Source organism: Phocoena sinus, chromosome 2, assembly GCF_008692025.1.
Source record: "Phocoena sinus isolate mPhoSin1 chromosome 2, mPhoSin1.pri, whole genome shotgun sequence".
Taxonomy (NCBI): domain Eukaryota; kingdom Metazoa; phylum Chordata; class Mammalia; order Artiodactyla; family Phocoenidae; genus Phocoena; species Phocoena sinus.
The window spans coordinates 129,108,819-129,252,997 of NC_045764.1; the positions used below are offsets into that span (position 1 = coordinate 129,108,819).

Sequence of the window (144,179 nt, forward strand, 5' to 3'; positions counted from 1 at the left end):
TGAGGACACAGGGAGGGGGAAGGGTAAGCTGGGGCAAAGTGAGATAGTAGCAATAACATATATACACTACCACATGCAAAATCAATAGCTAGTGGGAAGCAGCCACATAGCACAGGGAGATCAGCTCAGTGCTTTGTGACCACCTAGAGGGGTGGGATAGGGAGGGTGGGAGGGAGACACAAGAGGGAGGGGATATGGGGATATATGTATACATATAGCTGATTCACTTTGTTATACAGCAGATGCTAGCACAACATTGTAAAGCAATTGTACTCCAATAAAGATGTTGAAAACAAAAGAAAAGAAAAGAAATCATGCTACCTGCAGTATTCCTCACTAATGAGAACCCTGACTGAGTAGAGCTCAATGTCAGTGAGATAACCAACATGAATACGTATGTAAAAAACATTTAACATGATGAACATATATATATGTTTAAGACCCTGAGCAAGTTACCTAACCTCCATTTTCTCAAATAAAAGAGATATTACCTACCTCACAGGGTTGTTAGAGGGATTAAATGAGTTAATATTATTGGAGCACTCCTGGAACATCATAAGACAACAATAAATGGTAATCACTGCTATTGTTAATATGTTTTTTCTATGTATTAGGCAGCTCTGAACTTGAGGACGTTAAGTCGCCTTTCCTAACTTATTTTTCCTTTTGAAACCTGTTTTTTACTATCTGTAAAAGGGGGATAAAATCATCTAGTCAATAGGTACATAAACGTAAGGGAATTAGAATACTCATGCACCTTAAAGTAGAATAAAACATGCAGTGTACAAATGCATTATAATGACGATCTGTTTATTCACAGATAGTTATTGAACATTTATTATATGCCTGCACTGAGCCAGGACATGCATGGTGTCTGCCCACATAGGACTTAAAGTCTGCAGGAGAAGCTAGACATTGTATATGATAGAATAATATAATATAGTACATGTTATATTATAATATGTATTATATTATAAAAATTTACAATCGTGGTGAGGGTTCTGAAAGAGAAGAACCAGTTGTTATGTTTGAGCATTACAATGGGAACTGTGTTGGTCTGGGTACAAACCTTTGCTGAGGATTGATGTTGAGTTAAGACCTGCCTGATTAAGAAAGTAGAGATGGGGGTGGCGGTGGAGGGGAGGAGGAGGAAATGTTCCAGATCAGTTTACACACCAAAAGAAGAGTAAAGGCAGTTAGGGTTTAGGGAGCCAAGGGAAAAGTGGCAAGAGATCTAGACCTGCATTAAGGAATCTGGAACAAAAGCACAACTTGCTCCTGTTTACTTCTCTAAAAGGTCACCCTGGTTGTTGTGAGCAGAACAGATTGGAGAGAGGCAAGGGTGGAAGAGAGAGACCAGGGGGAAGGCAAAGAAATGATGGTGGCCTGGGAAGACTGGAGTAGAGGGAGATGAGAAGCAAATTAGGCAGAGTTGAAATATATTGTGAAGTGAAATTGGCAGGACTTGGTGATGGATTGAATGTGAAGGGTGAGGTCTGAGAGGTGCCGAGAATGGCTCCCAGGTTTCTAGCCTGAGATGTTGGGTAGGTGGTGCAGCCACCCATGGAAATGAGGAAGTCTGTTGGAGGAACAGATTTGGTGGGGAAGATGATTAGTACTTGTGATTTGTTTTCAAAATCATTTCATTGAAATGCAAATTATTGTAATCCATTGCAATCAGTAAAGAATTATAATACAATTATGATGTACATTTTATGAAAAACTGACAAAGTTTCATCTGATATATATATATATATATAGTTATAATAGTAAGGAAATCTGGATGATTCTTGGACTCCCTATGTTTAAAGAACCTCAAGTAATTGGTTGTGAGGCAAAAAATATGATCAGTCATCTGGTGGTTTAGTACCCCCTTGACCATTATTCTGGCATCATTTAAACTTAAAGATTACAGCTCTGTGCACAAAACAGAAATTTCTCATGACAAGGAGCTCTGTACTAAAACTTCCTGGTCTTGATTATCTATACAATGAAGAGTCTTCTCGTATTTATATTAGAGGATGAATATTCATAGTATCTATACGAAAGCTGGGCAACATAAAGGAGCCCTTATCTTTCATATGTGCACAGGAGGCCAGGGCTCAACAAGTGACCGACTGATACAGTATCCCTTCCACAAGCTGTGACTGTGAGTGACTGTTTATTAAATCACACAGTTGAGCTTTGAGGTACAAGGAGGAAAAGGAGGAGAAAGAAGAGAAAAGAAAAAGAAGAATAAGGAGGACAAGCAGGGAAGGGGGAGGGAGAGAAAGGAGAAAGAAAAAATAAGAGAAAATCTTGACTTTCACTTGAATCTGTTGCCAATACATAAAGAAAAAATACCATTTGGAAGAGTTATCATAAACATAACAAGAAAGATTTCTTTCCAAGTACTCCATAAAACAAACCTCCCTACCATCACTACCTTCCCTAACTACTCTTAAAGCACCAGAGACAGATGGGGAGTCAGAGAATATTCCAGACTCAGAGCATAAAGGTTTATAGCTAATGCACAGTTTATGACTGGAGCCTAGGACACAGATCAGTCCAGATGTTTGGAGAGTTCATACTTTCCAACAGCTGGTCCCCGTACCTACCAAAATTACATCAGCAACTTGGTATACTTTTCAGAAAGTCTGAAATATCTCATCAGCTGGATTCCACATGCTTTCTTTAGGGATATAACATTACTCCATGAAAACAAGTGAAAAGAAAGACGAACCTGAGAAAAATAGTCAAGGCCTTTGCTTGTGACAGCTGTATTTAATTTGCCCCAGAAGACAAACAGATATTTCCCCTGTAGTCAATAGTGTCACCCATGCCCTTTGCACTTTCAGTGGTGACTGGTAAATAGCGACGTGATTGGGCAGGTTAATTCACCTTTATGAGCCCCAAGTCGCTCATTGTAAAGCAAAGTGCCTGAACTAAATGGTCTCCATGAGGTTTCTTCCAGGTCTTCCTTCGACTTTGAGTTGCCTCCCTGGGAACACTGTGTTTAAACCCCATGGGAATTGGCTTAACTTGCTCTGTGGAGGTCATCCAAACCTGATTTCCACTCAGCTTGTCCTGTGACTTCTACTTTTAAGTTGGCCTGGGAACTTCTCCTCTAAAATTTACAACTGGATGAAATAAATCCATCAAGGGCGGCTAATTAGCATGAATATAGGTGCCAGCACTAACTTATGAAGGAAGTTCTGTGAGGATAAAGGGAAATGATTCACCCCAGACACAAGAAAAGTTCCACTGATTTGGCACGCGGTTGGGGATTGGGTGCCAGGACATAGGGTAGGGGGGTAATTACTAGGTCTTTTTCCCTGAGAAAGGCAGGATTCCAAAGTGGAAAGGGATAAAAGAGGCCCTGTGTCCCTGTATTTAGGATGAAGTTAGACTTCACCAGTCAGACATTGGCCTGTGCCCATGAAGGCAGGGCTTCTGCAGCCAGCAGCTGAGAGACATCATCTTCGCTTCTAGGGAAATCACCTTCCCAGGAAGCCTTGCCCACACCACCAGCCTTTCTCTAGCTGGCTTTCTCCAGCTTGCTGAGCAGTAACTGTCCAGCCCCAGCAAGATCTGGCAAGACAGGGTGAGACCCAGACCCAGGCCACGGCCACTGTCACTCCCATCGGCCTCAGCAATTTTCCAAGGGCTCCCACTGAACATGAGTGACCACAGCTGCTATGGGCCAACGTCTGCAAGCCGTGCCCCAGACATATTGTTGGTTGCAAGCTGGCACCAGCCTTAGAGAGCTGGGCCGTGCACCCACACTTGTCCTCAAGTTCTGACTTTCCCAGAGAGAGTTCCCAAGCAGGAAGTAGTAAATTCAGGGAGAAGCAGGATCCGGGCCAGCTGACTTGCCAGTTTGCTGAATAGAATCAACTTTGCTGCAATGGGGCTTTCACATCGCCACATTCCAGCACTGTAGTATAATTACTTTAAACACAAAGTGGCATCTAACCATGCCACTGTTTATGTGTCCAAATCATCACTCAGAGGAAACTTTTTGATGTTACCTCGACATTGCATGTGACTTTGGCAGGGAAAATAAGCCTGGTTATTTGCGCTTGACGTCTGACTCCAAGGCTCTGAAGTGGTGTGTTGGATCTGGTAGCCTGCCCACAACGGAGCTGTGTTGTCGTTCTCACTGGTCCAGCCTGCAAACCAGCTTCACACGGGGGCAGAGATTTCCTGCCTTGCTTGTCTTTCTCTAATAGTGATGAACTGACACAGCGTGACCCACCAAGGCCAAGCTATTGCCGGGATAATGCTTCCTTAACTCCACCAGCACATTCAGATGCAGTGTTTCACCCAAAGGATAGGCACCGACCTATCTTTTTAACTAGGCCTGAATGTCCTGCTGCTCCACCCTGTAGGCTGTTCAAGAAGGTGGGTGGATCTTCATGAAAGCATAACAGAGAGAACTAAAGCTACTGGATTAGTTGGTGTTACTTACAGATTCTTGGATGTCTAAAATGAAAGAGGCCTTACACACCTCTGACAAATTTTTTAAAGTGTGAATTTATATAATATCAAAACGATGACTCTTAAGAAGATAGAAAAACACAAAATAGGAACCTTCCTTGCAACGCACAATAAGCAGGTCCATGTGATTAAGACTGGGAAACTGGGATTCTACCAGACCTACTTGGGGCAGAAAGGCAATGAAGATGCTAAAGTCAGAACTGAAAGCTCCTACCTGGGACCAGCTTGTGTGGTCACAGAGGTGCCCAACATAAATAGGGTGACCATACACTTTACAAGGCAAACCACGACTGTTTTTTCAGAATGAAAAGGAAATTATTAAAATTTAAACCTGGACCCATATCTTACGTCACTCACAAAAATTAACTTGAAATGGATTAAAGACTTGAATGTAAGATCTGAAACCATGGAACTCCTGGAAGAAAACACTGGAACGAAGCCCTTTGACATGGGTCTTGGTAAGGATTTTTTGGATTTGACACCTAAAGCACAAGCAACAAAATAAAAAATAAACAAGGGGGCTACACCAAACTAAACAGCTTCCGCACAGCCATCAACAAAATGAAAAGGCAACCTAAAAATGCAAAACAATATTTGCAAACCATATATCCGATAAGGGGTTAATATCCAAAGCATACAAAGAACTCAAAACCCCAAATAACCCAATTTAAAAATAGGGAAAGGACCTGAATAAACATTTCTCCAAAGAAGATCTATGAAAAGTCAACAGGTGCATGAAAAGGTGCTCAACACCACTAGTCATCAGGGAGATGCAAATTAAAGCCACAATGAGCTATTACCTCACATCTGTTAGAATGGCCATCATCAAAAAGACAAGATATACAAGTGCTGGTGTGGATGTGGGGAAAAGGGAACCCTTGTGCACTGTTGTAAATTGTGCACAATTTACATTGTATAAGGTGCACAATGTAAATTGGTGTAGCCACTATGGAAGACAGCATGGAGGATCCTCAAAAAATTAAAAACAGAACTACCATATATGATTCAGTAATTCTCCTTCTGGGAATATATCTAAAGGTAACAAAAACACTAATTCAAAAAGATATCTGCACCCCTATGTTCATAGTAGCATTATTTACAATAGCCAAGACATAGAAACAACCTAGGTGTCCATCGATGTATGAATGGATAAAGAAGTTGTGGTATATATATACACAATGGAATGTTATTCGGCTACAAAAATTGAAGAAATCCTGACATTTGCGACACCGTGGAAGGACCTCGAAGGCATTATGTTAAGTGAAATAAGTTAGAGAAAGACAAATACTGTATGATCTCACTTATATGTGGAACCTGAAAACAGCAACAAGTCAAACTCAGAGAAAAAGAGATCAGGCTTGTGGTCACGGGGAGGGGAAATTGGAGGAAGGTGGTCAAAAGATACAAAGTTCCAGTTATAAGATGAACAACTTCTAAGAACCGTAATGTGCAACGTGATGACTGCAGCTAACACTGCTACCTGTTATACAGAAAAGTCGTTACAAGAAGATCCTAAGAGTTCTCATCACAAGGAGAAGTATTTTTTTTCCTTTATGGTTTTCTTCCTCCTTTTCTCTTTATTGTAGCTAGAAGAGAAGATGGATGTTAGCTGAACCTATTGTGGTAATTATTTCACAATTTATGTAAATCAAACCATCATGCTGTAAACCTTAAACTTATACAGCCACGTATGCCAATTATTTCTCAATAAAACTGGAAAAAAACGTAAACAAGAATAACAGGCATAACCTGGGACTTTCTGGCAAACCAGGACGTACATCCAAGTCATTCTCCAGCAGCCTTTTTCAGTGGTACTGCATCTGGGTGAACCATGAGAGCAATGAAGCATAAGCTTCGAGTCCCTCACTTGCATTGGTCCCTGTGAGTGCTGGGAGTGGACCGAGCCTGTAGTGTTGCAGGTGTGAAGGGAAAGCCAGACGCAATCTGGAAGCATCTCTATGGAAGCAATGCTGGTAACTCCCCTAAAGATATTTTAGGAAACGTCCCAGATCTCCAAGGCTTCGGTTACCTGTTATGATTTCTTTCCTAAATCATTATTCATTTCTGTACTTAATTTTGCATAATACGTAATTTTTTTTATTCAAGAGTATCCCCCTTTCCACCCCTTCATCTCCACCCAAGTTATTTAAGCCTCAGGTTTCATACCTTGTGCTAAGGCCACCTGCTTAGGTGGGGCAGTCTGGGGAGAGAAGTAGGGATCAACATCATCCCACAGGGTGCAAATAGGCTATTTCTTACCCTCACCATGTTTATACTAATGAAATTAGGATAAAATGATCATTAAGGGCAGCTCAAGAGAAGAAAATCAATCTCCCAGCTGGAGCTGAGGGCCATAGCTGATAGAAAAGGGGTAGCAGTAGTCTTGACTCCTAATCCTTAGTTATAGGAAGAAATACAGAAGAAAATGATTTATCGTATGTTTGTGAGCTTCAAGTCTTTTTTATAGTCCCCATTAGTAGAGTTATTTCCCGCCCTAGAGCTTCACTCAGAGTCAGTCCCTGACCCAGCTTCTGCTGCTGCCCAACCCCCAGCTCACATAAGCTCTGTTCCTGTTCCAGGGTATTTGCTCCTATTCACAGTACCCTAAAGATTCATCCCAAACCGAGCTTTGGGAGTCCTTCAATCTAATTCTTTCTCTGCACTGACTTATTTTGTGGCTCTGCCATTTTTCATAAGATCCTCAGTTTTCTTGGATGTGCAATGAAAGTAAATAATGCCAGTATCTCCTTGAAAAAAATAGATCAAAATTTAAAATCAGCTGACCTCTATGTGTTAAAGCAACATCTTAGGTGCATGGAGTATGAGAAAAGAATAGGTGATTGTTAAAACAACACAAAAATGATCTTGATGGACTTCCTGATCATACTTCAAGAAATGAAGTGAGATACTCTTGTTTTATCACCAACTGGATACATTGCAGAATCTTTGCCCCAAGGAGTTAAGCATTTTGAACCAGTCTGCCCTCATGTTTCCTGACTGCCAATCAAGGAAACGTCCTTTTGGGCTCCTGAATTCCACAGATCCAAACACTCAAATTGATTAGATTGTGAAAACTAGAGGCTGGCTGGTGACTCTGAAAGCTATAATTCTGCAAACCTCTCAGCCCTCTTCCAGCTCTGTCATCGTTCATATTTTTGCAAAGGTCATGCACATTTTCTCATGCCTCTGGACATGCTGTTTTTCCAGTTAGAATGCCTCTTTACAACTTCTCCATCTGGGCCACTCCTCCTTCCTTCACAAGTTCCCTAGCTATCACAGTTTCCAGGAAGATTTCCTGAGCACTGCTGCCCTCCACCCATCACCATTAGCACCTAGCTTCTGATCACATCATAGGGCTCTACACTGCATTTATTATCTGTCTACTCCACTGCACTAGGAGCAATCTGGGTGTAAGGACTGTGTTTACTATAGTTGTAGTAGACAGTCAATAAATGTTGAATAAATGAGCAAATGAATGAAAGCAAGAAGGTATTGTAGATCATTAATAAGGCATGAGCTGTGACTTAGTGGCTCTGGAAATAGATTCAAAGAATTCCCTATGAACCTTATTTTGATGTTTCCCAACTTAAGAGACTGTAGCCCTTTTTGGGAACACTGTATGGGCAAAATATTCACAGATTTGGATAAAAGAAAATTTCAACAGTCTGGGAGACTTTGAGTGATATATAAAAGGGTAAATTGGACTCTCTTTCCTGGTGTTTAATATTGTTGGCCTCCTAAAAGCAAGATGGATTTGTAGGGTGAGTGCGTATGGTGTATTATCCCACGATGGAATATATGTCTCTCCCATTGCTCTGTATTTTAAAAACAGCCTCTGCTAGGCACAGCTTAGCCAGTGAATGCGAGCAGAGTCCGAAGCTGCTTCTGTCCAGCCTCAAGAGCCCCGAGGGATGTTTTTCACTTGCCCTTCTAAACTGCAGCACTGAGATAGCTAAACATCAGCACCAAATATTTTATGCTCAGCAAGTTAGTAAAATGAATTTTTAAGGTCCAGATTAGAGCCAAGGGAGCTTGGGAAAATTTGTCTGGAAGCCTAACTTGCTTTGTTAAAACTCACTAACAGAATTGCTCACCCCAATCTTGCACAAATTAAAAACTGTGTAATTATACACATTGGAAAGTTTTCAAGTTGTCCAGGTAGTAGGAAAATCGTAATGACAATAATTACATTGTATCTAGAAACTATGCTTGAAGACTATAAAGACAGTTAAAGCTGTTTCTCCTGTTTCACTAAAAGATGCCAACATTGTTTGTAATTTTAAAACCACGTCATTTACTGCCCGTGTCTCCAGCATAGTATGAGCTGTGAAATAGGTATAGGGATACAGAATTGAAGCAGGGCAGTTTGGGGGCACTTGCATTACCAAAATCAGTACTTGAAACACTTGGTATCATACCTCCAACAGTCTGCATATTTAGAATGGGATGAATTTGTCCGTGTTGGGAGAGGTGGTGATATATTTTTTCCCATTTAGCAGAAACTAATTCAGAAGAAGTTCAGTAATTTCTACTGTTGCATTTTCAGAGAAGAAATGACTGAAACTGAAAACGGAACCCAGAAATTCTGATTTCTAAACCCATATTTGTCCCATGACCTTTCTGGGATTCCCCATACTTTTTTTTTTTTTTCCCCCCTGAATGATGGCAAAAAATAGACAAAGCTCTACCCATGACAGGAAGCAGTACCTGGATAACTATTCCGTGGACCTGGACTGGAACGTAACTTCTTTAGTGTCATAATGAACTGCCGTAGGATAAATCACTATAGCGTTGGAGTCTTTTTGCTCCCTAGCACAAGCCCCATCACACCAACCAGGTAGGTGTCCTCACTGTTCTGGGATTCAGCATATGCTCATTCCTAGTTCCAAGGATGCTCTTCCCTCTCTTCTCTGCTCATCCAAACTGTGTCTTCTATCAGGTTCAGCGAGGCCTCACGTCATTTGAGGAGGCTCCCCGCTATTCTCATCAGCTCATAACCGGGCCCCTGTCTAAACTCCGCTAGCATGTACTGTCTGAATCATTCTTCATAGAACTTCTTTCTCTTCTCCTCTCTTTACTGAATTGTGAGCTTCTGGAGAACAAAGTCCATGTCTTACTTTGGAGGATTCTCATTTCCTACACTTGTTAGGCATTAAATAGGCAACTTATAAATGGTTGTTCAAGCAGCCCCCAAAATCATCTAATCCTTAGTGGTACTCCAAGGCTTGACGAAGAATGAGAAAGCATGATGGAAAGCACATGGATTTCGAGTCAGACAGAATTTTTTAATCTCCCTCAGTTCTGTTTTTTTTCTTTTTTTCCCCTGTAAACAGGAATGAGAAGACCTAACTTGCCAAGTTGTCAGGATTAGAAATACTGTGAAACGCCAAGTACAGTGCCTTCTATATAGTAGGCTGTCAATAAATGGAAGCTGTTATTGGTTATATACCAAGACCTGGAAAATAATGATTCTATTTTGTATTCGTTTGCCAAACAGATGGAAGAGTTTTGAGATTTCTCTTATAGAGGGAAAATAAAAATTATTGAGTAATATTGTTTGAACTCATGATCAGAGAAATCTGTAGGGAAAATGGAAAAGGTTGCAGCATGTTAAAGGCTGTGTGAATATTTTTTTTACTTATCAGCATCAGGTTCAGAACTGGGGTTTTCTGCAGTGAATATAGCAGGAGTCACAGCTTCACAATGAAAGGTTTTAAAGCATATTCCTCTGCAAATCATTCACTCTGTTCTCAGGATTTGTCAGTCTTCTCTGCTACTCTTGCCTGATGTCAGATTAAGAAGATAAACAATTCTGAAACACACCAAAGGGAGATTTTAAAGGAATTTGAGACACAATGATTTACCTTTAGTCAAGTGACTAGTTTTAATTACTTAAAATATGTGCATATATCCACCGTGTGATAACGTTCTTGACCCATAATCTCCTGTCTTCTCCTCAGTGGAACGGATGCCAAAATGTTTGCATTGAATGTAAACCAAAGTTGCTACTTAATTAGTCCTAATGACCTGGTAACCTGAACACAAATGGTCCTTTTTAGGTGAGTACCCGAAAAGAAGAGAGTCCTGTTCAGGAGAGTCTTACAACCTGGTGAACAATTTATAAAACACTGAAGAGGAGGCCCGCACGGCTCAAGGACAGAAATCTATAGAAACCGACTTGATGCCTATTCTTGAGGGAGTCATATGTCCTTGGCCCCTTGTGGCATCTCCATTTGTAAAAATGAGGGTGACAATTTTTACAAGATATTATCATGAGGTCTACTTAGATGTATATGTAGTGACTGAGGACTCTGGCTTTGGGGTCGGAAAGACCTGGACTTGAATCCTGGTTGTACTACCTCTCAACGGCCACTTAGAGCAGAGAACCTCTTTATGTCTTACTTTCCTCATTTGTAAACTTGGGGTAATTATTGTTCCTATCTCATAGGGTCATTATGAAGATTAAATAAGGTGCGTAGAACATCACAATAACTCAATAATTATTAGCTGTTATTTGCAGAGTACTCTAAGCTTCTTATGGAAAAAAAAAGCCATATAATTCAAAATCCAAACTCTTAATTGGCAGATAGGTTTGGGAGGGCATTTTTAATTTTAAGTAGGTTTAAATAGGCTTCCACTTTAAATAAGTACTGTATGCCAAATTATCTCATATTTTCTGTGTGAAATTCACACAATTTCTGATTTCTTTTATATACCTGTAGAGATTTTTTTATATGCCTGATTATTTTTCTTAGGCCTGTAGAATTACAAACATCAAGATTAGGAGTGCATCACTTTCATCTGTGTAACACTGCTCCCTCGTGATTATGTTCCTGTGAAATACTGGAACTGGATGAAGTAAAAGGGAGAATTATTAAATTATCAAGTCCTGAACTAGTCAAACTTCACTATTTTTTGAGATTCTCACCCACATTCACTTCTTCAATAATGTAAATTGCAAATTAATAATCTTAGCTTCTTAGGTATATGTTTGTGGATGAGACCTAGAAAGAAGTTTGATAAGTAACTGAAAAATAATAATTGGAAGATAGGGTTTTCCTTGGTTTGGACTGTTACATACAGGGGTTAAGACGGTTCAGAGGATCTAGCCAGATAGGACACCCTGGTGCACAGGTGACTGAGGGACTAATAGATGAAGAAGCACAGCTCAGAGGAAGTTGGAAATCGAAAAGCAGGAGTGGGATAGGGTGGGGCAAAGAGAGACTGCTGGCCAAGATAGGAAGTGGCAGGATGCGCATATTGGGTGCTGGTTTGCAAAAGGTCAGGCCATGCAGGTGTGTGCTGCCACCTCCATTCCTGACATCAATGTACAGAAGTAATTCCGGTCTGCTTATCTGCCCTCTGCACCTTCTCTTCTGTGGCTGACATCACCCAGTCCTGCTTCCCTCCTCTGCTCACAGCTTACCCAGTTGGGAAGTTGGAGCATTGGGGTTGTTTACTGTTAGAATCAGAGAATAATGAATATGTGAGCTGAAAGACAGATGTGTCCCTATTTCTAAGAATACACCCTGATTATCATATTCTCCCCAACCTCTGAATGTTACTTTTGATAAGGAGATCATTTCATGAATTGTATAACAATAAGCATTCTTTTTAAACAGCTTTATTTAAGTATAATTGATATATCATCTATTTTAAATGTACAGTGTAATGACTTTTTAATAAATTCAGAGAGTTGTGTAATCATCCCCACAATCCAGTTTGAGAACATTTCCAACATCCCCAAAAGATCTCTTATGCTTGTTTTCAGTTAATCCTTATTTCCACCCCTAACACTAGGTGACCACCAAATATGTCCCTATATATTTCCCTTTTCTAGACATGTGCACGAAAGCATCCAGTATGTCCTTTGCACCTGGTTTCTTTCACTTAGTGTAATGTTTTTGAGTGTTATCCTTGTTTGTAGCAAGCTTCAGTAGTTTGTTTCTTTTTAGTGCTGAATAGTATTCCATTGTCCATGCACAATTGATAGACATTTGAATTGTTTCCAATCTTTTGCTATTATAAATAATGCTGCTATGAACATTCATGTATATGTCTTCGTGTAAATATATGTTGTCATTTCTCTTGGGTTAATTCCTAAGAGCAAAATTACTGGTGAGGTTTAACTTCTTAAGAAACTGCCAAATGATTTTTCAAAGTGAAAAATATATTTTACATTCCCACTAGCAACGTAAGAGGGTTCCAGTTTCTCCACATCCTTGTCAACACTTACTATTTTCTGTCTTTTTAATTATACCCATTCAATAGGATCATAAGCATCCTAAAATGACCAGAGGTCATTTACCGACTTGAAACAGGCCCTCTGATGTCTGTACAAACATAAAAGGAATGCTTTTTTGCTATTTCTTGTTTTGGCCAAACAAGTAGAATAAGTTCAGACGCATACACACACACCTAGCACTTTATGTGGGCAGGGGTGGAGGCTCAGCACTGACTATCTTCTCCCCCCGGGCCAGTGGGCCAGCTGCTGCTCCTATACAACTCCTCCTCTGCTCCAGCAAATTGAAGCAGGTCCCTTTAGGATAATCCTCTCATAGCCCATGGTGTTATTTCAAAGAAAACAAGCAAACAAACAAATTCAGGGAAGTAATTTATTCTTTATTTTCTTCCCCAAATGGTGAGATTGGGTGATAAATAATGCAAGCAGAGGAGAAGAAAAGAAAGCAGAGAACCCAACATTTGTCAACTGCCCCAACACTGGAAATGAGATAAGCATTTTCATATTCTTCACATCATGAAATTTTCATAATCTTTGATATAATTTTATGATCACTATTTCATGGGTGAAGAAGTGAAAGCTCAGAGAGGTTAGGTAGATTGTGTAAGGTCACACAGCGAGTAAAGCTGGGATTCAAGCCCAGGTCAAGTAGTTTCGAGCCAATTTTATTTCAGTATGCCAACTGAGAAGAAATAAATAAGGGAGGAAAATTCTCAGAAACAGGGAGAAAAAAGGTCATGTAAATGTTAACTCGTGAGGAAATATAACAGTGAGATTTACAACGGTCTAAATTATACAGCCAACAATTAGCTTGTGGTGCAGGGCTTCTATTATTTCCACACTTTGGTGCCTATGCATATACAAAGTTCAAACCCTGGGGACTAGGAATCAAACTCGAAGCTTCAGGGAGGAGTGGTATTCCTGCTTATTTGATTTTCTCCCAGCTGAAAAAGACTGTTCATTCTGAGCACTTGCCCAGATAGTGCAGAGAAAAACCACAGAGACATTTTTACCACCCAGGGTGAGAAACTGAGAAGTTCCAGAATTAACCTGGTACATTTTTTGACTAATAGTTCTGCTTCCCTCGGGTAAGCGGAACCTTTGCTGATGTCATCACCACCCACCATCACCTGGCATCCCTGAGAGGTGGCGGTCATAGCAGTAGAGAAATAGGGTGGAGCATTTAGAAGAGGTTACTTGGAGGAGCTGTCTCAAAGAAACACATTTACAGATTCCACAGTGGAGGCCTCCTTAATCTCTGTCTTTAGGAAGATTTGATTTACGTGTCTCTTACTCCATTTTTTCCCATAAATGTGTATATGGTCATCATGAAAGAAAAAGTGGTAACTCATCTTTAGGATGCCTAGTTTCAGGGGAAATAGCACTGCCTCCCTTTAGTTCTTCTAGTCCTTAGAGCATCAAGTTAGGGGTTGTTCATGCTTAGGTTGGGAATGTGGTAAGAGGGACAGGGGACGAGAGATGAGAATATGAGTAATATTCTGTGAAATTACGTTTGCTCTAACAACCAACACAAACTCTAGTATTTGGGGACAATTTGGATTTTTGCCAATTAAGTCTTCAAATTTTAGGGCTTTAAATTAAATCCTGGCTCTGGCAGCAAACTTGTTACCCAGCTCATATTACATACTTAATAGCTCTTATTTTTGAATGGGAATAAAAATACCAGTTTACACCACAGGATCTCAGAGTGAGGGGAAAAACTAGCAAAAGTGATTACAAGGTACTTTGCCAGAGCAAATGTTTATTGGTGTACCTAATAAAAGTGGTAATAATAGTACAATAGATCAATGCACTTTCCGAACTATGTTCTAAAACATGTTAACAGGTGATCTGTGGTGGGGGAAAAAAAAACCCAACTCCATAATCAAATACATTTGGGAAACACGGAGTGAAATTTGTGTAACACCAAAAAGACTTTAATATATTAAATGTGCATTATCAGCTTTCAAGAGGAGGATGCTATAGAGGGATTTTCTGAGCTGCTTGAAAAGAAAAACTTTTAATCACAGAAACATTTCGTGAAACATTTTGGGGAAAGATGACACAGAAAATTTGCAATTGATTTAGGAGTATATTTTCTTGTCCTACCCAAAGTTCACATGTCCAGGCAACTCTCCATTTCACCCATCTTCTGTCTAATATCTCCAACCAGGACCCAGATTGGTAAACCCATAGAGCATAGAAAGATGTTGAAAGAGGAATGATATCTATGACCCTTTCTAAATCTGAATTATCTTCTAAAAGCCTAGAGCCAGCCTGATTGAGACACTGATTAATGGTGGCTTCATGTGAAAGGGGAATTCTTCATTAAAAAACAAAAACTAACAAACAAACAACACTAACTTGTGTAATAACTACATGCAGTGCGTGGAACTTGTTTGGACCTGGATTCTAACAAACAAACTATAAGAAGATATTTTGGGGATAAGTGGAAAGTTTGGAGGCTAAGGAATTATTATTAGTAGCTGTGTAACCAGATAACTGTATCTGGTTTTCTAAGGACATACACTCAAGTGTTTAGTGTGAAATATCATGATGTTTAGGATTTGCTTTAAAATAATTCAGGGAATTCCCTGGCAGTCCAGTGGCTAGGACTCCGCGCGTTCACTGCTGAGGGGCTTGGTTTCAATCCCTGGTCAGGGAACAAAGATCCTGCAACCTATGTGGGGCAGCCAAAAAACAAACAAAATTTCAAAAAATAGAGGAAGCAAATAAGGCAAAATATTAATAACTGTTCAATCTAAATAATGGGATATATGGGGATATTTTTTACAATAGTTTTCTGTCAGTTTGAATTTTTTGATGACAGTGTTTTTTTAAATGAAGATTTATCAGTTCCAGATCTACTAAATCAAACTCTCTGAAGATTGGGCCTGAAAGTCTGCTGTTGTTTCCCTCCTCCTCTCTCTCACTCTCTTTTTTTTAAATCATATGTAGTATCAGGGTTTTTTAGGAAAGCTGAGTTGCTAGCTTCCTCCAGACTGTTATAGCCTTTGCACGTTGCCCCATCCTTCACAGCCCAGTACTTGGCAGTGATGTAGGTGTGTAAGGTAGTTTGAATATAGGAGAAAGCCTATCACCCAGATATATAGGGTGAGGCTACAGATGGTAACTGAAACCTCATCCATCTCATTAAACAAGTTTAACATGACTTGTTTTTACTGATTAGTTTTGGTGTTTACTGTTTGTAATATGAACACAGTGGCACATCTTTGAATTAAAAATAAAAAAGTGAATAATTATTTGCCGTAATTAGAAGGCAACCATAAAGTTATAATAAAAAAGTATTGTATTTTACAAATACAACATTTTAAAGCAAACAGTATAAATAATAACCCTAATCAATTTCTAACACATTTACCTAAAAATAATTTCCTTAGAGAGAACGGCCACTATGAGTGGTCAGCATAATAAAGTTATATATTATACTTCACGTGCTAAATGACTGTCAACCTTCAGAGGTGACATTTTGATGTATCTTTTAAAAGAACAGTGATGAACATAGAAATTCAGTACCTGCAGAATCCATGCTATTAAACCATATCAGCTGTACTTTCAAAAAGCCATATTGTCGTACTTTCTAAACGTTATAGTAGAAGGTTTACATAACGGGGCTGAGTGTCATGCTGTGGTGCATACGGTCTGCAGAAAGTAGTCACCAGCATAATTAGCCATGTTCTAAGCCATCACATCCATTGAATATGGGTTTGTGAGCTGTTTTCATTTTTCTAAAAGATTACATTGAAATGGACTCATGACTGTTCTTTTTAAATGCTTGTCTGTTACCATCTAAAACCATGTGGCATACCACAAGGAGTACCCTTAATACACCTTGGGAAACAGCAACCTAATTTAAGAGCAGCAAGATTATATCAGATCCTTTGCTAAGAGGAAAGAAAGGGGAAAATGATTCCTAAAGGGGAAGAAGTTACGTCGTAATTATATTTGTATGACCTGTAGCTAGCACAGTGCCTAAAACATAACAGGCATGCAATACATGTCTGAGTAAATTAATGAGTGCTCATCATGTCTCTGAATGATCTCTAGCCCCTACTCTCAAAACCAATTATTTGTCAAGGTAAAGGCTTTTAATCAGAGCTCTTAGCCCATGAAAATTAAATTGCTGAGCCTAGCCCCTTTGTAGGAAATGTAAAACTCATGAAATTCAAGTACTCTTGGGAAATTCAAACACATTTTCATTTACCAATGTATATAATCGAGGCAAAAATAAACTTAGATAAATTTATTTAAATAATGGATATTAGCTTTTGACATTTCCTAAAACACTGGAAAAGGAAATGGAAAATCCTATCTCACGGATTTGGAGGCAGCTTAATGTAACTGAAAGAATGCAGACAAAAAGCCCAGGCTCAAATCCTGGCTCTGCCGCTAGTTAGCAATGTATAACCTGGTAAAGTCACGTAATCCCTCTGAGCTTCAGTATTCTCATTTATAAAATGAAAAGGTGAGATTAAACTATCTGTAAGTTTCCTTCCAGCTCTAAAATTCTATTTTCTGATTCTTCTCCCAGAGACTCCTGAGCAGTGCTTGGTATGAAGCTTCAGGTCTTTTCCAGTACTAAGTAGGCAGAGTATGGCATGGTCCAGTGTATGGACCCAGAGCCATTCTGAATTACTTGAGCCCAGGTACTGGCAAACAAAATCATTGGCATATAAGTAAAGGCTCTCGGTTTTTCAACTTTCAAACAAATAAATTCGGAAAACAATTTTAAATGCTCTCATTTCCTTTGATATTTTAAATTTTATCGCAAGGCAGTACATTTAGCTGTTAAGGACGACTCTCGGCAATCAGATTGTTTAGGACTGAATCCTAACTTTAGAACTTAGACAAGGATAGATGTGCTACCTAACCTTATTTTGGTAGTCATTTCGCAATATATACGTGTATCAAATCATCACACTGTACACCTTAAACTTACACAATGTTATATGTCCATTATATCTCAAAGCTGGGGAGAAAAGATCTTAGGACAAGGGACTTCTCCATGACTTAATTACCTCATCTTTTTTAAGTGATTACAAAGAGAAAAAAAATGCTATCTACTTCACAGGTTTGTGGGAGGCATAAGAATTAAATGAAAAACAATACTTGCAAAGCACTTAGGAGAATGCCTGACATGTAGTAATCACTCAATAAAGCAGCTACCATTGGTCTTTCCCAAATAGCCTTTATCTAGGAAACAACTGTTTTTTCCTACTAAAGAACACAATAAAAGGGTTCATTTGGTGTGTACCTACCCCTTTGCTCTGAGCTACTTACATTTACATCTGCACAATAAGTGAGGAAGGCAGGCAGGGATCATAGCCTGTCTGCTCCTGGCCACTCCTACCCTAGAGTTCTGTTCCACTCTGCAACCAACTAAATCACTTTAGTCAAGTCATCAAATTTGCCTAAAGTTAACCATCTGTCTAGCTGTGTGCTATTGGCCCATTCTGGGCAGCTCTACAGAAGTTGCCATGTGAAATGCTGACACTTGCGTTGAAATTGATGGTTCAGGAAGTCCCTGTCCTGTTTTGCAAGGCCCATGAGATAATGCCTGTGGTTTAAATGCTGCAAAATGCTGTTCAAAATGCTGTCACTTATTATACGTAAGGTCCAATTTGAAGATAAAATCTAAAGGGAAAAGGCCAGAATGTGGGATGTGACCTCTGGAAGGTCTCTCATTATTACAGGGGACTGTGCTCATGTCCCATGGGTCCTGGAGTGGTTGTTTCTCTGTCCTGATTTGGCACAATGAGAAGGATGGCCTGAGGGGGAAGCGGAGAGACCCTGTTCCCCAAGAGGGCTGGGAATGAAAAGATGAAGGCACCATAGGGAAGAAAAGGCCGTATTCATTTTGAACTATTTCCTCACATTCATAAACATTTTAAGTAAACAGTAATTGTATTTTACACTTTAAAAAATAAATGTTTGTTTTTCTTTAAAATTACTGACAGGAAATTTATATGAATATGTCTCCTATTTAAGGGAAAGAATAAACATTTGAATTCACAACCATTAAACCAAAATCCTTTAAAATCTGGTTTTACTCTACAACTGATGTGCCCCCATTTCGTATGTTAATGAATGATGTTAAATGTATGTGTCATTCCTTTATTTTAGAAACATATTTTTGCAATTTTTTTTTGGAAGCATAATACATAAGAGTGATACCACTGGCTGGAAATAGTTACTGGGGGAAAAAACTGACATCAAGCAAATGGCATGTAATCAGCCAGAACAGTACAATTAGCAACAACATTTTGCCCAGCCGCACACACTTACAGTGCCCTGTATCTAAAAACAAGCTTCAAGGGAATGGAGAACAGGGAAAACATTTTTTCCTTGTTAATTAGCATAAGTCACAAAGCTAGAGGGATTTTAGTTTGAAGTAGGAATTACAAATAATGGGGGCAATATCAAAAACTGAGGCTAAAGATTAAATTCACAAGACAAGTTGATATCTTTCTATCTTTGGGAAGGTAATCCATAAATCCATCTAAAACCATTAAAAAAAATCATTCCAATTTAACTCATCTCTCCCCAAATCTCTCAAAAGGTTTTAATGCCTGGCTTTTCCTGAAACTCAAGGACTTTTAGTTCTCCAAGTTGGCGAAGAGTAATGGGGAAATCTCTGATTTAAGAAATGGAACATTTGCCAAATTCTTTCCGTGGGTTTGGAGTGAGATAGGATAGCATGGTGCCCGATCCTTATCCTCAACATCAGTGGGAACAGTAATTCGGTCCCTACCACCCCATTCAGACTGGGAGCCTCCAGCTGTGGGTGGTTCTGCATTGTTCGCATTCCTCCTAGAGACTGTTGGGGCAGGGCTGACGGTCACTCTGGGAGCCACAGCTGACAGAGGAGGCTCCTGTCGCGTGCTACATTTTACAGCTCGGCTCTAGCAATGATAAACAAAACCATAGGAACGAAAGGCAAAGGTGATTCCAGGGACTGCCATCAGTTCCCTACATGGACCCTGCACTGTCCAACTCTCTCCTTTATGTTGTGTGTGTGGCTCAGATGAAGTAACTGGAAACCCGAAGGGGAAAAGCTAGGCTGCAGATAGAATGCAGAGACAATGGCAACTTACCTGAGAGCTTTGTCATTTTTCCTTCAGCTTATCAGTTTAAAACCCAGGCAAACTTAAGCTGTTAGGGTGGAAAGGGTGCCATCAGGCACTGCCCTATTGACACCTTCTTGTCAAACGATATATAATTCTTTATAAATTCATTTAATTCTTTATAATTATTTAAAAATAGATCTGTCCACTGGCAACAGGGCTGAGAATTTTGTCCCCAGCCCTTCCTGTCTCAAATCTGGGTTTGCACACCTTTGAGTGGGCACAGATCTTGGGTATTTCTCAAAGTTTTCTGATACCATAGCTTGCTGTCTGAAAAATCAAACACTTTGCTAAAAAGTGGACACTCTAGTATCAGGTTTTAAAAATTGTATTGAATGCAGATGCAAAATGTGACTTTTCCATTTTGCTTTAAAAAAATTATTTACAAACTCTAATACTAAGGGGCATTTTGTATTTGGGTATGTTGTCTGTGCCCTGGTTTCCTTATTTGTGAAGTAGGAATTGTGATGGTACCTATCTCAGGGGGTGACTGCTATGATTAAATGAGATAATAAATTTAAAACCCTTGCCACAGTACCTGCAACACAGTAAATAATAAACCATCAACTGTCATTTTATTTTATTCCTGGAAACCACTCTTTTGAAGTCACTCGTCATTCATAGAACAAAACAGTATCTATCCATGCAGGCTTGCACTTATCCATGAGGTGTCGGTCACCTTCCAAAGCCCTGAGTGGGCCAGTGCAGTGGTCATGAAATATATAGATGTTTATCAGGCAGCATTAAAAGAGCAAAGCTATGAAATGGGAAGAAATAAAAACTGGGATGCTTATATATTCTGTTCAGTCTATATTCTCAGAGCCGCCCTGCAGCATATTTACAGAAATGTTAGTTAAGACTCTGATTCATTTACATGCTATTAGATTCATGTGGAAGTTTCTGGGGACTTAATGTTATTGTGATGTTTCCGGAGATGCGTTATTCATGTTATTCATATTATTCACTAAGACTGGTAGTCTCTATTGCTTTATCTTTAGTTGAATGACTTTGTAAAAATTAATAAACAGAAACCTCAGTTGAACTAGGGTTGGGTTAAAATGCCCTACAACGATAGCAGAGCCCAAAAGGAAGAAGAAAGACTTCCTCTTCTTGCCTGGCAAGAGCTCAGCCAATGAGAGACTCAGCCAATGAAACGCCACTATACTTTGAACTCTCAGTTGCTCCAATGGACTCTGTTTACTATAACCCTCCCAACTTCCTTTTCCCCTTTATGAAAGAGATCTCCTCTCCCTGTTGTGTGGGGCTTGCAAGTGACTCACCCTGGGTGCAGACCCCGAATGGCAATGCTTTGCTGGTCCTGAGTAAGCCCATTTTTGCTGGAGAAATAATTGGCAGTCTGTTTGTTTAAGGTCAGCAGCTTCCTATTGACCAAACTAATGATCACAGTTTTAGTTACTCCAGTCACATCACAGAAAATTAAAAATAGGCAACCCTTTGTGAATTTGAATTGGATGCACTGACATCAATGTCCTTATTGTGATAAAAAGATTACTAACACATCTTAACACATTACCTCCCCACCAACACACATTTTTATTCATTGGATAAAATGAATTGGTGGAGTAACAGTACCTAAAGTATTTTGGGGCTTTCAAATGAAACATTTCAAAAGTATCTTTAATCTGGCCTCTTCGTTTAAATCTTACTTTAGCACCGGTATTAACAGAGCAACTGGTCACAAATGAGTGTCAGAATCATCTGGAGAGTTTGTTACTTTTTTTGAGATTCCCAGCCCTGTCACTAGTTCTTAAATGGCTCTGATACACTTACGGGTTTGGAAACCACTATTTAAAATAAGTCAGCTAATAAGTCTAAGTGGAAATCGGGCAATATTTGTAAAAGGTACTTACTGATGTCTTTTTAAAGCTATTTTTCTTGGGTTTTGCTTTCATGAGAATTTGAATATATTTGAGTACATACATATATATTCTTTATTTTAAAATGCTAGTGATACGAAGAATAATGTAAGGAAATATAGAGATAAGGAAGTGGCTGTAGTCAATATGAATGTGATCAATATGATTTATGCAATTTTTTTTTTTTTTTGCGGTACGCGGGCCTCTCACTGCTGTGGCCTCTCCCGTTACGGAGCACAGGCTCCGGACGCGCAGGCTCAGCGGCCATGGCTCACGGGCCCAGCTGCTCCGCGGCATGTGGGATCTTCCCAGTCCGGGGCACGAACCCGTGTCCCTTGCATCGGTAGGCAGACTCTCAACCACTGCACCACCAGGGAAGCCCCTAGGCAAATAATTTTTGATAGCCCTAATAATCCTTTCAAAGTTCATTTCTATGTAGTATTTGTCAATAGCTATTTGTTCAAAACAATTTTTAATATTTAACCTATTAAGTGCATTTCTATCACACTATTTTAAAATAAAATTTAGCAAATTATTTAAGTAATCACAATTATTCATTGTGAGAACTAATAACTAGGCAGGTCTGGTTAAATTATAAAGTTTATACTTTATTAATATAACTTTTCCTTAAGACTAATTTTAGTTCAGTAAGTTGATTCTTCACTGAAGTGAAAAGCTTTAGTGTTTCCAACTTTTTTCTTCTCTGACATCACTGTCATTTAATATGAATTGAGATAAATCTTGCCATACCTCGGCTGACAAAGAGGATGTGTTCTACCACCTTAGAAATTTTATAGCCAGAGATAGAAATTATGCTAATGCAAATTTTGCTTTCGTCAGATAAAAAGATTATCCTATTTTCTTTCCCTCTCAAAAATCACTGTATACTTATAAAGGTGATACAGGAAGACATAAAATGTGTATCAAGTCTTGGGGCTGAGAAAGAGATCCAGGTAAAGTTAGAAGAGTAGATGGAGAAACCGAGCCTAAATACCTCACTCTGTTGGTCCCAAATGATCCCTCACCTCCACTCTTTTCAACAGACCTTCAGTAGGCTCAGCCAGCATCCCTAGATGGGAACCTCCCCTCATCCCAACTCACAGGGCACCTAAATGTTCTAGTCAAGTTCACCCTTTAGATCAGTGGTTCTCAACTAGGGGCAATAATTCTTTATCATGAGGTACCCTACACTGTAGGATGTTTAGCAGCATCCCTAGCCTCTACCCACTAAATACCAGTAGTATCACCCATCTCACCATGCATCCCCCACCGCACTGTGACAACTAAACATGTCTCCAGACGCTGCCAAATATTTCTGGAGGGGCAAAGGTCACATACTGATTGAGAACCACCAGATTAGAAGTGGCAAAATAGGGGGTTGAAAAGTGCCTTATCTCAAAAATATATATCTCCCCCCTTAAAAATGCTGAACTTCCTGTAATAAGACCTTGTATCTTTCTTCCCACAATCGCAGAATACAAGGCTTAAACTTGTACCTATTCTTGTATAGGTATCAGTCTGAGGTTAACTTTGTGGGAATACTTTCAGCTAAAATGCAACCAGTCAGTCAATAATGACAAAAGGTTGGACTTCCCTGGCAGTCCAGTAGTTAAGACTCTGCATTTTCCACCGCAGGGATCATAGGTTCCATCCCTGGTCAGGGAACTAAGATCCCACATGCCATGCGGTACAGCCACAGAAATACATACATACATACCTAACGTACATACATACATACAAAAGGTTGGTTTTCAGAACCTTCCCAGGTCTGCTCAGATCACCTCAAGTGGACCACTTTTCAGAAGGAGGACTAAGAACAAACTTCTAAACCTTGATGACTTTACCTGGAATTGTTCACCTACCTGTCTAACACATACGTGCTGCCCTGTCAGGATTGGTGCTAGATGTAGTGTGAAATATACAGTGACTTCAACATTCTGTAGGTGGAAAGAAGGGTCTAGGAGAGGGTCAGATATTGGATATTTAAGAGGGAGAGTGGATAATTGAAATTTAACTACAGGATGGGAGATTAGGTGTCGTTTACCTCTGTGTCCCCAACAGCTGGTACGCAATAGGTACTTAATAAGAATTTGCTAAGTGAATAAACGAATGATGGAGAAGGCCCTCGAGCAGCTGGGGGGACTTGAGATACAGAGCTTTGGTAGGAGGAAATTGACTGAGAAGAGTCAGGAGAGAATGGCCTAAGAGGAAGATAATGGAAGCTTGGAAGTGGAGAGGACTAAAGCCCAAGACAGAAGATGCCTCATCAACTCTGCACCAGAAGTAAGGCAATTTAGGGAGAAAGCATGAGCCTGGAGTCAGATTTCCTGAGTTCAGATCCTGGCACAACCGCTTGTTTTCTTGAAGATCTTGGGCATCTGTAAGCCAGGGATAATGACAGTTCCTCCGTCAAAATGCTGTCATGAGGATTCAATGAGGTAATACTTATAAACCTCTTAGACCAATGACCAGCCAAGGGTCAAGCTAGATCGACTCTTGACTGTGGCAGGGTTTCAGAGAAGGATGAGGGACTTAAGAGCCATAAAAATCTGAATGATCACCGTGGTGAAAGGAAAAGGAAGCCAACCAGGAATGAGTAAAAAGTTGACCAAACATCTGTGAGCACTCCACTGACGCAACTGTTGTCTTGGTGATGTGACTGACTCATTTATTTGATTTTCCTTAATCTTCCTCAGTGACTTTAAAGCAAAACGCAAGAACACTGATGATTGAGTTGACCTGAATTTGGGGATTGTTAAGAAAGCTGCATTAGAAGGTCAAAGAGATATGGGATGTTGAGACTAAGGGGAGGATATATTCAAAATGGTAAGCCCAGGCATTAAACTCAAAGGTTAAGAAGGGAAGCCCAAAACAGCTAATAAACTGAAGGAACTGGGAGGTGGGTGCGGGTCAGTGACTGAAAGTCTCAAGGTCAAACAACGGCTCTGGTGGGAGAGGTGGAAGGGCAGGATGTGGTGGACAAAGCAGTTTCCAGTGTTCAGAGATGGAGCAGCTCCAGATGACACAATGTCCAGTTAAACTTCACATGGAGGTGGGGGAATCCAGAAAGGAATGGAAGCAAGGCCACTTCGTTTCCTCTTGATCAATTCAAACCACTGTGTTCCCAAGGGTATCTCATCAAAATGTTTTGTTGGCAAGGAATTCAATAATTGATTAACTGCTCTAGTAAAATCCCTCTAATGTTCTTCTTGCTATCTCAAAAGGCTGTAGGTAAGTAGTTAAAGTCAGGGGGAAGGCTCACACAGAAATAAAGTACACATCCAGGAATATCAGTAGAGAAAGAACATTGATAATTATACCATATGTTTATACTTTAAATATAAACATTAGGTAAACTGGCTGATGTATGATGTCCCATTCAAATCAACCGAAAGTCTTCTTAAGGGATTGATTCTTTCTCATCATTACCTGGGATATCTGTCCAAGAACCATCTCAGCAAATGTTAATCCTCTCCCATTCTCATCTCAGGGGCTTCTCTCGTTTCTCCACCTCACTCTCAAAGCAGCCATGTGCGCTTGTGTGTGTGCACACGCACACACACACACACACACACACACACACATACATAAATACATACCCTCCCTACGCATAGTTGATGGGATTCAGTCATTTAACAAATATGTACCAGACACTGTTCTAGATGCTGGGGCCACAGCAGTCAGAGAGGTTAGATCTGTGCTTACATGAAGCTTATATTCTAAACGGAGAGATAATTGACAAACAAGTGAACATATTCATAAATAATTTCAGATTGTGAAAATGCTACCAAAAAAATAAGTGATGTGATAATAAAATATTTTATATTTATTTGTATATTAAGTCTGTACATATATAATTATCATGTAGTAGGTATATATCCCCATTATTTAAGAAATTGGGGTGAAAGTGACAAAAATTATGATCCAATATAGAACTATAGGCAGAAGAGAAAGTCATTAATTTGCTGGTTCTGTTTTTCTGCTCAAGAAATCACATAGAATATTTGGCTTAATGATATATGAATCACAAATACTTTATTAAAAGTTTTTAACAGAAAGTAAGTTTAAGAAAGCCTATTCCCCCCCCCAACCCCAAATGGTTTTACCTTCAAAGCAAGATCTAGTTAAGAGTGCTACCAACCAGCACTTTATTCTCCTGGCCTGTCAAAACTAAACTCCAGGGTCTGAGGTCCTTTGAGAACAATCTCAAATCTGTGATTCCTAATTCCAACTCCATAGTCTAATTACCAGTGTCCCTTCTTCAAAGAACTAGAGCATAAGAATTCTGTTTAGGCTAACAGAATGATATATTAGACTACCCTTGAAAAAGAAAAATGGAACCACTGCTTTGCCTTGCAGAAGAATTTCTTAAGATTTTTTTGGCATTAGATTCCACAGGCAAGCCAAAAAAGAGTGAATGTAGGTTTTGTTTCTAAACTAGGATCAGGTGAAAGGGAAACATCAATCTAATGTGCGTGTTCACAAATACTTTTTCCCTTTTATCCTACCAGTTAATAATAACCAGCACGCCAGGACCTTGTGTTATAACCAAAATCCCAACCACTGCAGATGGGTAGGGCTGTCTCTTGGAGGCCCCACCAACAGAGTCCTTTAGCCTCGGTGAATCTCCTGTGAAATTCCAGAGCAAGCACATCTTATTTGCACTTTTTTTTTTTTTTTTTTTTTTTTTTTTTGCGTACGCGGGCCTCTCACTGCTGTGGCCTCTCCCGTTGCGGAGCACAGGCTCTGGACGCGCAGGCTGAGCAGCCATGGCTCACGGGCCCAGCCGCTCCGCGGCATGTGGGATCTTCTCGGACCGGGGCACGAACCCGCGTCCCCTGCATCGGCAGGCGGACTCTCAACCACTGCGCCACCAGGGAAGCCCTATTTGCACTTTTATCCATCATTCTTTTTTAAGCAACTAAAATCAAGTTTAAGAGCATGTTTGTTATGCCTACAATCTACTCAAGGTAACCAAATTAAAACAGACTGAACAGATTTTAAACCTTCTTCATAAATGGACTTTCCCTCAAGAAAGCCAGAATCAGCCAGGCTGTAAGTCTGTATTCGTTTGGGAAGATGGACGTTCATACCTCCCCCGTTCTAGTTCAGTATGTTTCATGTGTCTCAGGCACAAATCGATAAAATGGCATTTAAATATGGAAGAGAATTTCAGTGACATCTGTACTGTTATCATTTGTGTTTCAAAGTGACACCACCTAGAATACTATCCCAGATAAAGATCATCAGAGTGTGCCCGAGGCATAACTCAAGAGTAACCAGTCTGTCACCAGAGTCCTACTTCTTATCCTTTCTCATCTGTCTCCCCCAATGGGGAGTGAAGGGCGTTGCCTTCCATCTCTGGGGGGTAGGAATGTTTTCTTTCAGCTTTTCGGAGAGTAAACAAGGAATCGGAACTGAAAAACTGCTCTGGGACCTTAAAGGCCCCTTATATAAACACACAGGCGGCATACATCAGCAGGTTTTATACTGTAGGCAGTCTACCCTTGTCTTGTCCCTTCTACTAGACAGTTTTTGGTATGAGGGCCCTTCTACCTGTCCTCAGTCTTCTCTAGAATGTGAAGCCCATGCATAAGGCAGCAGTGCTCTTTTCACACTTAATTCCAAGATCTCAGTGCAGTTCTCTGTGCTGGGCTCTCCTACCTTGTGTAGCTAATACCTCTGCTGTACCACTTAGACCGGCCTCTCCTCAGGAGTAAAGGGCCTGGCCTGCCCGTCTCCCCGGTCTTCTGGAAACTTTTGTCTGGAGTATTCAAGAATTCAAGCCCTCAAGGAATTGGAATGTGGTGTCTGTGGTGAAACTAAAACCATAACAGAATAGAAAGAAAGAAGTTCTTCAAATGTACCTCCTGTAAACTTGTATATACTGTATTAAAACCAGACTTTGTCCCAGGATAATCAAGTTAACCTATTTAAAAATAGTGTCTCAAAATTTGATGTCCAAGAGAACAGAATTTAATGAATGCAGATTTTTTTCAACTTTGTATCTCTAAATTGGGTAAAGGTAAATCTTCCTGAATTAGAGGTACATAATATTAATCCCAATGCTGTGCTGTCTCTGCAAGATACAATTGACCCTTGAACAACCGAGGGGTGTGGGGTGGGATTTAGGGGAACCAGCCCTCTGTGCAAAGATCCAAGTATATAGTTGGCCCTCCACGTATACACATATACCCTCAGTTCCTCCATGTGTGTGGTTTCTCTGTATCTGCAGTTCCATATCTGCAGATTCAACCAATAGCGGATCCTGTAGTACTGTAGTATTAACTACTGAAAAAAAATCCACATTTAAGTGGATCTGTGCAGTTTGAACTTGTGCTGTTCAGGGGTCAAATGTAATTTTTTCTAGTCCTGGTTAGGGATTCCTGGTACATAATAATGAGACAGCTGGATTAAATGACTGTTAATCAATTCTCCTGCCTTTCCTTGAGAATTAAAATATCTTTTGGTGTTTTTATTTTACAGAACACAATTTATATACTAGCTGAGAATAATAAAAAGGGCACTTTGAGTTTTAGTCAGTGAAAACCAGGACTACATCACTGCACTATTTGTTTCCACAAGTGATTCTTTTTTTCTTTCAAAGTGATATACATTAGCTAAAGGGACATTTAAGACCTTAGAGTAGGACTTACTTAAATTTATTTTGCTTTAAAATGCATTTTGTTTTGCTTTTTCAATGAACTTCAGTAATTACCAAAAAGAAAAAGGAACCTAATTTCTTTATTATGACCTTCAGCCAGAATGATGAACAGTATTTAATTTAGGGAAAGTATTCTTTAAAAGCTAATATGTCAAATTACTGGCTTCTCCCTTTGACTAGAATTTATATTTCAGCATTAAAACATACGGTAAGTCCCAAATTCCCTTGAATTATGTATAAAAGATGAAAAATAACTAAGCTTTTTTCTTCTAACATACTGAACTCATCTTAATTCTTAACGTACTATTCTGGTGTTTGGAAAATGTCAATACTTACAAAGGAATGTAAATTATAGCAGTTCACATCTCTTAGTTTTCTATATAACTGTGTCTCTTCCATAAAAGTGTGTAACTATCACCCACCAAAGCTTAAGCCTCTTCAATTCCAAAATGAGGCTATGGCCACTGTCCTTTAAAACCACGTCTCCGTGCACCTGCTCATTCTGTGCTCTCTTCCTAAGATACCCTGACCCATGGTTCCCACATGTGTCTCCACTTAGAATAATCTGGGAATTTTGAAAACACTCCCAAGCCCAGGTCACATCCCAGGCCAATTAAATCACATGCCTGGTACACAGGCATCAGGAGTTCTTTTTAAAGTCCCCAGGTGGTTGCAATATGCTGCCAAGTTTGAGAACCGCCGCCTCAGCCAACTTGTTCCCAAACTGTCCTTCATCCTTCCCATCTCAGTTGACAGGGTATGTCTGAAGCCCTCCCTGAAGGTTCTAGGCCTTCCCATTACACCTCCTGCATATCTCTACCATAGCAAGTAGTAAAAAGTATATTGTATCTGTTTACCTGCTCACCTGTTCCCTCAAACTACTCCAAGAGTCTATGTTTAGGTCTGAATCCCAGAGTCTCACCCTGTGCTTAGTGTAAGGGCGTACTCAATAAATAAATTCATGGAACGAATAACTTCTTCCTAATAAAAGTAAAGCAAAAACATACAGTTATGTTAATATTTATATGCTATGCAGAAAGTATTAGTTTAAGATGTGTTTTAGGATAATGTTTCACTTGATGGGCAATGTCTCATATTTAGGAAAACATCTCATCATACCAATGAAAATAAATCTATATCTCAACATCAAAAAGAATCATAAAATATAACTTTGATTACCTACAAAACTTCATTCTTTATTGTAATAAGCACAGAAAAATGTTTCCTGTGATAAGAAATATCTAAAACAACCCATCCTTTCTTAGTTCTATTTCCATCTTGAGTGGATTATGCGTTGTTTTCCAAAGCAATCCTTTCCGAATTTTATGATGTTTCAGGGGTTTCTAAAACTGATTTTTAAGAGTTTTAAAGTACTTAGTTGGGACTTCCCTGGAGGTCCAGTGGTTAAGACTCCGTGCTTCCAACGCAGCGGGCAGGGGTTCAATCCCTAGTCCAGGAACTAAGATCCCACATGCCACGTGGCGCGGTCAAAATAAATAAATAAAGTACTTAGTTTACAAAGTGTATCATGTTAAGAGTCTATGTTTATCATGGTATTCATGCTGTTAACATGATCATTATGATTAAAAAAATTCATACAGTAAGTTTTGCTATAATCAAATTCTAGACAATAAACCCAAGCTTAAACGCATGTTTTAAAAAAGGGGTTTATATTTTTTATTTTTTTGCCTTATATATCCTGAGAGGTTTATTGATTTCTTTCTGTTTTCAATGTAATTGTAGCTTCTTTTTATTAGTAGGAGTGATAATATGATTTTTTTATTGTGGTAAAAGATATATAACATAACATTTACCATTTTTCCAGGTTTGTTGAGATATAATTGACATATAACATTTTATTTGTTTCAGGTATACAGCATGAAGGTTTGATATACTTAGAGATGGTGAAATGATTACCACAATATAAGTTAACATCTATCACCTCATATAGTTACAAATTCTGTGTGTGCATGCGTGTTAACTTTCAAGATCTACCCTCTAAGCAACTTTCAAATATACAATACGTTGTTTTAAACTTTAGTCACCATGCTGTATTTTACATCCCCAGTACTTATTTACCTTATAGCTGAAAGTCTGTACCTTTTGAACACCTTCACCCATTTTGACCACTCCCACTTACCCCTTCCTCTGGCAACTGACCAATCTGTCCTCTATATCTATGAGTTTGGGATTTTTTTAGAGTCCACATATAAGTGATATCATATTTAAAATATTTTGCTCCTTGGGTTACCTATTCATTTCATATTGCAGCAATGTTTTACAATCTAACAATATGTTATTCTTTATCTGCTAGATTTTTATGCATGAAGCCTGAAAAAAAATCAGATTTAGGAACTGTTTTCCAAGACAGTATTAAATTCCTCACTTGTCTCACATCAAATTAATTTAAGACCTTAACAACTACTGTTCAATATGCACTTATTTTGAATGCATATTAAAGACAAAAATGAGAGAAAAAGTATAATCCTCCACTTTTTAAATGCCAACATTGTAATCAACTACTAAACAAAAATTTAAATTTAGTCTGTTAATTAAATACAGCTAATTTAAAAGGCAGTCATTGGAACATGGTTCTTGTCCTCCTTCCCGTAACGGGAGTCATGACTTTAAATCATGAGTGCCATAGGCTTAGAAACTGTTCTGCTCTATCTGAAATGAGCTCCGAATGTATTTTCAATTGTGGAAAGACAAAAAGATTACCATTCCTAATATTCAGTTCTAATGTCATGGTTCCCAAGATGTAAAAGCTGTGAATAAGACAACTATTCCAAGGAACCTTCAGCTGTGAACACAAAACGGAATTTCTTTTGCCATGCAAACAAGGCACACAGGCATACTTTCAACCAATAACAGCTAGCTTTATACATTTATGTTTGGATCAAAAGAGCAGGGCAGTTTTAAAGCGGGCTTCTGTTAGCATCAGTCTGATCTAGGGTGGTGTCCTTTCTTAGGTCCTCTGCTTCCTTGTCTCCTTGTCACATTCAGACCCACCCCATTGCTCCTTTAGTGAGGGGCCCTGTGGGGCGTTACTACCGCCCCTGGCCAGGGCTCACCGGATCAGCAGGCAACAGAACACCTAGGAGGGTATAAGCCCGGGGGGCTGGGGGTGGGAGGGTTGGAGCTCTGTGGGTCGCGGGCCTGGGGGCCAGGTGGAGGCTGGTTCTCTCTTCGTCTCCAGTCCCCAGAAGCTGGTCCAGTTGGCGCAGGCTGACTGGAGAAGCGTAACTCACCCTTCCCTAGAACCAACAACTAAAAGTGGCAAAGAAATCTCCATCTCCTGTCCTGAGTCTTAGTGCCATAAAAAATATCTTCCACTGGCCCTTCGCATCACGCGCTGACCCTCGGCTACCATCGAGAGCGGGCAAATATAATTTCTGAGAGGTCACTGGCACTAAAACCACAGCGGATAGAGAGGCCTTGTCTACCTGAAGACGTGGAGAGGCAGAGTTAGCGGGGGAGGCTTGGCTTCCTCGGCGGCGCCCCCTCCATCCAGCATAAAACCCGCGAAAGAGCGGCGTCCTGAGTAGTGGGTGGGCAGGTGGGTTCGAGACAGGAGGACGGGAGGGAGCAAGGAATCACAAAGCCTCCTCCGCTGGGACCGCCTCCTCTCTCAGTAGCCTCCCCACAGTAGCTCCGAATTAATAAGACGAAGATCAGGCCAAATTGCCGCCCCCAGCCAGCCCAACTGGGCTCCGGAGGGAGCGATCCCGGGAGCGGGGGTCCGCGCGTCAGAAGGGGCCATTAGGCCAGAAGGGGGGTAGCTGACAGTGTCCCCTCGCGCCTCCGTCTCCGTCACGCGGGGAAAGGCCTAGATCGCCGCGGTCCTAACACAGAATCCGTCTGCGGCTCGCCTCTCTCCCCAACCCCGGAGGCGTGGCGCCCTCGGCTTTCTCCCGCCCCTGACTCGCGGCACCCCTCCGCAGGACGCTTGGTTGGGCCCGGGGCGGGGCCTGCAGGCGCTCCACGTGCTGCTGCAAGCTCCGCTCCCGCGGCTCTGCCACCGCCCCCACCACCTCTGGGTCGACGGGGGTGGAGCCTCAGGGGGGCGGGGCGGGAGGCGTGGGCGAGGGGCGGGGCGGACGCGGAGCGCTCGTCCGGCTGCCCAGGCCAAGGGGCTGAGAGCAGTGGGGCAGGCGTGGCGGCGCAGGAAGGCACTGAGAGCTGACGGGAGTCCGACGCCTGGTGCTGCAAGCTTTCTCTGAGGTAAGACCAGGAACCCGGCTCCCCAGGACGCCCCCCAGCCCGGCCACCGCGCCCCGGCCGCTCACTGTGCCCCTTGCCGGCCGGGTGGCGGTGGCTGGACGGGACTTCAGGAGGGCTTCTGGAAGTCGCGAGCCCCAGCCCAGGCGGTGTCCCCTTCTCTGCGTCTTTCTTCGCCTTCTCGTCGCTGCCTCGGCTCTGGGCGTCGGGCACCGGGCTGGAAGGTCGCTTTTCCGCGAGTCGGAGCTCGCCCACGCCGGGAAGGGAGGACGGGGCCCCGGGGCAGCTGAGCCGGGCGGCGGGGGAGGAGCGGAGCTCCGGGGCCGCGTCTGCGGCGAGGGCGGGAGGCCGGCCGGGGCTGCGGGCTGCGCCCCCGGGCTCGGTGCGCGCGCTCGGCTTCCCGGTGGTCGCCGGCGCCCTGGGCTGGGGGCGCCTGCCCTTCGCGCCCTGTCTCTGTGACCCGGCGGCGGGGCCGGCCCCCGAGCCCCGAATTCCTGGGTGCTGCCTGTTGTGCGCGCGCCGGCCCGGGCAGCCCGACTGCGGGAGGGGACCTGAGGCGCGAGGTCTGCCTCATAGTCCCTTAGTCGGGGGAGCCGGAGACTGAGCTCGGGCTCGGCGACGCCGGAAGGGGGCCTTGGTGGGATGCGAGTGGGGGGCGCGGCCTGCAGAATTTGGGTTCCTGGAGGAGCTGTCGGAGCGCAGGCCCGGCCCGGGGCAGAGGAGACCCCCAGCTGCTGATCTGGGAGGGCCAGGACCTGTCAGGGATGGACAGCTGGGAGCCACCGGGTGAGATCTACAGGGATTATAGCAGCACCTCCAGTCCCGGGACAGCATAACCTAATGGTGAAGGCGTTTTCTTGAAGGCAGGAAAAAATGGAAAGCTGTCAAAATAAGCCCATTTTAAAGTTGAAATGAAAGTTGGAGGATTTTCAGGCCGTGCAGTTGTGTAGCTAGTGTCCAAAGAAATATTAGCTCCTTGACACCCTTTTCGTTTGGATTTCTTAGCAAAAATATGTTTTGCCAGTATTTCCCTCAGGAGTTGTGCATTGCCCGCAGTGGGGAAGGAAAACTTAAGCAAGCGTTCTCGGGTTGCTTTTAACTTGCCTGTGCTCTCCAGCCTTTTTGAGTGTGCAGAAAAAGTATCTCGCTGGATTTCTCATGTAGGATTCCGGCTCTTCTCCGGGGCCCGTCGATGTTTGTTTATTGGTTTTATAAGCATCTATTTAAATTTAGTCCTTGAACGAAATACTCCCCGTTGCCACAGGGTGTAGTTTAGGGATTAGAGAATACTGTTGGATAAAACTGCTAGTGGCTTCATTTTGCAGGAATGTAAGTCATTTCCTTTCTGTGATTTCAGGGAGTTGATATTTCACAGCATCACAACTTTGTGGGGAAAATTTTCCGTAATACATCTGTCATTAAAAAGGCTTTTGACTTTTGGATTTCTCTTCTTAGAGCAGAGCATAAATTTAGGCTCAGCAGTGTTAAAGTATCAGAAGTTTTTCAGAATCTACAGCATTCTGAAACTATTGTAGAAGGTAATTTTGACAAGCACCAAGACCTGCAAACTGCCTGCAGGATAGAGAGTGGGGGAGGGGAGAAGACCAGAAGAGAGGCAGGAAAACAGATGCCTGGGCTGTTGTCCTTTGTCGTATAAAACTTCTAGCACTTAATCATTTTTCCTTGGGTGTGGTTTTGAGAAATAAAAGAATTATGTTAAAAATGAAAATACTCCACAGTATGAGACAGCTGACATTTGAATGCTCTTTCAGTATGTTTGTAAACATATTGGATTTACATTTCATATTAAAATGGACTTCTGGGATTATTAGATGAGAAGGGTCCCCCAGGGGATATCTAGTATCAAGTTATCTGCAGGATATCTTTTCCAGAAAGCAGACTGCCTGTAATATGAACTAATTGCCCCCCCATCCCCCTTTGAATTGCTTGTAAGAGTGCCTGAGATCTGACACTGATGGACCACAGTAATCAGCAGTTCTTGCAGGGCCCCAAACATTTTAAGGGACAGGAAATCTTTCTCTGTTTCTACCCCCTCCTTTTTGGTGGGGCAACAGGGGTAAGCTACCAGCTTCAAACACATAATTTGAACTTGCAGATTTAAGATGCTCCTGGCTCTACAGGAAAACTGAATGGGCCAGGATGAAGACGGCTGCTTTTGAAAGGGAAAAGTCAATGTGCTAGGTAATAATTTTTAGCTACAAGTTCTTTAGAAACTCATTCAGCTGGTCTAGTTGAATTGAGCCGGTGGGGGGGGGGGGATGGGTTGTAGAGCTTTTCTGATTTCTGAACTTTGTTTCCACTTTTAACTACACTTACAAAGCTTTTGGCTTTCAGAACTTATGACATAATAGACCATGTAGCCTTTTGCTGCAGATGCTTGAAATGAAAGTTTCAAACAGAATTGTTTTTGACTGAGCTGTCAAGTTCAGAGTTTAGTGTAAATGAGTCCTGTCTCACAACTAACTTTTTTGATAAAGGAATTCTTTGTAGTTTTCAACTTGAATGTTGCAGATTTTGATTTCTGAGTCTGTGGGGTTTTTTTTAAAAAAAAACTAAAACCTGCAAACAATTATTTTAATACATGAAAGCTGGTACCAAGAAAAGATTAATTCAGTCCAGATGTAAAAATGTATGTGAATTTTAGATTTGGATGATCTCAACCAGTTTTCCCTTTTGTTGATGAGGCTGCCTGGATCCCAGATGGCATTCACAAATTATCCCTTAGGTGGTTTTCTGAGTTCAGAACTAAATTTCACCAGCCTTCTCTAAAGTCATTTTAACATTTTTTCAAGTTTTCTGAAGGATAGAAAGCTTTCTGCATTTATAGAGAGATGGATTTTTCATACTACTTATTAATACTAACCTTTTAAATGCCCTGGTTTGGTAGATGAAGCCTATGGGGAAACTGGAGGTATTCAGTATTGTGTATTATTATTATTCTTTTTTAATTAAGAGGTACAAAACTCCAGTTATAAGAATTGTGTATCCTTATGGGCAAAGCATAGAAGATATGGTTTTCGTTTATGCAATTCCAACTTTCTTCTTTTAAAGAAAAAAGTTTTAAATGTGTTTACAGTCTTCAGTAGAATCCTGTTGTAACAGTTTGTGGTCTCTGATATAGCAATTGTATGATGAGCCTCTACCATTCTTTCTCAACAAGAAACAGCAAACACAAGTAATAAGAAGACTCCAGCATTTTTTTAGCTTGTACTCCCAACACCAGAGTTATAAAGGATGTGTGTTATATATTTAAAATTATAATTTTTTAGGAAGTCTTTGTATGATTATCTAATTACACATTTTGGGTGTTTGAGTACATTGTGATTGTATATAAAACAATCCAGTGTAGGAGGTGGGGGAAAGGAAAGATTTAGTGAAGGAATTTATGAGTGGTGAAATTTTAGTTAAAATGTATCTTTCCTGAAACCCAAACAGGAAAAATGGTATTGTTGGTCTCTGTAGTTAAACTTTGATATAGGGAGTAGTTGCAAGGGCTTTTTGAATTGCACATTCTTCTGAGGAAGAGGCTTTGGGGGCCTATAAAAATAAGTAGAAACAAGTTAAAGGGATAATTTGAGAGGAAGGAAGAAGTAGAATACCGGGCATTGAACTGCAAGGAGAATCTAAACTTAGAAGGATGAGTATTGAGAACAAGGCTGAAGTAGGGAAAGCTTTCTATTTAAAAGTAAATTAAAGAAGAAGATCTTTTTAGCTGAGGAAAAAAAAAGGATTAGAATTAAGGTGCCCTATAAGGTCTGTATACAACATGAAATAGTGCTGCGGAGTGATATTTATGCTGGAAACGTTGCCTGCATTTGTGTTGAATCACTAGTTTGGTGTTAAATATTGCATTCAGAGACTGGATGCTTATTACCGTCCTCTGCTCCCCCTTGCCCCCTTATACCCCCACCCCACTTCCCATTTCATAGGCTGGAAACATTTTTTGTCTAAGTTCTAATGATACGAGAAATATTAAATTAGTCCTCCAGCATTTGGGAGAACTACTGATGCCCACCCGCCATGCTGTGGGACCAGAGGGACTCTACAGCAGTATTGGCTGAAGTTATCATAAAGTTTTGAGTGAAAATATGCAATCTGTGTTTCCAATTACCTTATATGATTTAGTGGTGTAATTACTTCTGATGCAACTTTGTGTATATCACTTTTCATATGTATCATATGGAGCAGTCATGCAGTATACCGTATTGATCAAAGAGGGATCCTAGAACATTGGGGAGGGGAAAGAAATCACTGATCTGACAGCTGGTATAACGTAAGGAGGAAAGTGTGGTGCCGAAACATTCACAGATGAACCAGACATAGAGCAAAGGAGAAGGCAGTGTTTTCTGGAGGTTCCTTGGAGTTGTCTGTCGCACAGCATTTTCTGGAATGCCTTTCCCCACCTATGTGGCCTTACCTAGCAGAGTTTAATCTATACAGCAAGAGTCTAGGTAGAGATTTGGTCATTAACCAAGTCATTTCATTAATGTGGTAATTGGGATAATTCTGATCAAAAGTATCTATTTTGAGCCTCCATATTCCAATTAGATTATCCTGGGATATTTTCAGATGTTTTCTAATAACTGCCTTTGTACATATATGTTATAGAACTTTGAGCAGAAATGTTTTACTGGTATATGAAGATAGAGGGAAAAGCAATATGTTATACTACCTTATAGCCACAGTTTCATGTGAGGGAGGAAATCATTATAAAAATCAAGGAGATTCTGGATGAAGATTTTAGGAAATTAATGTCATTTCTCACTTAGCTTCTCAGGTGGTTCTTTGTCTGATTCACATTAAACGAAATGTAATTAATTTTCTCCCTACAGGTAGCAGTACTTATGCTGTCCAGTTTTAGTAGATGGCTTTTGTTTGGAGGGAGTGGGTGTCCCTGTGGCTTTATTTCTTTGAACTTGTTCCTGAATAATTACATACAACCAGAAAAATGCAGAGATCAGAAGTATACAGCACAAAATGATCATATCTAGGCAATCAGCATCCAAATCAAGAAACAGAACCTTACCAGGCACACCCCCCTCCCCCCCATACCCCCCACCCCGCCCCAGCTCCAAGTTTCTTGCAGTCATAATCCCTGCCCCAAGGATGACCACTATAATGACTTTTATTGCCGTAGGATAGTTTTACCCTGTTTTGGGGTTGCATTTATTTATTTATTTTACTTATTTATTTTTGGCTGTGTTGGGTCTTAGTTACTGCACACGGGCTTTCTCTAGTTGCGGTGAGCGGGCTTCTCATTGCAGTGGCTTCTCTTGTTGCGGAGCACAGGCTCTAGGTGTGTGGGCTCAGTAGTTTGTGGCACGTGGGCTTCAGTAGTTTTGGCTCGCGGGCTCTAGAGCGCAGGGTCAGTAGTTGTGGCACACGGGCTTAGTTGCTCCGCGGCATGTGGGATTTTCCCGGACCAGGGCTCAAACTCGTGTCCCCTGAATTGGCAGGTGGATTCTTAACCACTGCACCACCAGGGAAGCCCCTCTTGGGCTGCATTTGAATGCAATCAAGTATAAGTTCTTTTTCGTGTCTTTTTTAACTCAACGTGGTGTCATGTCCAAATTGATTCAGGTAGCAGTACTTGTTTTTTCTTTTATTTCTTTGAATAAATATACCTAGTTTATTCATTCTGTTGATAGACATTTGAGTAGTTTGGGGCTGATGTGTGGGGCTTGACCTTTTGATGGCTCAAGAAAAATCAAGCAGTTTGGAATTGAAAGAAGAGTAATCTTCAGGTTAAAAGAAAAAAATACATCAGAAACGTGAGAGAAAAAAATACAATATCACACAAACAATAAAGGCTGAACTCAGTCCACAGAATCCGTGTTTCAGGGACACATTTAGGAATATACCAACTGGATATTGCCGGATTTCACTTGAGAATTGGGAAAAGGGAAAGGACCTTAGGTGACAGCTAGCCCCTTCATTTTTTTTTTTTTTTTTTTTTTTTGCGGTACGCGGACCTCTCACTGTTGTGGCCTCTCCCGTTGCGGAGCACAGGTTCCGGACACTCAGGCTCAGCGGCCATGGCTCACGGGCCCAGCCGCTCCACGGCACGTAGGATCCTCCCAGACTGGGGCACGAACCCGTGTCCCCTGCATCGGCAGGTGGACTCTCAACCACTGTGCCACCAGGGAAGCCCAGCCCCTTCATTTTTTAAAGGTGAGGGGACTAAAGATCCAAAAGACTGAGTGACTCAGAGTCTCACAGCTAATGACAGTGCCAAGAGTAGAAGCTGCTTCTGACTTCCAGTCTAGTCTAGACTAGTGCCATCTGAGGGCTGAAACCCAGCTCACTACTCTGTTGTCCAAGCAGTGAGTCCACTGGCCTGGAGCATGGGGTGCCCTTTCCTGATCCACACAAAGATATCCTATGGCTCGGTTCAGATAGAAGACCTGCCCAGAGAAAATGGAGTTGTGGCCCAGTGAGGCAGAATTATACTTCCTCAAGGCTGCTCTGCCTCTGCCCCCAGTACAGAGCCCTTGGAATTTCTGTTTAACCCCTTTCTCCTTCTCTCCTCTCTACTAGGGCTCTCCAGTGAGACTGGGTTATAAGCGCCAAGTAGGTGATATCTTGAGGTCCCTCCTGGCTCATTGTTTTATTCATCCATAAACAATCTAGGATTGACCCCAATTTCAAAGGACTGCTCTCTAAATATTTTCAGAATAGTTTATTCTTAAGAATAAGAATATATATATATTTTTTGCCTCTTCCTGACATTATGTCACCCCCTTTCTGTACACTTTTCTCCTCCATTCTGCCCCCCCCCACCCCCTTTAAGTTATCTTTTCTTAAATATCCCTGGAAACATCCAGTTTCTGGTCTCTGTCTACCAAAAACAACAGTGAAATTCTAAAGCTGAAATCTGTGGCACTTATTGTAATAAGTGCTCCGCTCCCAGGAAGCACTTATTGTAATAAAACATAGGATTATGAGAAATCTGATAGGTAAAACAAAGTGCTTGTGAAGGAAGACTGTTGGTATAGATATTTTCTTTCATGTTTCCCTAAAGAGAAAAAGGACATTTTCATGGTTTAAGAAAAGACTCAGAATTTCAACTTAGGCTCATCAGGAAGGTGAAAAAACGGTAAAACAAACAAATAAAAGAGAGCAAAACCTGAAGCTTCATAAATGGGTAGTAAATAACATATCCTGCTCAAATGAGATATAGCTTATAACAGCAAAAATTTAGCATGTATAATCTTAGCAAATAGATAAGTAAGAGATACCTGGGGGAAGAGTGCTCACCATAGGGTCTGACAAATTGCTCACTGAAATTACTACAGAAAAGAGTAATAAGTTTTGAAGACAAAATGGAAGAAAGGCAGTAAAATATAAACGTTAAGAACAAAATTTTTGAGATTAGTTCTCTGGGGTCCAAATCTAGGCTCCACTGTTTTCTAGTGTGTAACCTGGGGGAAGTTACTTAACTCTCTGAACCTCTTTTTCCTCATCTGTAAAATGAAGATAATAATAGCAACTATCTCATAGGGTTGTTTTGATTAAGTGAAGTAGCACATGTAAAGCAAGTGCCATGGTGTGACACATAGTAAACAGTCAAGAAAAGTTGGCTTTTATTACTTAAGACAAAAAGAAATGATGTATACGAAGATTTCTAGCCCTTGGAAATCCCTAAGCTTTTGTTTACAAGTAGTTGTTCACAAGATTTTATTTTGTGTTTTGATCGCATTAAGTAGGCAACAAATTATAGTATTTCTAAGTTACAGATATTGGGCAATCTATACTGCTGCACTAAGAATAGCTGGCATGTCCCGCTGATCACTAATTGAGTTATTTTTCCTAATTCTCCTATTTCCAGCAGTCTCATTCCCGCAGCTTCTGCCTGCTTGCTAATTATTTCTTTCCAGCTGCCAAAAAGTAAATTTACAGATTAAAAAAATTCTCTTTGTGATGAATAATGTTGTACAAAGTACTTTTAAAGTTAGAGTACCAGTGGCCCATGTCTTTTTATCTTGTACTCTGCAGATTTCATGTGAGTCCTTTTTAAGAAAGCCACTATTATTGGGATAAAGCAATTGTTTATTCCTCCCAACCCCACGCCCCACCATTGGCACAGTTTATAAAATGTGGGCCAGACCCCTTTACGATTTTCTGTTAGGCCCAAAACTTAAGATTTTTAAACCATTCATTCAAAGAAAATTAATAGTCTGAAAGTTTCAAAGGAGTTTTTAAGAAAAACAAACTTAAGCACATTAGAAAGACACATTTACATCTAAATAGCATAATTACAAATCCAGTCAAAATAGGCACAGGATGGTCCAGAATAATCATGGGTGTCATTCTGCTCTGTTCATTAAAAGGGGGGCCTACCCCAGATAACCCTATGGCCTGGTAGGTGTTGTATAATATCTTAAACTTAATAAACTTAATACTTTAAAAATGTTCACCAGGTCCCTCAGAAAACAGGTTTTGCTTCTGTATGAAGTATCCAGGACTGTGTTGAATACTTACTGCAAGTCCTGCCAAAGGGTTTCTTGTCTTGGTGGGGGAACAAAATATATGTGTTTGGAGAGGTATTAGATATTTCCCAGTAAGTGCTAAGTGGACTCCTGGAGCAGAACCAATGATGCCCAAAGGTAGGATGGCCCTAGCTTCCCTGGGGCTGCTGGATTTGGGTTGGGTCAGGAGGTCAGGCTGGGATCTTTGTATTCCTCAAGTACAAAGGACCTTTTCTAGGAGCAACAGACATGTTCAGGATTTGGTAAAAGTCTCAAATATTAAAAGAAAATTATGAAATTGAAACTATTAAATGTTTAATTAAATTCATTCATTCATTCAACATAATACATGCCTACTGTGTGCTAGACACTGTTCTAGGCCCCGTAGCTACGTCAGTGAACAAAATAAAGAAAATAATCCGGCCTTCATGGAGCTTATATCCTATTAGGAGACAAACACTAAACATAACAAAGCTTTAGTATTTTAGAAAGTAGTGTGTTTGGAAAAAGAAAAAGCAGAGCAAGGTAAGGGACATTAGGAGCGCTGGAGGAGGGAAGCAGGGCCTTTGGCAATTTCAAATAATATGGTCAAGGTAGGACTCATTGAGAAGATGACATGAGGGAAGAAGTTGGCCATACAGAGACACCTGGGGGAAGAGTGTTCCAGCAGAGGGACCAGTGAAGGCCTTGGGCAGAAGTGTGCCTGGTCTGTCACAGGACCAGTGAGAAGGCCACAAAGTAGCAGTAGATGAAGTTATAGAGGTTTGGGGAGCTTATCGCGTAGGGTCTGCCTGGTGGACCATTTTAAGAACTTTGGCTTTTACTCTGAGTGAAATGGGGAGTCACTGGAGAGTTTTGAGCCTAAGAGTAAGGTGATTTGACTTGCATTTTAATAGAATCACTGGCGGCTGTGTTGAGATTGAAAAATGGAGTAGGGCGGTCCCGGGAAGCAGGGATACAAGTTAGCCGCTGTTGGCAATAATCCAGTTGAGAGATGCCAGTAGCAGTGGAGGAGGTGGTGAGAAATGACCGAGATTTATTTTATAGGTCGAACCAATAAGATTTCCTGGTTTGAGGAGTATGAGAAATAGCGATCAGAGGAAGGATAACACCAAGGCTTTTTGCATAATTATGGAGTTGCCATGAACTGAGATGGGGATCTGATGGAGGAGCTGGTTTGGGAAAGATAACCAAGAGCCATTTTGGACATGTTATATTCGACTTCCAAGTGGAGAAGTTGAGCAGCTTGTTGGATTTAGGAATCTGGAGTTTAAGGAAGACGTCCAGGCTAGAGATAGAAATTTGGAAGTCGCCGGCAGGCTTTGGATGAAATCATATAGGGAATGTACGTAGACAGGGAAAGCAGTCCATGGACCAAGCCTTGGGTCATATCCATATTTATAGTTTGTGGAAAAGAGAAGTCTCATAAGAATGTATCTTAAGCCAAAGGAATTATGTACATATTTCTGACATAGTGGACCTAATTGTTTCCATTCTCTAAGTAACAGTGTTATTATTAGTAGATATTAATTCTACTGACCCACACCATGGGAAGAAGGAACTATGAGTTACTTTTTCTGTGATGAGGGGCTTGGGCTGAGCCTGAGGCACTTCAGGCTCTAGAGAGTGAGTTGATAAGGAGGAACCAGTAGAGAAGACTGAGGAGCGTCAGAGGACAGGAGGGAAATTAAAAGCATATACCTGAAATCCAGTAAGGAAAGCATCTCAGGGAGGAGAGAGTGATTCAGTGGTGTTGTGTCAAGTCAAGTAGCTTGAAGACTGAGAGTTGCTCATTAGATTTAACAACCTTGAGGTCACTGGTGACCTTGACAAGAGCTGTATTAGTGGCAAGGTGGGGACAAAAACCTGGCTGGAGTGGGCTCAAGAATGAAAAGCTTCTGAAAGATAATTCTTATTTTTAGTTCAGTTTCTTATACTATTCAATATTGTATGTGAGTACATTTTAATATGTCTGATAAAATGTGGGGTGGGACTTCAGAATGCTGGGGGCCATGAGGGTCTACAACAGGGATGGGGAGCCTTTGCGTTTCCCACTAGTAGAGTGTATGGTAGGATTGTTTTGTTTTGTTTCTAGTGACGACATGTTCTTTAATTCAACCCATTAATCATTTCATATGAAAAGGATAAAACAGAGCCCCAGTGAGACATGTGTTTTGAGTTGGCTTCTTTTTCAGCAACACTGATAGGTTTGAGCTGACCAGTCTATATACATCATGGTACTCCACCAGCCTGAAAACCTTCATTCATGGAGTGGATGGCTCAGGTTAGGGGTTCCCAGGGGCCAGAGCAAACTGAGTAATAGAAGCTTTGCTTGTTTAATATTTCTTTTATGCTTTGATGACTTTCATTGTGAATATTATTTCAAGGCATGTGATTAAGCAATTTTCATAGTTCTGTATTTTATATCATAATTATGCACTAAGAATTTTCTCGTCTGGGAATTACCTTTGAATTATAATTCTAACTTTCTGTAATACCATCATCAGAAAGAATCAACAAGACTCTGATACTAGTTATCTTTTCTTTCTCTAAGCTTATTAAAATGCTAAAACATAGGCCTTTAATGCTTAAATATTGCTTTTGGGTAGTTAAAAGCTTATAGTGATAGGTAGAATTAAAACATTGTTACATATATTTGAGTGCTGCTTGGTAATGAAAGTACTGTATAGTAATAGTCTTTAGAAAGTTGCTGATTATGGGAAAATGCTGGAAAGGGTAAGGACTTTTCATTTGTAGTGGATTATGGCACATGTTTTTTGAGAAGTGGAGATCCAGTGATTATATGTGTGTTTCTAGTGGGTTGTGGTATACACATATAATGTCAGCATTCTCTGAGGTACTGCTCTGTCAACACTGTTTTATTAGTATCAGTTTGAATGTTGTTCCAGCTGAAACTTATAAGTCACTCTACAGTTAATTAAATGAATGAAATTGGCCTGTAACAGTGAAATGCTTAACACAAGGCCAATGTGAAATAATTTGGCAGTGCTGAGTGTTTTACATGGTTAAATACTGGAGCGTGCAGAGGTATAAAACTAAGCAAATTATGAAATAAATGCTAAGTCTCTTAAGTCATTGACTACAGGATGAACTCCAGATCTCTTAGCGTGGAGTTCGACATGCCAAACCAGAGTTGCAAGCCTGTGGCGCACCAGCAAGATTGGCTACAGACATGTTTTGGTTTTAACACAGTGTTGAAAACATCTATTTTCCAGCATTTAAAAATTGAGAAACTTTAAATTAAAAAAAAATGAATTTTACACATTTTCTTAAAAAACTAGAAGGCATGGCAATGATCTGTTGGGGCAACATAGCAGCTTCCCTTTTTATACGGGTGTGTGCTCTGCAATTGTCCCCAACAGAGATCCTGTTGCTTCCAACATTGAGACCAAGTGTCTGTTGACATTTTTCATCCTGCAGGCTTCACTCCGATGTTAACTGTCCCTGTAGGCATGTGGGTTTGCTGTCCTCCTGTTGTAAATACTTATTTTCCAGTGTCATCTCGAAGCTCCTTAAGTCTAGCCAAATTGTTCTGCCCTTTGTCCCATCAAACACATACACAGTTAGTCTGGGTCATGCTTCCTCTACCCCTTCCACTGAACTGAGCTGTTTATTGCCTGTACCACTTGATGGAAACAGAGCACATGCTACATTGCATAAATCATCCTTTTATATATATTTTCTAGCTTCTCAACTGTATTAGAATTTTCTTGAGGGCAACAACTATATCTTAGAATTTACTAATGCCTATCAAATTTATTTTAGATTTAATAGATTAACTATTGTTTAGATTTAGCTTCCAATGTATGGTAATATATGATTATTATGATGCTGTAAAAAGATTAGAAAGTATCAAAATCTTGTATAAAGTCTGCTTCCTCAAATAGGACTTTAATTTACCATGTCCATTCCTTTGTAGCTTTGTAATCACATTTATGTAATCTAATTGAGTATTAATTCACTAAACACCTCATTTATTGCCAATTCTCTGATTCTGTTAGGTAGATGAATGAAGTTTCCAAATTTACATTACATTACAACATACCATTTTATTTATTTCAGATATGCTTCTTTCTAATGGCTATTATTGTTTTACATGGCTTATTTTCTCATTCATTTGACAAATAGTGTGTACACTATATGGAAGGCCCTGGAGAAGTGTGAACTTGACAAGCATGATGGTACCTGCTCTTCAGAAACTTTTAGCTGGAAAGGCAGATATTAAATAATTGAGTATATAATTGTTCAATTTTGATAAGTATTAAGAAGTAGGGCATGTTCTGAGACCTTATAACAGAGCACTCTGGTCTGGGGTCAGGGGCTGCAGTATGGCGTACAACACGACTGAATTCTAAACTCCTTGACTTTCTCATAATTCCATAGCAGTTTGTAAAATATTCTGAAGGTAAAAATTTAACCTTAGAAACAAATAAATTAAGGGGTAATTTATGTAACAAAATAAGAGCTTAAAAAAAAAAACTTTTCCAAAGAATTTACCATTGGCTGTAGACATTGCATTAATGATAAAAATTATAATTTATAGCCCTATAGTCTTTGTTTAATACTTGAGTTGAACTCTGTTTAAGTAAACAAAAGGAAAAAGGGAAATTGAGCTAGAAATTTCCGATCTGGCTAACTTGCAAAACAACTTTTGTTTTATGAAAGTAATTATTTCAAAGGCATTTGTAGTAAGAACTTTTCTTATGACTTTCAAAAATAGGATATAAAAAATAAACTGATTTATTCCTTCAAGAGTAACCAGTGTATAGTACCTTAATTTTATACTTCTAAGCCCATGACTGAGAAAAATTAATAGTTTATCAGTGTGATCTTGGAGTGAGGTAATGTGGTGTCTTGAAAAACCTCAGCAGTAAAGTTAGTGACAAGTGTGAGCCAAAAAATAGAGTGGAATTTTGTGTGGTTGCATATATTTTATCACAACAGTCAGACATGCTTTAAGTGTTTTTTCCTAAGGAAAATAGAATTTTATACTTAACCCATCTAAATATAGTGGTAAAGTTAATTTTTTGCATGGTTTATTGTCACACTGAAACAAAGGTCAGCCGCAGTGGTGCCACTTCTGAAATCTTTGTTAAGAAACTCATGTCACTTGCTAATTATAAAAGGAGATTCAGAAAAATCGCCATACTTAAGGAAGGTTTAGTTCAAATAAACCCAAGATTTTTAAATGTGATCTTAAGGAAATGCAAGGAAATCAGATCAGGGCATAGTTTTTTTAAGAAATGTCAAGTGTCATGTACAATTTAAAATAAATTCCAAATAAATCTGTTTAAAATCTTTTTAACTTCAAATATTCATTAATTGAGCCCACATTCATTTTAAATCTGTAGAAAGGATGTTGAACTGATAATTTGTCATTTACTAAATTATTTGCCGTTACTGGTGCCTGGAGAAATGTAAAGATAAATTTTTGTAAATGTCAGTTGTCGAATAAAACCTAGCAGGAAAAACTAATGGAAGTTATTTTATTCATAACATAGAACGAAACTTCCTTTATTTATTTTTTATTTTATTTATTTATTTTTGGTTGTGCTAGGTCTTAATTGCGGCTTGCGGGTTCCTTAGCTGTGGTATGCGAACTCTTAGTTGTGGCATGCATGTGGGATCGAGTTCCCTGATCAGGGATTGAACCTGCGTCCCTTGCATTGGAAGGCAGATTCTTAACCACTGTACCACCAGGGAAGTCCCAGAACAAAACTTCCTTTAATAATTGACTTATGGATTCTTGAACTAGACTCATGTTTCTGACCAATACGTTTTCAGGAAATTTGTAATCAGTATATTATAGATAGAGGAGTTAAATTAATGCATTTTAATGTATAATCTGTTTTCTACTGAGAAGACTTTGAAATATATGCTCGGTTGGCAAGGGGATGGGAAAGGATATAAAATTTTATTTGGGGGCTTGGGTAGGCTGGTTAGTGGTCATCTGAATTCCATTTTCTAGTGCTTTGAATCCTGACCAGACATGTTGTAGTGGGACTTCTGTTTGTGTATCTTTTTCTGGTATGATGTTATTTTCTGCATTACTAAGGTTAGTCACATCTTCCATGTAGGCAGTAAGCTGTTTGAGGACAGACAAGATGCTGCATTTCTCCCTCTCCTGAATTCTTCCATAGCTCCTAGAAAAGTCCTGGCTCTTGACATAAGCCCAACAGGATTACAGCTTTATTCTTTCTGATCTCTATAAGGTGAGAGAACCATCATGTAGATTTGAACCTTCAGCAAGTCAGGGCGGCATTTGACACATTAAAAAAAGTAACAGAGGGCTTCCCTGGTGGCGCAGTGGTTGAGAGTCCACCTGCCGATGCAGGGGACACGGGTTCGGGCCCCGGTCTGGGAGGATCCCACATGCCGCGGAGCGACTGGGCCCGTGAGCCATGGCTGCTGAGCCTGCACGTCCGGAGCCTGTGCTCCGCAACGGGAGAGGCCACAGCAGTGAGAGGCCCGCGTACCGCAAAAAAAAAAAAAAAAAAAAAAAGAAAAGTAACAGAAATGTGTTTATGAAAACCCGTATGCCTATTTCCCAAGTCTGACATATAAGTAAAATATAACTCTTCCCATAACAGTCATGTGTATTCAGATTTAGTGTTGGCATTCAAAAATATACATTGTGTTGCTTAAATTTTCAAAAGCCTGTGAAAATACAAATTTTGTTACTTAAACTTTCAAAAGAGCATAAGATTGGGTTTTTAACATTAACAATAGAGTGCAGTGATAGAAATTATCTGTGATTTCTCAATGCAGAAAAACAAGGTCTCTTTTGAAATGCCTTAATTTGGGGTTTCTTCCTGGCCCGTGAAAGAACAGGGATTCTTGTTTCCTCATGCCATCAGTTTTCTGTGAGCATACGGAAGGTAGAGTGTACACAGATTTCCTCTGCTTTTCTGGGGTTGGCCAAGGCATAAGCTTAATCCATTGAAAACGTCCGCTTGACCATTCCTGCAGTTTTTTCTCCTTGGCTTGACAGATGGTGGTGTCCACTCATGTTGTGGTGATCAAGTTGTCCATGAGGAGGTAATCTTAACTTGACATGGACCTCTGACCATTTGGGTTGATATGCTTGGCCCTGTGGCCTAGGAATGAGATGATAATGGATGTCATATTTTATTATTAGAGGGTTTATATTGGTCTTACCTTTCTTTCAGATTAGGGACAAAAAACACAAAATGTTGGGATTATTTAATATAAAACTTTTGTGTTGCTGGGCCACCCATCTTCTCTGCTGTTGCCTTGACTTCCTTGGAAATAGGAGTTTTAGCTTCCCCTGACCTCTAGTTCTTCATCCCTCTTCTATGTTCTGTTCCTGCTTCATCTGTCCACCTGTGTGTTCTCTATTCTTACAGAAAACAAAATCTCTGCATATGGTATGTTTTATATTGGGATAATAAGAAATTAACTAAAATCATGTATAGAGATTCCACCCCTTTCTAGTTTATTTTACTGTGTGTGTGTGTGTGTGTGTGTGTTTCCCCCTGAGTATATTAATAAAGTTACTTTGTGAGTACTTTTATGAATTTAAACCTTCCACAAGCCAGGGGGAACAGTTTGACCCATAAAGCAAACTTAAAAATGTATTTATGAAAGCCAAGTATGTACCTTCCAAGTCTGACATATGAGTAAAATATGAATAAAAGTAACATGTAGTTAAATTTAATGTAGAATTGAAAAATATTTTGTTTAAATTTTCAAAAACTATAAATAAAGATTGAATTTTGAAGATTACCAATAGATTGTAGCTATAAAATAGAACATTTTCCTCAAAGAAATTGAGATGTCATTGATGAGGTTCCTATGGTAATTAAAAAAATCATATTATATATTTTAAATGTTTGATTATGAGAATAATTATATATAATCATAATTACAAATGGTGGTTTTTCAATTCTCTGAGATGCTAAAATGTAAAATAAAATAGATTTTCATAAATGTTTATGCACCTTAATTAGTGAGATTTTTCTGCCTAAATGTAGATAGAAATAGAGCCATACAGTATGATTAAGAATTCTGACTACCATTATAGTTTGGTATTATAATAAATTACAGTTCAGAAGTTAAATTATATCTGATATTTGAGTGAGGCCATGGATCTTAAAGAATTATTAGCAACTGGAATATACTACTAAGATGAAATAATGTATTTGAAAGTGCTTTGTAAATGATATACTGTATAGACACACCTCGAAGTCTTAATCACAGTTATCTGGATAGTCATTTACTACTGATACTGTAGGAGAAAGAAGAGTGTAGAAATTATCATAGTGTACCTGGGCCAGCCTACAGCAGGGTGTTTAACCTAGACTGTAGGTCATGAGAGAGAGACTAATTCTAAAATCAAACACAAATGTCCTGTATGTGTGCATGGACACATCTGTAGGGCAAGGATGCATACTATTTATCAGATTATATAAGAACCATGATTCATATACTGTATGGTATTTTTTACTTAAACATTAAAGGAAAGTGGGAATTCCCTGGCGGTCCAGTGGTTAGGACTCAGCCCTTTCATTCCCAGGGTTCAATCCCTGGTCGGGGAACTGTGATCCCAGAAGCAGCGCAGCATGGCCAAAAAAAAAAAAATTAATGGAAGGTAAGCATTTATTTCCTTTAACCAGATTTTCTAGCATCATAATAATATATATCTGTAGGACATTTTTAATTTTACTAATAAATGGAACCTTTACTTGGTTACTTTATTTGGTCCTCAAAGTAATAGTCTCTCCATTTTACAGATAAGGAGGTTAAATGACTTGTATGATTTGACACCTTTACCTGATTCAATTTGGACAAAACCAGAACATGACACTCTTCTTCTAACTCTGGGACCTGTGCTTGTTTGTTGCCACCTCAGTCACAATTGCCCTGTTGATAAAACATTTCTAGAGTGTTTGTAAAATATGGTGCAACATTTTGATTTCTTTTTTTTAACTACCTATTTAAGTGAATTTAGTTTCTGCCAGATACTAAACGTGTGGCCCTTAATTAGCTTACATTGATTTTGCCATAGAGAATTTTTGTGTCATTCTGAACTAGATAGGATAATCTTTTCAAACATTCTACTTCCCATGATAATGCATTTAACTTGGCACAAAATTCCAGGTTATTGGATTTTGTCTGAAGAAAACAAGATATGCATAAAATTTCACACTATCAATCCTTTTGTTACCTTGAAAAAATCTCTATTAATTTGTAGGGTTGGTTAGTAAAGAGAAATTTTTTTTTTTTACTATTTTGTCCGATGGTTATTTGATGTGTTCACTCTTATTTTTAAAATTTAATTTTATTTTTTATACAGCAGGTTCTTATTAGTTATCCATTTTATACATATTAGTGTATACATGTCAATCCCAATCTCCCAAGTGATCCCACCACCACCACCACCCCGCCGCGCCCCCCTCGCCACTTTCCCCCCTTGGTGTCCATACATTTCTTCTCTACATCCGTGTCTCTGTTTCTGCTGTGCAAACTGGTTCATCTGTACCATTTTTCTAGGTTCCACATATATGCGTTAATATATGATATTTGTTTTTCTCTTTCTGACTTACTTCACTCTGTATGACAGTCTCTAGATCCATCCACATTTCTACAAATGACCCAATTTCGTTCCTTTTTATGGCTGAGTAATATTCCATTGTATATATGTACCACATCTTCTTTATCCATTCGTCTGTCGAGGGGGACTTAAGTTGCTTCCATGCCCTGGCTGTTGTAAATAGTGCTGCAGTGAACATTGGGGTGCATGTGTCTTTTTGAATTATGGTTTTCTCTGGGTTTAGGCCCAGTAGTGGGATTGCTGGGTCATATGGTAATTCTATTTTTACTTTTTTAAGGAACCTCCATACTGGCTGTATCAATTTAGATTCCCACCAACAGTGCAAGAGGGTTCCCTTTTCTCCACACCCTCTCCAGCATTTATTGTTTGTAGACTTTTTGAAGGATGGCCATTCTGACTGGTGTGATGTGATACCTCATTGTAGTTTTGATTTGCATTTCTCTAATAATTAGTGATTTTGAGCAGCTTTTCATGTGCTTCTTGGCCATCTGTATGTCTTCTTTGGAGAAATGTCTGTTTAAGTCTTCTGCCCATTTTTGGATTGAGTAGTTTGTTTTTTATATTTTGAGCTGTATGAACTGTTTATATATTTTGGAGATTCATCCTTTGTCCATTGATTCGTTTGCAAATATTTTCTCCCATTCTGAGGGTTGTCTTGTTTGTAGTTTCCTTTGCTTTGCAAAAGTTTTTAAGTTTCATTACGTCCCATTTGTTTATTTTTGTTTTTATTTCAATTACTCTAGGAGGTGGATCAAAAAAGATCTTGATTTATGTCGAGGAGTGTTCTTCCTATGTTTTCCTCTAAGAGTTTTATAGTGTCCAGTCTTACATTTAGGTCTGTAATTCATTTTGACTTTATTTTTGTGTATGGTGATAGGGAGTGTTCTAATTTCATTCTTTTACATATAGCTGTCCAGTTTTCCCAGCACTGCTTATTGAAGAGACTGTCTTTTCTCCATTGTATATCCTGCCTCCTTTGTCATAGATTAGTTGACCATGGGTGTGTGGGTTTATCTCTGGACTTTCTATTGTGTTGCATTGATCTGTATATCTGTTTGGGTGCCAGTACCATACTGTCTTGATTACTGTAGCTTTGTAGTATAGTCTGAAGTCAGGGAGTCTGATTCCTCCAGCTCCGTTTTTTTTCCCCCAAGACTGCTTTGGCTATTCGGGGTCTTTTGTGTCTCCATACAGATTTTAAGATTTTTTTTGTTCTAGTTCTGTAAAAAATGCCATTGGTAATTTGATAGGGATTGCATTGAATCGGTAGATTGCTTTGGGTAGTATAGTCATTTTCACAGTATTGATTCTTCTAATCCAAGAACATGGTATATCTCTCCAACTGTTCGTATCGTTTTTAATTACTTTCATCAGTGTCTTATAGTTTTCTGCATACAGGTCTTTTGTCTCCCTAGGTAGGTTTATTCCTAGGTATTTTATTCTTTTTGTTGCAATGGTAAATGGGAGTGTTTCCTTAATTTCTCTTTCACATTTTTCATCATTAGTGTATAGGAATGCGAGAGATTTCTGTGCATTAATTTTGTATCCTGCAGCTTTACCAGATTCATTGATTAGCTTTAGTAGTTTTCTGGTGGCATCTTTAGGATTCTCTATGTATAGTATTATGTCATCTGCAAGCAGTGACAGTTTTACTTCTTCTTTTCCAATTTGTGTTCCTTTTACTTCTCTTTCTTCTCTGATTGCCATGGCTAGGACTTCCAAAACTATGTTGAATAATAGTAGTGAGGGTGGACATCCTTGTTTTGTTCCTGATCTTAGAGGAAATGCTTTCAGTTTTTCACCACTGAGAATTATGTTTGCTGTAGGTTGGTCGTATATGGCCTTTATAATGTTGAGGTAGGTTCCCTCTATGCCCACTCTCTGGAGAGTTTTATCATAAATGTGTGTTGAATTTTGTCAAGAGCTTTTTCTGCATCTATTGAGATGATCATATGGTTTTTATATCTCAATTTGTTAATATGGTGTGTCACATTGATTGATTTGCATATATTGAAGAATCCTTGCATCCCTGGGATAAATCCCACTTGATCATGGTATATGATCCTTTTAATGTGTTGTTGGATTCTGTCTGCTAGTATTTTGTTGAAGATTTTTGCGTCTATATTCATCAGTGATATTGGTCTGTAATTTTCTTTTTTTGTAGTATCTTTGTCTGGTTTTGGTATCAGGGTGATGGTGACCTCATAGAATGAGCTTGGGAGTGTTCCTTCCTCTGCAATTTTTTGGAAGAGTTTGAGAAAGATGGGTGTTAGCTCTTTTCTAAATGTTTGATAGAATTCACCTGTGAAGCCATCTGGTCCTGGACTTTTGTTTGTTGGAAGATTTTTTTTTTTTTTTTTTTTTGCAGTACGCGGGCTCCTCACTGTTGTGGCCTCTTCCGTTGTGGAGCACAGGCTCCAGATGCGCAGGCTCAGTGGCCATGGCTCACAGGCCTAGCCGCTCTGCGGCATGTGGGATCTTCCCGGACCGGGGCATGAACCCGTGTCCCCTGCATCGGCAGGCAGACTGTCAACCACTGCGCCACGAGGGAAGCCCTGTTGGAAGATTTTTAATCACAGTTTCAATTTCATTACTTGTGATTGGTCTGTTCATATTTTCTATTTCTTCCTGGTTCAGCCTTGGAAGGTTATATACCTTTCTAAGAATGTGTCCATTTCTCCCAGGTTGTCCATTTTATTGGCATAGAGTTGCTTGTAGTAGTCTCTTAGGATGCTTTGTATTTCTGCGGTATCTGTTGTAACTTCTCCTCTTTCATCTCTAATTTTATTGATTTGAGTCCTCTCCCTCTTTTTTTGATGAGTCTGGCTAATGGTTTATCTGTTTTGTTTATCTTCTCAAAGAACCAGCTTTTAGTTTTATTGATCTTTGCTATTGTTTTCTTTGTTTCTATTTCATTTATTTCTGCTCTGATCTTTATGATTTCTTTCCTTCTGCTAACTTCGGGTTTTGTTTGTTCTTCTTTCTCTAGTTCCTTTAGGTGTAAGGTTAGATTGTTTATTTGAGATTTTTCTTGTTTCTTGAGGTAGGCTTGTATTGCTATAAACTTGTCTCTTAGAACTGCTTTTGCTGCATCCCATGGGTTTTGGATTGTCGTGTTTTCGTTGTCATTTGTCTCTAGGTACTTTTTGATTTCCTTTGTGATTTCTTCAGTGATCTCTTGGTTATTTAGTATCATATTGTTTAGCCTCCATATGTTTATGTTGTTTATGGTTTTATCCCTGTAATTCATTTCTAATCTCATAGCATTGTGGTCAGAAAAGATGCTTGATATGATTTCAGTTTTCTTAAATTTACTGAGGCTTGATTTGTGACCTGAAATGTGATCTATCCTGGAGAATGTTCTGTGCGCACTTGAGAAGAAAGTGTAATGTGCTGCTTTTGGATGGAATGTCCTGTAAATATCAATTAAATCTGTCTGGTCTATTGTGTTATTTAAAGCTTGTGTTTCCTTATTAATTTTCTGTTTGGATGATCTGTCCATTGGTGTAAGTGAGTTGTTACAGTCCCCCACTATTTTTGTGTTACTGTCAGTTTCCCCTTTTGTAGCTGTTAGCAGTTGCCTTATGTATTGAGGTGCTCCTATGTTGGGTGCATATATATTTATAATTTTTATATCTTCTTCTTGGATTGATCCCTTGGCCATTATGTCATGTTCTTCCTTGTCTCTTGTAACATTCTTTATTTTAAAGTCTATTTTATCTGATATGAGTATTGTTACTCCAGCTTTCTTCTGATTTCTATTTGCATGGAATATCTTTTTCTGTACCTTCACTTTCAGTCTGTGTATGTCCCTAGGTCTGAAGTGGGTCTCTTGTAGACAGCATCTATATGGGTCTTGTTTTTGTATCCATTCAGCAAGCATGTGTCTTTTGGTTGGAGCATTTAATCCATTCACGTTTAAGGTAATTATCAATATATATGTTCCTATTACCATTTTCTTAATTGTTTTGGGTTTGTTTTTGTAGGTCCCTTTCTTCTCTTGTGTTTCCCACTTAGAGAAGTTCCTTTAGCATTTGTTGTAGAGCTGGTTGGTGGTGCTGAATTCTCTTAGCTTTTGCTTGTCTGTAAAGCTTTTGATTTCTTCATCAAATCTGAATGAGATCCTTGCTGGGTAGAGTAATCTTGGTTGTAGCTTCTTCCCTTTCATTACTTTAAATATGTCATGCCACTCCCTTCTGGCTTGTAGAGTTTCTGCTGAGAAATCAGTTGTTAACCTTACGGGAGTTCCCTTGTATGTTATTTGTCGTTTTTCCCTGTTACTTTCAGTAATTTTTCTTTGTCTTTAATTTTTGACAGTTTGATTACTGTGTGTCTCAGCATGTTTCTCCTTGGGTTTATCCTGCCTGGGACTCTCTGTGCTTCCTGGACTTGGGTGGCTATTTCCTTTCCCATGTTAGGGAAGTTTTCGACTATAATCTCTTCAAATACTTTCTCAACTCCTTTCTCTCTCTCTTCTCCTTCTGGGACCCCTATAATGTGAATGTTGTTGCATTTAATGTTGTTCCATAGGTCTCTTAGGCTGTCTTCAGTTCTTTTCATTCTTTTTTCTTTATTCAGTTCCGCAACAGTGAATTCCACCATTCTGTCTTCCAGGTCACTTATCCATTCTTCTGCCTCAGTTATTCTGCTATTGATTCCTTCTAGTGTATTTTTCATTTCAGTTATTGTATTGTTCATCTCTGTTTGTTCTTTAATTCTTCAAGGTGTTTGTTCTTTAATTCTTCTAGGTCTTTGTTAAACATTTCTTGCATCTTCTCGATCTTTGCCTCCATTCTTTTTCCGAGGTCCTGGCTCATCTTCACTATCATTATTCTGAATTCTTTTTCTGGAAGGTTGCCTATGTCCACTTCATTTAGTTGTTTTTCTAGGGTTTTATCTTGTTCCTTCATCTGGTACATAACCCTCTGCCTTTTCATCTTGTCTTTCTGTGAATGTCGGTTTTTTTATTTTTTGCGGTACGCCGGCCTCTCACTGTTGTGGCCTCTCCTGTTGTGGAGCTCAGGCTCCGGAAGCACAGGCTTAGCGGCCGTGGCTCACGGGCCCAGCCGCTCTGCAGCATGTGGGATCTCCCCAGACCCGGGCACGAACCCGTGTCCCCTGCATCGGCAGGCGGACTCTCAACCACTGTGCCACCAGGGAAGCCCTGAACGTCATTTTTGATCCACAGGCTGTAGGATTCTAGTTCTTCTTGCTTCTGCTGTCTGCCCTGTGGTGGATGAGGCTATCTAAGAGGCTTGTTCAAGTTGCCTGATGGGAGGGACTGGTGGTGGGTAGAGCTGGCTGTTTGTTGCTCTGGTGGGCAGAGGTCAGTAAAACTTTAATCCCCTTGTCTGCTGATGGGTGGGGCTGGGTTCCCTCCCTGTTGGTTGTTTGGCCTGAGGCTACCCAACACTGGAGCCTACCGGAGCTCTTTGGTGGGACTAATGGCGGACTCTGGGAGGGCTGACGCCAAGGAGTACTTCCTAGAACTTCTGCTGCCAGTGTCCTTGTCCTCATGGTGAGACAGAGCCACCCCCAACCTGTGCAGGAGACCCTCCAACACTAGCAGGTAGGTCTGGTTCAGTCTCCTGTGGGGTCACTGCTCCTTCCCCTGGGTCCCGATGTGTGTGCCCTTCAAGAGTGGAGTCTCTGTTTCCCCCAGTCCTGCCAAAGTCCTGCAGTCAAATCCCAGTAGCCTTCAAAGTCTGATTCTCTAGGAATTCCTCCTCCCGTTTCCAGGCCCCCAGGTTGTGAAGCCTGATGTGGGCCTCAGAACCTTCACTCCAGTGGGTGGACTCCTGTGGTATAATTGTTCCCCAGTTTGTGAGTCATGCACCCACTGGTTATGGGATTTGGTCTTATTGTGATTGTGCCCCTCCTGCCATCTCATTGCAGCTTCTCCTTTGTCTTTGGAGGTGGGGTATCTTTTTTGGTGAGTTCCAGTGTCTTCCTGTCGATGATTGTTCAGCAGTTAGTTGTGATTCCAGTGCTCTCGCAGGAGGAAGTGAGGGCACGTCCTTCTACTCTGCCATCTCGAACCTGTTCTAGTAAAGGGAAATTAAAGATTTTTTGAAATGATTGCACATCATATATTTAAAGGTGAGACATCGGTTGCCTGATTTCTCTTTAGAACTTCGTAATTTTTAAATTGCAATAAAGAACACTCTGAAGCTTGAATAAAATAGTGCTAATGTTTTATGGAAGTGCATCTACCATATGCTCTCCTGCAGGAAGTTTTACTTACATGTGGACTTTGGAGAAGCAACCTAATTTAGCATGAGAACATCTGCAGTTCATTCTTTCATTCAACAATCATTTATGTGCCAAGCAGTTTGCTAGAAATTCAGTGATGAACAATGCACGGACCTGTCCTCTAGAAGTTAGAGCCTGGTTGATGAGGGGAGACAGACAAACAAATGAACAGTTATACCATGTGACAAGTGAAATACTACCAATTAAAAACTCTGCTATTGCAATTTTTAACAAGAAATTTTCTGTCTCTCCAGAATTCTTGCTGGATGGTAACCTTTGATAAACATAAAAGGCCAACCTTTGTTTTTACTTAGTATCCTTTAAAATTATAGTCTATTTCCAAATCACCGTGACTTCCTACATTTTAATTCTAAGGTCTGATTTAAACTTTTTGAAGCCATGGATTTAGCCAGTTTATCTAATGTATTGTTTCACTTTTGTTTATGTTCTGCGTCATGCAGTGAAGGGTTTGAGGTGATGTATTACTTAACATGTAAGGCACTTTAATGAACATGTAGATTCACTAAAATTTTTTTAAATCAGCATTTTTTAATGATATGAATTACATACAATAGGAATACACTTCACAAATTTTAAGTAGATAATTTGATGACTTTTGACAAATGTATATAATCATGTTACCAGTGTCACAATCAAGATACAGATCATTTTTGTCCTGCCAAAAAGTTTTTTACAGCCACCTTTTAGCCTCTCCCCCACCACCACTTCCTCTCTTCTCTGCCTTTCCCCCTTACCTCCCCATCCCTGACAACTACTCATCTTTAGTTTTGCCTTTTATATAATTTCATATAAATGGAATCATATGGCATCTAGTTGTTTCTGCCTTGCCTTTATATCTGACTTCTTTCACTTAGCAAAATGCTTTTCGGATTCATCCATTTTGTTGCATGTATCAGTAGTTCCTTTTTATTGTTGGGTATTATTCAGTTGTTACAATACGTTTATTCATTCATCTGTTATTAATGGATATTTGGATTGTTTCCAGTTTGGACCTGTTATGAATGAAGTTACTATGAACATTCATGTGTAAGTCTTTGGTGACTATCATTTCATTTCTCTAGGGCAAATATCTAAGAATGAGATACCTGAGGTGCGTGGTAAATGAATTTAATTTTATGAGAAATTGTCAGACTGTTTTCCAAGGTGACTGTATCATTTAACATTCCCACCAGCGGTGTCTAAGAGTTCTGGTTGCTCCAAATTCTCAGCAAGACTTGGTATTCAGTCTTTTTAATTTTAACCATTCTTGTGAGTGTGTAGTGGTATCTCACTATGGTTTTTGTTTACACTTTCCTAATGACTAATAATGTGGAGTATCATTTCAAATGCTCATTTGTGCTTTGTGTATCTTCTTTGGAGAAGTGACTATTTAAATCTTTCAGCCATATTTTTAAGAGAGTTGTCTTCTGTTAGTTATAAGAGCTACTTATGTATTCTGGATTTAAGTTTTTAATCAGAGAAGTATTTTTAAAATAGTTTTCTCAGTCTGAGGGTCACCTTATCATTTTTATGTGATTTTCAAAGCAGAATTTTTACTTATAAAGAAGTTCAATTTATATTTTAATGTGTCATGGTTTTTTGTGCCCTAAAAAACCCAAGATCACAGAGATCTTCTTCTAGAAGTTTCTGTAAGTTTTATAGTTTTAGCTTTTACATTTGGATCTGTGATCCTTTTAAAGTAATTTTTATATATGCGTTGAGGTCGTTTTTTTCCTTAAGGATATCTAATTATTCCAGCACCACTTATTGAGAGTTCATTCTCTCACTGAATTGCCTTGGCGCCTTTGTCAAAAATCAAATGACTTTTTATGTATGGCTCAATTTCTGGACTATTTGTCCTATTCCATTGATCTATATGTCTGTCTGTAGGCCAATATTATACTATTTTGATTACTGTTCGTATGCCTTATAATAAGGCTGACAGTCAGCTAGTAAGTCCTCCAACTTTGAATGTGAGTAGTGAGAGCAGACATCCTTGCCTTGTTTCCAATATTAGGGGAAAACCATTCAGTCTTTCACCATTAAGTGTAATATTAGCTGTAAACTTTTCATAAACTGTCATGACTTTTTACGCTCTTAGAGCAAATAATTTCCACATTGTAGACAGATTAATTCAATTGGAAGATGTTTTTGAAAGACTCTTTAGAGGGAATTTCAGGATTTTATCTCCTGAATTCCCTGAGACTTTTACTGAAGTTGCAAAGCCAGTAGATAACTTACAACTTTCCAAATCTTATATCTGAAAAAGAATTCTCATCCAGCTTTCCATAGAAAGCCCATGACTAGGACCAACACCATGTTTTCTTAATTCACTCTTCCAAATGAGAAAGTCATGAAGGGAAAGAGGCACTTGTCTCCTAATGACTTTTTGAACAGTTGAATAGTTTTGCCTCTGGATCTAAGATGAGATGATTCCAAGGCAATTGTTGGCAAAATATAGCCTTTTTTTGGTAGGGTTAAGGGAGTAAAATGGCAGTGATGCACTACTGGTTTTACACAACTGTCTCGTCAGGAGTGATGGCTGAGACCTTGGAATAGGCTGCTCATCTGGTTTCTCCAGGACAAAAGTCTGTAGGTCAGCCTCAGAACTAGTTGCCATTCCAGCATGATTAGAGCCATATAAAAAATTCAGTCCTGAGCAGAGGTAGGGTGGTTTCTGTTTTTTGTTTGTTTGATTGGTTTCCTTGTTTGTTTTTAACTCTATAACCTTCAAGGCTGAGCTGTGGTTCCATTTTTCATGGAGGATTAACCCTGTTAGTGTAGGGCAAGGTGTAATTCTGGTCTCCTTCCTCCACACCCTTTAAAAACCATACTTGAAGTCTTTCTCACAGCATTAGAGGATGATTACTGTTAAGAAGGAATGCTCTCTTTTGGCAATGTGCAGGGGGAATGCACAGCACAGAACCAGAAAATCCAATGAACAGGTAGGTCAAATGGGCTATTTAGTGACTTACTGTTGGGTTTTGTTGACTTCACACACCAAGGAGCCCAGAGGTTCACTGTTAAGTGACTTTTATATCTATTCCCTTTGAAATATGTGGGTAATAATTGAGTAGACCTTGGTTTTTATCTTATTTCAAAACCCTAGTTGAGAAGAGTTCCAGAAATAAGGCCTGTGTATTGGTATATGGGAAATAGAATGTTAGTACATAGGTAAGTACCACTGGAAAATCAGATTTCACACTTGATAGAACTGGCAAATTCATGGTAGTTGTCTTCCAGAAGCTAAGGGAATTAAACACTGGATGGCAGGTAGAGGAGAGCCAGCTTCTGATTGACAATTCCCTCGGGAAAAACCTAAGGCCGCAGCCCTGGCTCCCAGTGAAGTTCCCCATAGCAGTCTTAACAGTCTTGGATTCATGTTTCTCCAGAATGGCACAAGCCACTTCTCTCTCCTTAGAGTAGATTGGCTAATGATTTGGTGATGCCCCAGAGGAATGGGGGGGGGGGTGGAAGTGGGTGGCGAGATGTTTTTAAAGTTTAGATTGTTAGTCTCTGGTTAATGGTAACTGAAAGCTTTGTTAGGAATGAGTGTCTTTTAATGTGTTGGAGATGTATCCCTGCATGACAATAGCAATGGTAAATATTTTGTAAAGCTATAATAAAGAAGTCATACATATATCTAAAAAAGACAAAAACTAATTCAAAAAGATACATGCACCCCAATGTTCATAGCAGCACTATTTACAATAGCCAAGCCATGGAAGCAACCTATAAGAATCCATTGACAGATGAATGGATAAAGAAGATGTAGTATACACACACACACAATGGAATATTACTCAGCCATAAAAAAGAATGAGATAATGCCTTTTGCAGCAACATGGATGGACCTAGAGATTATCATACTAAGTGAAGTAAGTCAGACAGAAAGAAAAATATCATATAATATCAATTATATGTGGAATCTAAAAAATACGGTACAAATAACTTATTTACAAAGCAGAAACAGATTCACAGACATAGGAAACGAAACCATGGTTACCGAAGGGGAAAGGGGAGGGATAAATTAGGAGTTTGGGATTAATAGATACACACTATTATATATAAAATAGATAAACAACAAGGATTTACTATATAGCAATGGGAAGTATATTCAATATCTTATAATAACCTATACTGGAAAAGAATATATATATAAAAATAACTGAATCGCTTTGTCATACACCTGCAACTATCACAAAATGGTAAATCAACTATAGTACTTCAGTTTAAAAAAAAGAAGCCATGGGCTTCCCTGGTGGCACAGTGGTTGAGAGTCCGCCTGCCGATGCAGGGGACACGGGTTCGTGCCCCGGTCCGGGAAGATCCCACATGCCGCGGAGCGGCTGGGCCCGTGAGCCATGGCCGCTGAGCCTGTGCGTCCGGAGCCTGTGCTCCGCAATGGGAGAGGCCACAACAGTGAGAGGCCCGCGTAACGCTAAAAAAAAAAAGAAGCCATATATAAAACAAACATGCATCATTTCCCTTAAGGATTTTTCAACTGTAAATCAGAGTTCTAAGGAGGGTTTTTAATGATTAAAATAATCATTGTTTTTCTCTTTTTAAATTGATATTTTCAGATGCCTTTTATATTTATGTGATAGTTTTGTTTCTAACTTACATATTCACAGCAAAACCCCTAAAGGAATGTTAAATAAGATTTTGTAACACTATAAAGCCGTGTTAGAATGTCCAGAGGAATCTTTTACTTGAAAGTCTGTAGATTGTGCTTTTGATCTTTTACTGTAGAGGGCGCCTGGCCCTGTGAGTCTCACTTCACACCATTCTGCACGTTTGACACATGCACAGTATGTGTACGTGTGTGAGGGTGTGTCCAGGTAATGCTCATTTGGGTGTGTCCGGTTAAAACAATTTCAGCCCATAATTTTTATGTATAAGTGTAAAAATTGGATTCTTAGCATTTCAAAGTCTTTTTCTGGCTTCATAAACTTTTTTTTTTTACATATAATTCTACAACTATTAGGATAAAAGGCAGGTTTTACTAGCATTTGGGTATGTTTACTTTAGTGAATCATTTTAACATGTTTCTTAACTTTCTATTTAAATATATGAACTTTGAAAAGAGACTAGTTTAAACTAAATTGTTTTCTACCCATGGGAGTTTTTGAATAGAACTTACAGAAGAAAAATTCTGGAAGGAAAACACACCAGCTGCCTAAAACTACCTGGTATCATCTTGGCCCAGTCATTCTAAGTGTCAGTTTCTTAACCTATTAAGGATTTGGACTGAACCATCTTGAATATCTGATTCAGTGGTAAGGTTTTCATTTGATTGTACTTTATTGCATTACTTTTTCGCTTAGTAGTAGATAGAAACCCATGCATAATCCACTGTCGACTTAAAGGAAAACACACTACATGAGAGTTGTGAGTTTAAGTTTTATTCAGTTAAGTTTTATTCTCACTGGGGACTATATATAACCCAGGAAATAGCCACTCAGTAGCTCTGAGTTAACTGCTCTGAAGAGGTAGGCGAGGAGCCAGTATGTATATGAATTTTGGGGCTAGGAAATACAGATAGTCAAGCATACATCTTGGTAAAAGATTACTACAATCACAAAGAACAGATATCACAAGTTAATGAGTCTAGTGCTTTTCTATGTATGGGAAGATGCAAGAAGCTGGGGTCTTTGAAATTCTTCCTGAGATTTGCATCTAACTATCTAGGAGCTTGTTTATCTAAAGCACGGAATGGCTCATCCTGTTTTTTCATCCTGAATTCCTTTCAAGATGCATTGTTGGTTAGCGACTACGTGGGTTTTGACTTAACCCTTGTATAACTGGTTGTTACGTATCTTTTTAAAGTTTAATCGGTGGTGTGTGATTATTCACAGCATTTTAACATCAGTACCTCCGACTTTAACTTTTCTAAATTGCGAAATACACACATAGAAGAGTGTTTATAATGTCTATGTGCATTTTAAACAGTAATAGTTATAAAAGAACACCATTGTATTTACCACGAAGCTTAAGAAAAAGACTGTTTTGTAGCACCTTTGAAGTCCCTGACCCTTTCCTGAAGACATTCCCTACCTCAGCCTCCCCCACCACTCAGTACCACTATTACAATTTTGAGGTTAATTGTTCATTTGCCTTTCTTTATAGTCTCACCGCATATCTATGTATCCCTAAATGAATCATTGTTTGGTTGCCCGTTTTTGAACTTGCTATTCTTAGAAAAGAATCATAGCATATATAGTCTTCTGCAACTTGGCTTTTTTTGTTCAACACTGTTTTTGAGATTCATACTTGTTAATGTGTAGCTGTAGTTCATTAATGTTCAGTGCTGAATTGTGTTAATGTACCGTACTTTATTTACCTATTCTACTGCCAGTGGGCTTTTGCATTTCCAGCTTGTATGTTTATTTCATTCTTGTTATTAAGAACCATTTCATGACATGTAAAATCCTTTTTCAGTGTTATAAGAAAGCTAGCAGCTTCTCAAATGCTTAATTCAATCTTTAAAGAGCTCCATATACTACCACCAGATAATGAGAATTTCACAGCAAAATTATTATCTAGAAAGCTGCAGTTCTGTGTCAGAGGGAATTGAATGCATCTACCATGAATGAAGGAATCAGAGATTTCATTGTGGAAATTAGAAGCAGATGCTTCTAAGTTGGAGGATTTTCCCTGAGAACAGCACTTTTTGTTGGCGATGTCATGCTAGAAATTCATCTTGGTTGAAAGGAATTTTTGCCCTAGTTGCTAAACCGATATGACTTTTGAATACAGATGGCTATGAAAAAATGAAGTTTCGGTGGTTTAAAATTTATGAATTTTTACGATTGCCTTTGTTCTTCTTGTTGGTTGCTTATCTAGCATCTGCCTTCATCTCCCAACTTCCCATGTTTTTGTTTTGATGTCCATGTACTTCAGGGGAAGTTGATCCCATCTCTAGCTCTGGAGGTGGGCCCTGGGAGGCTTCAGCTAATCTAACTATTCCATGCCCCGGCCCAGTGATAGGGGGCTTGTAGCCTAAGACATCCAGTCAGAGTATCAATACTCTTGTTTGCCTCTACATTCTGGTTGATTTGGCTACTCTGAGAGATGCCAGCCCTGAAGTGGAGCGATTCCAAGGTGCCAGGAGGAAACTAGGTCCTGGATGACATGTTAAACTACTACATCAAACCAGCCACAAGCTTACCCATCCTACTTCTAGGCTTCCAGTTACTTTAATTTTTATAAATTCCCCTTATATCATTTAACTAGTTTAACTATCAGTAGTTAACACTTACATAGTGTCTACCATATGCCTTATAACTCCCATTAAAGTAGATACAGTTATTATTTCCATTCTAAAGATATGGAAGCTTAGATGTAGCAAGGTGAAGGGACTTGTCCAAGGTCACACAGCTAGTAAATAGTCAAAGAGTCCAACCCAGGCAATGTGGCTTCAGAGTCCAAGTTCAATTTGGATATCTTGGGTACTTGCAACTTAGTGCATCCCAACCAATGTTTCTTTATATATGTTTGCTTAACCTGATACGCATGGAGAAAGTTGGCTTAACCTGATACACATGGAGACTTTCCTAAAAACTGTACTTTGTTGACAGTATTGACATTATGTTTGTCCACTAAATTTAAAGACAAGAAAAAAGGTGCCTTCTTTCACCTATAATTAACATACAGAAGATATTCAGGAAGCTGTGACCAATACTGACTCCCATTGCTGGGGTGAGGGCAGTGCTTCTTAAAGAAGCTAATTTTAATCTTAATTGCTAGGGAATTCATTCACATTTCTGGTGACTTTCTAAATAATTTAGTCAACATACCTTACTGGGTGCCTGTTACAGACCCAGTACTACTCCAGGCATTAGAAACACAGAGATGCTGGCAGAGCCTATCCTTGAGGAGGTTCCAGTGTTATCTGGGGAGACAGACTTGCTAACAAGTACAAAGGTGATAAAAGTGCAGCTTTTTTCCTCAGCTGCCTACTCATGTGGAGACGTGCTTCACAGACCAGTGTCTTGAGTTTTCCAGAGAGAATGAAGATTCTTTGCTTTTGTTCTTTTGGAGGTGGGTAGAATAATAGGCAAGGGAGGATATTATAGGCAGAGGAAACACCATGGTCAAAAGCATGGAAATATGAGAGCAAAACTTGTTCAGGGAACCATAAGGAAAAGAATTTCAGTAATATAAAACGTGAGTTGGAGAATGGCCACACTGAGGAAGGAGGGGACCTGATGGTGAAAGTTTGCTGTGCCTCACAGTTCAGATGCGATCCTGTGGAGGTGCTGTGGCCCTGAAGAATGTGAGCTGGGGTGTGATATGCAAGATCGGATGTACAGTTTAATGAGGTCACCCTGGCAGCATTGCGGGGGTGGTAGATTTAAAGAATGAGACAAGACAGAACATTTAGAAATCCAAGTGAGAACACAGTGAGGAGGTATGGCAGGGGAGAAAGCCACTGGGATGATAGACTAGACAGAAGGAAGGGTTTTTTTTTCCTTACTAAGGTTATTTTTTAAATGTATATATAGCAACTAAATCTATCCCAACCTTTCAACCATTGAGGATCACTTGTTATCCTTCTCTCCCACCTTCCTTGGCTTTAGATTTGGAAAAATTGTCTATCAAGATAAATTTAAGTCATTTGTTTTCACTTTTTTAATCTGGCAGGTAAAACTAATTGTGCTATGAAAAGAAGCACTTAAAATGATATTAAAGTTACTTAAGTGAATGCTCTTTTAACTTCCCTTGAGATGTCACCATGGGTACATATGCCAATTTTATTAGACTTTTTGAAATATTTAAAATAACTCTGAAGATTCCCATTACTTCTTTTATGAACTCCAGGAGGGAAGCCACTGTAATTGTTGATTAAAAGAATTATGCTTATAACTATTCTGTTTAGGGAGAGTATACCAGAATGGTGCTTTGCAGAAATATGTTTTTAATCTCAAGTGGTGGTTTTATTTCCCCAGGTATCACTGTTATCATTACCCTTTGCTTTGCCTCTATAATTGAGTGAATAAAGTGAGTATGGTCATAGAAAATAATGTCAAAGAAAGGGAAAATTCAAAGGTCTGGGAGTCAGAATACCACAGTGTGCAAAACCATTGCCAGAGCTAGAGGAGGTGATTGGTTGCATTAACTTAGAACACAACTTTGAGAAAAATGACCCACTGTATGATGTCCTGATGAGCCAGAAGCCTCTCAGGGTACTGAAGAAAGTGCCTTAAGATGCAGGGGAGCTCTAAGTCCTGATGTCATCCATCTGGCCTTTGCTGGGGCAGGGGGGTGGGCAGGCCTCTCTCCTGCCTCCCCTCCCGGGGCCTTAACTGTGTCGCTTTCCACCCTTGCAGTTCTTCCTTCTTCTCCCAACCGCATACAAGTCATTCCTTTCCCTCCATGAAATTGGCCTGAATGCTGCACTCTGCTCAGGTCTCAGTCTTTTCTCAAATCCCGCAACCATTATGTGACCATGCAGTTTAGCATTTAACTTAAAATACAATTGTATTGCTTTCTACTGTTAATTTCAGCTCTTCAGAGAGATTATAAGGTCTCTAAGGGCCAGAATTTAGAAATGATATGAGAGACAAAAAGTAGTAAACTTTAACAGTGTTATAGGACTCAAATGCCAGTTGGCTTATGATTGATTGTTCATGGACTAACAGAATACTTGCAATCTTTTTCTTTCTTTTTTTTCTCCCTACCTCTTAGATTTAGAGGCTTTCTTTATTCCTGCAAGTTCTGTTCTAAAAACATACAGTGAAACAGGGTAATTTTTGGCTGTAGTGGGTATTTGTGATTTGGGGGGAATGTACTCAGTAAATGGTGGGGGTTTTTTTTGCGGTACGCGGGCCTCTCACTGTTGTGGCCTCTCCCGTTGTGGAGCACAGGCTCCGGACACGCAGGCTCAGCGGCCGTGGCTCACAGGCCCAGCCACTCCGCAGCATGGGGGATCTTCCCGGACCGGGGCACGAACCCGTGTCCCCTGCATCGGCAGATGGACTCTCAACCACTGCGCCACCAGGGAAGCCCGGTGTTTTTTATTATTGATGTTATTTTTGAAATAAAATAGTTTACTAATCCATTGCTGTTGTTAGACTATTTAGATTTTTTTTTCCAGTTTTTACTCTGATGGATAATGGTTCCTTAAGTACCTTTGATCAAAAGTGTGGTGCTCTGTTTGAATTATTTCCTTCTTATACATTTCCCAAGGTTGGCTCACTGGGTCGAAAGGTATGAACATTTTTATGCTTCCTACTAGAGTCATGTTGGTCACAGTGATTTACAATGCTAACTACAGCTTATGAGTACATCCATTTCACTCATTTTTCTCCTTATTGCAATACAAAGCTTCCTTGCCTACCTTTCTTATATTCTCCCTTGTCTATAGCCAAGGACTAGCCATATAATTTTATTCATTAATGATAAGCATTACTTGGCACCAGTTCAAGTCCACTTTAATTGGAAGGTTCTTTTCCATTCCCAGCCTCAAGGTGCAGCAAATCTCATTGGTTAAATACAAAAATGAAATAATTTATTAGCTACTAACAGGAGAAAAATACTGTGTCTTGCAAAACTCAAGATATGATTAATGACAGAATAGATAGATTAGAACCAACACATATTACCAAAAAGCAATTCCTCCACTTGCTTTCCATGATAGGAAGTCAGTAACATTACCTAGTAGTAAATGAGTAACCCAATTAATAATCTTCCCAACAATTCCATTTCAGAGGTGAAAAAAATGGACACAAGGAAGTGAAGAGACTTGCCCAAGGGCATCCAAGTGGCAGGTGTCATAGATGGCATCCAAATCGGAGCAGTCAGGCTACAGAGTCCAAGCTTAAGCAGCACATTATATTGCCTTTTTCCTGACTTAAACTTTCCATTGACTCAATAGCTACATTTCACGTGTAGTTATCACTTGTATTATATGTACATATTTACATACATATGCTATTTATGTAAAAATATATACGTATACTTACATATTTAAAATAAATACATATATTTACATACCTGCAAACTTTTCATACAATAACTATATATTATAATAACCGCATTTCAAGTGACATACACAGCCACTTACATAGTGTGTATAGTGTAATAATGTTACAGTCAGGCTATAGTCTATACTAGATTGCATTTGGTAATTAACTTGATGATTTTCCCCTTACCAACTTTTGCACAATTGCTACAACTATACTATAAACTGACCAATTCCAAAATTATGTATCAACGATGCTTTCTAGCTATTTTGTTTGCAGAAAAAGCATTTTTTTGCAGCTACTGTAATTTATTATAAGTGGAAAACATAATAAAAGCATATTCAGCACAATTCCGTAAAAACACAGTGGTCTTTAATAAGAGAGGATTATTCACCCACAAATTAGTATTCCAGATAAGATATTCTCTTGTTGCTGAAAATTACTGTTATGAATTAATTGCCCTGTATACTTTGTTTGCCTTGAATAAATTTATGCATTATACCCATAAATCACTTGCTGTATGTAATGATCTTAGAGAATGATGGTATCTGACCAGCAACTCAACCACCTAAACTTTTCATCGACTCAGATTTTTTTCCTGCTTCTCAGGTCTTCTCTGCTAATGGTGAATATTCACCAAAGAGAATATTCTCCTTTGTTTTAGAATCGAGAAAAACTTTAAAACTTAGGGCAATGTTTTTTTCAAGTAAATATTGACGTGGGTAGCCAGTGATAGTAGGCATTCAGTGAATTAATGAATGAATGTATCAAGCAGTATATCAGCTTGTTTGGATGGGCTGTATTCAAAAAGACTCATTCAGTTGCAAGTGGCAGAATTAGCTGAAGAGAACGAATAATTTATTCACTCACTTATGGAAATTCCTAGGGGTAGTTTCTGGCTTCAGACACAGCTGGTTGTAGCAGCTCAAATGATGTAACGAGGATGCTTTCTGAGCTTCTCTTTCATCTGTGATGTCTTCCTTCTTCAGGAAAGTTCTTACCATATAAAGATGATTGCCAGCAGCTCCAGGCTCATATCATTCTCACAAATAGCAATCCAAAGAGAGGAGCAGCCCTCTCCATTTGTATACTTTTTTATGGAGGAATTCTGGCCTTGAGTTATATGTTCTTCCTTTAGACCAAGCACCGTGACTGAAGATGACATACCCAGTTTGGCCAGCCTTGAGTCACATCCCTACCATTCCAGAGTAGAGTATACACTGTGATTGATAGCTCCACTGGAAATATCTGGGATGGGAGAGGGACACTCCCCAGTGGAGAGATGGTACCAAGCAGATGAAAACAGATGTTTTTTTACATTCTATCCTTTAGTCAACAAGCACACACATTTGAACCTATACACTCATACATACTTTCTCTTTTTCAATACATAAAATTTCAGAGGAATTACCACCTTATATAATACAGCTGTCCCATTTACAACCAACAGTAGACTTAACTTCCCCACCCTAAATAGACATCCCAAAGTTTAGCCCTGATGCTGCCTCTGGCTCTAAGCTCTAGATCTCTAGGTGATATGTATTTTTGTCAATCAGTTGTAGATGTGTCTTCTCATGAGCTGGCAACTCATGACGGTTATTTTAATGAGCATCCCCCCAACAACCTGATATCTAGTACTTTATGTCCATTGTCTCATTTAATCTGACCAATAATCCTAGTAGGCCAGTAGTACGTATTTTACAGATGAAGAGTCAGGCTCACAGATTAGGTTCCTTGCCCGAGTTCATACAGCTCTTATTGTAGAATCTAGGTAGGATTCAGGTTTGTCTGATTGGGGAGGTTAAGTCTGTCTTCTTAATCAGTATTCTGTCCATGTTGTCTCTAAACGTCTGATGTTCAGCCGTATGGGAGGTGATCTTCAGCTTTTCAGTCCCTCCTTTATCTACTAGAACAATGGTTAGAGGTGGGAAAGAGACAGCAACAAAAGAGTCTGATGTTCTTTCCAGAGGGTTTGGCTCCAGATAGCTGATAGATGTCAGCTACTTTCTTTTTCAGATAAAACAGTAACTGCAAAAGAGTCCATAAAGTGTACAATTTACTTACTCTTTTTTAAAAAAAAATTTATTTATTTTTTATTTTTGGCCGTGTTGGGTCTTAGTTGCTGCGTGCGGGCTTTCTCTAGTTGGCGGCGAGTGGGGGGCCACTCTTTGTTGCGGTGTGCAGGATTATCATTGTGGTGGCTTCTCTTGTTACGGAGCACGGGCCCTAGGCATGCAGGATTCAGTAGTTGTGGCACGCAGGCTCAGTAGTTTTGGCTCACGGGCTCTAGAGTGCAAGCGCAGTAGTTGTGATGCACAGGCTTAGTTGCTCCGCGGCATGTGGGATTTTCCTTGGCCAGGGATCGAACCCGTGTCCCCTGTATTGGCAGGCGGATTTTTAACCACTGTGCCACCAGGGGAGCCCTACTTACTCATAAAATTATATGAGGAAAATAATTCTGTGGATCCAAAATGACCCTTGTAAGCAAATGACTCGTACTTAAGAAAGAAAGTATTCTCGTAATACAGAGAGCATACAGGCAAATTGAAAATCAGGTATCATTTGTTTCGAGGTCAGTTTTTATATTTCTAGATACTGGGCTCAAAATATAGGACTCGGGCTTCCCTGGTGGCGCAGTGGTTGAGAGTCCGCCTGCCGATGCAGGGGACACGGGTTCATGCCCCGGTCCGGAAAGATCCCACATGCCGCGGAGCGGCTGGGTCCGTGAGCCATGGCCACTGAGCCTGCGCGTCCAGAGCCTGTGCTCCGCAACGGGAGAGGCCACAACAGTGAGAGGCCCGTGTACCAAAAAAAAAAAAATAATAATAATAGGACTCACCAGCAACAAGTACCTGGTAATAATGAAAGTCTACTTACATGAGAAGCTTGGCAATATACTCCATTAAAAATTGAAGTTTCGGGCTTCCCTAGTGGCGCAGTGGTTGAGAGTCCGCCTACCGATGCAGGGGACACGGGTTCGTGCCCTGGTCCGGGAGGATCCCACGTGCTGCGGAGCGGCTGGGCCCATGAGCCATGGCCGCTGAGCCTGCTCGTCCGGAGCCTATGCTCTGCAACGGGAGAGGCCGCAACAGTGAGAGGCCCGCGTATGGCAAAAAAAAGAAAAAGAAAATAATAAATTGAAGTTTCAAGAAGGCTAAACTTCAAAGTGGTTCTGAAGGTAGAGGCCATTAGACATTCAAGACGTTGAAAAATTTGACTTCAAGGTTCAATCCAGATTTCTGAGTTTGGAACTTAGTTGCTGACCTTTAGTTGGAAAATGTTTATTTGGTAAGAATTATACTACTACTTAAAAAATATCTGGATGGTAAAAGTAGCCCATAGTGACTCAATAAGGAAACTTGTCCTCAACAGTTGGTTCTCAACAATGGGTGATTTTGCCCGCAAGTTGACATTTGGCAATGTCTGGTGATATTTTGTGTTGTCACAACTGGGGGGTGGGGGGATTCTCCCTACATTTAGTGAGTAGAGACTAGAGATGCTGCTGAACATCCTGTAATGCACAGGACAGCCCCTCACTACAATGAGTATTTGGCCCCATAATGTCAGTAGTGCCAAGGTTAAGAAACCCTGCTGTATAATCTTCCTTGTCCACGGACATGTGTGTAGTAAGCCATGTAACCCACTTTTAATGAGCATGTACTATATGCCTGCCATTGGAGATTAAAAATACACACACACACTCTCACACACACATACACACATAGCTAGTGACCCTGCTCTAAGAAGATCTGAATAGAGGAGATAGACAAGAAGAATAACAACTACAAGTTACTGAGTCATCCATGAGGCAGAACTTTGACGGAGTATGAACTAGTCCAGGGTCAGCTCAGGTTCAAGAGAAGGAGAAACAGATCCCGCCTCTCCATGGGAAGCATGGCAAAGAGTTTTCAGTTTTGTTTGATATACCATAAGGACTAACCATCAGCACTTGGCACATAGTAAGTAAATGTTAGCTATCATTAGTGCTATTATTTTACCTTTTCTGAAGAGTAAGTGAGCTTTGGCATTTACTGTCCCTCTACTTGGAAAACTCTTTCCTGGGATGGATGGATGGATGAATGAAAGGAAATAAGGAAGGAAAGGAGGAAGGGAGGGAGGGAATAAATTACATCCCTCTCTTAGTTCTGGTATCTGCTAAAACATCAACTTGTCAGAGATGCTTCCCCTGGTTACCGTGTGTGACATAGCAGTCCACACTACCACATTATCTTCATCAACTCTCTTACCTACTCTGGGTTTATTTTTCTTCATAGTACATGTCACCATCTACGTTATATTGTCTGTCTCCATTAGAGTGGAACATTTGTTTTGTTTTTTGCTGTGTACTCAGCACTCACAACAACACGTGACACATAGTAGGTGTTTAATGCATATATGCTGAATGAATAAGTGAACAACAACAAGCCAACTAATTTTACCAAAGGCATTTTGGTATCACTTTTAGGATACCATTCATTAAAAGACCATGTCCTTTTTTTCCAAAATGATCTTAGCTACAGTATTCATATACCTAATGCTGTCATCTGTTATGTCTTTTCATAAGAAACGCCCATTGGAGTCTGTGTGCTCTTGGCAAGCAGGGACAACGTCATCATCTTAAGCACCTTGGCCCTGTTATATCCCTAACTAGATGGTGAATTCATGGGTATAGGGGCACATCTTCTATTGCTTTTGTGTTCTGCTTTTCACCAAGTAAATACTACAGTGCTGTGTGTATAACTTGAGTTTCATTAATGTGTAGTGATTAAATTAAAAGATAGGGCTGTCTGCAATCCAGTTTTTCAAGATAATGTTTGCCTTAGTTTTGTTAGGTAATAGAGATTCCTTATTGACTGTGGAAATATGCCTATTAGCCTTGCTTGCATTATAGTAATTTTCTTATCAAATTAACCACCTGTTCACTTTTTTTAGGGCAACAATCTCAGAATTGAGAATCCTCCTTTGCCTCCATTCAAAGTGAGACTATACATATTGTATGGGTAGGAAGTTTCTGGTGACCTAGGGTTTTTTTTAATAAACTTTTAAACTTTAGAATACGTTTAGATATACAGGAATTACAAAGATAGCACAGAGTTCCTCTATAGCCCACAGGTACCCACTTTCCCTGTTGTTAACCTCTTACATGAGTGTGGAACATTTGTAATGAGCCAGCATTGATACATTATAATGAACTAAAGCCCATACTTTTATTCCAGGGTGACCCAGTTTTAAAGCCTACATCCAATAATTTCTAAAAAATGAAAATCAATATTGAATGTCCATACTAGGTGGTAGCTTCCTGATTCTTAAAAGAAATGAAGTAACTTTGTAACCAATGGGGCTTATCAGAAAGTAAGGAATTTACAATAATGTGGGTTTAAAATTCAAGTGGGGAAATCTTATAGCTTAACATTTTATTTGTAAGTTGGGTGTTTGTAAAGATGGCAGGATGGGGTTTGATCAGTATCTAAGCTGTTTTGTTGTTGTCTGGGAAATATGGTACTATAACATGGTTTGTTCTTCATAGATAATCTATCCCAAGATGGTTGAACAGACAAGGGCTGCCCTGGAGTAGGAAACGTGCCCTCCTGGGACTGAGTTGGGATTTAGCTTAGGATACAGAATAAGTAGCCAATGGCTCAGAGACTAAATTCTATGATTAAAATTAGTTTAAATTTAGTCGAATTCTTTCCCCCAGGACTCTCCAACTTAAGATTAAATCTTATACCGAAGCACATTAGAGATATGGGTATTTTGCTATTTCAGTGGAACCTTTTAATCAGCTTTAATGCAGGCCTGGGTAAAGTAAAATCTTAATACTATCTCTCTTTCAGGGCTTTTCTAGTTTGCTATCCTCAAAACAGAAAAAGGAGCAATGAAGCAGCACCGCTTCTTAAAGACTCTGCTTTTATAAAATTTTCTTCAATAATCCTCTTCTAGTCTTCTTTTTTAATACTGCACTATCTGAACCATAAACAAACTAGTAAATAAAAATCATATCCATGAAATTTTAAAATTATTTTAATGAGGCTCTGGAAACATCCCAAAACTCAGAAGGTATTTTTCTCTAGTTTATTTTTTAAATTCTAGAAATTAGGTCAGTAGAATTATCCCCCTTTAATTAGTTTAATTAGAAATGGAAAATTATATGAGTAACTCAATTTGTAGTATAAATTTGAATAATTATACTGAGATTAATATCATTTAAGGGTTTGAATTTAAACAAGTTACATTTAATCATAGCTTATAATTTCTTGAAAAGATTTTTTTTTTTTTTTTTTTTTGCGGTACGCGGGCCTCTCACCGCTGTGGCCTCTCCCGCTGCGGAGCACAGGCTCCGGACGCGCAGGCCCAGCGGCCATGGCTCACAGGCTCAACCGCTCCACGGCATGTGGGATCTTCCCAGACCGGTGCACGAACCCGTGTCCCATGCATCGGCAGGCGGACCCCCAACCACTGCGCCACCAGGGAAGCCCTTGAAAAGATTTTAATGTCAGAGAGGAGGCCTAAATGTTGGAATATATCAATTCATAGGGAAAAATTTTGCCATGAAATATAATATTTGACAATGAAATTGTTTCAGAACTGTATTTCTCAGGTGGTATGCCTGAGAATATTATTCTACAGGACCTTAATAGATTTTTCTTGCGGGGAAATATTCTGTGCCCAAGTAAGTTTGAGAATTATTAAGTTAAATTTAAGAAGTTGCCCGTAGGACTTCTCAGAGCCTTCAATGCTTTCTGAATTGCTAAGAGAGGTTATACAGGATATCCTGTTTCCTCACCTAGTTACATTTTTTAGGAGAACATTCTGAGTACACAAATTTGACCTGATTTAGGAATTCATACCTTTGAAAATGTTGAGGACTTTTTTTTTTTAGTTATAGTGATGATGTGTGCTATATTTCACATAGTTGCTTATCCCTAATTCTGTACCTCAAGATATTTTCCCAGTATCTTCTATGAAGGTGTTATATCCAACCCTCTGCTCAGCAACTTCTTTCTTTTAGCTAAAGTGTTGTTTCCATATGTGACTGCATATCAGAAATACTTGGGGAGCTTTTTTAAAAGATTAAGATTCCTGGGCCCTGAGCCTGGAGATTATGAGTCAGTAGCAATGTCACTGTGCTCAGGATTCTGTATTTATTACAAACACCTAGGTGATTCTGATGCAGCTGACACTGGTCCTCCAATTGGTGCGTTGGAACTATTAAACTAAAAGTGTGCGTTCTGCAGATTGACGATTGGATTTGGAGTGCAGTTAGTTTGTGGTCATAGAACACGTGGGCTAACCATCCCATACTGGAGAGAACTATAGCACTGACCTCTGGTGACCCTGTAGGGTGATGTACTGGCTACAACCTAATGTGAAACAATTGCTATTATGCTTTAAGAGAAGCAGAATACTCCTAAGGGGCTTTTGGTCACCTTCCTAATAAGGAAATACTTACTGTATATGTTTTTACTTAGTTTGAGTAGCTCCCTTGTGGATGGTATTTCATTCATGCTTTAAAAAGAAATACTAGTTTATATTTACTCATGGTGCCATCTAAGAATATATTCTGTCCCGTCTTCCTGCTGATAACAGATGGAAATTGAACCTTAAGCAAATAAGACTCATGTATGCTTTGATTTATGTCAGCAGTGATAATAGCTCTTCTATTAAAACTGTATGGTTATACTTTCTGCCTGGAAATTCCTACATATCCTACAAATGTAGCTGGAAAGGAACAATATAAATAATTACTAATGGTTTGACAGACAAATAGTCTTAACATACCTTGGTTGAATAGTGTTATATTAGCAATAATACATGAAACACTAGACACATTCATTAAATATAGAAAATATCCACCATTGTTTTAAAATTATTCTTCAAGGTCTTGCCAATGCAGTGAGACATGAAACAGAAATAAAAGTGTGATTATTGAAAATTGGAGATAAAGTCTTCATTGCTTGCAAACAGAATTCTATACACTGAAAATCTGAGAGAAGTTAAAAAATAAAATGACATGGTTTAATAAACTGATTACATATGAGAGGTATCCAAAATCCATGGCATACAAATATAGTTTATACAGTCATGTTATTTCTATGTATTAACTGGTTGGTGAAATAACATATAGAAAAATTAAGTTTGCATTGTCAGGTTAGAGAATCAGAAGAGAGAGCAGCACCATAAAAACTCAGGAAAAAAAAGTTGTAAAGAGGGCTTAACCTCAGTAAGTGTTGTACATAGAGAGATCAATCAAAATGAATCCTGTGGATTCTCTTGATGGTCCAGAGATCACTGGCTTCCTGTAGCAAAGCCATGCTGGTGAAGAGAAGGAAGTGGAAGCCAGACCTCAGTGGTTGAAGAAGGAATATAATGTAAGAGCCAGGACATTTATTTGAGTTTGATTGTAATGGAAGAAAAAAAGAAAGAGATTGATAATTTTGTTGTTGTTGCAATTTTGTCATTTTGTTTGTTTATTCCAGAACCCTTCATTTTCTCCCATGTGAGACTGGAAACTTCTCAAAGGCAGGCTTCTGCTTCTGTGAGCCCTGTAGTACACAGTACTGCCTTAAATGTAGAGGGTTTATGTTTAATTCATGACTGAATGAAAGTTTGTTTTTTAATATTTTATTTATTTTCCTTATTTTTTTTTTTTGGTTGCGTTGGGTCTTAGTTGCAGCCCACGGGATCTTCACTGAGACAGTTGGGGTCTTTCATTATGGCGCTCAGCCTTCTCTCTAGTTGTGTCCTGCAGGTTTTCTCTCTCTAGCTCTGGTGTGCCGGCTCCAGGGTGCGTGGGCTCTGTAGTTGAGGCACGCTGACTCCAGGGCACGTGGGCTCTGTAGTTTGCAGTACACGGGCTCTCTCGTTGAGGTGTGTGAGCTCAATAGTTGTGGCACGCAAGCTTAGTTGCCCTGCGGCATATGGGACGTTAGTTCCCTGACCAGGAATCGAACCTGCGTCCCCTGCGTTGGAAGGCAGATTCTTTACCACTGGACCCCCAGGGAAGTCCCTGAAAGTTTTAAAACACTTGATAGCGGGCAAAGCACAGAGTACGTTTCTGTGCATTCTCATTGATTAAGCGAGGGAGCCCTCACTGTGAGACGTGCTGTACCTGTGCCAACGAGACCAGTTGTGCTGCTGCTCCTCTCCTCATCTCTCTCCTCCTCTCTCTCCTCACCAACCTTACCGCCTTTATTCACAGCCTCCTTTTGGGCTTTTTTTACAGCTATGAAACCCACGTAGTCGAACGTCATGATGCTTCTTCTGTAGGGCGTGTGATGAGGAGCAGAGTTTGGCTTTGGAGTGCTCGGAACCAGAGGAATTGCCGAGGACTCGGAGCCCAGCCCTGATCCCTAGAGAGCCCGCAACACAATGAACAAATTGAACTTCCATAACAACAGAGTCATGCAAGACCGCCGGAGTGTGTGTATTTTCCTTCCCAACGATGAATCTCTGAACATCATCATAAATGTGAGTAGATCCCACTTTAGAAATGTCTAAATGATGATGTTCCCACCAGTGACCACATTCAAATTATGACTTGGCTAAGGATGAAATCATTACAGAATGAGACCATTAATAATGTGGGAGAATTGGGGTATTAAAGTGGTCTACACAGGTATAAACTTTGAATTATGGCTTAAGTTTAGCTGCTTTCAGCATTCTCTTGTCTGGTAAAATAAGAGAATTTTGGTTATTATATTATAGAAACATGAACACTTTGCTATTTTTAAACCTTTATTGAAATATAATTTTTATGGATATCTGAGTTTGCTTTTTAAATACTTTTGAGTTGTCACCTACACACGTGAAATGGCAATACATAATTGCTAGCTTTTTAACACGCGCTTGATCATTGTTTTAATAGTAACCTGTAGCCTAAGTCTAGCCAATTTCAAGAATAGGCTGTGTATTTGAGTACTGAACTGTTGCTTATGGTTCATGAGTCAGAGTTAACTCTTTCAGTTAACCTGGACATCGAGAAATATGATACTTTTTTGTATTTTTTACTTTTAAAGTTGGCTTATAATTTACTTACAGCGAAGTATAGGAATCTTCAGTGAGCAGCTCAGTGAATTTTTACAAGTGTATACATCCATGTAACCATCATCCAGCTTGAGATATAGTAGATTTCTAGTACGCCAGAAAGATCTTTTGTGATCCCTCCTAGTCAGTAATCTACACCCAAGGGTAATGACTATTCCCGCCTCTATCACCATGGAATAATTTTCTTGTTTCTGAACTTCATGCAGCTAAAATTATGTGATATGCTCACTTTTATATCTGGGTATATTTTATGTACTCAACATTTGGCCTGTGAAAGTCATCCATTCTATCACATGTGACAGTAATTCCGTTTTCATTATTGTATAATATTTCATTGTATGAATATGTCCAGTTTCTTTTCCAACTATTATTGATGGATATTGGGTTATTTTAAGTTTGGGGCTGTTACAAATGAAACTATTTGGAACATTTTATGTATATGCACATATGTATACATTTCTGAGTTTATACCCGACAGTGGATTGTGAATCATGAAGTACACATATGTTTAGCTTCGGTAGAGACTGCCAAACAGTTTTCTGTAACCACAATCATGCCTAGCATTTTTCAACCCCTCTCCCTATTATCAACTTCCATATTCTTTCACTGATTGTATTCTGATGGAATTAAGGGAAAAATTGCCTCAGTGCATGCCTTGAATTAGTTTTCTTTGCTATATGCAACTATATTTTTAACCCAATTGCTCTATAAAAGAATATTTCTAAATGTTATAATGAAGCTATATGACATTTAAATAGCTCCATTAAAAGTTTAAATAGGAAAAGGTTCTGCTTATTACCATAATTATTTTGGTTTTATTCTGTCAGTCACCACAGTTTCTTCACAGATTTACTAATGTAACCTTGTTTTTGCTCACAGGAATTGTCTGAGCATCAAACCTGCCTGTTGAATGAACTTTATCAATCTGTTAGGCAGAATTTCTATTGATTAGCTACATTTCTACTCAGGGTACCTGAAGTTGTTTTGGTTTCGTGAAGTGATAGGCTGTTATTTTTGGCAACATTATCATTCTTTGTCAGTATGGGCACTGTCAGAATATATCAAAATGTAATTTACATGTATACATGAATATGCTATTTGAGTTCTTTTATACAGTTATATAAAAAGATCAATTAAATTTTTTAAATATACATAAATGTAAGCATAAGCACTTAAGAAACTTCTCTCCATTCCACTTCTTCTGTCTTTTCATCTGGTGGAATGTGTATACATGTGTTCATGTGTGTGTATGCACATATACAGGATATGGGGCAAAACCTTACTGATCTCAGGTAAGTTAGAAGGAAGACTAATCTGACTTCATGAGGAATACTAGGAGCTGACTATAATTTTCTAAGAAATTAATTTGCACTAAAATCTTAGCTGAGGAAGATAATTACAGAGAACAGACTGGCAGATAGCCAGTCCATTCGTTCCTGTAGATCAATGATTTTACAACTTGATGTCCATCAGAATTACCTGGAGAGCTTGTTAAATACCCAAACTATTGGACTCCACTCCTTGGAGATGCTGATTTAGTAAGTCTAGGGTAGGGTGGGGGATGTAGGTGGAAATCTGTACTTCACAATTTACTCTGCAACCTTGGGCAAGTTAGTTTTTTGGCTTCGGTTTCCTCTTCTATAAAGTGGGGATAATCTTACTCTCCTCACAGGGACATTGTGAGGATATAAAGACATAACATGAATAAATGCTTATTACAGTGCCTGGTACCTGGGAATTGCCCAGTGAATGAGCACTTAATAGAGGAGCACTTGTTTTCATTTCTTTGAGCTGTGTTCTCACTGTTAATGAAACTCAGATGTGGAGTCTGACTCCCACGTAGACCTGTTCTTATTCCAGGGTCCATAGATGGCCCTGCCATGTCCCGACTCCTCATTAGCAAGCAAGCTGTTGGACCAAAGGACGGGGAGGAGGAACTGGGTTAAGTAGTATGGAGTTCCCTCCTCGCTAGAAAGCCAACTCAGGGCTGCCAAAGGCCTGTCGTGTTCTACAAAGTGTTATTTTTGTCTTTGGAAAATAGCAGCTGATATTTGTAGAGTTGTGGTAGAACAAATTAACTGTAACAAAACTATTTCATTAATGGTCTCATTTTTTAAATCATTTCTCAACATTTTTTTTAAACAAAGAAAGTTTGTTCCCTGACAAATGTAGTTGATAGAATGTTGCCTTTCTGCATGTGGGGTAAATTTAGTGTTTTGGTCATTTTTAATTCTCCATGAGTTGAACTAATAGGGACTGTTCTAAATGATTTTAATCATCAGGTAATAAATATGGGAACTTGGAAATTTTTGGAAATCAAATGATGGTAAATGTAGGAGCCACAAAATTTTTGAGTGATATAAATTATGGGTAAGAGGTTACACCTCTTCACTGAGAAGAGAGTGAACAGTTCTTTTTCTGGAGCATATTTTAAACATTCTTGCTCAATATCAAACCATTGACATTGAGAATCAAGTGCTGTTTTTATTAGAAAGTTCCAAATAGAGTATATTTTTAGATAATGCTTTCATTCTTATTCTTAATACCTCATATTCTATGGCACTTTTTAAAGTTCCCATTGCTCCTGAAGATTAAAGAACTTGAAAAATTTCACAATCAGCTAAAATGTAGCCTTAAAGACTCATAATATGCAAATGCAAAAAACTCAAGCTTGTTTTCACAGCAGGTAAGACTTCAGAGCCACAACCTTACTTAATTACAGTTTTTAAACAAGAACATTGTTATTTCCTTAATAGTTGTTAAAGAGCTTTATCAGTTAGGCTCCAAATACTTGATTTAAACTAGCGGAACAATAATAATTATATAGGGTGTGGTGGGGGAAATGCACAGCATTATTTGAACAGCAGTTACACAAAGTTACAACATAGTTCATTTTGCATACACCGTGTGGTTTGGAATTTTTCTTTTAACGTTTTATCACGTTTTACCCAGAGTGCTTTGATTTTTTTTTTTTTATTATATTTTTAAAATTTATTTATTTATTTTTGGCTGTGTTGGGTCTTCGTTGCTGTGTGCGGGCTTTTTCTAGTTCGAGCGGGGGCTACTCTTCATTGTGGTGTGCGGGCTTCTCATTGCGGTGGCTTCTCTTGTTGTGGAGCACAGGCTCTAGGCACGCGGGCTTCAGTAGTTGTGGCACGTGGGCTCAGTAGTTGTGGCTCACGGCCTCTAGAGCGCAGGCTCAGTAGTTGTGGCACACGGGCTTAGTTGCTCTGCAGCATGTGGGATCTTCCCAGACCAGGGCTCAAACCCATGTCCTCTGCATTGGCAGGCAGATTCTTAACCACTGCGCCACAAGGGAAGTCCCACGACATTTCAAATCTAAAGATTAAAGAAGTCCTAGACTATATGACATCTGAAGTCTCAAATTTGTAGTATCTAATTCAATTTTATTTAACATTAGACACTTCTTCCATTACTTTATCATTTTCTTTATTTAAGCTTATTTGTAAAGTGGAATCACAGTAATATAGAACTCAAATCCAAAGTCTTTTTAGTGAACGAAGATGATACTGATTTCCTATTGGCAAATGTCTTCCCCCAGTGGTGTTGGTGGATGCGTATTGATACATTTTCCCTAAATTCTTACATGGCACATTACTAAGTGATCTGCTCAGTGGGTCAGAGAGTAGTCTGTAGTCATGGAACAGAAGGAAGGTGAGGGGCCCACAGGAAAATCAGATCCCTGGCTTTTCTTCATCAGACATTTACTGAGTGCCTGCTGTATATCCTGAATATAAAATAAGACACTATCCCAGCTTCACTGAGTTCCTGTAACTTCTAAAGCAGCCTAAGTGGTACTCTCTAGCCTTACATAAATACTTTTTGCACTTTCTAGTGGATAAGGTGCTTCAGATTATTTGCCATTTAACAGTGAATGTGGAAAAGAGCTGTAAACCTATTTTTCTTACTCCAGTCGACATTGTCACCATTTTGAATTGTTTGGCTTTCAATTGTCAAGAGATCTCAACATGGTTTTATTTTCTGAGTCTGAGTTACATATTAAGGTATGATAAGAAGTCATTAATTCAGAGTTAACTAATTTAGAATTTGTAATCATTAAAACTGTAACTGTCATCATTGTTAAAGAAAGAAGTTGCAAGTTAATATTACAAATACGAGGGGAAATGCCACATAATATATGTTCCTAGACTGATAAACTGTCATGTTGCACATATTTTATTAATATACATATACAAAAATATTGTAATACAAAATGAGCAAAGGTGTGAGTTGCTGCCTTTGCCACTACTAGCTACATGACTGCAAGCTGTCTGGCTTTTCTTTTCTACTTCTATCAGATGAAGAAATTGACCCACGTGGTCTCTTAGTGTCAGTCCCAATACTAATAAGCTTTAGTGGTTCTGAATTCAACAAGGCAGACCCATTAGAATTATTGTCTCCCAAAACACTTCATTAAACATTTGAAAAGTCATTAGAACTGTATCTTTTAAAGACTGTTATCGTTCAACATGTGACTTTTCAGAATAACTTAACCCCAGAGTTCCTAATTAATATGGTTTTATTATGTTTGAATTATACTAGGACTCAGAAAAAGAACCTGGTTTAGGTACTTACAAGATGTGTCAATTATTAAAGTAAATAAAAGCTAGGTATTCACTCATTGTGCAGTATGTGAGCATTTTGTTTAGACCATCAAGAGGAAAACTTTCTTTGTAAAGATACTTGCCAAATTAATAATTTTGATAATCTGATTAGGCTATTTGGGGTTCCTTCTGAAATACATATTTATCATGCACCACGGCTATAGAGTAAGGCCTTGTCCATGTATCCTGAGATTTATGAGTCTTGTACAAGATTGCAGTGGTACTTTATTAGCAGGTTGTAGAAATTTGAATTGTGATCATTATTATTGAAACACAGCTGCAGATTAAGGTGATTTCCGTAAACCAACTGTCGTTTTGCTAGTGTCAGCTTGTCCCTTCAAGGCATGTATTTAGGATGCATTACATTGCCTGATTGTGGCTCACTGTCTGGACTTGGCTGAATTGTTATCTTAAACGTGTGTTTGTCTTTTTTCCTATAGGTTAAAATTCTGTGTCACCAGTTGCTGGTCCAGGTGTGTGACCTACTCAGGCTAAAGGACTGTCACCTCTTTGGACTCAGTGTTATACAAAGTAAGTCTCAATCCCATCTCTGATGGAGTTAGCCAACTGTCCCTGAGGAAATGACATTTTATAGCTGTAACTTAAATTGAGCATATTGTTATGTAATTATGATTGTCAAAATACCCATAAACTGATCATGAGTTTTAATCTAGTACTCATATTTTAACATGAGTACTGTTCTGTATTTCTTACAAGTTTAGAATTTTAGGTCATGAATTTATTATGGTTTGAACTTAAAAATTTGTTCCTCTTTAGGAGTCTGGGTTTTATGTGTTTGCTCTTTTATGTTTTAATGAACTAAGATTGATTTTTGTTTCTTTGCACTCAGGGAGCAGCTGGCGCTAGTAGGAAATTGGATGTTTTTGTAATTTAATTTGTTTTATAATTTTTAACATTAAAAGACATTTAGACATAATAAAACTGACTTTCCTCTATTCAGCTTCTCTTGCTGTTGAATATATAGTATAACAAAGTGATCTATTAATTTACTCTTATTTTCTGTTTTTCCTTCCTTGCTCCTTCTCTTTTTTCCAGTCAGAACACATGACTTAGAGAAATGGGATCAGTTTCTTCTGTATACTTTATGTGGAAAAGATTTTCAAGCAAAGGGCTCCATATAAGCTTTCTCTGCCAATAACACCTTAGTTAGAGTTAAGTTCCCAGGGTTTAAGTGCAGCCATTCCTTAAAACGTTCTTCTTTCAAATCATATTTTAAGATTTCTCTAAGTTAGTCTTCTAGATGACAAAAACCTTTCAAATCTTTGCTCAGTTTTCCAAGGAGACCTTTTTTTTGTGAAATTTATCTATATTTTATATTTGGATATGAACTATTTTATACTACTGGAATTGGTTTCAATTTAAAGGCTTATGATATCTTGAGAATCTGGTTAGTACCATAAAGTGCTTAGGTCTGCTGTGTTGGAAAGTATATCATGATCAACTGATCAACAAGTTCAGCTCCAAAATGTGAGCAGTTTTCAGTTGTCTAAAAAGACAGCTCTGGAGAGGCCAGAGAGCATGGAGCAGGAAGTGAGGAACCAGCCATTTGCTCTTCAGTTTCTTCCTGCGGTAGTGAAAGCAATAAAAACACAGATGCTCAGCTCTATCCTTGTATTAGTATACACCTCAGTCATTCTTTCAAGGAAGGGTCTGGGGGTATAAGATGCCCTACAGATTCTAAGTAACCTTACTTTTATTTTGTACTCAGAGTTAATTCTTCTTACTGCAGCTACAGCCAGACTGTTGATCTTTGTTGTTGAACAAGTCAATCTCATAAAACCAGTTTACAGCTTCCTTAGGTTTCAGAATAAGAGTTTTTCAGATGTCCTTTTTAAAAGAGAGATTGCAGGATGGCAAAAAAACATTGGAACAGGAATCAGATGACCTGGTTCTGATTTTGGTTCTACCACTAGCTAGCCATGTGGCTTTAGACGTATCCCTTGCCTTCTCTCCATTTCAGCTTTCTCTCAGGTCAAATGGAAATCACTGTTCCACCTGTTTTCAGGATTGATGTGTGCTTGAGAATTCCTGAAGTACAAAGCTCTGGTCAAACTGTCAGATGGTAGAGACACAGTGATAGTTTAAAAAAATATGTATGTGCCATTATGGTGAACAGTCTGTTCTATTCATTATGTTGCTTCTTCAGACAGGAACTCAAGCCAAACACAAATCAGATTCAACAGTAAGGTTGTCTGATCTTGTCCATTTCATGTTTAATTGGTAACATAAGACAGATGGGAGATAGTTTTAGTTGACGTGATAAGTGGATTTTAGTAGCGTCCTCTTGGTTTGGGGACCTCTTCCTTACCCGTTTTGTCCAAACTGGTTGACTTAATATGCCATTCATAGACAAAAAGTAGCTTTACCCTTCCTGTTCTCTTATGACGCTTTTCCAGTCAAACTCCAACATTCAGTCATGAGTGACAGCGTGGTCAAGTGTGTTATCCTTGAAGTAGTCAAAGAGACACACTTCTCTTCCAGAATGAGTACATTTGTATCCAGGGCTTTCCAAGAGCATGCCCCCATAGTGATGGTTAGAGGAAAAAGAAGGAGCTTTTTTAAAAAAGATTGAAAACTGTACAAGATAGGAAGGCTTTTCATATGAAATATCTCTCTCTTTAAAAGAGTCCATTTGGGAAATCAGAAAATTTTTACATTTTTTACCAGCTTGTTTTCACATGTTTAGATCATTTTTATATGGGTTTTTTAGCAGTCTTATTTTCTGTTCATCTTAAGAACATCATTCCCTTGAAGAAATATTTTGGCATTCATTCTTGTTTTGCATAAGATTCTTCTCTTCCCACAAGGTCAATCCCAAAGGCAGTGCGAGTAATGCTTTATCATTTCTTCATGCTGTTTTATGTGGAGGAGACAGAGAAGGAATAGTCTAAAAGACTTCTCTTCACAAAGCACATGGGTCTTAAAGACCATTCTTCACAAAACACATGGGTCAGGCTCCTCACTTGGAAATGGGTTGGTTCTCATCAGTGTTTTCTAATTTCTTACGTAACAATTAAGGCGGTGTTTCTGCCCTGTTTCATTACTTTGCACTTATGAGATGAGTCCTCTGTGAGCCAAACAAGAGCATGTTTTTCTAAAACCGAGTAACACCCACAGTGTTGGAAGTTAAACTGTAAGTTATAACGACCCCAGAAACTAAGTAAAAGTAAGAGTTGGAATCTAATATTTCTTCTAAATGTTAACATATTTTTAACGAGACGTGTTCTGTATTGCAAAAGTAAAATAATTCATAAAGCTTATCATTAATGTCTATCCCACAGAACCTTTTATCTTTTAATATCCTGTTGTGTTTTCTTGGTAATATGTGAATTCAGAGTACATTCACAAATCTGGAGGCTTTTTTGAAAAACCCATTTCTTTTCTTTTGAAAAAATCTATCCTTTATCACCTTGTCTCCTTTTTTTTTAATGTGCAGATAATGAACATGTGTATATGGAGTTGTCACAAAAGCTTTATAAGTATTGTCCAAAAGAATGGAAGAAAGAGGCCAGCAAGGTACGACAATACGAAGTCACTTGGGTGAGATTACATTTATGAGCAAAATTCTTTTGATTTTTTAAAAGGTTTATTTTAATTATTATACATTAGAAAAATATCTTAACACTTTATACAGTAAATATTGGGAAAGCAAAATGAATTATAAGTTCTAAAATATCACATTAGTGAAGTATTAATAGCTTATAGCATATAGCAATAGATTTTGAATATCTGCTAAAATAATATTGGATAATAACCTTTTAGTAATCTTGGGATAATGTTTTGAAATGAAAAGCATGGAAAAAGTATTTGTTCCTGTTCTTTGGCCACGTTAGTTGTCAAAACTGATGGTCTAGAAATTATTAGTCATTTTAAAATCCATTTTTACTATCCTTACATTTGATGTTTTGTTACTTTATTGAACCAGTGCCTTCCATTTACATAGGGGAGCATTCACTGGGAATTTACCTAGTGTTTTCAAGATCTCCCCCTCGCAAATCAGTAATAATCCCCAGTGTCTAATCCTCAATCCTCCAATTTGTATTTAAGAATTCTTGGAGTAAACTGGAAGGCTACTTCAAAGCCAACTACAAAGTAAGGAACGTGAAGGTCTACATAAACAAACAGCATGTTAGCATTTGGTATGTGGAATGTCAGACGAACAGAACATTGTAATGAGGAGCAAATGGTCACCACAGGGGACAGAGCTGAGAGAGGAGCTGGATCTCAGCTAGAAATTTCCACTGGCATTTATTTTTATCTTCCCGTATGTTGTCATTGGCATTACAGTGAATGAGTATCAGATATAGTTATAAAACTTCCCGTTTTCACATAAACCTGGTATCCATCTAGGGCAACGGAGACAACTGTCTACCCGCTGCAAGCCCCTACTCATTCGAAGTAGATCAAACCTTTCAGTGTTTAAAAAGTTACTTGTAAATAATGGTATTTGTTGTTTTTGAAACCCACTTTTGAAGTAACTAAAAACAGCCTGATTTTTACGCATGTCTTTGTTTAGGGTATTGACCAGTTTGGACCCCCTATGATCATCCACTTCCGCGTGCAGTACTATGTGGAAAATGGCCGATTGATCAGGTATGAGGACAGGGAGAAATTCCGAACCGTTATTTTTCTACAGTACTCATCCTCTAACATATCAGATAAAGTACTTGTGTTTATTGTTTGTCTCCACCTGCTAGAATATAAAAGATCAGGGATTAAAAAAAAATTTTTTTTATGCACGCATGTATCTTCAGTCCCTAAAACAGAGGTACAGTAGACACTCAATAAACATTTGTTGAATGAATGAGTGATAATGTTAGACTATCAGTGAAAATGTTAACAATCTCATCAGCTCACATTTTCTCTACTCCACATTTTCAATAACAAATCAGTCACCAAAAATATTTCCTTTAAGAAAGAACTAGCACTCGTGTAAAGTGGAAAGTTGGTTAATGGATTATATTCTTTTCTGGTGGTGGTGTGAGGAGTGGAACAGCAGCAGGAACTCGTTCCTATAAAAATGCATGGGTGTTTATATAGCCTGGTTTTCTTTTCACTTTTGGGGTCTTGCTTCTGTTCTTGGCAGTAGCTTTAAAGCTAAGATTACGCCCAGTGGAGGTATCCTGTGAGAATCTTAGATGCAGTTTGGCAAGGGCAGGTAATTGATTCTTTTTCTGGAGGCAGGTGCATGAATAATACTGTACTCATGATACAGACTCAGAATTCCCCAGTTTAGAAGCTCAGTTTATTATTTGTATAGGAGGATTCAGTGCTGGAAGACTTTCAGAGGTGATTTTGTTGGCTGATAGAAAATACTAGAAATGTGAACTCTGTGTTTTACTTATTTATTTTTAAATTTTGAGAAACCCCGCGTAAAAGGGACAAAGATACATGTGGCTAATGAGTTGTATCTGAGATTTGCTCTTAATATTTATGTTACTGCCACATGCAAATTAAAAAGTAAAAAATACTAGCCTGTAAAGAATGTTTTTAAAGCAGAGAAACTTTTCTAGTTATTCTCAGTTTATATAAAACTTTTTCTAAGTTTACTTAATTGGAATGGAATGTGCTGGAAAGAAGGAAAATATATTATTTAGCCACTAATTAGCCCCCTGGGACTAATGAATGTTTAATTGATCTCCATGCTTCTGCCCTTTTCCCCAGTGATGAGCTAGTCCAACAATCATTGTATACTCAACATTATAAAAAGAAGTGCTCTGAAAAGTCATAAGGGAAAAAAAAATTACATAAATGCTTTATTTTTAAATTTTAAACTTTTCATTTTTAAACACAGTCTTGGTTAAAGTAAACCCATATGTTTTTATTATCATCAACTAATGAGCTATTAATCTCAGGTGAACATTCAACCTAAAGTAATAGGGAGACAAATAGTCATTAAATACACACACACACACACACACACACACACACACACACACATTTTTTTCTTGCATTTTTACTTTGATCACAGAGGCATCCTGTTTGCCTGTGACATTTTTTGGAGCTTGACCATATTTTTCCCCAATCAGCACTTCTTACTCAGTGTATTTAATGGGGACTGTATTTACTTCTGACCTCAGTGGGTTGTAATGAGTGCACTATTTGTATTTCCATTTGTGACGACTATCATGATTCTTACAACATGTGCCTATAAAATCACACCCATAAAGTAACAGCCACTTAATTTAAAAAAAAAGATTTAAGGAGAGTTTTCAGCTTATTCATTCTTAGAGGAAAAAAAAGACTATTCATAGTTAGGCAAATTCTTTTCTAGTAGGGCATATAAACAGAAATATTTTGAAAAGGACCTTAGTGTATTTGTAATGTGCTCAGATGAAAATCAAAACAAAAAAGGACAGCATAACATTCAAGCCAGGATTGTCTCCTCAGATTTGTCCTTATTTGTGTCATGTGTGCAGCATTATTGTGGCAAAATTATTTTAATACAGACAACAGATGCCTAGGCTTCTAATACTTGTTCAATGTAGTATATCCCACATTGGAGTGGAATGATTCAGATCTGTTTTCCATTCTCTGAATGCATCAAATGCTATTGGCCATAGGAAGTATTATTTTTGCAGTCTGGGTAGTCTGACTTGGGGTCCTGACACCCTGCGACCTTGGTGAAGCAGCAGTTAGGCAGCAGTCCGGTATTAGCTACAACCTCCCCCTTTTCAGTGAGTGAGGAGCGAGGGGGGAGGAGGGAGCAGGAACAGAAGAGCTCTTGTCACCAGATGGATAGCAGGATTGGGGTTGTTTACATGCCTTTAGATTGTTCCATCAAAATGTGAGTTCTGTTTTATTTTCCTAGTGACAGAGCAGCAAGATACTATTATTACTGGCACCTGAGAAAACAAGTTCTTCATTCCCAGTGTGTGCTCCGAGAGGAGGCCTACTTCCTGCTGGCAGCCTTCGCTCTGCAGGCTGATCTTGGGAACTTCAAAAGGAATAAGCACTATGGAAAATACTTTGAGCCCGAGGCTTACTTCCCATCTTGGGTAGGCACTGTCTTCAAATTCTAAAGAGTTTTCTCTAGCACATTTCTAGTTCATTGTGTGGGTAGTCATGGTGCTACAAGAACTGGGAACCCAGATGTTTGATGGCCAATACACCCTCCATGACGCCCAGATACACATTCCATACTTGAGAGCGTGGCACATACAGTCTCTCGATGGACTCAATCTGCTTATGGGTTATGAGGAAGAGGATTGCTATCCATCCTAAAGATGGTGGAACTTGGTATTTGCCAGCCTTCTTTTGGCATTTACATGGCCTTGACCGTCTTATGTACTCTTAGTTCAAGCAGCATTTTTTCCCTTCGAAGGGAGAAACACATTACTCTTTAAAACGTGAGATCATTCACAGCTTCTCCAGTGTTGAGGAAACAAATATAAGTAAACTGCTTGATCTGACCACCATCTCCTTCACTCTCAAAAGAGGAGCAACCCCCTTATTTCAGCAAGAAAACTTAGGTTATTTGAGCACTGACTGTCTCAGAGGTCTTTTCTCCATCCCCACCCTGTTGATATCGCTTCCCATTCTTCCTCTAGGTCTCTGCCGAGACATCTCTCTCTCCCGTATCTTCAGCCTCTACCCCAACTAACTCTTCTTAAGTCAGGACATACTTTGTTTGCTTCACACCTCCCCATCCTCAGGGAAGAAAGGAGGGAGGGAAAGAAGACCTACCAATCTCTCCTTCCCTTCTCAGTAAAGCTTCTTGAAAAAGTGACGATGTATATTTGATTTTTTAGCTTCTTTACTTCGACGTGTAATCCTCAGCCCACATCCATCTGCCTTCTTTCCTCACCACCCCCTCCACTCATGGTGCTGTCCTTAAAGCCAGCAGTGACCTTTAAATTGCCAAATCCGGTGGACACTTTTCACTTCTTTTCCTGAATTTCTCTGCTGCATTTGACACTTAGTCACTCACATTCCAGGAGATCTCCTCCAAATTAATGCTTTTTACAACCACCTATGTACTGGCACCTCCTGAATCTGTTTCTCTCCCCTATGTCTGTAAGACAGCTGTTTACCCATAGGCACCTCACACTCAGAATGTCCCACATCAAATTAATCTTCTTCACACCTCAATTCTCTGTGTTCCTACCCCTGTGTTCCTAACCTCAGCCAGTGGCACTGCCATCCACCCGATCACCTAGAAACTTGAGTCACTCGGGGCTCTTTCCTATCACCCTTCTTTCTCCCTGCCTCATCCAGTCAACGAGAACATCCTCTAACATAAACCCTTGACTCCGCATCACCCAGCTTAAGAAATAAGATTCGCTTGTATTTTTGTTGCTCTTAACTTCCTAAACATTACCACGTGTCCTCCCCGTAGTGGTTCTTCATGTTTCCCAGGCTTCAGCTCTCATCAGCACTCCTGCGGTTGTCCCTGTTGTCCCTGCTTCAGGCTTTACTCACAGCTTGCAGAGGAGTTGTTTTTGCTTCTGATTTAAACCTTCATCTTCGGAGTGAAGCCCAGGCTCCCAAGCATGACCTAGGAACTTCCCAGCATGCGTCCCTGCCAGCCTTTCCAGCTTCCTTTCTGGTTGTCCTGCACCTTGTGTGTTGTGTTCTAGCAACACCCAGCAATTCCTGTGGTGTTTCACACATTGGGCCTTTCTGTCTGCAGCTCCTTTAGCTGGTGAGGCCCTCTCCGTGTTTCACCTGGCTACTCCTGCTCATCAGCTCAGGTGTGGTTCCCTGGGCAGACTGTCTAGGTGCCCAGTGCCCCTCCTCTGGGCTCAATAAGACCCTGAACATAAGTATTTTATTTTCAAATGCTCTGTTTGTCTCTTGCACCCAGTGATCTAAGTATTTCTTAGCAAATTCTACAGGACAGGCATAAACTTAACCTTTTCTGTTTCTTCAGCATTTCACATCACGGTGCTCAATATAAGCTTTTGTTCACTGGCTGACAGTGCTTCAGTTGTTCAAGGAAACCCACAAAAGATGTCAGGCTATTACATAGCAATGTCTGTTGGGCCAAAATTGACCTGTATTTACATTCCCTTAGTTATCATCAGGTACTGAATGACCCTTGGTCTTTAAAGCAGAGCTTCCCATTAGTGTGCCATGGCACCCAGGGTGCTGAGATACCAGCTTCCTCAACCCTTGCGACCACCAAAATCATCTACTTCATTGCCCTTACAGATATTATTTTCTAGGGGTTCTTTGACCTGAAAAAGGTTGACAAGTACTGATTTAGGTCATCTCCATGTAAAAGGAACCTAGAAAGAAAAATCTGTAACTTGAGTTCTCAGCAAAACTTGATTATTGGCCAATAATAACTCATCATGTTTAATTCTCCTTAAAATATTCATAGGAAGAAACAAAACATCAGTAACTATAAAAACAATAATAAAACTAAAAATTCTCTAATTTTCAAATCCTGGTCATTTTAAGCACTAAAATGCTTTTTGTTCACTTTTCATAATTCTTTCCATATTTTATAATCTTCGTGAAATCAGCTAAGACTTTTGTCAACACCTTTCTTTGAACCTGCAGCTTCTGGATACTATATATTTTTGATAACTAAAAGGTTTGACTACTGTCTGTTGAAAACTGAAGTTGCAGTGAATTGTAATGAATATTTGAGTGAAACTGTTTTCTCATAAGCATTTGAGTAGAGTGTTCATATCAGCCTCTTATGCAAAAACCAGAAATGTTTCTGAGAATTCCTCACAGTCCCCTGCTTTCTTCGGATTAACATTTAGAACCTCCCACTCTGTGGCTGTAATTTTAGAAGAGTTAAGTAGGATCCGGACCCTGAAGATGTGCTGACAGTGGCTGCATTTCATGGTACCAATAATTCTGCAAGTATAAGCAGTGAGGTGGACAAAATTGTGCAAGTTTGCATGGTTTTTCTTTGTTGGTGATTTTAAAGCCAAGAGAACATATTTTTCCCATTTCTTGTGAGTTTTCTTCTTAGATATGGAGTACTACAGCTAAATTGACTCTGTAGCTTCTAGTATTAGCTGATTCAGCCAGGTCACATAACAGATGATGAGAAAAGAATAAGCGTGGGAATTTTCTAATGGAAATCAGCCAATTTACATGGCCTATTTTCGGTTCTCATCCTTTCATCATATGGGGGATGAGGGTAGTATTTGCATCCCTCCAACAAATGTTGCATTGCGCTCCCATTGTATTCCAACAGGTTGTTTCCAAGAGAGGGAAGGACTACATCCTGAAGCACATTCCAAACATGCACAAAGATCAGTTCGCACTGACAGCTTCTGAGGCTCATCTTAAATATATCAAAGAGGCCGTCCGACTGGATGATGTTGCCGTTCACTACTACAGATTGTATAAGGTACAAAATTGCAGTAGGTCTGCAGCCATACCTCCTTGATCAGGAGAAACTTTTATTTAAAGTTGTCTTTTTAATTTTTTTTAATGGGCTTTTAAAAGAATTTCATTTCAACCGCTGTTTGTCATCATTGGTCAGTCTTGGAGTCAGTGATGCTTTTGCTCAGTCCTGGGAGCAGAATGGAGTCTTTTTAATGGTCCTAATATTGAGATAACAAGTGGCTGTAAATTGTGCATCTGGCTTTTCAGTGATTATGAAATAGTTATTTTTCTCCTTCCCAAATCTGCATTTCTGCCTTGGGGAGTAACATTTGCAACTTGTTCGATCAGTAATTTTTAATACTCCTTGAAGTGAAGCCGTACCTGCATGTATCCATTAGTAATAAGAACATCACCACGATAGCTAATGTTTATGGAGTATTGTGTTTATGGGGCCACTTTATATTTATCCTCTTTTAAAAATCCTCATAACTATAAGATAGGACTGTAATCTTCATTTTACAGACCAGGATACACAGCAAAGATCACAAAACTAGTAAGAGCCAGGATTCAACCCAGGTCTACTTGACAAGAGCCTGTGTGCTTAAACCACTGACTCTGTGCTGTCACTCTAGAGTTTGATACTGCCTTTTTCCTGTGTCCTTGTGTTTTGTGTTCTTGTGTCTCTAGCCTCATTTTTCCATCCTGGGTCAGAAGTCACAGACCCAAATAACTGGGGCGGGCTCTGCGGGGAATCACTGGCAATACGTTCTGTCTTCTCTCCTGCTTCTCCTTCCCACTCCTCTCCCTATTTCACAAGTATCACTTCCATGGCAAGAACCCTTGAATTCCCATTTAAGTATTCAAAGGTATATTTATTCTCCAACCAAATAGGATGAAGTGGTTCAGAGTGTGGTCTGTTGGGCCTACCTTTCTGGGATTAAATCCCAGCTTCACCCCTTACTGTGTAACCTTAGGCATGTTACTTAGCCTCTCTGTGCTTTAGTTTCCCCGTAGATAAATGGGGATGGTAACAAAGCCAGTAAACTCTGAGGTTTATTGAAGACTAAAGGAATTAGTGGGTGAAAAGTGTTTAAAACAGTACCTAGCACGTGTTAGGCATGAAATTAAACGTGTTGCCTTTACCAGTATTATTGTTATTATTAGGTTTGTTATCTCTCCTACATCCTTTGTGGTAAGATTAACATAACTAGACAATTGGAGACTAGACCGTAGTTTGGATATATTGCTGGGTAATTTTCCTGGCTGGTTCAAAAGACTTAAAAAGAGAGCAAAGGATGTTATTTTTTCTCTTTCATGCGAAAGAGATGCATTGTTAATGCCCTGTCATCTTTCAAAGGCATAGAGTTCCACAAGATCTCTTCAGCTAAATTCCTGGAAGACTGAGTTCTTTTTTTTTCTTTTAAGGGAGTTCATTGTGACACCTCAATTTATCTGAGAAAATGCAAATAAATGACATTTTTTGACAATAAATTTATATTTTTAAATGTATTAGAAGTATGAATGATATATCAGAAAGACTGTGGCTTTATAAACCTTCCATCAGCATTCACTCTTGCAGGGATCCTAGGCAACTGTTGCTACAATCCTGGGCATCTGTTAAGTGGGAATGATCCTATACATATCACAGGTTGGGAAGATTCAACAAGATGGTGAATCTGAAATAACCAGATGGAGTGCCTGGCACATTAGTGAATGCTCAGTAAATATTGGTTGCTTTTTATTTTGTAGGGAAGCTTTGGTATTTTAAAGAATCCTATTAAGTTCCTATTAGGAATCCTTTAGTGAAGTAGATATCTCCAATTTATCTTTCATGTAAAAATTAGTTTTTCAATTTGCTTAAAGTGCACTACTTTTATGTGTCATAGAAAATCATTCTGGTCTGCTTAAAACAAGATAACTAATACTAATGAACTGAATGAGGTGGGGAAGTACATATGTTTTCCTTATAGGCAGAATTTTCATTCTTTAAAGAAATCACGTGGCTGCCATTAAAACTGCTTCATTTAAGGCCTGTTAATAAAATGGAGACAGAAGACAGGAAACTTAAAACAACAAGAACAACAACAAAAACCTCTGTGCCTCTTTCCCAGTAATATGCACCTCATACACGCACTACCAGCATTTTTATGAGCACAATCTTATTTCAGGAAGCAATCAGAACAGCCTTGAAAGGGAAATTGGCCTAAGCTCATAGTGATGGATTGGTTTCTCCTGTTAAACCTGTACTGTGTGTGCCTTTCTTGATGTAAAGAGTATTAATGGGAAAAAAAAGCCCCAATAGTGAAAATAGGCTGTGGCTTCTCTTTACTATGCCAGGTAAGGATGCATTTCTAAAAATATTCCTTTCCATGATCATGCAAAAACTGGCAGTAAATGTAATAAAGATCTGCATGTACTCATTTATTGTTTTTATTGAGAAATCTCATAATGAAAATATTTTAGTTACTCAGCAATTTTGTTTTCTATTTTGAACTTTATACCTTATATCCACTTGTTACAGATGAGCACTTAGAAGATGTGGCCAAGTTCAGAATACATTCTTTTTTTTTTTTTTTTTTTTGGCGGTACGCGGGCCTCTCACTGTTGTGGCCTCTCCCGTTGTGGAGCACAGGCTCCGGACGCGCAGGCCCAGCGGCCATGGCTCACGCGCCCAGCCGCTCCGCGGCACGTGGGATCCTCCCGGACCGGGGCACGAACCCTGTCCCCTGCATCGGCAGGCGGACTCTCAACCACCGTGCCACCAGGGAAGCCCCAGAATACATTCTTAATTGTACAATTTTTTCCCTTATACTTGTTGTAGTAGTTTTTTTTTTTTTTTTTTAGTTTATGGTTTAGCTGGTAGAATGTATATCATATTGGCAAGTGATAATTGAACTTCTTAAACATAAGTATTTTCTTTCAAGACTAACTGAATGTAAAGCTTTTATAACTTTATTAGCTATCTTCATGAAAGAGCATTAACTATTCAGGCTTGCCTCTGACTTTGTTTTCAGCGTTGGGAGATTTAACCAGTTTTAAACACATAAAGTCTAGTACATCTCAGAATACAACTACGACCTTATATTCAAGATTCTAACTTCTGAAAAAAGATTAAGCATAAGAGAGAAGATTTAAAAAATGATGTAAAAGCAGCAAAATAGTCTTACTGGAGTTCTCAGTAACACAAATATTTAGAATTTTGTCAGATATGAAAGTGTATATAATATAGTAAAAACACTAAAACTTTGAAATCGCAGGGATTTAGAAAGTAGAAAATACTATTACTGATTTAATATGTACCCATGATTTTCTTAAATCTTATAGAAAACAAGGAATGCAGAAAGACAAGCAAAGTTATTTTAAGTCAAAAGCTTTCTAATCCTGAAATTTATCTTTGGTTCTTTTCTTTGGTGCTGAATTGTTCATTATAGAAGAAAAATATACTTTTTCATACAATTTTATTCCTATAGGATAAAAGGGAAATTGAAGCTTCTCTGACCCTTGGATTGACCATGCGGGGAATACAGATTTTTCAGGTTAGTTAACGAGAAGTAAAGTGTCAAATGGCATCCACTATGTGTTACTCTGGCAGTGTGCCTGCCTGGTCCTGTGATAGGTTCACTGGTCCATTTCCCGCCATTGATTGGTCATTACTTCCTATTTGTCTAGTACAGATGTAGATAAGGTGGGATAGTCCAAGTGAAGCAGTCTGATCCTTGACACTAATAAGTCCTCTAGAACAGAAAACAACAAACCAAAGATTGGCCGCAGTTCATCACTCACAGATCATTAATATCCAGACATTCTTCTTTGTGTGTCATTAATTTTTAATATTCTTTTTTATCATCTGGTGCATCTATAACTGTGGAAAGAAAAATGACTTTTTAATACAGTGACTGACCAGACATTTCAATTTCCGTTACAGTTTTTTGATAAAACCTGTCCCTTGAGTAAGTAGTTACCATCATCCTTTTACAAGTGGGATGGTTTTATGCTACAGCCATAAACAAGGGAGAGAGATGCCTCCCTCTGTGAGACCTGGGAGAATATAAGGATGCCTTATCTTCGATATAGGCAAAATATCCAGTTATGAAAGTCTGAGTGCCTTATCTCATCTCTTGAATGCCTGAGTCTTCTGGACTTTTTATTTAAATTTAGGGATATGCCAGAAGGGAAAAGATTGCCTTAAAAGGGCAGGTTAACACAGTCACTCAGGAACCAAAAGCGACAGAATTGTATCACTCCTCTTTTAATTACTGTCTGCATATCTCCAAAGAGAGTTGGGGACCTCTTTCAGATTTTAATTACTGTATTTTAGTTTTCTGGGAAAGAAGTTAGAGCTATTTTAGAATATCTGTCAGTTTCCTCAGTAACTCTCTGTGCATTACTTGTAAGAGTTATAAGTAACTCTTATAATTCTTTCCACAGAATTTAGATGAAGAGAAACAATTACTTTATGATTTCCCTTGGACCAATGTTGGAAAGTTGGTGTTTGTGGTGAGTTTAAAATAACTGACTTAAAATACTCAGTTTTTTGTTTTTGTGGACTTGTATTGTTTTTTGTTTTGTTTTTTTAAACAAAATATTGTTTCAGGCACAAAACTTGATATTTTCTCAAAACTGAAGATGAAAATAGTTAGCTGTCTTATATTCTTATGCATGTGGTATAATTATAATCCTTGCCACTTTTCAGTAGTGAACCTAAAACACAGAGTCTTATAGCAAAAGAAATTACTAATTTTAATTTGTGTATCTGGTCCCCACCACTCTACCCTAAGTTATTCTAGTTTCAGAAGAAATGTGATGGGAAAAGTTCAAGATGAATTCATCAAACAGAATTGTTTTAAAAAATGTACAGCAGAGGGATTAGAAAACAGAAAGCTGTAATCAGAGGGTAAATTACTCTTAGCATGGGGGTTGGCCATTTCTTGTGGAAGTTAACTTCTCTTGAGCAAAGAATAAAGAGTGATATAAAAAGATGTTTCTATTAATATCTGTCTGTTGAAACTCATCATTATAAAGAAAGGACTGCAATTCTTAACGGGAAAAGTACTTTTACTTTTAGATTATTGAGAATGATACACTTTCTTTTGTTGGAGCAAATTCTTGATTTTTCCCAGCTGTTTCACTGTTTTGTCAGCTGTATCCATTTGGGCGAGGGTTCAAAGAATTACAGTTAATTATATGTATTTCTAGTGGTCGTTAAAATTCATAATTTCGCTTTGTTCAGAAATTATTGGAAAAAATACACAAAGAAAGGAGGAAGATAAGGATTAGGACACATGTGCTTCTTTCTTTCCATCAGGAAGATGGCCTATATAAATAAAGGGCTCTGTTGCCAGATAGCATTTGGGCACTGACTCCACACTGCCCTGGGAGTTAAAAGACCTGTTTCTGACTTTACATTGGGCACAGTCCAATCTGATTTCACTTCACTCATACATTAAATGGGGCCTGACCTGCCTCCTACTCACTGGCTCTTTCTCGTTCAAGCTCTTTGGGAAAGGAGTGGAGCTATTTGTAAATGAGCAAATTATTACCCCACTTGCCCCCTTCATGTCCCCAATTAAGAAGTAATAAAATACATTTATAGAAATTGAATTCCTTAAGGGTCCTGCACCCAGTGGTTCCTGAATCTAGTTGTGCATCACTCGTATCTGAGGAGCTTCTTTAGATTTCTGGGCCTCATCATCCTCACCTAAGAGATTTTTGATTCAGTTGGTCTGGGGTGGAGACCAGGAATCTACTTTGGCAAACTTCCCAGATGATTCTTCTTGCAGCCAGCCCAGCCCTGCCTGGTTGTGTGACCCTGGGCAAATCACTTAACACTTCTGTGCCTTGGTTTCTTCATTCCAAAATGGGGATAATTGACTATCCCCGCACCCCACCCCATAGACTTGTGAGGATTAAGTGAGTTAATACATGCTTAGTGCTCATTAAGTGTAAGTTATAAGCATTCTAGCATTGACATCCAATGTTGGTTCCTTTTAAAATGGGAAGTCGAGAGGTAAATTCCATCCATGTCTGAGTTACACAAACCCATATTGCTTTGCACTGACTTTAAGTGTGTAGTTAGAATATGCCTCCCTCTTTGTTTCATCTCTCCTCTCCAGCTGAGAATCACTGTGCCTGGAATATTCCTTTCTGTAGTCCTGCTGCCCTATTCATTGTCAGGAAAGTTAAAGGAGTTAGTAACATTCCATAACTGTAAGGAACTTTGCCAAACCCTTGCCCTCAACTTAGAACTTTATGTGAATGATCCCAAACCTAGTGAATGAGATTCCTCTACTGACAGAAAGTTACTTAGGCTACTTCCATCTCTTATTTCTCCTTCCTGTCTCATCCCTCTAACTGTCCTTCCGGCTTCCAGCTCCCTCTTTTATCCAACTAGAGAGTTTTTCATTTTTTCTAAACCCTAAATAGATATCCTTTATTGTTCACTATCATAGCTCCTTGTTTATTTCCTTACCAGAATTAATCATACGCTGCAATTATTTTATGTGGTTATTTACCATCTCTCCCACCAGAATGTAGTGACATAGGGGTAGGGACTTTGTCCTCTGCGCTGTTATTTTCTCAGGGCCTAGCAAAGTGTTTGGTACATTGTAAGTGTTCAACAGATATTTGAATGCATTACCCTTCTAGAATTTGTTGTCTTGTTTACTGAGTTAGGGTGTTGGGATTACATTTAAGGATGCTTTTGTGATGGGCCCTTCTCTTCTCCATTATGTAAATGGCCTGGCCAGCCAGAGATACCAGATGGAACCAGAAGACCCTGGCTAGGCACTTCCCTGAATTTTTGGTAATCCTCTGTCCTGTGACGTTTTTGAAAGGGAAAACAGTAATTTATCCTCCGGGAATTTTGGATGGAGCTTTATACATTTATTTCTGAGTCTGTAGTTTTCCTTACTAACTAGAAAATGAAGGGGAGCTTGGCACATCGGATACTTTTCTTCCTGATCTGATTCATGCCTTCCCCCCACAGGGGAAGAAGTTTGAGATTTTGCCAGATGGCTTGCCCTCAGCCAGGAAGCTCATCTACTACACAGGGTGCCCCATGCGCTCCAGACACCTTCTGCAGCTCCTGAGTAACAGCCACCGCCTCTACATGAACCTGCAGCCTGTCCTGCGCCACATCCGGAAGCTGGAGGAAAACGAAGGTCCTGCAGGGTCTTGGGCGGGAAGCAGATGGTGCTTTTGCCACCCAGGGCCCCGTACCCTACAGCTGCCAAGAACTGGGGCTTTAGTCTTCTGAAGAGTGGGACCTGGGGACCGGCGTCTCCAGATCCCCAGCAGCATTCCTGTTTCATCTCAGCACTGTCCCGGAAGGCCCACAGTGCTAGTCAGCATATCCAAGATTATCCCTGCCATTTAGCTACCTTCGAGAACGGTCTCTGTAAGGTTTCCCCACACTTGGCTTGAGAATTCTTGCAGAAAGCCACCACATGAAGGTGCAGGCCAGGGTTTATGTGCATATCAGCTTTTATCTGCATCTCAGAGCTTTGTTTATACACTGATCCACCTTGGGGCTGTTACCCACAGGCTATCTGGAATTCCTTCCAGTGTGATTATTCCTTAGGTTAGAGTGACAATAAAGGTGGGTCACAGAATGTCTCCAGCCTCTTGTTGACTGCTAGGAGGCCCCGTGTCTGGCTGAGCAAGAAAGACAAACAAAGGAGAAGTTTACAATTGAGGATCTTGTCAGCCAGTCCTGTGGGAGCTTTGCTGAGACACAGAATAGAGCAGTGCCTTTGGGGCTTCAGAGTTCCAGGCCCTGAAAGTGGGGTCACGTCATGGTGAAGAGAGGAAGACAGGGATGGGGGCTTCTAGCAGCAGACTTCAACTTCACAGTATTAACCTAATGGTTAACTCTTTATCTCCTGTGGTTACCCTGTTTGGCACACTCCAGCTTCTAATCCCCCAAAATGCTACTTTGCATATTTGGTTTTTTAATATCTTCGACTTTTTTGCAAACTCATTTTGTAGTAATTCTTGGTAATTCGATTGGATTCTATTTGGGGTATTTGCATGAATATTAGGGTGCAGATTCATATCTTAGGTCCATATCGGAAACAGATTTCGACCTCTCAGACCTCACTTTTCTTAAAGAAGTGATACAAGTACCTGTCCTCTTTTTTTTCCTAATTGGGGTATAGTTGCTTAACAATGTTGTGTTAGTTTCTGCTGTACAGTGAAGTGAATCAGCTATGTGTATACACATATCCCCTCTTTTGGATTTCCTTCCCGTTTAGATCACCACAGAGCATTGAGTAGAGTTCCCTGTGCTATACAGCAGGTTCTCATTAGTTATCTGTTTTATACATATTAGTGTATATATGTCAATCCTAATCTCCCAGTTCATCCCACCCCCCTTTTCCCCCCCTTGGGGTCCATATGTTTCTCTGCATCTGTGTCTCTATTTGTGCCTTGCAGACAGGTTCATCTGTACCATTTTCTCTCTTAACAAACAAAAACCTTATAGAGGTTTGCATCTGATTGATTTCTCTCAAAAGCTGTCTGTCAATTTAAATGAGACCCAGTTTGGAGAAGCCATTGTAATTTAAGTAGCAGTTGGAATGTGAATCATTTTCCACTGTCTGCCACCAAACTGCATCTGTCTTTGGAGAGAATTGGTCTCACTGTCAAGTGTATTGGCTTCCTCTGCTGCTAGACTGCCAGTTCTTTCCCATGATGACTCATCAGTATAATAAATGCATATATCTCTCTGACGCTGATATGAAGATTAGGAATTTAAACAGGACAGAAGCGCCAAGGAACCTTGTGAGAATAGGTAACTTAGGTTCAGAGCCCGTCATTTTGCCAAGATGGCTTCATTCCTAAATGGCCAACTTGGCACCTTGTGAAATTCACTTATTCCTGCAGCTCTCTGCCAACAGCATTTTAGTAAATTCTTGTTTAGGTGACCTTAACGGGAGCCCCTTAGAGCTTGAAAGAATTAACGGACGTCGCCTACAGATTCTAAAGCAAAATTCATAGAATGTCAAGTTAAGAGGGGAGGGCTTTGTCTGTTATCAAGCATAGCACCAAGTGCATTTGGGAGCTTATGTGAGTAGGGGCAGTGAGGGAATGATAAAGATGCAGATTGGATCTTTTACGTGGATACATATGGATAGATTTTGCGGGGATGGCTTTTTTTCCTTTACATCTTTAGTTTTCTCTGCTTAGAAATCCCTCCAGATCTGAAGAAAGCCTGAAACAGTTTCTTTGGACTTACCTTGGCCTGAATCCATTTATCTCACCCACACTTAAGGACTCCATCATTTTAAACAAAAAAAGCTATTAACATTAGCCAAAATCACAGCATGAAAAGAATCTATATTTTTCTTAATTAAATTTCATCTAGAGCCACCTTGTCTGAAACACTATTTTCTCATTTTATAGTAAAAATGATCACAAGAATCTTACGGTATTTAGAACAGATGGATAAAAAATGCTTTCTGTCTTTAAAATTTTTTTTCACCTCAACTTTATTCAATAGCTAGGGCTTATTCTTAGGTCTGTGTCAAGAGGGCACATTGACTGCATTATATTACAAAATAACATATGAAAAACTTGGTGGTCTGTGGGCTTTTACAGTAGAGGGAATAAATAGAACACTGACACATTGATGATTTGCCCTGTTGACACCAGTGATTACTAGGGGGTGAGAGGTTGCATTTTGCATCTCTTAGAATAAATTTCAGAATTATTTCAGTGTTTCCCTCATTTTGTAACCGATTGGTATGAAGCTTCTTAAATGTTTGCAGAGGGTCTAAGAGATAAAGCACGATGACAGGAATAGAAGCCAGCACGTGGAACACCAAGGCTGCGCTGACACATTGACAGGAAGTAATTCATGCGAGGCTCCTATTAGAAAACAAGTTGGCAAAGTGCTTGTCTTCTAGTGACTATGCCTGTGAGTATAGAATAACTGTAGTTGATTCCAAATCTACAAGAAATTTGGGAGTAAAAGGGCTATTTGTAAAGAGACAGAAAAGCTTTTAAATTATTAGATCCACAATTCTCAATTGTCTTAGAACTCGAACACCATATAGGACTTTTTATTTTTACTTTTTCTCTTCACTTTCCACCCTTCCAAGGGCAACATGGCTATTGTATTGAAACTACAGTGAATAGAAAGTATGAGAATTTTGCAAACCCCTTTAGTTCTTCATCTTCATCTTAACTCCTGTTGCCTTCAGAAAATAGGAATCATTAGAACCCAGTCTAACCCTAAAAAATGGGCTGTAGATGGATGTACTTTTGTTGCAGTGATGTGTGTGTTAGGCTCTGATGTCTGGTTCCAGTCTGCCTCTGTGTGGCTACACACACTCACCTTTGTGTGTTTCAGCTTGATTCCTTAGAATTGACATGAAAGGGCCGAAGCCCAGAAATGTACACACAGCCTTCTCCAAGCATTTTTTCCATTTTGCATCCTGGAATGCATATTTTCTCTTCCTGCTGATGTTCATTCCCTCTCTGGGGAAGCCTGTGGTGATTATACTTCAGAGCTGGATTCAAACATCAAGAGTGCAAGTATTTTTACTTAACCAAGACACAATACAATTAAATCCATTAACAGGCCCTTGAGAACCCAATTAGTCTAGTAGTCAGCAGTTTCTGAAATAATATCAATTTAACATTCCCCAAATGCACTCTCCATTTTTAACATTGTTCTAATGTGTTATATCTCATCAGTATTAAAGATACAAGGCAGTTTAACTATTTCTTTGTTTTAAATTTCTGACTTGAAGCACAAAAATAGTATGTTTGTATCAGTTGTACACCTGTAGCTCAGTTGTAACTTTGTGCCTTTATGTAATGGTTAGTTTAGCATTCGATAAAAGGGACTTTCCAATATTATGTCTTTGCTACATTAAAGAGGTGTACTGACATGTTAAATCAAAGAACAGTTTTATCAGTCAGAGGCTACATGAGTATAAATTATCAAACCAGTAGTGATTACTATGTGTTCTTAATAGATGGTAAAACCTCACTGATTCAGCCTCAATGGAGAAAAGCAATCTTCATCCATGAAAATCTAAATTCTAGAATTTTTTGAAAGGAATTCTCAGAAGAATAATTTTATTTTAAATTGTCTTCAACAGCTAGAGCTAAGCTAACAATGGCCCAAATTGAACAAATGAACAAATCAAATGAAAGGCAATTAGCATAAGTAGATTTATCGAACTGTTTCTGTAGCAGTCCTTTTGAAATTATCTGTGGGGAAGGACCAGATTTTTAAAAACTTTTAATCCACTGTGGACCGATACTTTTGCAAAGTTCAAAATCACATTCGTGGATGTCCTGGCAATGTCAGATCATTCTAAAAGTTTCTAAATGTTTATTCTCAATTCCTGAACTTATTCCACTGTGGACCAATAACAGTTTGCAGACAAGAAGTGATCTGCCATCTTACACTTTGAGTAGCATTCTTCTATGGTGTGTTTGAAGCTTTAAAACTCTTTGAGTAGTTAAATACTCGCCTCATATCTATGGTACTGGTTTTTGTTCATTTTGCAGTCTTCTTAAATTGAGCTCCTATCAGAATTATGAGCACTTTCCACTCACTCACTTCTGAATGTGAAATTGTACTTGTTCTTGGCTTGACCCCCGCTAATCAGCTGTTCCTTCTGCCTTGGTTGAATATAATGACGAGGTGTCTTCCTCACCACACAGAGAAGAAGCAGTACCGGGAATCTTACATCAGCGACAACCTGGACCTCGACATGGACCAGCTGGAGAAGCGGTCCCGGGCCAGCGGGAGCAGCGCGGGCAGCATGAAGCATAAGCGCCTGTCCCGTCACTCCACCGCCAGCCACAGCAGCTCTCACACCTCGGGCATCGAGGCCGACACCAAGGCCCGGGACGCGGGCCCCGAAGATGCCTACCCCGGCAGCGCCATCCACCGCAAGCTGAAAACCTGCAGCTCCATGACCAGCCACGGCAGCTCCCACACCTCCGGGGTGGAGAGTGGCGGCAAGGACCGGCTGGAGGAGGATTTGCAGGACGATGGTAACCTGCCCCCCAGGCCGTCGGAGCTAACAGTGCTGACCTGTCGTCTGGGATGCTCTGCTTTTTCTCTTCCAGTTTTTTCGCATTATTGTTTCTTTAGAATTGATGTAGTAATAGAGAAGAAAGAAACAGCATTTGGCTGCTTAAACCTGTGTTAAGGCTTAAGACACGATCAGACCTATAGCATGTATCAGCCAAATTTAGTACTTGTGTGCATCTTTTTTATTTTTCTGTTTCAAATAATTGCTGTAGCATTCAGGTTTGGGGAAAAGATACACTGATTCCATTAAGGGAAACTGCAGAACATACGTGTGCTTACTATAGAATTCACGTGGATATCAAATCAAGTCGCTGAATGCTCTGAGAGAAGGCAGCTATGGGTGATGGGGAGCTTCACGCACTACTCATTCTGTCCTTGTTGACAGTCAAATCATGGCATTAGCAGATTTGTAGATAACACAGCAGTCCTGTGAAGAAGAGAAGCAGCATCTAGTTGAGAGTTGTCGCTAGAGTTTCCTGTTGTGGAGTCTCATTAGCAGATTTATTTTAAAATATGAATAATTAAATAACCTCCCTCAAGGTGTGGCTATGAATTACAGTGGCCATTTCCCTTTATGTCACTAAATATCTTTTCTTTCTTTGTCAGAAATAGAGATGTTGGTTGACGACCCCAGGGACCTGGAGAGGATGAATGAAGAGTCCCTGGAAGTCAGCCCAGACATGTGCATCTACATCACAGAGGACATGCTCCTGTCTCGGAAGCTGAATGGACACTCTGGTGAGCTCCCTCGGGAAGGTCCTCTCCTTAGCTAGTGGGTTCAGAGGATACTTAATAATGTAAGAAACCTAGGTAAGAAAAACAGTACAAATTGTTTAGATAGTATGATCTCAAATTATAAAAATGTTTACATGTATATGACAAAATATACATAAAATATTAATAGCCTTTTCTCTGGATGATGGGGTTATGGATGTTTTTATTTTATTCTTTGCATCATCCTAGTTTGCCAAAATCTCTACAATTTGAGCCCATTGTTTTAAAAACATGGAGCTAAGATTGAGTAGTGACGTAGTGTACTGCTCTGTCCTTCATTCTTGTGGAGGTTTGGCAGGAGTCTGTTCAGTGTTCTGAGCACCAGGCTTGATACTGAGTTTTCTAGTGCTGGTTCTGGGTTTTGGAGCAAATTATTAATAGGCAGAAAAGGGCACATTTACAAGGAAATTCAAAAGGAACCATACCCAGTGCCAACCAGTGCACTAGTCCACATCTTCTTCCTATGAAGATTGACTCAAAAGTTTAAGGCTTTTTAGAAGATAAGGAGCTTTCTAGAGAAAGATCTTCTACTCAAGCACTTTGTACCAACCCCAAAACATGAGTGTCATCTGAGAATAATTTAAACTGTCTACATGTAAACCAAGAATGTACATATATCATTTTTTAATTGAACTAATCATCAAACAATACATTCTAGACACTGAATTATTACGAGACCCTTCTAAAGAGATAGAATACAAAAAGTCATTTCTGTAGGTTACTAGCAGTGGCTGAATAAAAATCACATTATTTACTCAAGGTTCTTTTTTTATCAGGTAGAAATGTACTTAAGCCATTTAGCCTTAGGGCTCTGGGGCCTGACCTATTCACTTGCTCCATCTGTTTGCAAGAAAAATATGAGTGGTCTTCACTTACATCTCCAGTTCACATTGACAGTTTTACCTTCTGAAACATTTTTCCTGGATGCTTTTTTCCCATGCCACAGTCACTTAGGGAAGTGTCAGCCCCTGGATTTCTGTTTCTGAATTATCAGGTTCCCCGAGCGCTGGGGTGACGAGGAGCTCCATTGACCTCAGAGCCCCAGAACTGACTTCTCACCGTGGCCTCCCATTTTGGTGTCTCACCGGTGGCATCTGCTGCAGGAGGCCTGTGCCATGGTGTTCCCGCTGGCCAAGAGGAGCCTCCGGAACACCGTGTGTTCCATATGCTGGTCCTGGACCTAGCCCTTGTGGGCGTTTGCTCTTTAGTCGGATGGGTGCTAGGCTCAGCGCCATTTATAAGAGGGTGCAGACAGACACAAGGACACACAGACACTGGCCAGGACACACAGCTCCTTAACTTACCTGAACCCAGTTCCACCCAGATCTGTGTGACTCCAGAGGAGGCCCGAGCCCTGCACTTACCACTGCTTGTCTAAGTAGAGCCAGACCTAGAGGCTGTGTCCAGGTTAAATTCAAAGTCAGTGTTGTGTGGAGAGTGGGGGGAGCTTTAGGAGATACAGTAAAGAGATTGCTTTGTACCTTCAGCCTTTGTGTTCATTCCTAACTGCATCATAAATAGCTTAATTAAAAGTTTATTTTAGGAAATGCAGTTTCTAACCTCCGTCCTGTGCTCTAACCCCACATGTATCTCACTCCTCCTGTTCACGGCAGCACAAGGAGAGAATGTGATCCCCCCTGGTCATCTGCCGCCAAAGGGCTACAGTGAGATGTGTGGGCAGTGGTTAATAGTTGCCCTTTCCTTCTTGGTAGCAGTATATGTCAGATGAGTGGCAAGAGGGATGAGAATAATTTGAAGTCTTCACTCGTTTTCCTCTGCGTTTCACTTTAGGGTTGATTGTGAAAGAAATTGGTTCTTCCACCTCCAGCTCTTCAGAGACGGTGGTCAAACTTCGAGGCCAGAGTACTGATTCTCTCCCACAGGTATGCAAGGGATTGAAATTTTAAATCAGCAGCTGAAGGTATAGAAAATTTTAAATAGGAACTTACATTTATAATTACATAAATGAGCAGAAATTTAAAACCTTAATGAAATGATTCCTAGTAGATACATACATTCTAGTTTTAGGTCTGAATTTATGTCCCATTTATTTTCTAGTTCTGTTATATCTTTGAGTTGGGTTTTTATTTGGATGAACTATGTACTTTGTTTCATACTTTATGTGGGTGGGAAGCCTCTAGTCTTCAGGCTTCAGGTTAATTCTGGTGTGTGTATGTGTGTGTGTGTGTGTTGATCTCAACAACTGGGAGAGTAATTTTCTCGTCAGGTGTGTTGCGGTAGAAATGTTTCCACACTCTAATTATTCCATTCAGATTGAATTTTCAAACTATGCTAAGCTAGAGCATTTGATAACCCATGATCACTGGTTAGACTATTAAACTATCAGAAGATATAGATAAATTAAAATACACCATTGCAGCATTTAGATATTATCTACTGCTGATATTCACCTCTGTCTCCAGGGAAGCACTTGGGTGCTCTGTCTCTTTCGTTTTTTTCCTTCTACGTGTGTTCCTCTTTTCTTTCTTTCTCTTGCATTCTGGCAATCTTTGCCTCCTATATTTTTCTCTCTTTCTTCCCTTTTTTTCTCATTTGTCCTTTTTTTCTTTTCCATTTAAGTAACCATAATGTGAACGTGACATTTTATTAAATATTCTTCTGGAAACTCCAGTGAGTGATATTTATTGCAGCACATGTAGCGTGATGGTTAGGACTACAAGCTCCAGGGTCAAACTGACTGGGTTTGCACCCCAGCCCTGCCAGTCAGCGTTAGCTCTTACTGTACATGAACGTTTGTGGGGCACAGCGAAGGATCAGCTTCCACATCTACCAGATGGGAAGAGCATTCGTGTGCCTGCCTTGATGCTTTGTGGCGATGACCTGATGAATTCTATGTGAAATTTCAGTGGAGCCTCAGAAGACGTCAGTACAAGGATCGTCATCTTCAGGAGGCTCTCAGACCTGACCCTTCCAAGAAAACGTTGTTGAGCTCAGGCTCTGTTCTTTCTTCCTGGTACTTTTGCCTCCAGCAAAAATGATATCTTATTCTAACAAGGCTGGCCTTTGTGGTTTCAGCCGCAAAAGTAGATTAGAACTGTAATGCCTCTTTTCATTAAGTAACCATTAAGGATCTTCCATTCATGTAATTATTGGAACCATTTTTTAACCTACTTATATTTTCAGCTGGAACCACCTCTTGGGATAATGAGTTCTAAAAGTCTGCTACCTGCTGTGTGGAGCATTTGTCAGAGTGTGACCTCTTGCAGTGTTCGGGAGCCCACCTCTTTATCCTGGGGCTGTCTCCCAACATTTGCTATACCAAGAGCACTTCGTGTTATTTTTCTACCCAAGAATTGTGGCTTTTGAAAAAACAGTTTTTTAAACTGTGTTTCTTGAGTAATAATTGGTTTGTTTTCCCATTTCTTATTAAAAGAATAACAGGGCTTCCCTGGTGGCGCAGTGGTTGAGAGTCCGCCTGCCGATGCAGGGGACACGGGTTCGTGCCCCGGTCCGGGAAGATCCCACATGCCGCGGAGCGGCTGGGCCCGTGAGCCATGGCCGCTGAGCCTGCGCGTCCGGAGCCTGTCCTCCGCAACGGGAGAGGCCACAACAGTGAGAGGCCCGCGTAACGCATAAAAAAAAAAAAAAAAAAAAAAAAAAAAGAATAACAGACCTCAGCATGAGAGTGTTGCCGTGCTGAATTGCCATATCCTCATGGAAAAACCCAGAAACAGTATCTTTACCTCTGCAACCTGATTTTAAGATAACTGCTTGGTTTCTGAGATGCTAGAGACAGTTGGATTCACATTGCACTGACTTCCCTGTGCCTTGGGTTATTCATCTGTAGAGCGGGGAGAATAATAGCACCTGGCTCACAGACTGATGGGAAGATTAAATGAATTCTAGGGTCTAGCACACAATAAGGGCTCAGTAAATGCTAGCTGCTATTATTTGGTGGTGGTGGTAGTGACGTTTTGCTCCACAGGGCCTCAGGGCCCACAAACCACAGACTGGGAACCACTTCCTAACATATAAGGATTCCTTAACCTTTTATGATTTTGCAGCTTCTCTCTGTACAAGGCAAATAGTGCTAAACTTTTGCTTTAGTCTATGCTCTTAAAGTTGTTTCAACCTTCTCTTGTCTTGTAGACTATATGTCGAAAGCCAAAGACCTCCACCGATCGACATAGCTTGAGCCTCGATGATATCAGACTGTATCAGAAAGACTTTTTGCGCATTGCGGGGCTGTGTCAGGACACTGCTCAGAGTTATACCTTTGGGTGTGGCCATGAACTAGATGAGGAAGGCCTCTATTGCAGCAGCTGCTTGGCTCAGCAGTGTGTCAACATCCAAGATGCTTTTCCAGTCAAAAGAACCAGCAAATACTTTTCTCTGGATCTCACCCACGATGAAGTTCCAGAGTTTGTTGTATAAAGGATGTCTATGTGCAGCTGTACAGACAGCCTGCTGTTCGCTAGAGGCTGTGAAAGCCATGGGTTCTTTCTTTACCTATTACTGTGCCATATTTTCTTCACCCCAAACATAGCTTTTTCTTTATAATATTTGCGACAGAAATAAAAGCTGAGGGACAGTTGCACTTTAAGTATTACACAGAAGTAAAAGGACTACAGAGAATGTACACAAGACAAGTGCCCAGAAGTTCACTGATCCTTTGGAAGGAAATGTGCTTTACTGGTTACCAAGCCTTCAGAACGTCCAACTGTGGTGTGTTTGTTCATTGTTTTGTTTCCCAGTTCAGTTACGTGTAACAACACTTTTTTTCTTTTTATCATGTGAAAGATGTTGTTGGGTTCCTTTGTTTGCTTGTACATTTTTTTACCACTCCGTCATGAAATGCCGGTGGTTGGAGGGAAGAGAGAGAGAAGAGGCTCTCATTTTTTAGTAGAGAGACCGTCACCTACTCACAGCCATTGCCACCCCACTGGGGCTGTACCAAAGTGAACACGAACGAAGCAGTCAAAATCCAGCACGCCAAAGATGCCTCCACCAGAAGGGCAGCCGAGGGCCAAGAAGATGTGAGTCAAGCAATAACCAAAAGACCGTGCATGCCGTGATGCCTTGTGACTCCTTCACACCTGGTCAGTGCCACGTCATCCTCCTGCTCTTCCAGAAAGCCCTAGGACTCAGCTGAGCCCCTTGTCCAAGTAACGGATCAGTTGTGTTCATGCCATATGAATTTTGTGGAGTTTCCAAAAACAGTTTCTGTTAAAACTATGGAAATGTCTTAAAATATGTCTGTACTTGGTGGATTTTTTTTTTTTTAAATCAAGAGCAAAGTATGGTCATGCTGGTTTCTGCTTAACCAAAATACCCTAACTATACGTACCTGTTATACATATGTAAATATATGAGACTGTGTGTGTTTATATGTATTTAAAGCTTACTAACTTTTCATTTTGGCTCCCATGACTATCTCATATACATGGTCTTTCTTGTTTGGTACAGAGGATATGTCATCAAATGAATGATGCCTACAGACAATCAGTTGATAGATACAGAGTTAAGAACAACTGTTTTCTCATGTGTCTTTTGCCATAGTTCTCAACCCTGGTTGCATCATAGAATTATCTGGGGAGCTTTAAAAAAATAACAATGTCTGGGTCCCACCTTGAATGAATTAAATCAGTCCCTTGCGGTGAGACCCAGGTGGAGTTGCCTTTTCTTTTAAAGTTTCCAGATGGAGCTAGTATGTAACAGGATTGAAAACCACCGATCCAGAGGATATCTTTTTCATTAATTTTGAAGTATACAGAAAATGTTAGTGTTTGAGAAAGAACCATTTTTAAGACAGTTACTGCCACTGCTGTTAGGATATATAATGAAACCAAGTCAGGAGAATGAACTTAATAACCTTTAGATGTACAGTAACAGTGTTGCTCACACTTCAGGAAAGTACTTTAGCACAATGTCTTTCTATGAGATGTTTTTAATGATTTCATATTTTACAACATTTGTTTACCATATTTTGATATACCATTTTTTCTATCTACCAGGTTTTATTAAAAAAACTATATTATTTTCTAAAGAAACAGTCATATTTTTATACAAAATTAAGTTTTCAGGTAACAAAGAAATAGACTTAGGGTACGGCAGCATCTGCAGTGTTCCCCATGGATGGGAGTCAGTATTATAAACACATGGAGAACGAGAACAAACTCCACCTGTACTGTCCCTAGCATGCCGCCGCCATGGACATGACAGGGCAGTGTGTACACACAAGCCTGGCCAAATTGGCTTAACTTGACACTTTAAAAGGAAAAAAACTCTATGACACTCTATAGTCATGAAATGATTTTGCTTTTATGAAATGTTTGAAAGAACCAAAGTTTCAGGTATCAGAATGTATAAAAGTGTCTCAGTCTTTGTATAAAAAGATGAAAGTATGAAAGGATCATCTAATGACTATTTTACTTATGTCATTAAATAATCCACCATTTCTTACAGATGTTTAAGAGACAAATCCTGATGAAGTTTGACTCTAAAGAGCCCAGCTCATAATGTGGTACATTTCCTTAGCTCCTAGTGTTTCTTGTTTAAACATTAAGAAAAAATATATTTAATTAAGTACATAGTGCTTTATACTTTATTTTCTCTCTACTTCAAACAGAATCAGGTCTTTAGGGTTTTTCCAGCATCGTTGGTGGTTTTGCACACCCTCTTTCTAATTGCATTTATGAATAGTCTTGTGGGTTTTCAAAAATGAAACATGCTAAGGACATTTTTGCTTTTTGATCCACTGTTTGCAGCAGAATTATATATATGTATGTGAAAATCCATTTTGAATATCTACATTTTTGTATTGGAAATTGTTTTAAAAATAAAAAAGGAGAAGTATAAAGCTGTATTTATTCTGCATTTGTTAATATCCATTGCTACTCAGTATACCAATTTGGTATATATTGGCCTCTATACATCTACATTTGTATTTGCAACAATGAACTTTATATCTACATAAACTGTAAATAATCCTTTCTGTGAAAGGATCATCATATCAAGATGATACCAAAAGTGTGTGGAAAAAAAACTGCATTATTTTGTAATTATTCTTATAGGAATTTCATGGTAAGATTAGCAGTCAATAAAGTTACTTTTATTTGTCTTTAAAGTGCCTTTTTTAATTGAGTTCTCAGTTATGCAAGAGTGAATGTTCTCTTTTTGTTCTTCTTTCCTATAATAGAGCACGTTAAAGGACAACCTGGTAGAATTCTGAGCAAAATGGCCCTTGTGGAGATGATGCTAATAGCCGATGCTGAGCACCTACCATGTGCCACATCCCGCTGCACGTGTGTTAGAAGCTCATGTGTAACTCATTGAATCCTTGTATTCCCATAAGGCAGGTACTATTCTTCTTCTCAAGTTAGGGATGAAGGAACCAAGGCTCCAAGAGGCTCCGTCTGAGAGGGTGTGGCAGTCAGCCACTATTCAGTCCCAAAGTGTGGGGCTGAAAGGACTCTCCTTAAAATATAATAATATTTTAATAACAATAAAATAGCTACTTTAACTTTTACCCATTCTACAGACATTATTGGAATATTGGTTCTAATTTCAGAATAATGAGTGATTGCACTTAAAAGCATGCATTCACAAGACCAAATGTGAGAGCAACATGACATAAAGTATAGAGCCCTGCTCCTAAAGGAGAATCCGTTGTCTTGTCTTTGCTCCAGCTTTCTCGGCTGTAAAACAGGGATACTTCAAAGGACTGTTGGGGATTAAATAAGGTAATGGGTATAATATGCCCCTGATGACTAGGGTGGGAGAGAAGAGGGTTCTCAAGTCTTCTAACAAACATTTAACTTTTATAGAATTGAGTCATTTGGTCATTTGGAAGCATAAGGTACAAAGCAGAAGCTTTCTAGCAGGGTGTTGTCCATGAATTTCGCAGAGTATCTGGTAAGTTGTGTCAGTTGGAGGCAAGGGGAGGAAATATATGGGCACCTACTATGTGTCTGGTACCATACAAGTCACGGCTAATCCTCACAGCCCTTCAAGGTGTCATCACCCTCATTATGCAGCTGAGGAAGCAGTTCAATTTGCCCAAGATCCTGTCACTAGTAAGTGATAGAGCAGAGTTTTCAACATAAATTCGTCTCCAAGGGCTTTGCTTTCTCTACTACATACACCACGTTACCCGGTGTTCTCAGAGAAAACTCAGTATCTAATAGGAAAGACAAACTCACAATTTTGATACTGTGAAAAATGGAGTTTATTTGTTCACTGTTTCTTTTGGAGCACCCACTATCTGCCAGACACAAGGCGTAATCAGATGTTGCTTTGACATAGGCAGTGAAGACCTAGGAGCTGGGAGTGGGAGGTGGCAAGATCAGAGAAGCTTTTATTCAGAAGAGCCTTGAATGGGGACCTCTGGCAGGATGGGTGAGGTACAAGCTGTCCAGGCAGGGGCTTAGAAGCTGGGGACAACAGTGCTCATTCAGGACTTGCGAGGGGCCCTTTGGTTAAAGTAATGATCCCCCCAGCCTACTCACGAGAGGTGAAGACACTGAGTGTCTGGACAGCAGGGAGCCATTGAAGAGGGTTATAAGAAGAAAGATGTGTTTGGAGTTTGAGAGAAATAATGGGAACAGTGCAGGTAGGGCTGGGGAGGGAGCAGCAAGACTAGAGAGACGACGATTTGAACTAAGGATGTGGCAGCAGGGAGGCAAAGGAAAAGATGCAAAAGCTACGTAGGAAGCAGAATAGCAGGATTGTCTCACAGACATACACACACACACACAACGTGGTCACCTCCAAAGCTAAAAACTGGAGAAATAGGCAATTTTGCCATACTTGGCAATAATCTTGAGAGAACTAAAGAGTTCGTTACTGCTTTATATTATGAATTAAAATATACTCTGCATGAATACTTTGAAAATTGGCACAATGGCTTCAACTACTCTAGTCTCCAGCAGTGGTTCTCAACCCTGGCTGCACATTAGAATGATAGAGAACAATGCCTGGGGCCCAGACCAGAGCTGCTGATCTGTTTTGTCTGCGGTGGGCATGGTGCCAGTAAAAGTTCTGCAAGTGATGCTTACGTGCATCAGGGTTATAACCTAGTAGTCATTAGGTGAGCCCAAGCAATATGGACCAACCAGTTATCTGCTCCTGAACTAGAGTGATCCACACGTGGGATGGGTTGGGTCTCCAGAGTGTCCAGGTGCATTGCATTTTGTGAGAGTGGCATTGTTTTCTTTTCGCCAACATAACTGTCAGAGAGTGAGGCACTGAACTCACTGTTTCAGAAAGTCTGAATGCACCGACATACTAGAGACCTGGGTGTTACATAAATATGACCAAGTCTGGCTAAGTATGAGGGTAGCGGTTATGTGAGTACCAGTAAAATATTTTAAAATCTCCTCCCTGTCGCTGTTTGATTTGCCTCATCATTTCTCTGATGCTTTATACAAGTTGATCCCCACACAGAGGTGTAATGAAAATAGTAAGCTAAATTCCACCCAACCCTTTGATTCTTAAGACATATATTTTGACTTAATGGAGGAGCCTGAGCTCTGAAAAGTCCTGCTTAGATGCTATGAGCCATTGTAGGTGATGGAGTCATATACTCTCAAGAGATTAATCGAAGGTCTATAAACATGGCACTGGTATAATTAACCAACTCATTACTTAGGATGGGTATTTACCCATCTGGTGTCAACTATAGTCAGTTAAGGTCTCTTCAATTTATTACTGTCATTATGGCAAGAGGTGGATTTCTGCCAGCTTAGGAAGGAATTATGTTCCAAGTTTGCTCCTAAATTGGTTGTTTAATATTTAGAATACACATCCCAAACTTCCCTAACTAGCCCACAAATGCCTGTTTATCCCAGAGAGATTATTAGAGATGATTATTTTTTCTGTGCATTAGTAATTATCTATCAAAGAAGAGGCCCAGTGTATAAATAAGGTAGGTGGAGTGACCCCACAAACACATGGAGATGATAGCACCCCCCAGAAGACCAATAGTTCAGTCTTCACGTTCTTCTCAGAGTACATTCATATCCAGCTATACATAAACGTGGAAACAAAGCTTCGGGCCAACCATGCCCAAATGAAGCATCTCTAAGCCAGTTTCTACCTTGGGGTTCCACGAACGGTGCTTCTAGTGTTTTCACATGCACACCCCAGGCCCTAGTTCAGAGCTGCTCAACCCTGGTCTGCCATCATGAAAGAGTCAGCTGGAATGAAGCCAACACCTAAGGTCAAGTCAGAGACCCTCTCCTTCTGATCTACAGGGATGGGAGGAAGTGGATCCGTGTAAGAGCTTCCCGGCAAAGCAGAAGCCCCGGGGTCTTAGATTCTATCCCTGATTTGCTACAGGGTATAAATAAGGTGCTATAAGAGAGAATATAAGGAGCCTATACTGGGGCCTTTAAATGCAACATCAATATAAATGTGGGAGACCATAAAATCCACTGGAGAAATTAAAAGAAGGCCTAAATAAATATACCATGTTCCTAAAAGGAAAGACTCAATAATGTGTCAATTTTTCCCATCAGTTCCAATCAAAATCCCAAATGAAACATTTTAACCATGAAGGGGTAATCAGAACCAGTTTTACCCTCTCACCTTAAACAGCTAAAAACCCAAAAATATGCATGAAAATGTTTTTTATACATTCAACAACAGCTAATGCAGTAGTGTTAAGCCCCAAAAGGAGAGAAATAGATGAGCCTTATCACTGCCCCAGCTTACTGCCTGGAGAGCATTTCCAGGCCAAAAGGAGGGGGGAGTGGTCTCCCTGAGAAGGCAGAGTGGAGAATTTGGGGATGCCAAGGTAACTAGAGTTCAAGGGACAGTGTACCAGAGAAGAGAGAGCTGCACAGAGCAGGGGGCAGGGAGAAGGAGAGAGCGTTCTCTGGAGATCTGCAGAAGGTTCCCCTCAAGTTTTTAGCTGAGCGCTTAATCAGCATGTACATCTGAGGAAAGCACCTGGGGCTGGGAAGAGAACCACGAGAAAGGGTCAAAACCATCCCTGGAGCTTACATAGGGTCAGAAATAGTTTGTGTTCCCACCAGTGAGAGTGAAAAAACCTTGTGATACATGGGGCATCTCGTAAAGTACTCAGAAGGGTATTTTCCAAGACTAAAGGTTGTTCTGGTCCTGCCTAACAAAGTGTAAAAAGTAAGCCTTTTTCAATTTTGAAAGAAAAGTATTGTCAAGTTAGAATTCTGTACCCAGCAAAAATCTCTTTCAAAAACAAAGATGAAATTAAAATTTTTTGAGGCTTACAGAAGCTGAAAGAATTCAACACCAGCAGATCTGCACAAGAAATGTTAACAGAAGTCTTTCAGGCACTGAAGAGCCCCAGAAATGGTAAGTATATGGTTAAATATAAAACACAATTTTTTTTCATATTTTAGATCTAAAAAAATAATTGAAAATAACTGCTAATTGAAAATTTTAAAAATAATTGACCATTTAAGGCAAAATTAAAAACAATGTGTTATGGGGTTTATAACATACGTAAAAGGTAAATTGTATGACCACAATAGCGAAAAGACCAGGAAAGAAGAATGAAAGTATACTGTTGTAAGTTTCTTATACTATATTTGAAGTGGTATATTATTATTTAAAGATGGATTATGATAGCCTAAAGGCATATCCTATAAACTCTAAAGCAACCACTAAAATAAAAGCATGAAAGATAAAATAGAATAATAAAAATTACTAAACCCAAAAGAAGGCAGACAAATAGGAAAAAAGGGACAAAGAAGTACTAGGACAAGTAAAAAACAAATAGAAAACTGGTACTTTTAAACCCAACCATATCAACAATCAATTAAATGTAAAATTCACCCAAAGACATTTACAAGGAAGTGAAGAATTTTTTGAAATATAGACCCAGCAAGAACATATTTACTTTTCCAGCTGCAAAACACACTATAGAAGTCCTGTTATTGATAATGCTGATGCAAGGATTGGCAACTTTTTTCTGTAAAGAGCCAAATAAATACTTTCGGCTTTGTGGGCCATATGGTCTGTGTTGCAACTTCTCAACTCTGCCATTGTAGTGTGAAAGCAGCCACGGACAATATGTAAACAAATGAGCATGACTGAGTTCCAGTAAAACTTTATTTACAAAACAGGCAGCAGGCTGCATTTAGCCCACAGGCTGTGGTTTGCCAGTCCTGATCTAGAACAGTGTAATAGACAAAGAGGTCAGAAGTGGACCAACATATAAAAAAGAACATAGTATATGAAATAGGTGGCATTTCAAATCATAGAGGGAAGAGTGGATTATTCAGCAGTTAGTGCAAGAAAAATTAGCTTGTTTCTTTTGAAAAATAAAATTAGAATCAACTTTGTATCATTCACAAAAATAAGTTAATTAAAGAGCTAAACATTTAAAAATTTAACTAGAAAAGTAGAGGGCAGTGAAGAAAAATGTATTTATAAACTTGGGGTGGGGGGAAGCATTTCCTAAAGTAAACACTATAGTCACAAGTCACAAAAAAAAGTTGATAAATTTGAGTACAAAAAATTTTTTTAACTTTCCTGTATACTGTCTAAAAGTAGATGTCACCTAAAGGTAGGAGACACACAGGGAGAAAATATCTGCAACTTTTAAAACAAACAAATAATTGGTATCTATAGTATATAAGAGCTTCTATAAATCAATAAGAAAAATACAAACAACACAGTAGAAATATAGGAGAAAATATTATTGGGCAATTCACAGAAGGAGAAATTTTTAAAAAACAGCTAATAAATACATGAAAAGCTGTTCAACTTCACCAGTAACAAAGTAAACCAACATTAATATACCATTAAGAATTTTTTTTTGCCTGTTGGCAAATTGGCCAACCAAATCGGCAAAAAATAAAACAATTGATAATATCCAGTGTTTGTACAACTGTGAAGAAATAGATTCTTTCATAATTTTTTACAGGAGTATAAACTAGCAGTATAGGACAATTTTGAATAAAGCTGACTTACAACTCAGCCATTTATTTCTAGATGCTTATCCTACAGAAATAAAAACATATTTTAAAATAAGACTTGAGTATTGATTTGAAAAGAGAAACATGTAATATGATCTAAATGTCAAGTAAATACTGGCTCAGTCTTATTTTGGCATAGTATGCAGCAGGTTAAAATAATAAGTAGTTTAGATGTACAGACATTAAAAGATCTTCAGCATATGCTGTTAAGTATGAAAACAAAGGCACAATGCAGCACATCAGTGTAGCACAAAAAAAAACAAGGCATGTAATTATATGTGTATGTTTAAATGTAAGTAAGTGCATGAAAAATGACCTTGAAGGACATTTAACAAACTAAACTATGGGTAACTCTGAAGAGGAGAGTGATTAAAGGCAAGGTAGGAAAGGGGACTTACCTTCTTTTGTTTGTTTTAAGTCCATATTCTCCTTAGAAAAAACAGAGATATCGCAGGGAGTAAAAACAATACTTTGGAAAAAACAACCTATTGTTAATATTCTCAGAGAGATAGAAAATAGTGCACTCAGACAATTGGAGAAGACTGCTATATGGATAGAGATGTAGAGAATTACAAGAGCTCTTCAAAATATGATAGCCAAAATAAATGTTCTAGTGGGGAAGTTGGAAGATAAAGTAAATTTCTCAGAATGCAGAACGAAAACAGCAATGGTAGATGTTAACATACATGCATACATACCTTACAAAATCTTACAAGAAAAATTTTCAGAACTGAAAGATATGCATTTCCAAACTGGAAAAAATGCAAAGAATGCCCATAAAATAAGTAATAAAGATCAATCATAAAAGAACATATCATCATAACATTTTAAAAACTAGGGATAAAGAAAAGATCCTAAAAGCGTCCATATATTCCCCCCCAACCCCTGGTTGAGTTTTTTTTAAGACTTTATTTGGGGAGTGGGGAGGGGCAGTTTTAGGTTAACAGAAAAATTACTGGGAAGGTACTGAGATTTCCCATATACCCTCTGCCCCCACACATTATAGATTTTTTAAGAAAAAGGATGGAAAGAAAGATGGATGGAAGGAAGGAAGGGAGGGAGGGAGAAAGGGGGAAGGAGAGAACAAGAGAGAGAGAAAAAGGAAATAGTCATATATAAGAATCAGGGCACAGAATGGAATTGGTGTTTTCAACAGTAACACAGGAAACTGGAAGACAATGAACAATACTTTAAAAATTGAGGAAAATGTTTTTCAACCTAGAATTGTAGAATAAATCAAGTATGAAAGTACAATAAAGACATTAAAGTCTTTTAAAGATTATCTCCCCTATCTTCATACTCAGAAAGCTACTGAAGGATGTGCTCCCACAGGATGAGGGAGTGAGTCAATTAAGAGGAAGATAGATGTGAGATCCAGGAAACATGGGACCCAGCACAGGAGAGAAGCAAAGGGAAGGCATAGGTTGTCAGCCATATAGCAGACTCAGGAAGCAACCAGTCCATGTAGAAACAGGAAAATGGAGGGTTCTAGGAGAGGCGTCTCCAGAGGGAAAATAAAACTGATGGCTCACTCAATGTATTTGACCAAGTAGAACAGGATATTGAGAGGGGCTTCATAGTTCTGTGAGGAATGTGGGAAAATTTGATACACATATAGAATAACTGAGCAAACAAAAAGAGGAAATTAACTCTGAGAAAAAAATATTGAAGAAAAATATATCATCATAATATTCTACAACTGGCTTAACAATTAATACTTGCATAAGCATAAAGTAAACATTGTATAATATTGATTTAACCAAAAATGTGACATAACTATTGGGAGGAGAGGGAGATTCTAGGTGGGGTGGTGGGACAGAGTGAATGTGTGTAAAAGTGCTTTCTTCTATCTTCCATGATAGGAAGTTGACAGATAATATTCCAAATTGGAAAAGCAGCATACATGTATTATAAGAATGTTACTTAGAAATATGAAGGTAAATATTTTTCTTCTAAAACCACCTCAAGAGTTGGAAGTATTAGCATTTAGGGAGCTAAGGAGGGGCTATTTATTTATTTATTTATTTAGGGAGATTGCAATTATTTATTTATTTATTATTTATTTATGGCTGTGTGGGGTCTTCGTTTCTGTTTGCGGGTTTCTCTAGTTGTGGCAAACGGGGGCCACTCTGCATCGCGGTGCGCGGGCCTCTCACTATCGCGGCCTCTCTTGTGGAGCACAGGCTCCAGACGCGCAGGTTCAGTAATTGTGGCTCATGGGCCTAGTTGCTCCACGGCATGTGGGATCCTCCCAGACCAGGGCTCGAACCCGTGTCCCCTGCATTGGCAGGCAGATTCTCAACCACTGCGCCACCAGGGAAGCCCAGGGGCTATTTTTTGTTAGAGGCTTTATAGTACATTGGACTGTCAAATTATGTAAATGTATTACTTTAAAATTCCTTCTTAATTCTTTTTTTTTTTTTTTTTTTTTGTGGTACGCGGGCCTCTCGCTGTTGTGCCCTCTCCCGTTGCAGAGCACAGGCTCCGGACGCACAGGGTCAGCGGCCATGGCTCACGGGCCCAGCCGCTCCGCGGCATGTGGGATCTTCCTGGACCGGGGCACGAACCTGCATCCCCTGCATCGGCAGGCGGACTCTCAACCACTGCGCCACCAGGGAAGCCTTCCTTTTTCATTCTTTTTAAGGAGATAAAACTAATTTCAGTCACTAGCATAGAACCCTGGGTTCCCAGAGACCCTAAAGAGTACAGGACTGGCAAATGGACACCAGTGGGGTGGAGGTCAATCTTTGTTTTGAGGACTGGGCTATAAGTTTGTCTTGAATGAACAGAGACCTGGGTGCCAAGCCCAGGAGGCGGAATGGGAGAGGGGACCGTTGTTCTCAGACACGGGCTCTTCCTGACAAAGCATGCAGGCTATTCTGGGAGGTGTTGAGATGTAAATGAAAATGGCTTGGGGGAGTCACATGGGAGCTGTTTGTAGTGAAGGCACCAGAAGGCGGGTGGTTCTCCCTTCCTCCCTGCAGACTGGGAGGCATGGGGTTGATGCCCAGTGAAAGTGATCTGGCTCCCATTTCCTTAGTGAGAACAGGCAGCAGATGGGTGTCTGGTAACCCAAAGCCTCTACTGAAGAGGCCCAAGTCAATTGCTCCCCCTGGCCGGGGGCTGGGGCTGACTCAGGTTTCAGCCACAGGCCCCTGGGGGCTAATGTCCGAAAGCGGGGCAGAAGATTGAACCTGAGGCCTGGTTTTGAGGGAGGCGGGGAGACACAGAGGATATCAGGATGGGAGGAGAGCTAAGGAGGAGGCTGTTGATCCGTCTGTTCCCTAGTTCAAGGGTTCACGAACCTCAGTGATACTCAGAAAGACTCAAAGAGGCATTTTTGAAAGATAGATATATTTCCAGGCCTCACATCACACTTGCTCATCAGAACCTCCAGGGGTAAGGCCCAGGATTTTGACGCACACATGCATTCTTCTCACCACCCCTGGGAGCCCACGTGCAAGCTGGTTCCAGACCACTCCTGCCCATGACTCCAAGGCAGTCCTCGCTCTATTTGAGCTGTTTCTCTTCTTTCTTCTCTACTAGCTGTTCAGATGCAAAAGAAACTCTCCGAAACCCAGGGGAGCGGGGGGGGGGGGGGGGGGGGGGGGGGGGGGGGGGGGGGGGGGGGGGGGGGGGGGGGGGGGGGGGGGGGGGGGGGGGGGGGTGGGGGGGGCCGGAATCTGCTTTTTGCAGGGGTTTGACAACATCTGTCAGTTATGAATTTGTGCTATAGGAGAAGCAGGTGCTTCCTGGGAGGCGCAGGAGCAAAGCTCTCCTTTAGACTGTCGCCATTTTTATTCCCATCATTCACCTTCATCAGTGAGAACCTCTGAAAGGCACTGAGAGGTTCAGAGACAATATTTCTTTCCCCTTTGACAGCCTCCAAGGTCTGAGTAGTGCTCGTGCACCAAGAGGGGGAAACAAAGATGGTACAGGATGGGCTAAATTCAGTTCTGGAAGATGTGAGCTCTGCTTTTGGAACCCGTGTCTTCTCCTCACCCAGATCAGACAGTCCTTGGATAATATGAGAACACTGAGAGCAAAGAGCCCAAAATGGGAATAGTGGCTGGATTTATTGTTTTACCTGAGCCACCAGATGCTGGGTTCAGGCTCTTGCTGGTTTCCCCATTGGATTCTAGTGTTTGTGGTCACAAAGCCCTCCCCATCAAGGCCATCCTAATCCAAAATCTAAACAGATTTCCTATGATGAAGAAGATAAATTGTAAATGTAGAAATTCAGGGTCAGCTGAACTTACCTTTGTAAACTGCACCAAGTTATGAACTTCTTGAGGTGGAAACCACGGTCTTTCTTGCTCACAACTGCAGCCTGAGGGACCAGCATCACCTGGCATAGAAAAGGTGCTTGATAAATGCCAAGTTCAGCAATGAGTGGAAGGTCTGCAGCCACGGGCCAGGGTGCCAGGTGGGCTTGGCAGAACCACATGAAAGTCCTCTCCACCTGGAAAGGTCTTCCTCTGGTCTTTCTCTTCATTCCAACCTCAGCTCTGTGACCCCTCCTCAGAAATAGTCCCTGGACACCCTATCTGAGGTTGGCCTTTCCATTACATCTCTACCCCTTGTCCCTATTTAGTTCTCTAATAACAAACGTCACGATCTCCAACTCTCTGATTTCCTAACTCGTTTATTATTCTTATCTTTATTCTTATTCTTATACCTGCTTCCTACACCATAATATCAGCACGGCTGAACTCTCCACCCACAGCACCTGGAACAGGTTCTTGGCACAGTAGGCAGGCACTCCATGAATTCGAGTCGAATGAACAAAGCAGCATTAGATTATGAGAACAAGAGAGACACTTTCCTCAGTTCTACGACACACGTTTTATTGATTCTGGACCTGCGCTGCATCTTACAACCGATGTACGTATGTGATGTTGCCGTTTACTCCCATCCTCCCTGAAAAGCTGTTAGCACATCAGGGTGCTCATGTTATAAACCGTGTCTTACCATCAATGAAGGACACCAAGCATTATCCTGAGCTCTCTAGCTTAGCTGCCTCTAAATCCAGGATGCTTTTGCTGAGCAATGAGGAGGAGGGAGGCACATCAAAGGGCATAAAATAAGGAAACCAATGCCGAGAAACAGCTGGAAGGAATGCAGAGCAGAAAGGGCATCAGGAGAGGGCAGGGTGGGCTGGCAGTGGTGTTCCTCAGGTGCTGGGTAGTATGAACTGTCCTTCCTCTCCTGCCGCCTTCATCCCACCTTGGGTGTTTATTAATGTGCCAGGAGTAGCTGTGTCGCCTCAGGTGTGCCAGAGACCATACATGTGATGGCCTACAGCACTGGGGTGGCAGGGCACGTGGGCAGTCCTCTGCCTGCTGGAGTCCTGGGCATGGCACAAAGGTGAAGGCTCCACTTAGGGATTTCTTGGGTTGGAACAACGGCTTCAAGCACCCTGACAAAGTGTGGTTCTGCAGCGTCTGTTTCAGAACCAATCAAAGAGTTTGCATAATAGGCAGATGCTCGGGAGGCAACCCCTCCACCCCAGAATGGGCCTCCAGAAGCAGCTCCCAGAATCCGCTTTTTCATAAGCTCCCCCCGACCCTCCCACCGCCCCCCACCCCCCAACATGATTCTTTAGGTAAGTGGTTCTCAAACTTAACAAATGCAAATGAGGGAATGATCTGATTCACCTGGGGACCTATCCCAACTCCAGGCAGCTTCAATTACAAATGGGAACGGAATCTCACAGGCCACTGCTGGATGCGCTCTGGTGAGCTCCTAGGCAGGAAGGCAGGGCAGGGCCTGGGGGGAACTGAACGGAGCTCGGCTCTGGGGTGTTCGCTGTCTGTTCCTGGCTGCAGCCTGACCCCTGGTGGTCAGAGCGAGGGTTTGGTAGGAGACCCGGAGCATTTGGCTATTTGCAATGCCAGGAAAAGTTATAACAAACTCCACCTCTGCTTGCAAGTGGTGGGATTGCCAAGACTGGGATGATTTGAGGAGGGGTGATGCGCAGGTTATGGATTTTCTAAATTCCTTGTTTTGCCTCCATCGTTGACTCATCTTGTCAGTGTCCCTCCCCAGACATCTCTAGGCGGCATTTTAGCTGCATTTCTGCATCTCCGTGGAGGGAGGAGAGGGGGAGAGAGAAAGACAAGAAGTTGGGTGTTTTCACAATACATTCTTCTTTTTAAGGTTGGGGGCGTGGCCAAGGTTAGCAAACTGACAACCAGACACAGGTGTGCCTGTGGCTGCTATTATGTGGGCCGCTGCCTTTTCCTCATTAGCCCAGGTCCCACTCTGCCTCTTACCTGGCCGGCGCACCTGAACCCACTGAGGATGGAGCGAGACGGCAAAATGGCTGCACCGCTGCGGCAGCCCTTCCTCTGTCCCTCGGGGTCTAGGAGTGGCTCACTCAGCGTCCAGACACTGATCCCGTCAACTTGCTGAAGCTCAGGCCCAGGATGCAAGTGGTCATAAAAGAGGTAATTTAAGAAGTCTCTCCAGTGATATATTGCTCTCTCCTTTTCCTTTTTATTCTTGGGCATTTACAACCAACAGAAAGAGATCACCTGACTTTAGTGATGAATAATAACGTGCTTTGCGTTTCCAGAACGGAAATATAGAGCCCAAATCAGGGAGCTATGATTCTTTCGGCCAGTGACCGCAAAGCAAGATGAGTTAGTGTAACAAAGGGAGCAAACGCAGAGAGGAGAAATTTCGACCGAGAGAGTCAGTGGAAGGGACGTGGCCTGAGAGGCAGCACCCTGAGCTGCTGCGGGGTTGACCACGTGCAGTCCAGTTATTCAGGTGTTTAATACACATGACTGAGAGCCCTCCATGAGGAAAGCACTGAGCTGGATGCTAGGAAGACAGAAAAACGTAAGACATCTGGCTCCTACCCTCAAGTTATTTTCAGTCTTGCAGAAGGCAGTGGAAAGACGCATAAGCCAAAACTGATCAAACTATTTGGACTATGAATTTATCTGGCATGTTTGGCTCTTTGATTCACTACGTGATCATCATTGCTGTCACTCTCATTCACCGAGCACATAGAATTTTATTTAATTCTCACCATAATCCTACCCGTATTTATTATTATCCCCATTTTATAAATGAGGAAACTGAGTCCTTAGGTTAGATAACGTGCCCAAGGTGAAATAGCTGGAAACTGTGGGAACTGGCATCAGCCTGACTCCAGTACTCATTGTCACCCAGCAGGTGACAGTGTCCTCCCAGGCCTCCACCTCTAATCGTGTTTCTGCTGCTCTCTTGCTAGAGTCCACTTCTCACATCTCACTTACACTTATCTCTCCACACTCACCCACCCTAACATCCTTTCCTCCCATCTCCAAGGATAAGGCATGCAGCCGTAGGAGCTCATTCATCACTCTACCCCTTCTCCTCCAGCCCTTAGGACTCTGTCCACTCACCTCCTTTCTCCTGCACCCTCAATTCATCATCTCTGCTCGTTCCTTCCCCTCAACCCATGAACGTGTCAAACGCTCTCCTTCACTAAACAAACCCACAAACAAATAAAACACACCACAACAAAAGCTTCTTATATCATACACCTATTAGAACAGCTCAAATAAAAAATAGTGACAATACCAAATGCTGGTGAGAATATGGAAAAACTGGATCTCTTGTAAATTGCTGTTGGAAATGCAAAATGGTACAGTCTTCTGGAAAATAGTTTGGTAGTTTCTTAGAAAATGAAACATATGCTTACCAGGTGATATAGCAGTTGCATTCCTAGGCATATATGCCAGAGAAATGTGAACTCATGTCACAAAAATGTCTACATGATGTTCATTGAAGCTTTATTTCTAATAGCTCCAAACTGGAAACAACCCTAATGTGTTTCAGGGAGTGAATGGCTAAACTAACTGTGGTATATCCATATGATGGAATATTCCTCAGTAATAAAGAGAAACAAGCTCTTGATACTTCCAGCAATGCTGATGTCATGGGGAAAAAACTGAATGAAAAAAAGCCAGGCTTAAATGTTACACACTATATGGTACCATTTGTATAATGTTTTCGAAATGACAGAATTATAGGGATGGTGAACAGATGCATGTCGCCAAGGGTTGGGGCATGAGGGAGCTCTTTCTGGTGATGGAACAGTTCTGTATTTAACTGTGGTGGTGGTTACACAAATCCATGCAGATGATAAAGTTGTGTAGAACTATTCATACACACACGTATGAGTTCATGCATAAACTGTGAAATTTGAATAAGGTCTGTAGCCTGTAACAATGTCAATGTCCTGGCTTTGAAAATATATACTACAGAAATGTAAGACGTTACTACTGGGGGAAGCTGGATGATGGATACATGGGACCTCTCTGTACTGTTTTTGCAACTTTCTTTAAATCTACAAAAACTTTTTAAAAGTACCTGTACTTAAAAAACAAACAAACAAAATCCCAAAGCTTCCTTTACCCTATATCCAGTTCAGCCCTGCTGGGTCCCCAGCCCATGGGCCATCACCCTATCTCTCTCCTCCTCTTCTCACCCAGGACCATCCAGAAGGTAACCTGCCCTCACCGTCTCCACATCCTCCCCTTCCATTCACTCCCCAGTCCCCTGCCATGTGACTTCTGCAACCTCCCCATTGCCAGATACTGGGGAGAGTTTGCAGTCTGTATGGGCCTTTCTGCTGCTTCTGAAACCATTGTATCCTCCCTCCTTGGGGGCGGGGGGTGGTCTCTAATCATTTGGTGTTTATGGCAGTGCGCTTTTCTGCTCATCCTTACACCTCTCTGACCAATATCCCTTCTCTGTCTCCTTTGTGGACTTCTCTTTCCAATAGCTTGTCTTCTGCTCCTTATCCCTTAAATATTGATGTTAAGGGATTGACACTGACCCACTCCTTGGACCGCTGCTTTTCTTCCTCTTCACTCTATTCCAGAACAATCTCATCCACTCTCTTGGTTTTAACTGCACTTACCTGTTGCTGTCTCCCAAATCAGTATCGCTAGCCTAGGCCCTCCCTCAAGCTTTGGCTACGTCTATCCACCAGCCTGCGGTCATCTCACCCAAATGTCCTCTAAGCACTTCAGAATCAATGTGCACGAAACCTTTATCACCTTGCTTCTAGATCAACTCTTCCTCCTATAAGCTAGAAACTTAGGAATCACCTTTGATCACACACATTCAGTTGGTTGATGGGGTCCTCTTGAGTGGGCCTAAATGCTCATCTCTATACCTTTTACCACCGTCCTGGTTCAGGGCACCATAATCTCCTGCCTAAATTACTGCCATAGCATCTGAACTGGTTTCCCTCCACACAGGGAAATCCTTCCTAAATCTGTCCTCCACCTTAAGGGTGGAGCAATCTATTTAAAATATGAACCGCCTTCATCAAACTCTGTAGTGGTTCAGTCCATCACTTAGAGGCAGAACCCCAGCCTTTTAACATGGCACACAGGCCCCTCTATCTAGCAAGTGCCTATGGCAGGGGCTGTTTTTCAATGCATTTCACTCTCCAGCATGACAGGACTGCCTGTGGGTGTTGCTTGCGCTTTGCTGTGCCTCCCTCCTGCCCGTCAGGCAGTGCTGTCCAAGGAGAGTGTCTTTCCTCATCCCAGCCCCACTCCTCCACCCATCTAGACTTAGCTACTCCTGCTCGGTCTTTGGGAACCATCTCTCACCTATCCTCTCCACCCCTCCTGTTTACATTGCAATTATTTGTCTATGTGCCTATAGCACGTTTCCTCAAAATGTAATAGGAGGGATGCTGATACCAGATTTAAGTTCAGGTCTTTGAATTACTTTAAGCAATCAAAATACTCTCTTGCTTGCTAAGTGAGATGTATGAGCTACTGAGGAGGTAGGACAATGCTTTAGGTTCCATACATGCTTTTCACAAGCTGTGAGAGGAGGAAGGACGTGGAAAGAAGATGATCGCCCTACCAGCAGAGGGCGACATACAGCCGTGGCTTGGAGGATAGGAGGGACCACTGCAGCCCGGGCCAGGTGTGTCCAAGGTGAGCTGGAGATTAAAATCGGCTCCCAGAACCCTGTGTCGGCATAACAAAGACAATGCACAATGTCTGAAGTGAAAGGTATGCAGCAGCAGAGAACATGGGGGCAAATGTGAAAAACATGCCCTTGTCATTATGGGAAAAGAAATAAGAAACACACTTGCATCTTCGTATGAGTAGAAGAGGAATCCAGGATTTTTAAAGTCTAGTCAAGACTCAAATAGACCCTCGATCAAGGATGGAGACCCCAAGTATAGCCCATTTTGGAGTTATGAGCTCGACAAGAGTATGGACAAAAAGAGAGGTGACAAGACCAAGTACAGACACCAAGAAGGCAAGTCCTTCAGCTTCTAAGCAACCCTCCTGGGTCTCCCACTGCAGTCTCCCCTTCTCCCATCATCTTTCATGCCTTATCAGAACTCCTTTCATGCTCTTTGGTTTGTCCTTACCATTTTAAGGGTGAGGGAGGCAACTTTTTAAAATGAAAGCATTTTCATCTGATTTGAAATATGCCTGGTTTCAGACTTCCACTGCTTTGCTAGCCTTTCTCTTCTGAAAGAAGAGAGTTGTGTGCCATCTTGTGGTGGAGGGCTGCCACAGCAACAATAATGCACCCACAGCATCCTGCCCAGTCCGGCACCGGGGTTACCAGATGTACGGCTCTGGAAAGGGTTCTGGGTCAGGGCCCATAGCAGTCAGAGAATGTACCCGTGGAGAGACGCTGGGGGCTGAGCTGGTCATGAATCGCATTGGAGTAGGGTCCAAAGAGATTTTTCCTGATCTCCCAACCAATATGATTTTATCTTTTGGTGCCATTTTCCCTAATTGATAAATGAATTCTGATCCATTATGGTGTTCTTGTACAGTGGCAAGAACCCAGGCTGAGCTAAGTCCCCTGGTGTCTAATCGCCCCCCATCACAGACCAGCCAGGCGAGCTAGCAACAGAGAATGGGGAAAAGGGAATGGAATGAGGGCCAGGAGCTTCCTACTCAAGTGCTACCACAATCCAATGTGTTACCCTGGGGAAACTGTTGTACTGAGCACCTCCCCTGTGTCAAGTGCTGCCAAGGTGCTTTTCCTATTTCTTTCTCGTGGTCATCCTGTGGGATAGTGGGTCTACACGTGAGGAAAGTGAGGCTTAGCAAGAGGGAGTCGCAGACCCAGGGAGTGATGAGTCAGGTGTGACTCCAAAGCATATGGTCTTTACATTTTAAATGTATTTTCTTTTTATAATTTTTGTTATGTGAATGTGAGGCAGGGTTGGAGGGTCACACGTAGGCCCGATAGCTTGAATATATTGTGTCCCTTGATAACAGGGCAAGCCCAATTTCCACCTGAGTGTTCGACAAAGCTACAGATGCTGGGCTGTTACTTTTTAATCCCCCATGTATTCTCACTTCTCCCCCATCTGACTTTGTTTCTAAAGGCGTTTTAAGAGATTGAGCCCCCTTAGCTTCAAAAAGCCTATCCTTTGATTACTGAAGATAAAAGATACGACCTCAAGAGAGAACACTGTCTGCGGGATTAATAAGAAAATGAAGTCTTCTACGGAGAGGACAAGACGCTCTCCCTGCCTGATGTACTTACTGCTTCTCTAAGGGCTGTCCCTACAGGGTCTCACCTGATACAACTCCCTGTGGTTGCGAGGGGCTTGTTGTTAGAGTCTCCATTTGACCCCTGAGGGAATTTGGGTTCAGAGAGATTAAGAAATGTGTTTGATACTATATATAAAATAGATAAATAACAAAGACCTACTGTATAGCACAGGGAACTATAATCAATATTCTATAATCTATAATGGAAAAAAATCTGAAAAAGAGTGTATATATGTATAACTGAATCACTTTGCTATACGTCTGAAACTAACTAGTTCATTCTTTTTTATTGTTGAAGAATAGTCCCTTATATGGATATACCACAATCTATTTATTCCCTTGGTGATGGAAATTTGGATTATTTCTATTTGGGGGCTATTATGAATAAAGCCACTGAGAACATTGACGTGCCAGTCCTTGTAGTGGACATAGGCTTTCATTTCTTTTAGGTAAATACCCAGAAATGGAATATCTGGGTTCTGTGATAGGTGTATGTTTAAGTTTTTAAGAAGCAGGGAAACTGTTTCCCAGAGCGGTTGTACATTTTACAGATCAGCAGCATATGAGAGTTCCAGTTTCTCCACATCCTTGACAACACTTGGTATGGTCGGTCTCTCCCATTTTGTACATTCTGATAAGTATGTAGTAATATCTCATTGTGGTTTTAACTTGCGTTTCCTTGATGACTAATGATGATAAATATCTTTTCATGTGCTTACTAGCCATTCATATATCTTCTTTAGTGAGGTGTCTGTTCAAATCTTTTGCCCATTTTAAAAATTGGATTGTTTGTCTCTCAAGTGTCACAGCCCTTTGTTTCCTAATGCTCATATTTTGAAAACCACTGTTTTTTTTTTTTTTTTTCTAGTTTTTTGGTTGCTTTAGGCAGGAATTGTAAATCTAGTCTCTGTTATTTCATCTTGACTGGGAATGGCAGACTAACTAACCAAGATCTTTGACCCCCAAAGCTGTGCTCTTTCCTTAAGAAGCCTGATGTAAGAGAGTGGGTAAAATCTCACCTTTAAAAACAAGATTTCATGAAAAATTGTTTCAATAAATGATTAAAACCCCGTCCCTCACTCCCTGTTGTGTGGTTCCTATACATCAAAGTTTAAATTCCCAAGTTTTGATTCTCATACATTAAATCTATTACTTTGGTTCAGTTCTTTATTATGGAAAGTCACAAAAATTAATCTCATGCCAAGTTTACTCATTTGGAGGTGATGGAAAAGGTACTGTTTCCTCTGTAGTTATGATATTTCATTGATTTCCTAATATAGAGGACATTAGCCATTTAGTATGAGAAGTACACATTTTTCTGATAAATCTTACCTTGTCTGCAAACAGAAAGTAGAATCCAGGACTGTGGGATATTGGTGGCTCTAAACAGAAATACTAATGATTTACCATATATACTTAGCTTCACTTCATTAAATTTTTGGAAATGAACGTGTTGGGAAAGCTAATCTAATGTCATCCATTAAATAAGAAAAATGGAAATTAGATCATTAAAGTGAATGTGGCTGGTGCCAAGGCGAACACAATGAAAAATGCTTTATTACTCTTCCTTATATCAAAGCAGCCCTTTAATTAAGATTTCTTCCACCAGCAAAACTAATTTCACAAGTTTATACAGCCAGCATATTTCCATTTACACTTCCCGAAAGTGGTCCTTTTGCATTATAGGGATTTTTTTTTCTTACTTTTTAAAAAATAAATTTATTTATTTGGCTGCATTGGGTCTTTGTTGCTGCGTGCTGGCAGCAACTCTTCGTTGCAGTGCACGGGCTTCTCATTGCAGTGGCTTCTCTTGTTGCAGAGCATGGGTTCTAGGTGCACAGGCTTCAGTAGTTGTGGCACGTGGGCTCAGTAGTTGTGGCGCATGGGCTCTAGAGCACAGGCTCTGTAGTTGTGGCGCACGGGCTTAGTTGCTCCGCCGCATGTGGGATCTTCCCAGACCAGGGCTCGAACCTGTGTCCTCTGCATTGTCAGGTGGATTCTTAACCACTGTGCCACCAGGGAAGTCCCCATTATAGGGATTTTTTTTAAAAACATCTTTATTGGAGTATAATTGCTTTGCAATGGTGTGTTAGTTTCTGCTTTATAACAAAGTAAATCAGCTATACATATACATATATCCTCATATCTCCTCTCTCTTGTGTCTCCCTCCCACCCTCCCTATCCCACCCCTCTATGTAGTCACAAAGCACTGAGCTAATCTCCCTGTGCTATGTGGCTGCTTCCCACTAGCTACCTATTTTACATTTGGTACTATATATAAGTCCATGCCACTCTCACTTCATCCCGGCTTACCCTGCCCCTAGGTTCTTCATAACCTTTTTTTTTCTTTTCTTAGATTCCATATATATATGTTAGCATACAGTATTTGTTTTTCTCTTTCTGACTTCACTCTGTATGACAGACTCTAGGTCCATCCACCTCACTACAAATAATTCAATTTTGTTTCTTTTTATGGCTGAGTAATATTTCATTGTATATATATGCCACATCTTCTTTATCCATTCATCTGTTGATGGACACTTAGGTTGCTTCCGTGTCCTGGCTATTGTAAATAGAGCTGCAATGAACATTATGGTACATGACTCTTTTTGAATTACGGTTTTCTCAGGATATATGCCCAGTAGTGGGCTTGCTGGGTCGTATGGTAGTTCTATTTTCAGGTTTTTGTTTGTTTGTTTGTTTGTTTGTTTGTTTATTTTTGGTTGTGTTGGGTCTTTGTTTCTGTGTGAGGGCTTTCTCCAGTTGCGGCAAGCGGGGGCCTCTCACTATCGTGGCCTCTCTTGTTGTGGAGCACAGGCTCCAGATGCGCAGGCTCAGTAGTTGTGGCTCATGGGCCTAGTTGCTCTGCGGCATGTGGGATCTTCCCAGACCAGGGCTCGAACCCATGTCCCCTGCATTGGCAGGCAGATTCTCAACCACTGCGCCACCAGAGAAGCCCCTATTTTTAGTTTTTTAAGGAACCTCCATACTGTTCTCCATAGTGGCTGTATCAATTTACATTCCCACCAACACTGCAAGAGGGTTCCCTTTTCTCCACACCCTCTCCAGCATTTACTGTTTGTAGATTTTTTGATGATGGCCATTCTGACTGGTGTGAGGTGATACATCATTGTAGTTTGGATTTGGATTTCTCTATTGATTAGTGATGTTGAGCATTCTTTCATGCGTTTGTTGGCAATCTGTATATCTTCTTCGGAGAAATGTCTATTTAGGTCTCATTATAGGGAATTTATGTTTATTATCCAGGAAGGAAACGAGACCTAAAGGCAAGGGAGACAGCTCAGCATGGTGGGATGACGGTCGTCCTGTTCAGCTCGGGCAGACATAGTGAATGGTAACATTTTCAGTTCCTTGGACCCAACTTAGTATTATCTATTTTTCACATCAACAGCAGCTCTAAGAAATATTGTTGGAAGTATCAGGCTGGCTCTGGATTTCATCCCTCCTTGAATGTGTTGATGAAAGTAGAAACCTGAGTACCAGTAACATTTCCAGTTGCTGGCTTCTGTGAAGATGGGGCTGCCGAAATTCGATAACTGTTCAGAATATTAATTTAAGCTTCAACCTGACAGCCAATGATCACTAGAACATATAGTACTGACCCAGCTGCTCAGCTTTCCTAGAAATGACTTGATTACACAGTCAGAACAGCTGCTGGAGCTAGCCAAAGACACAGTGGGAAAAAAAACAGTTAAAGGAAAAATAAAGCAGGATTAATTTGTGGTCTAACTCATTAAGACCTCCTGCTGTCATCCTTTGCCAAGCCACTAAGCCTTCACTTTTTAGAAAATGATCACATGCCTCCAGCTACTGTTATTAGTTTCCATGATTTTGCAGAAATCATAACACCAACCCCCAGGAATCATTAAAAGCTCTGGAGCATGTAATTTGTTCAAAGTGGGAAAAGCCTTCCCAAGGAGCCCAGGGATGGTCCACAGGGCTTTGGCCCTTCTCTCTGGTGGTGGTAAACCACTTGTACAAGTAGCTACACATGCCCAGCGAACTGGTCACATTTCTGCCATCCTCCCCTCCCCCTTCTTCTGTTCTCATCTTCTTTCTTCTCTCTTCTTTCCATCTTTCCTTCTCCTTTTCCTTGTCACCCTCTGGATGCTGGAATAAGGTTGAAGATGAAGCTACTGACAATGTACTTGAGTCATCTGTATCCATCACTCATTTAATCCTTACAAGAACCTTAAGAGGAGGCATATCTCCCCATGACATAGGTAGAGGAATTGTGGCTTAAAGAGGTTATGTCTGGCTTCCCTGGTGGCGCAGTGGTTGAGAGTCCGCCTGCCGATGCAGGGGACATGGATTCGTGCCCAGGTCTGGGAAGATCCCACATGCCGCGGAGCGGCTGGGCCCGTGAGCCATGGCCGCTGAGCCTGCGCGTCTGGAGCCTGTGCTCCGCAATGGGAGAGGCCACAACGGTGAGAGGCCCACATACCGCAAGAAAAAAAAAAAAAAGAGAGATTATGTCATTTCTTTAAAACCATTAAACTCGTGATTATGCAATTTCTTTCTGTTTCAAAACCTCTCTTCTCTGCTCTGTTCTGTGATGCTGAGGCTAGGACTCTGCAAATCACATTTCTGCTTTGTCTGTGGCTCTTTCTTGGCATGTGAGGACAGTCTAAGGCTAGATGAGGAAGAAGGGACTTTCTTCTCCCTGCTTGCTTCCTGGTACTGTCAGCATCACCCCAGTAATGGTTTTTCACCTCAGCAGCAGTAGTTTTCCACATTCCTAGAACCAGCCCCTCAGAAATACCAACATCAGTTAACTGGCACCCCCTTCCCAGAGGTCTGGGTTCCAGTTATAAAGGCCTCTACTCCAAGCTTCTGGGCGCTAATAACCTTATCCTCTTCTCTTTGTGCCACTAGCCTTGGGGACAGGAACTGCTTCCTAAAGTTACTATCTTTCTGGTGCCCCAACATCTCCTTTTACCTTTTCGGGTCTTTGACATCCCTTTAACCAATTCTCACTATTAAGTTCTTTTCTGTTAAAATTATTGGTTTGGTTTCTGACTACTACACATAGGAGCAATAAGATTCAGAAACAAGTATGTCTGACTCCAAATGCAGGCCCTTGATTTTTGTTCTGTGCTGTTCCCCTCCATGGCCACCCCCATTTGCAAGCTGGTGACAAAGATTCTTTGCTTGACCAAACTTTATTCAAGCTCCTGAAACTTCTCCTAGGCCATCAGTGCGCTGCCTAGTTTTACCAAGAACCCTGCTAAATTAGTTTAACCAGATTCCTCTACTCCCCTTGATATCTGATCACCCTGGATATCTGATCAGTTCAGTGATGTCCCACCGAGTGATGTCTGATCACCCTGGCTTGCTTTCAGCAAGAATCCTGTTAGGTCAGTTTAGCCAGAACCCCCTTTATCCCTAATGCTTCCTCTTAGGGATAATTTTCCATCCACTGACCCCCTGCTTCCTGCTCCTTGGCTACAAATCCCATTTGCCTTGAGCCCAGTCTCTCTCTCCCACTGTAAAATCCCATTGCCATGGTCCCTGTACCCCCATGATGGACCTGAATAAAGTCTACCTTACCATCTTTTTTTTTTTTTGCGATACGCGGGCCTCTCACTGTTGTGGCCTCTCCCGTTATGGAGCACAGTGCTCCAGACACGCGGGCTCAGCGGCCATGGCTCACGGGCCCAGCCACTCCGCGGCATGTGGGATCTTCCCAGACCGGGGCACGAACCCATGTCCCCTGCATTGGCAGGCAGACTCCCAACCACTGCGCCACCAGGGAAGCCCTACCTTACCATCTTTAACAAGTGTCATTAAATATTATTTTCATTAACATGGACACTCGAAAATCAGTTTGAATCAAGTGTAACTAGGAACTCAAGTTACAGTCTTTCGGTACATTTTTTGGGGAAAGTCCTAAACATTACTGTATTGATTATTGAAGATTCCACTCACTGTTAAGTGGTTTGGAAAGCACCTTTCCTACCATAAGTGAATATGATAGCCTCAGCTAAGTAAGATGGAGCACTGATTAATATGTTCCTAAAAAGATCACGGAATTGACACATTGCAAGTCATAGCAAAATGGGAATTTACCAGCTCTGAGTTTTGACTGGAAATCTCATTTCTATAAAAGCAGAACATATGATATATTTTTGACCTTGTCTTGGTGATAATTGCATTTTTCAGAGGAAGAGGAAGAAACAAAAAGAACTTTCCTCCTAGATTTAATTCTGACCTCCCAGGAAGAACTGGTTATTGAAGCAGGAATACAGGAACCTAGGGGACTGGGAATCAGGGAGTGTCTTTCACATGGGGGATTAAAATGCCCAAGAAAAGCAATTCTGGAGAGGCTCTGACATGAATCCTAAATGTCAGTATACAGCTCTCAGAAGCTCAGAGGAAAGTGTAGTCTAGTCCCATAACCAGACAATCAGAAAGAGAAATCTGTATAAGAGGATGACAGGATCTCAAAAATAAAATTCTAAGGATGTAAGAGCATGGCTCTTGATGAGGAGTGAAAGGGATTGGCCTCCAAAAACACCAGTGTGCCTGCACAGAGAGCAGTTTGATGAGCTTAACATATCAGAGGGCAAAAGATGGAAGAAGTGTACAGCTGACGATGTGGCAACGCCTCTTTGTTTCAGGTACTGTCTAGAGAGGAGCAACCCAAGTCACTGCCTTCCATATACTTACACTTCTGGGGAGGAGGTGTAATAAATAAACAAGCCAATAAATAAACAATAAACCTGTAAATATATAAAGGATGACAGGTAAGTACAATAATGTTATGTGTGTGCACTAAAGCTATTGAAATTGACAATATTCTACCATTTTTGACCTACAAGAAGGGCAGTTTCATACAGTGTCATCTGCAGTACTGTTGGGAGGGTGAGATTCTACATAAGGTTGTGAGAAAAGGCCTCTCAGAGAAGCTGACATATGAGTAGAAACCGGGACACAGTGAGGGAACGAGCCATGTAAAAACCGTGGGAAGAGTGTTCCAGAAAGTTATAAGGGGAAAGCAAGTTACAAGATTTTGAGGGATGCTGGGTCTGTGTCAGGAACATCCAGAGGCCCAGTGTGGATCCAATAGAGGTGTGGAGGCAAAGAACAGTAAGAGGTAAGATGTCAGAGGCAGCCAGAGACAGAGACAATTCACACAGGGTCTTACATGACCTACAGGTCGTGATAAAGATTTTGAGTTGTATTCTGGGAATAAAATGAGAAGGCCTTAGAAGTATGAGAGCAGAGGTGGTATGATCTGAATATTATTTTTTAAAGATCCATCTTGGGAACCCTACGGAGATTAGCCTATAGAGGGGCAAGCATGGAAGCAGAGTGAGCAGTTAGAAGGCCATTGCAGGAATCCAGGAAGGAGCCGATGGCCACAGGGAAAGGTTGTGAGCCGTGAAGGTGGCGAGAAGGGGAAGTGGTAGGCTTTAGGATGTATTTTGAAAGTAAAAATGGCAGGATTTGCAGATTGAATTCGACCTAACAGTTGAGAGTGAAAGATTACAACAAGACTTTTGGCCTGAGCAACTGGATAAAAGATGGAACCATTTACTGAACTAGAAAAGAAAGAAGGTGAACATTTACTTGGGTGGAAAAAATAAAGAGTTTGGTTTTAGGTATGTTCAATGCAACATTCTTCTCAGACAACCAATCTGAGATGCTATATAGACAGTTAGATAAACAAATTTAGAGTTTTGGGGAAAGGGCAAGACTGGAGATATATATCTGGAAGTTATTAGCCTACAGATTTATTTAATGCATGGGCCTGGTAGAAATCACCTAGGGAATGAATGTAAATGGACCGGAGAAGAGGTCTAAGAGTGCCAGGGGACCCCAACCATTTAGAGGCTGTGAATAAGGGGATCCCTCACAGAAGCCACAGTCCTATTTGGAAGAAGGTCTTATCAGAAGGTATAGGGAAGCTAGAGAAACATCCACAGGAGAATCCTTAGGCTGTAACAGTTCAAAGAAATACGAGGGCTCGACTCCAAAGAACCACTCCCTCCAGTGAGATAAACCCCTGTGCTACCTGCACCTCTCCCCAACCCCAAGTGACAAAAGTCAGTTCTACACACCAAACATAAGCAAGTCTGTCAGCCCATATATTTCAGGTATAAAAAACCCTCTTGCCATTCCCATGGGCACAACAATTATAACTAAGAAATACTCATCAAAATGCAGGTCACCTTCTGGAAGTTTTTCATAAAGCAGCTTCCTGCCTAGGGTGTAAAAGATCTGGGTACAAGGAAACCCAGTGGGCAAATTCCTAGACAAGTATTGGCAAAAATACTAGAAGACAAATGATTAAATTAATTAGAAGACTAAACGGGGAAAAACAGGAGAATTCAACTAGATTGTCAAAGATGAAGTAAATTGCAAATAAAGAGCCATTCCGGGCAGTGCTGTTTGGAGACCACCTCTAGAATACTGTTATAAACCCATAGAAAAGCCCTCTGGGAGAGACCAGATCTCTGTCACCCAGGGCAATTAAGTCACCAGGACTTGCCCCTCTGGCTACAGAGCTGGGTAGGGGGATCTGTCTGCCCATCCCAACCTCCCTCAGATACCCAGAAGAATAAGAGACCCCCAGCAAGAGAGGGTGCAGTTAGGTACACCAATCAAAACTGTGTCTTGACTCAGGGTGCTTCCACCAGTTGCAAATTAATGTTTGCATTCTAAATATCGATGTAGATAGATCGACAGACAGACAGACAAATGCTGGTCTTGGGGTCATGGGATGTGTACAAAAGCTATTCAGAGTTCATAGATTTAAAATACAAATAAAATACAGTGTTTACCTTGTGCATAACTGGTGGGTATGTAAAATGTTTAGCCCCTGTGGAAAACACCATGGCAGTTCCTCAAAAAAATTAAACATAGTATTACCATAGGATTCAGCAATTCCACTTCCGGGATTCTTTTCACTTCTCTCAAAAGAAATGAAAGCGGGGATTCAAACAGATATTTGCACATCCATGTGCATAGCAACATTATTCACAATAGCCAAAAGGTAGAGGCAATCTAAATGTCCATCAACAGATGAATGGATTAAAAAATGTCATATATACATCCAATGGAATATTAGCTTAAAAAAGGAAGGAAATTCTGACACACACTACAACAGGGCTGAAACTTGAAGACATTATGCTCAGTGAATTAAGCCCGCTACAAAAGGACAAATACTGTATGATTCCACTTACATGAGGTACCTAGAGTAGTCAAACACAGAGAGATAGAAGTAGAATAGAATGGTGGGAGAAGGAGGTATTAGGGAGTCATGTTTAATGGGAACAGAGTCTTAGTTTAGGAAGATGAAAAAATTCTGGAGATGGATGGTGGTAATGGTCTCACAGCAGTGTGAATGTACTTAATGTCACTGAGTCGTACACTTAAAAATGGTTACAATGGTAAAAACAAAATTACAGTATTCAAAAAGTATAAAGTTTAAAAAATGAATAGCAAAGGTGTCTCAAAAGAATTACTAAAATTGTTTAGTTGGAAACAAAAATCCCATTGTTAATATTAAAGAAGACATCTTTTAAAAATATGTAGGGGTGTGTGTGTGTAAAAGTTGGCATGTATATGTTGACACAATAATTTTTGTGTGCATTGCCTTTAAGATTCTATTTCTTCTCTTTGTGTATGTGAAAGCTATAAATTCATCAGTGAAAAATTACAGATCTCAGTATGGTTCTGAAAGCTAGGGGACAGGTGTGCTGGAGGAATAAAACTGGACTTTAAATAATTAAGACAAAATGATTGTGTTAATTAACTTACATCCTTATCATTAATTGTTCCCCTGACTTTTGGGGAATGAATAGTTTTTGTCTCAAAAGCAGGCTTTAGTGACCTAACGGTGTGAAAAGCAATCAGAGATAATGAGGCAAGGAAATTTAAACGGAAGCATGCCAGCAATTATTAGTTTAATTGAAAGTTTTTATGATTTTGGCCTGAACTCAGTGCTTTTTCCTGATGGGCTATAATGTGGGCAGGGGAAGAGTAACAGTTTGTTTCTCTTTTTTATTTTTGTGTGTGTGTGTTTTTGTTTTGTTTCTCTTTTTTAATGAATGTATTCACTAAGTAATGTTGAACATTTTTTTTTTTTTTTTTTTGCGGTACGCGGGCCTCTCACTGTTGTGGCCTCTCCCATTGCGGAGCACAGGCTCCAGACGCGTAGGCTCAGCGGCCATGGCTCACGGGCCCAGCCCCTCCGCGGCATGTGGAATCTTCCTGGACCGGGGCACGAACCTGTGTCCCCTGCATCGGCAGGCGGACTCTCAATCACTGCGCCACCAGGGAAGCCCTGTTGAAGCTTTTATTGACTTAAAAATTAAAAGTCAGTAAAAACAAATATTCTAACAATTTAAAAATCTGTCATATTTCAGTTGAGAGATTTTCTTTTCTTTCTAAGCCGAGATGTAATTGACATGTAACATTGTATTAGTTTAAGACAGACAAGTTCAACATCCATCGCCACACACAGTTACAACTTGTTTTTTTCTTGTGATGAGGACTTTTAAGATCTACTTCCTTAGCAACTTTCAAATACAATTCAGTGTTTTTAACTAGAGTCACCATGTTTGTACTTTATTTCCCAGAAGTTGTCTTTTTTTTTTTTTTTTTTTTTTTTTTTTTTGCGGTACACGGGCCTCTCACTGTTGTGGCCTCTCCCGTTGCAGAGCACAGGCTCCGGACGCTCAGGTTCAGCGGCCACGGCTCACGGGCACAACCACTCCGCAGCACATGGGATCCTCCCGGACCGGGGCATGAACCCGTGTCCCCTGCATTGGCAGGCGGACTCTCAACCACTGCGCCACCAGGGAAGCCCAAGCTATTTGTCTTTTAACTGGAGGTTTGTACCTTTTGACCCCTTTCATCTATTTCTCCTCCCTACCCCACACCTCTAGCACTACTAATCTGTTCGATGAGTCTATCATTCTATGTAAGCTTTCTGAGTAAGAAAGTAGCCTTGTATTCCGTAATCTTGTACGCACTCACTAAAAAATCTTTATATGCATTTTTTTTTTTTTTTGCGGTATGCGGGCCTCTCACCAATGCGGCCTCTCCCGCCGCGGAGCACAGGCTCCAGACGCGCAGGCCCAGCGGCCATGGCTCACGGGCCCAGCCGCTCCGCGGCATGTGGGATCTTCCCGGACCGGGGCACGAACCCGTATCCCCTGCATCGGCAGGCGGACTCTCAACCACTGCGCCACCAGGGAAGCCCCTATATGCATTTTTATCACATTTCAAATTAATCTATCAGCCAGAAAGAAAACCTTGTGAGCAGGATTTGCTTTGCCTAGTAGGTCATACTTCTACATTTTAAGTTTCTGAAGAAAAAAAGAAGTCCTTTATCTTATATCGTTAGTGCCCTAACAACTGATCATTAAAATAAAATACTCCTCATTAAAAAAAAAAAAAAAAGGAACCAAGGGTGAATTAGTACAGGCTCAAAAATAAAATGAGAGAATGTTACCCTAAAAATTCAGATGTTATAAAGACTCCCTAGGTGTCAGAGCAGGAAGAAAGAGGAAATCTTTCTACAGCAAGGAAAATAAAAAAGAATGAAGGAGAAAACACCATAAGATTTTATAAACAAAAGATAGGGAATTGACGTCTTACAAAAGATGATATCTAAGTGGCCAAGCACTATATGAAAAAATGTCCAGTTGCATTCATCATAAGGGAAATACAAATCGAAATCATGTGGCAATACATGGTTTCCGCCCACGATAACCCCACCATGATGGCTAAAAAGAAAAAGATGGAAAATATCAAGTGTTGGTGATAATAGGGAGCAAATGGAACTCTTTGACATTAATGAGGGGCGTGTAAGTTGGCACAACTGCTTTGGAAACCTGTTTGGCATTATATACTGAAGTGAAGCATATGCTTATTTATGATGCAAAAATTCCACTCCTAGGAGCCAACAGCAATGCATACATGTGTTATACATGTTCACCAAAAGACATTTACAAAAATGTTTATAACAACAGCCAAAAAAATGTTTATAACAGCACTATTTGAAGTAGCCCCCAAGTGGAAACTGCACAGATGTTCAGCAGTGGGACGGATAGTGTGATATATTTGTACAGCACCGAGAGTGTGGGATCTATCGGCTAACAAGCAACAATGTGAATGAATTCAAAAATATAATGTTGGGTGGCAGAAACCAGACACAAAGGCGTACATCCTGTATGATTGCATTTATTGAAAACTAAAAAAATTGGTAAAACTTACCTATGCTGTTAGAAGTTACTAGACTCTTGCAACTAAAAAAATTGGTAAAACTTACCTATGCTGTTAGAAGTTACTAGACTCTTGCTTGGGGGTGTGGGGTAGAGACTGAAAGGGAATGCAAGGGGATTTCTGGTTGTTAGTCATGGTCTCAGTCTAGGTGCTAGCTGCATACATGTAATCAGGTTTTTAAAGTTCATCGAATTACACACTTACGTGCACTCTCCTGTATGTATAGTATATTTCAAAAAAATGTTTGAAAAATAAGGAGGGAATGAAAAAATAGCACTATTAACAGGAAAATATAAAAATGGGTTCCATAACAGGGCTCTTCTTGTCATTCTAGGGCTGCCAGCCCTAATGATTACGGTGGTGCCCCGGGAAGGTGGGCGGTAGAGGTTGGGTTTTGTTTTCCTTTTCTGACAGCTGGTGCTACTCTTGGATAGTACCAACCAGTAGATCATAGACTCTGCACTGTTTGGATTTAATTTCTGGACATCTCAACTGAAGGTCAAGAAGGAAGGATGAAAGAAGGAAAAAGAAAAGCATGACCACCACACTTTCCCATGAAGTTTCCACTATGTGTTCTGTTTGTAAATCATATTAGTCACCCTAAAACCTAAAATGAAGCCATCAGTACTGTAATTCAAATATAGGATTTGGTGTGATACCGTGTAACGTAAAATGTCAAATTTGATAGGAATATATACAAATCATGTATATGTACATATAAGTATATACAAAAGGGTAGGAAAGTTACCTACGTATGTAACAAAATATTAGAAAAACAAAGGGAAGGAACAAGAGCAGGTACACTGAAAGCATCAACATGAGCTAATGCTCTAGGCAAAGTTTCTCAGCCTCAACGCTATTGACATTTGGAGCCAGATAATTCTCTGTGGAGGTGGCTGTTCTCTGTATTGGAGGAGATTTGGCAGCATCCCTGGCCTCTATTCATTAGACGCCAGTAGTAAACACCCCCAGCGCCAGTCAAGTCATGACAAGTAAAAATGTCCCTGGATAAAAGCCTCCTGGGGGACAAATTCACCCACACTGAGAACCATGCTCTATGGTATATTGCTGCTTTGGTGCTGTCACTCCTGCAGCCAAAGTCGAAGTCACATCCAGAGTGCAGCATTGACTCCACCTTCTGACCCATCTCATTTTTTTTCACTAAAAGGAGCCAGAGTTCCTTGGAGGATGTTGGAACCTGTCTAAGAAGGAAAGCAAGATAGGCTGAAAACATTTTGAAACTATCAGAAAGCAAGAATACTTTTGGAAAGCTCTAGATTAGTGTTTGAAAAGAAAAAGAAGAGGATTCCCACTGTTAAGGTAGAAAAAAACTAAACAAATTCATAATAATAGTTAATAGTAATAATTGTAGTGGGAGAGTCAGCTGGAATAAGTTACGTCTGTCAAAATTTTGCATTATGATACAAAAATGGGCAGGTAATATAAAGTGTATATGAGGAAGTTTGTGGTATACACGAGTTTCCAATATTGTTACCACCCTCCAAAAACTATTTACTAATCCATTTAAACTAGTAAAACTTCTGCTCTAGTTTTAGACAATATCTATTATACCAGCCACAAATGGTAAATAGAAATAGGAAGGAAACCATTTTTAGGATTGCTTATACAAATCTTCCAATTTTAGAGTTCTTGAGTCTTAAGTGGGGGATTACTAGGATTTATGTTGACCATTCAGAATAGAA

General features: G+C 40.1%; 1 protein-coding gene across 5 annotated transcripts; it reads left to right on the plus strand.

Moving 5' to 3' along the window:
• The first annotated feature begins 32,500 nt into the window (after positions 1-32,500).
• On the plus strand, positions 32,501-112,830 carry FRMD6 (FERM domain containing 6). 5 transcript variants are annotated; one of them, XM_032623710.1, is made up of 14 exons: positions 32,501-32,631; positions 77,155-77,399; positions 83,041-83,131; positions 86,058-86,137; positions 87,138-87,214; positions 89,433-89,619; positions 92,781-92,936; positions 96,385-96,450; positions 97,343-97,411; positions 99,900-100,074; positions 104,594-104,929; positions 105,576-105,707; positions 107,535-107,626; positions 108,611-112,830. In XM_032623710.1, the coding sequence occupies exons 2-14, from the start codon at positions 77,301-77,303 to the stop codon at positions 108,740-108,742; spliced, it is 1,692 nt and encodes a 563-aa protein (XP_032479601.1). In that variant the 5' UTR covers positions 32,501-32,631; positions 77,155-77,300; the 3' UTR covers positions 108,743-112,830. The 5 variants fall into 5 exon arrangements, with proteins under 5 accessions (XP_032479601.1, XP_032479600.1, XP_032479597.1 ...); XM_032623709.1 differs by having other exon boundaries at positions 32,529-32,631; positions 86,058-86,161; XM_032623706.1 differs by having other exon boundaries at positions 32,529-32,631; positions 86,058-86,161; positions 109,854-112,830.
• Positions 112,831-144,179: the final 31,349 nt, after the last annotated feature.

Excerpts from the sequence above, each read along its gene's own strand:
- FRMD6 (XM_032623706.1), top strand. The coding sequence starts at position 77,301 with ATGAACAAATTGAACTTCCATAACAACAGAGTCATGCAAGACCGCCGG. Across the intron at positions 87,215-89,432 it reads GAAAATGGCCGATTGATCAG|TGACAGAGCAGCAAGATACT; the intron begins GTATGAGGACAG and ends TTATTTTCCTAG. Across the intron at positions 89,620-92,780 it reads AGGCTTACTTCCCATCTTGG|GTTGTTTCCAAGAGAGGGAA; the intron begins GTAGGCACTGTC and ends GTATTCCAACAG.